The following is a 144,179-nucleotide window of genomic DNA, read 5'->3' on the forward strand; positions in this document are numbered from 1 at the left end:
GACATATCTTAAGTACCATAAGGAAAATTTTTGGGGATTCTGTTGTTGGGTTCTGCAGATTGACCTTTAAGTAAAATACACAGAATCTCCCCAAGAAGTACATTCAATGTAATGCAAAGAGTCTACTTGTATTGGTCAATATCCTTTTTTTTTTTAGATAATGTAGCACCTTGGATAAACCTGAATTTAACTGCTGAGGAAAGATTTATGCATTTGTACTGCATGTTTTGTTGTTTTGAAGGTCATCTTTGAATTTTGTCTTCCGTTTTTTCTCGGTGTTGTCAAATAAAAGAACTCTTGGTTTGCCGACTACAGCTAGACATGCAGGAGAGCCATCTAGTGGTTAATTATTATTGTAAATCGAGACACCTCTTAAAAGATCACATTACTTTTTCTGTGCAGCTAAATAATAGTATCATCTTCTTGCAGTTTTATGATGTGTTGAATACACTATTCTTTCTGAATATCACACAACTAGAATGAAATCATTTACCAATCGATTTAAAGGGTCAACAGATGTATTTTACCGACAGATTTCGCCAATAAGAACGCTCTGACACACTCTCTATGCTATATACATGTAATGCATTCAGGGTTTAAAGAACTACCCATATAAATCGACTACTAGTGATTGCAGTTAGAGAGGAATTTATGTTTCATTGATTAAGTGTGTGGTTAAGAGAGAAAGATAGTCAGTTTTAAATGGTAGACATTGAGACCAGACAAGTAAGATTACTTTATTGTAACTTTTCTTTGTTTTAATTTAAGTATGATTTTTATTTCTCGTTAAGTGTAGTATTTAAAAGAGCTGCATGCAGAATTTTTTTTATAGCTTCATCACTACTCACAAACAACTTATTAAGTAAAAGACAGGGTTATACTGAAAACACGAAAATCTCTCAGATAGCCAAAATCGCAACATTAGATACTCCGTAGTCTGTTCAGTTGTTTAGATCCATGATTTTAAAGGGGGGGGGATGTAATATTTTTATGCAAAAGAAAAAAGAAAATGTATTACATGGTACATCATTGATGGTGGTTGTTACATACATATTAAGATTGATTTAAAGTATTTACTCATTTTTAACTTTTCATATATTAAGAGATAAAACATATTCCTGGTCAAAAATATTTCAGTGGCAAATTATAGGAGTGTGTTTGGCATGGTGTGCCCACCCTTATATCTGTGATTGTCACAGATTTTAATCTATTATTTAGTCACATGCAATTATGTCTCATTCTTTGACAGATTTATTTAGTGAAAAAATTACTTTGTAATAAGCAACTCATATGCTAGTCTGCTATTATATATTGCATGGTGGTTTGAAATCTGTCAAGAAGAACATGTGTACAGATGTCCACAAATTTTATTGCTGAAATACATAGTTTTTCTATCACAATTTTGTCACACAGGATTAGGAATTCACTGGAACCTGACTAGCCGTGTCATAAGATTACAAGAGGGGTGGAGGAGGGGGATTGTTTTTTATGGATTATCCAGTGGCTGCGTACCTGTAATTGCGTACCTGTAATACACAGGTGTAGTTCAGGTTGATCACACCACACCTGCTACAGGCTTTCCAATCAGGCATTCCATGTCTTCTTAATCTCGGAGTTTACACATTGTGTAAATGTGCAGTAGTATCGGTAACCCATGGTATTTCGGCACTTTGTAAATTGGACAGGATCTGATTTTCTACCTGTGCTCTGTTACATAGGTACTCTAGTATGGGTTTATGTCTTTATGTCTTCATAAAGACAATTCATTTATCAGGAGAAGATTAAGCTGTGATTTTATGCAGTTTTTATGCTAACTCTTAGACACATTACATCCTTTTTGAAGATTTTAATGAAATTTTGATTTTTTACCCAGCTTAGGTACAATTCATTTTTTTCAGATTGTTCTCAAAAGGTAGTATATATTTTAACTGATTGACATCTAGGCTCTGAATATCTGTATTATTTGACCAAATCGGAGAATAATTAATTTAATTGGTCTCTTAATTTTAAGTTATTTCAAGTAATAATCTAAACAATTCAGTGTGAAGCTCCAAAAACATCAAAGAGTTTAGGTGACCTTGCTTGCTTTTTATCTGAAGGTCATCTGTACCAGAGTCTCAGTAATTCAAACATCTGCCTGACTTGATAATACCCTGATAATCAGATTAATTATAATTGATTCATAGATATTGGTTGCTTATCACATTCTTATCTTACACAATTTATGCAGGTTCTGTGATCGACCAGGGGAGCCTTGTGTCCCTGTGATTAACACTGGGGTAGTGTGAGGAGTATGGAGCTTCTATACAGTTACAGACTGGAGAAGTTGCTGTAGTAGCACTTACAGACCACACTGGGATTTATATAATCAGGTAATTAATGAAGAATTATTTTATTTCACTTCTTCAGGTGGAAAATTGCTCCTCTGCTCAGCGTTTCCCTTATCCAGAATATTTCACTTCTTAAAGTAGGAAATGACCTCTCTCCTCAGAATTTTCTTTATAAAATATATCACTTCTTAAGGAGGAAAATTACCTTTGATCAGAGAACTGAAAATCCTTTCCTTTTCCTCTTTAAAAAAAGATTTGTCTCAAATTTTGCCATGCATTGTATTTTTCCATTGTAAAATTTTCTTCTTCAGCAACGACTAGAATTGTGCTTGAATTTCATTTTCATATCCATCTTTTAAAGATCATTTACAAATTACAGAAAAAATTCATATTAGTGAGCAGATTTTGACTGTATGTGTTATTGAAATATAAAGTTTTGCATGCATTATAGATGATTCAATGGGGGGTGGGGGGTGGGGAGGGAGTGGGGTCTTAATATTAATAAAGATTTTTGGGGTGAAATGGAAAAACTGTGCATGTTTTTTGATTTTTTTTTTTAAATTTTCTGAAAATATACTAGTAATCAAAAATCAAAAGTATTACATATAGGTTTGTGAATATTTTTTTAAAGTACATGGCAAGATAAAATCAATTAAAAATTTTTTGTATACACCTATATAACTGTACATGTAGATTGGTGACATTTTACCTGTAATAAGTCAATACCTGTCATTTCTGTAGGTGTTTTAATATTTATCCTTCTCACCTCAGAAATTGGGGATAGCCGATGATACCTCAAAATATGTCACCCCCCTTAGGGGAATTTTACGTTTTTATGGCATCGTTGATTTTGAAGTTCTTTTTAAATCTAACCTAATATCACCACTTAAAACTTATCCTCTTTTTTGTGGACACATGAGGGGAAACCTCAGCTTAATGTATAGGTGAAAATTTCACAAAGTATTTTTTGACTATGATTAATTTTTTTCCTTATCAGTGTTTTAATTTTGGGGGATTGTCTGTAGTTTCTGCATTAGATACATGTTATCTCCACCCCTTAACACATTGTTACTAGGGGGTGAGATATCGGATGTGGTCTTCCGCAGGTAAAATTTCATCTAAGATGAAAGCTTTTATGTCTAAGAATAACAGTGTGCTCCATTTCTACAACACAGGTAATCGTGCAGAAAATACAGGTGACTCACGACTCTAAAGAGTCCAACAATTACCATATAGAAAGCCCATGATTAGCATACAGTTGTGAATCAGTTTGTCCTATACTGGGCCGTATTATGCACCAATTCAGGGTAAATGCTTGCATAATTAGGTAGCCTTGAATTAGTTAATTGCATATTAACGGTGCACGCTTTGTATGCATTGTAAGGAATGTGGTACACAAGTACATGATTTATCATAGCTACATGTATATTTATAATCTAGAAATAATAGATAAAAACATAAATCTACAATCTTTAAATGAATTTTATCTATTCCCTTTATTAAAAAAATATTGTAGGATTTGAGCAAAATTATCTAAAATCAGTGATATAATCTTTAAGAATAAGACATGAAATAGCTTTGATCGGTATTGTACATCACTTGGTCGTGTGAAAATCTACCCATCTTAAAGGTATATTATAATTTACTTTTATTCAAGGGCAACTCAAAATGTTTTTTAAGTATGGGAATTTTTATTTAAAGTAAATACACTTTAAAGATTTACAACTTATTTCAAATAATTTACAAAAGTTACACAGACATAAGTAAATGTTTAAATGGTTTTATAAAGTACACTACATTTCAAACTCTCACAAATTATAACAAAGAAGTTTCAAGGATAGAAAGCCTATATATAAATAAATATTAGCTGCCCTATGTAATGCTTGTCTGTCTCAGAACATTGAGAAAATTAAATATTTGTGATAAAACACAATATACTCTGTTAAGTTTTGAGAATTTTGTATATGCCCACCCTCGTTCTGCCAAGCTTGAAGCGTCCTTGAGCTAAAATTTGACAAGAAATTTATGATGCTATCCTTTTAAGTGAATATCTTACTTTCCATCACCCAGGTGCAGATAAATTTAAAAAGGACCTACATTAGAATTTCTATTGGCATTGTTACATCCTGGATTGATTCTTCATTCATTTTAAGGAACAGAAAATTTAAATCCACGAAAGAGAAATCAAGCAGCTGTCACCCTCACTATAGAGACTACAAAGGTAACTTTTAAATATTTAATTTATAATTTTTTGTTTCCCGAGCAACTTTCAATTTTGTCTGTTCTTTAAGATATTACAAAAAATTAAATTAAGAGAGAAATATAGACTTTGAAAAAAAAAAAGATTGGCTTAAGTTTGTTTTATTTACTACTTATTATAGAAAACAAAGAGCTTTAAGTAAACCATCATAAGAGGAAGTCATTAATATTCATATTGTATTTGAGAATTTACATTTATTTTTCACGCTATAGAAAGCCTTGAGGTACATTGAATTAGAACATTAGGAGATGTCAGTAGAAATCTGATTATATAAAAGTACAAGATGTTTGACATCATAGGTGATAATCCAGAATTTATACATGTGTCATTTGAAGGAATTAAAGCAATTTGTAATATTGTTCAACATCTGCAATGTTAGATATTACAATTAAAAAAAAATATATGATTTTGAAGTTCCAAATAACATGAATAATAATACACAACTGCATAGTTTGGAAAAAAATTATCATTCCTTGACTTAAAAAGGACATTTTTTGAATTCTGCTTGCTTAGGTAGGGTATTGTAAATTTAAATTCAATTTTTGCAATTTAACTTTGTTTGGTAAATTTTATTGCTTGTGTGCATGGTGCATCATTTCCCTAGGCAAGGTTCTACCAGTGATAGAACTCTGATCAGGTTATTTATGCTTTCTAATATTTATCATAACCAGAAGTCTCTGATGAGACTGTAGCTCTACTGGTCTGTTTGTATAACAAAAGAAAAGTAGCACTTGGATTTGAAACATTGCAACATGCAACAATAAATGGAATTATGTATCTTAATGTAGTCTACTTTTGTGACAAGTTATATTGAAATCAAATGAAAACTAGGAGTAGTAGCGTTTTGAAAGTATTTCACGGAAATTTCTATTTTTAGTACCGGTAACCATGACAACACCATTCACCCAAATAAAAAAAACAGAAATACATATTATGTATCGTAGTGTATTCTAACTGTGTGCCAAATTAGATTGAAATCAGACCAAAATTGTAGGAGGAGTAACGTTTTAAAGGAATTTCACAGAAATTTCTATTTTAAGTAACCATGGCAACACTGTTCATCGAAATCAAAAACCAATGCAATAAATTATGTATCTTAGTATAGTCTTCTTGTATGCCTAATTATATTAGAAGCAGACTAAAACTGTAGCAGGAGTAGTGTTTTAAAGGAATTTCACAGAAATTTCTATTTTTAGTAACCATGGCAACACCGTCCATCGAAATCAAAAACCTATGCAATAAATTATGCATCTTAGTGTAGTCTACTTGTGTGCCAAGTTATATTGAAATCGGACCAAAACTGTAGGAGGAGTAGCGTTTTAAAGGAATTTCACAGAAATTTCTATTTTTAGTAACCATGGCAACACCGTCCATCGAAATCAAAAACCAATGCACTAAATTATGTATCTTAGTGTAGTCTACTTGTGTGCCAAGTTATATTGAAATCGGACCAAAACTGTAGGAGGAGTAGCGTTTTAAAGGAATTTCACAGAAATTTCTATTTTTAGTAACCATGGCAACACGTCCATCGAAATCAAAAACCGATGCACTAATTTATGTATCTTAGTGTAGTCTACTTGTGTGCCAAGTTATATTGAAATCGGACAAAAACTGTAGGAGGAGTAGCGTTTTAAAGGAATTTCACAGAAATTTCTATTTTTAGTAACCATGGCAACACCGTCCATCGAAATCAAAAACCGATGCACTAAATTATGTATCTTAGTGTAGTCTACTTGTGTGCCAAGTTATATTGAAATCGGACCAAAACTGTAGGAGGAGTAGCGTTTTAAAGGAATTTCACAGAAATTTCTATTTTTAGTAACCATGGCAACACCGTCCATCGAAATCAAAAACCTATGCAATAAATTATGTATCTTAGTGTAGTCTACTTGTGTGCCAAGTTATATTGAAATCGGACCAAAACTGTAGGAGGAGTAGCGTTTTAAAGGAATTTCACAGAAATTTCTATTTTTAGTAACCATGGCAACACCGTCCATCGAAATCAAAAACCGATGCACTAAATTATGTATCTTAGTTTAGTCTACTTGTGTGCCAAGTTATATTGAAATCGGACCAAAACTGTAGGAGGAGTAGCGTTTTAAAGGAATTTCACAGAAATTTCTATTTTTAGTAACCATGGCAACACCGTCCATCGAAATCAAAAACCGATGCACTAAATTATGTATCTTAGTGTAGTCTACTTGTGTGCCAAGTTATATTGAAATCGGACCAAAACTGTAGGAGGAGTAGCGTTTTAAAGGAATTTCACAGAAATTTCTATTTTTAATAACCATGGCAACACCGTCCATCGAAATCAAAAACCGATGCACTAAATTATGTATCTTAGTGTAGTCTACTTGTGTGCCAAGTTATATTGAAATCAGACAAAAACTGTAGGAGGAGTAGCGTTTTAAAGGAATTTCACAGAAATTTCTATTTTTAGTAACCATGGCAACACCGTCCATCGAAATCAAAAACCGATGCTCTAAATTATGTATCTTAGTGTAGTCTACTTGTGTGCCAAGTTATATTGAAATCGGACCAAAACTGTAGGAGGAGTAGCGTTTTAAAGGAATTTCACAGAAATTTCTATTTTTAGTAACCATGGCAACACCGTCCATCGAAATCAAAAACCGATGCACTAAATTATGTATCTTAGTGTAGTCTACTTGTGTGCCAAGTTATATTGAAATCGGACAAAAACTGTAGGAGGAGTAGCGTTTTAAAGGAATTTCACAGAAATTTCTATTTTTAGTAACCATGGCAACACCGTCCATCGAAATCAAAAACCTATGCACTAAATTATGTATCTTAGTGTAGTCTACTTGTGTGCCAAGTTATATTGAAATCGGACCAAAACTGTAGGAGGAGTAGCGTTTTAAAGGAATTTCACAGAAATTTCTATTTTTAGTAACCATGGCAACACCATCCATCGAAATCAAAAACCGATGCACTAAATTATGTATCTTAGTGTAGTCTACTTGTGTGCCAAGTTATATTGAAATCGGACCAAAACTGTAGGAGGAGTAGCGTTTTAAAGGAATTTCACAGAAATTTCTATTTTTAGTAACCATGGCAACACCGTCCATCGAAATCAAAAACCGATGCTCTAAATTATGTATCTTAGTGTAGTCTACTTGTGTGCCAAGTTATATTGAAATCGGACCAAAACTGTAGGAGGAGTAGCGTTTTAAAGGAATTTCACAGAAATTTCTATTTTTAGTAACCATGGCAACACCGTCCATCGAAATCAAAAACCGATGCACTAAATTATGTATCTTAGTGTAGTCTACTTGTGTGCCAAGTTATATTGAAATCGGACCAAAACTGTAGGAGGAGTAGCGTTTTGAAAAATTGTTTACAGACAGACGGACAGACAGACAGACAGACAGACAGACGGACGGACGACGGACACCTTACTATCGCATAAGCTCTTCTGGTCTCTGACCAGTAGAGCTAAAAATCATTTCATCTGATATTGCACTTTATCTAATAACATTTCATGTTCTGGGTATCGATTGTGAAAGTGATACAGGCAAAGAAAATCAAATTACCAGCGGTTTTGTTTGTCCAGATTGTGAAGTATTGAATAGTAATATTTATAGCAGGAACACTCAAGTGAAGAGGGGAAACCAATGTGATATTGAGTGGGCATTTCCAGTCGTAGACAGCCAAAACAGAGATACGCAGACCCAGCCAAAATAAACAGTTATTGTTGTCATAATTTCGGCTCCTTAATTTCCATACCACAAGTGTTCCTGCAGTTTACTCTGGAAATTATTGTTTCATTTTTAAAATCAGTTCTGAATTGAGTCTTTTTTTTATCTTTCACTTATTGCTTTGAACTTGTCCTTTGAAATACATAGGGAGTGGAGATTTTAGGGTAGAGGTTGTGGGGGGTGGGTGGATGGGGTTTGTAGGAAGGAGACAGAGGATGATAAATATTCGAGATGTTTCTTTAAGAAATTAAAATCTGATTCGAGTTGTTTCTCTTAGATCTGTATAGCTATATAAAATTCCTACCCACTGTGATGTATTGATGTATTGACCCAGTGACTATAACTATTACACTAACATTGCTGCCATGTAATAATAAGGGCTGACTGATTATTGGTTTGATATTGACCGTATCAGCCAAGCACTCGTAGAATTATTGATGTTATTATAATGTTTAGGGCTGAGCCAGGGAAGATTTTTCCCTTTACTGGTTCTCAGGCACTCAATTATGCTGCTGATGTTGCAATCAGGAGGGAACCAGTTTTAGAGAGATGAAAAAAAAAATCAATTTATAGTATAGAAGATCATGCTCCATTTTCTCTGTGTGCCGGTTATTGCACATTGGAGTGCATGAGTAATGCGGGAGAGAGTGAGAGGGAATTGGCCATAGTACAGATGAATGAGTTATAAGCTGGCAGACTTTCAGCACGTGTTGGTAAGGAGTCTGTGAGTGTAGTAAGCTTTGCTCTGTCATAGGCCATGGAACGATAGTGTTAAAATCTGTAAAGAAAGGAATTCCAGGTCATTTTGGGACATGCTGTAAAAAGTTGCAGATTTTTTTTTTACATGGATTAAATCCAACAGCTTTCTCTAGAATGTGGTAATGTGTTTGATGGTGTTATGTGAGGCAGATTCTTTATATAATTTGAAGTTTATGATTAGATGCAATTGAATAATAACTGTCTATTTGGTGTTCTTTGAATTTCTAGTGACAAATACGAAGGAAAAAAGACTAACAAATGTGAAGTCTTGTAAGCAGAAGTCATTTAACACCAGTTGAGCTGCTTACAGTGAATCTCTTCTTTTATTTTACAGGGAAATGTATGAGAAAATGGAAAAGGACTAACTTTGGCCACCACTACTAGCAATACTGTTTGATACGTGGGATTTATATAGAGTCTGGATGTCCTTTGTGTTGAGACAGATATGTGTGAAAGGCATATCAGAGGATAGAAAACAAATGTCCCTGAATTGAATGGATTTTATTTTAAGTATGTGCAGAACTGTCTTGGAAATTTAAAATTATGCCTGATTTGGTGAGGGCTGAGAAATTATCAATCATTTGGATTTACTGGAGACAAATAAGATTTGACTAATTTTAAAAGCCTGACATGTAAGTATATTTGTATATTTTTTATCATATATCAGGGTTGTCAGTAAGACCCGGGAGCCAGGGAATATATTATTATGTGCATCACATTATATTAATAGTAATCTAGTATGTAATTTTTAGAAAAATTTTCCAAATGAACTTGTGTGTTTCATGAAGTAGATGGAACTAGAAGGAATAATTTAGCATGTAATGTTTACACGATACTCACTTTCCAAAAATAAAATCATGGGATAAATTTGATTGATTTTCAAGGTAGTATTTCTTGTGTGTCAGGAGTGTAGTCTGGAGTTCATAGTAATATCAAGGTTAGAAGGTGCATCTTGTTCTCTTTTAAAAAAAATGTTTTATGGAGAAAATATAATCAATATGCCTTCACAAGATGTGATTTTTTTTTGATAATGATAAAAAAGGACTAGTTTTCTGGCACAATTGGTGGTCTATTGATTGCTGATTCTTTAAAGAGAAACTATAAATAAAACTGCTATTTGTTCTTTTTTTATCTTTATAATGTTGAGTGCATAATACTATCAAGCCTAACCCTTTTTTCTGCCTTTGTGTGATATTCTGATATCTGATACATTAATACATTTAGGGACTGATTTAGCAGTGACGATCAGTAAATGCTGGCTTGTTTATATTTATTTTGTAGAGATTTATTGATCTGATATGTCCGGTCGTAATTTGTAATAAGAATATTTTTAATGAATAACAATAAGGATCCTGATGTAAAATTATAATCAAACTTCTCAGAGTGTTAAATGATACAGAATTTATTTTGATCTGTATCAGGCAGGCGTTTTAATTTTCTGATGTTTATTATTATTCTATTGTTATAAAATGGTGACAATGGCCCGGCCTTATAAATGCAGATATCTGATTCAGATGACCATGGTTACATTACAGTAACTTTTCTTAAATTTTAATGATGTAAGGGGAATATTTATACTTGAAACCATTTGAGGTTTGAAAAAAAAATCCTGCTTAAATCTTCATGCTAATTTTTTTGTGGGGTCTGGAATATATTTATCCCATGCTGTTGGGAGACTGTATGAACTGGTGTACAGAGAATAGAAGCTTTGCAGAGAAATACAAAAGTTGCAGTGATGAACAGATAATCAGCTTGAGATATTAATATTTGAGGACAAATTGTCTGATTCTAGGTGAGCTGCTGCAATAAAAAATGAATCAATTATAAAGAGGAAACAGCTGTAGATATCATCAATCATCTACTTTAGATATAGAAACTGTAGATAACATGATCAATTAATTCTAATTTTTTTGTCAGATGAATTTGAGAATCATTTTTTTTTTCTGATAATTGCTAAGTAAGTGCTTTCACAAAGTGAAACTTGCACTCTGTGTTCTTCAAAGAGATATTCCAAAAAAATCATGAGAAAGTTGAATTTGTGTGCTTTTACAGATAGACTTTATTAATCAAACTTTATTAAGCATCTGTGCCAGCATCTTAGTAAAATTCAAGAAACCTGTCTTTAAGCCTATGTCAGAAGAACCTCGGTTTTAAGACCTTGCCAGAAGAATAACATTTTTAAGGCCAAATCGGGACCCCAGTTTTAAGGCTACTTCAGAAGAACCTCAGTTTTTAAGGCCATATCAGAACCTCAGAATTAAGGCCTCATTTAATCAGGGTTATTGGTACAATGTACATCATCTTTGCTAGCCAAGGGTTAATATCCCTGCCTCTGTGAGGAGGAGAGAAGAGAATGGTAACCCTTTGCAAGTGTACATCCTGATTATAATTTAGTCCAGCATATTGAATACCAAATCAGCTTTAATAATATGTAGAGAAGCACTTCAGAGGATTTGACATTTCAAACTGACTTGCAATATGAAGATCTTCCATGCTCTTTTTACTCTCCAATATGGTGGTGTGTAGAATTTTATAGAAATCTTGGCTATATGCTAGACTGACTGATACCCAGAATTGGATATGAGCATGAGTGATCTAAAAATCTTGTACAATTTTCCTAATGGCAGGAAGTAGAATTGATAAAGCACCTGTCTAGTGTTCAGGGAACCTGGGTTCAAATCCTGGTCTGATCTATCTCATTTTTCTCCCTTCCTGTTAAATTTGATGCTGTGCTATGCCATGGAAATAACAGGTGAAAGAGCTAGGGAGTAGGGGAAAGTACATTCCAGGAGGGAGGAGTGTGTTAGTCAGACAGGTCCCTTCCCCTGTGGTCAGATAGTCCAGTCAGTAAAGCACGGATCTAGAGTTAGGGGCCCCGGGTTAGAATCCTGGTCTGGTCTGTAGCATTTTATGCCTTCTTGTTAACTATTCTAGTAGTATTGGAGGAAATTAAGGTAATTTGTATCCCATTTCCTGGTCGTTATTTTGGTCACACCTGGACAGGTGTGTTGATCAGCCTCATTAATGATGTACCATATGCAGACTCGTATGCTGTGTATTAAAGATCAGGGTGTTTTCCCGTAGTTTGTGCGGATTATGTCAGGTGTCAATGTCGGTCTTCTCTGTATTGATTAGTGTCAGGGTATTCGGACACAACACAGATGTGTGAGTAATCGTTAATCATGTCCTATTGGGCGAGTCATTAATAATACAATATACATCTAGTATTAATATCATCTTAGGCTTTGTTGATATTAATTGAAGCCTGTTATGACATACCACTGGTAAAGAGGAGATGCATTTAACTAAAGAAGTTTTAAGTTATTGCCAGGAATGAAGATAATCATGCACATTCTGCTATATGATTGGAGGGTGGGGTTTTTGAAAAGTTTTTGTTTCTTTTGACTCACTTGGAAAATAAATGATTCTGACTGTATTGTGCAGATTTGTCCTAATGCTTGAATATAAAGTACTTCGCAAGAGTAATGGACATGAATATGCAACATAAATGCAGTATTGGTCTTCTGAGGGCTTATCATATGACCTTGAATCGCTTTGAATGGACAGTCCATCAGAAATTTAACCTTCTCAGTTGATTGAGTGGAAAAATAGATCACATGTAGCATTCAAAAGTAGCCCCTGGTCCCAAACACCTTACTGTACTCTTTATGTCTTTTTTAAATGTTGATGATGGTAGGAAAGATAGAGATTGTAACAAATTACCAATTTGAAATGTGGCTGTCAAATGGGTTCATTTGCTGGTGGCCAAATACCTGAATGGAGATTCAGGGGGCCCAGGTTCAAATCCTAGTCTGGTCCATCACATTTTTCTCCTATCTCATTACAGAAAGATTAAAAAAAGAGTTGGACTTTGGAGCTTTACAAGTTCTCCCTTAAAAAAAAAAGAATCTAATGAACCAGCAGCCCTATTAGTTCTATCATTATACTGAAAGAAATTAAGTATTTGTGTGCAGTTACCTTTTTAGGACCAGCTGATTACGAATGCCATTGCACTGCAATGCAGCAGCCTTTTTTTTTTTTACACGTACATATTTTCATTTTGCTTTTTTTTTTTCAAACAAAATCACCTAAATGTCAGCAGTCAAGACAGTTATTTTCTTCACTCCCAAATTCTCTCACCGTAATAATTCTTACATGCTAGACACATGTTGGACAAGATCCCCTGTTACGTCCCTGCTGGGAAAGAAAATAAACTGGTCCCCATTTCAAAACAGACTTGGGAGATCAACTTTGTTTTTGTTTTTTGGCATAAGAAGAAAAGTGAAGGATAATTACTCAGGGAACTTAAAATTTTCTATGGGATTCTCTTTCTAAGTCAGCTTATGTTGGTATCAATGTAGTTTAGTGGTCCATTCATTTAACTTGTGTTCTTGGGAAGCGAGGCTAGTTTTTTATCAGCTGTATAAATGTTGGAAAATGGTGACAGGTTGCCATACCAAAAAATCAGTTCATTGAAAACCAATCCCCTTTCTCTTTTGAGTTGACTAGAAGGGGGGGGGGAGTGAGGAGGAGCGTTGAATTAATTTATAACTAATACTGGAATTTTCTCTATGGTGTTTAAAATGAATTTGATGGTTCTTTCAACTTGCCAGAGACTGAACTGGTGCAGTAATCTGTTATATTCTAAAAGTGTTAAGTTAATTGTCATTCCCTCCATAAAGATTTGAAATGAAAGAATAATTAGCTGTTTTTTTTTTCTGTTTGTGCTATTTTACTGCTCACCAGTTAACATACAAAGAAAGTCTTCAATAATAACAAATGTTTTGCAGAAACTTTTGGTGAATTCTAGGTATGTTTTAGAATGGTCATGTATTTTGGAATTTCAAATACATGCACATTGCTTATAACTTACTAGAGAACTCTACACCTATGAGAAAATTCATAGAAATATCATGGGAAAGACGGTTGGTTTGTGGTACTCTGGACATTTTGTGTACTTAATAAATAAATACTGCACAGTCTGCGTTATGGATAAGTTTGGGAATTCAATCAGAAGATGGTGCTGAAGATCTGGAATCTCTTTCTGAGATTACGTACAGAGATTCTGTAAGAGTGTTACGTAATCTTGTCAATAATAGATGGAGCCTCAGTGGTAGCGATAATTTTCATTAAAGCTTAGAGAACTTTGCCGGTGAAGACTCTAATACAAATATAGACTATACTGTGTGGGAGTGTATGAAGAAAGTACTTTGTAAGTTCACGAAGAGAAATAACAAAAAAAAAAATTGATTCTGGTTTCTTCGGTGGATTTTATTGTGGAAGCATGAAATTTTTAGTGAGATTTTCATTTTTCTGGTGAACCCAAGGAACTTTTCATTTAGTCTTAATTAGGATACTGGATAGTCTGTGTTGTTTGTAAGTGATCTTCTTCCCTGGAGACCATAGAGAAAAGCATTTTTTGTGTTTAATATTTCTTGCACATCCATAGCCTAGAAAAGGACCCCTGTTAAAGCAATTAAAAGTTTAAAATAAAGTAGACAAATCAGATAAATAATCGAGTTGTTTTATTTCTGTGTAGGTTCGAGCAGGACTTCTATTGCAGACAGAGCTCTGAGGAGGGGCGGATGGAGTCAGAGGTGGAGGCCGATAGTGACCATGAAGAAGTGGACAATGACCTTGGACATGGACACTGGATGGGTCACCCAGATGACTCAAGCAAGGTAGGTAATCCTTGTATATGTATTATTGTCAAGGTTGATCATCACAGAGGTCATAGGTCAAGGTGCTGTGACTATATTTGTCAAGGTGGACCGTTATTCAGGGATCAAAGGTCAAGCTTTGATGCATTTCTGTCTGCGTTCCTATCAAGGTTAACTATTACAGAGGTCGAAGGTCAACATGCTACATTGTATGTACATTTTCTTGTTAAGGTTGACCTTAAAGAGATCAAATGGGTGATTTTAGTTAATAATACTTGATTTATAAGAGAGATAACAGAGGTTAATCATAATTTAGTAAACGTTGAGATATGAAATATAATCCTGTCTTTAGTTAAAGAAATACACTGCAGGTCACAGCATGGTGCAAGAAAACTTAACTTTTTTTCACAGTCTACGGTCACCATCTGTGGCACCAAACAATTCTGGTGTGAGATTTTGGTAAAGTAGGGTTAGGAAGGAAAGCCTGCTGAGGTAAAGATGCCACAATCTCCATTTCTATTAGGGTGGGGTTGTTCAGTATGATAGAGAATGGAATGCAGCCCCTCCCCTGCCTACTTGCTGATAGCCTGACTGATGCACTGTTTAAACATGTAAAAATAATATATATCAGATTGCATTTGCACATTTGTGCATTTTGTTGAAGCTAGAAATAATGAAAAAATAATGAAAGAGCTGCCAAAGGACACATTTTTGTTCTTGAAGGAGTTTAGATGTCCCTCTCCACTTTTGAATATTTGAAACAGAATTCACAAAGGAGAAATGAAGCATTATGTAAAATCAGTAGAACCCCAGTAATGTTCTCAATTACTGCACAGTTGTTAAGTTGTGTGATAAAGTAAGAAAAAAAATCTGTTTTGAATTGACCTAGATATTGGAGACTGCTTTTAAGCAGGAGGTGTCCATATGTATTAAGATACTAAAGGAATGGGTATTTGCAGGAAATTGTTGAAGTATAGCTAGAAGGCTTTCAGCAGGTGCTTGAAATGTATAAATGGGCCTCGTAACCAAAGTTCAGTGATGGAAAAGAAAGTTGCCAAATATTGCTAGCAAAAAAATGTTGAAAAAATATTAATCAAATTACTTGAAGCATGTGTGTGTTCTGGATTAATATCTATTTCCAGACAATTAGCAAAAAAATAGACGTAGGATTAGGTAAAAGGTGTAAAAATAGTTACAGTTTTTGTAAGAACAAAGAAAACTTTGATCAGAAAAATGTGGAACTTGGCAGAATGCTTTAAATGTTTTGGCTGACAACTTATGCGAAATATTTCAAAGAATGATCCAAAGAAAAATTGCTTGCTCAGGAACACAACGCTGGTGTGAACCCAGTCACTGTGTGTTCAAGACTGATTGCTGGTTTTGCAAATATTAATGTCCAAAGGGTTTAAGCTTTTCCAAGATGTTGTAGTTATAAATCTGCTGTAATGACATACATTCTAGGAAAATATTGGTTCTATCATACATCACTGCTTCACATGTCATTGTAACTGGTACTCAAATGTATAGGATACATTTTCTGTTTCTGTTTCTAAGGAAAATGTTTTTTCCCCGTGAGTTGTGTATTCTCTAGATTTAGTATCTATTGATCGAGCTTCGGACAATGAGATACCATTATCTGCTGTGAAAGAACCCTCTTGCTTGCAGTTTTCTGTCTGATTTAGAGACACTTGAAGTGTGAAATGCTGTAGCTGGGATAAAATGGCTACAATCTGACTCTAGACACTTCATTACAACAGAGCGTATTGATTAACCCTGAGGAAAAAAAGCTTTGGGCTGCAGAATTTGTCTGTTAAAAAGTCTATGACACAAGAAGGCTTAATTTGGGCTGTTATTGAGTGATTGTGCTTAATTATAGCTTTGGAGGTTTTTGGCCATTTTTATTTGAGGACTGTACTTGTGTTAACGTTTTTAGGTCATTTAAGGTCAGACCACTTTCAGACGACATGTAGGAAACATGTCTGGTCTCCAATTATTCTGTCCAAGGCAATCTATCTCTCGCACAGCTATTATTTCCTTTAAACTGTTTCTCCCCTGGAAGTAACCCCCCCCCCCCCCAAAAAAAATAAGTAATGCTGATAAAGCAATAATAAGTCTGGGTATGTAAATTTTTTTTTATTGCATATGAGAGATTTAGAGATTTTTCAACATTGAGAGTTTTTATTTCCAGGGAATAACATATTATCTCAAATATACAGCCACCCATTTGACATTTATAGGATGCTGAGAGACCATAACTTCTGATTGTGACTCTCCATGTGGAGTTGATTTTGAGTCACTTAATTACATGTTAGCAAAGCTCTCTGAACCCACAGGTGCAAGCGCACCAAAATATTTACACCGTTCTTCTAAGAAGCAATGGATGTCATAATTAAATATGTACGCCACATTAAATAGTCGTGCAAGGATCATTAAGGTTTTTACTTTGGGTGTTAAAGGAACTGTAACTTTTGAAGGGGGCAATTGGCCCAGTTTGCTGGTGGAGAGAGAGGACTGAACAAGGCTAGACAATTCCTATTAAATAAATCATTTTAAAGTGGGCAAATGTTGATGTAATTTTTGTTTTAATAATATAGATAATCTGTACTCTTGTTAATACATAGTGACCAGGGATCAAGCAATTGTTTACAGGACTTAAAGTAGACATCATTTGTAATTTTGAACCACACTTATTAAATTAATGTCAATATCAAATGCAGTATTATAAACACCATTTCTGGAAGGAAAAAAAGAACATTTGCTGGTGATTGCATTTAAACAAGGTGCCACAGAAAAATTAATGGCAAAGGGAGATATTCCTGTCACAGTTCTTCAGGAGAGTGGGATTTTGATAGTATTAGTCACTGAGATGAGGAAATGTATCACAAACTTTGTAGATATATAGCAGTTTGTGTTGTTTTGTCAGGTCTGTTTATTTTGGTAGTGTACAGTGTTTACCTGAAGAAGCTCAGTAACATGTCACATTAGCGGGTCCATCAGTCTGGTGGTGCCAGAGCAAGTAGTAAATCTATTATATCTGAGTTACTATTTATTTTTGAGAGAGAGAGAGAGAGAAAGAAAGAGAGAGAGATAGAAAGAGAGAGAGAACTTGAGTCTTTAGTCATTCTGTTCTGAAAGAACTCAAGAAAAAAAAAAGATATATAATTTTACATGAAATAATTATCTTTATTGCATAGAATTGAAATGCTATGAAACACTTTACCACTGTAAACTCAACATGTTAAATTCCATTGTTGGACTTGGTCTGGGATGGGGAATATCAAAGGGAGGTAATGAAGCAACACAGCTGTTAATGTCTGTTCCTAGAGAAAATCCACTTCTGGAAACAAATGTTTACTGTCTGAGGAATGTTACAGGAATAATTGAATTTTAGTCACAGACTGACAGGTATTTAGACAGCATCGCTCTGTTGCCCCAGAGGCATGTTGACTCATCCTCATATCCGGAAAAGGGCTGCAAATTGCAGAATTTATCAGAGACATGGAGAGAAAAAAGAATGTATCTGAGCATCAAAGAGGAAGATGTGTTTTATGATGCTGATGTTGTGCAGAGAAAAAAATATTCCTTGGATTGGAAGAGAGGCATTGTAAAGATGCATTTGATGCCCAAGTGATCTGGAGCCAAACGTATTGATGAGATGAAAAGATATAAAATGTGTGCTCTCTTCCTATCTATCTATCATCATCTCTACCATCATCATTGTCGTCATCAAGTTTGCCATCAAGCATCACAGTTCATGAAATATCTCCTATGTATCAATTGGGGGGGGGGGGGATAACCTCTCATTTCTTGCACCAACCTGTAAAGATTATTCCATAATTCAGTATTAACAGGTAAAAATTTCAGTGCTTTGAAGGAATATGTCTAAACATAGATCAATTATAATTTTTGTGAGTTTAATTTTTTTTTTTTTACTAAAAAATAAAACAGAATTATTTAATTCGACCAAATAATTGCCAGAAATTAACTTTTACTATAAAAAAGGGGATACAAAAAAAACTATAATTTGGGAGAAAAAAAGAATATGTTGTCAAAATAAGTCAAATATAGCAACCACCAAATGAATTGGTCATGCAGTATTTTCTGTGGGAAGGCCGTTTTTCTGTGTACCATCTAATGCTGGGAACGGAATCAACTTCAATAAAAATCAATGTTACTGAAGATCTTTGTGCTAAATCTGATATTGAACACACGGTCAGATCCTTTGATGTATCACCAGCATTGGTAAATAGACTCAAACAATTAAAAATAGCAACCATAACCTGAAAGTGAAAATCAATAAGCATTGAAAGTAAGGCCCGGAGTTTATTGAAGAGCTTCAGGCTCATTAGATGAGTTTATTATTTTTTTTTTAAATGAGCACAAGCCAGTAAGATATAGTGTGTGTGAGTTTAATTCTTTTGTCTGCGATGATTGATTTCCAAGTTCCAGAGTAAATGCTTTGTTTGAATATCATTAGCTCAGAATTGCTGGGATATCTAAATGCTATATAGGGCTTATCAGGGACTTTCTCATCATTTATTGACAAAGAGTAAATGTTATCGTAAATGACAATGCAGGCAGAAATGTGTTCATTATTGAATAGGTCATGCAATGTAAACAATGAAATTTTAGTGGGATGAATTCAAGAAGCACATCCTTGCTTAAGGATAATTTTTGTAATGCAAACTATGAAGATTAAAATTTGTAAGAATTGCTTTCATTGCTTTTTTTCTTTGTTCACATTTTGATATATTAAATATTAGGACAGGTAGGATATTGAATAAACAAAAAAATTATACCCTGAGAAAATTATTTATTTGAGGTAATGAACGTGACATTATTATTTTTTTGGAATAACTTGAATATTTGGTATTAAAACTTTCACATGCACTTCAGATAAGAGCAATGATTTAGTCAACTTCTGCAATGTCTTCTTTGTCTACAAAAATCTTTTTCTTCAAAGGAGCTAAGAAATAACTGTGTATCTATTCCTGGGTCCTGTCTATCAGCAGCCTTCAGCTGGGGGAATCAAATTAATTCCTCCCGCTTTGGCAGTCTTGACCCCTGAGGAAGAGGGTTTTGAAATATTTGTGATGGATGCTAGCTAGCTCTTCTTTAGAGGGAGGAAGGAAATGTTTGTAAGGCTTCGTGAACATGAATATAGAGCTCAATCAAGTAAGATTTTAGGTCTGTTTTTTTTTTGCGGGACATTTAGATAAAGAATATTTTCTGTCGTTATGATTTTGGTTTATATCCAATTTACTGATGCCAAGAAACTTTCACTTGGCACATGATGGCAGTTCCTGTGTTTCAGTTTGAGGAAAATATATTATATGGTAGATAGGCTGTTTTTTGAGATTTATTTAATGTGATAAGGATGAAGCTAGCATATTTATCGGATTAAAATGAATTTGCCAAAGTGCTTTACCTACTTGACAATATGTCTAGTTTTGATGCAAGGAGAAATGGATCAAACTTTAATTTAGGTCATGTTTTACCTTTGCAAAAGACTAGAATCACCCATTGGCAAGGCAAAAAAAAGGTAATTTTTTTTGTCATTAATATACTAGAAATCAACATCACAACTCTCTAGAGCCGTGCATGCAGTTGATTTTTATAAGCCTGTGCATAGCATTTGTATCTGAGAAAGACCTTTATTATCAGGCAGAAATAGTGATACATGTACTTTTCTGTAAGCCATGGTATCTCACTACCAATGATCTTTGACATTTCAGTAAAGAGTTATCTCCCCTACATATCCTCTCCCTCCTCCATTCATAAAACCAGCCCTGACATTTACAAGTAACCACTAATTGTAACCTGTTGGTTTGTGTTAGTTCTGGCATAAAGATGGAGTGAAGAAAATCTGAATGGACACAGGAAAGGATTAGGATGGTTCATACTGGGGGGAAGTTAATGTGGAGGAGCCATTCTGATATTTTACATAGTCCTGTCAAATATTAATTAATGATAATTAATAATTAAATAATTGATACACACAACAAAGCAATCTCTTTTATGGAAATTTTTGTCTGTAAAGTAATGCAGAAGAAAAACTCCAAGGTCTAGTGGGTTATTTTTATCGAGTAGCGAGAAAACAAAGAAATTGAGCTTATCATATTAGTAAGTAGGTATTCCTAGCAGGAATTACAAAAGTTAAAAATTTTTACAACCATACTGAGTTGATATTGTGTTTGAAGGTCAGTGATATGGACCCATGTTGTTTGATGTTAGGGAGGAGAGGGTCATGTGCTGAGGCTTGGAAAAAGGAGAAAACCTTGAATGAGATGGGAAAGGTTGTTGACAAGGCCCAGATTTTATCAGGGGGCATGAAACTAATACAATCTGACAAGATCTTCTCTTGGGCTGTGAGTTATCAATGGCAGACCTGAACACCTCATTTTTTAGAGCATATTTTTTTTTCAGGAAAAGTGGGAACTGACTTGATATCAGTTTATTATAATCTTGAGAACCTAAAGGATGATTGCAAGGTCATCCTGTTATTTGTATTAGACAAGGACAGAGATACCCATCCTCTACTATCTATGTACAACCTCCATTTAGTGTGAAATAGTTTGGCATGATAGAGCTATCATGACATGATTCCCAGGGTGATATTTTATTCAGAGAGTACTGTCATAATTGGAGACTGGAGAGGGATTCTGTCTTTGTTAATTAAAGTTTTCTGTAGTTTTTATATTCCCCCTTCCTCTCCTTGATGCTGGGTTTTTGTTTCTGATGTTGATACATTAGCTCCATATTTTTTTCACTATGTGTAAGAAAACTCATTAAAGCAGTGGATGTCCTTTGTTCTTCAACGTGAGATTTTCTGTCAGAAAAATGAACATAAGAATGAGACAACTTTATGAGTAGACAATTTTTTTTATTAAATTTGCATGATTTTAAGACTTTAAACAGATTGTTAGGAAACTCTGATTTCATGGAAAACAATTGTGTACAATGAAAGGGTCCTATATCCATTAGCAAAATGCACAATGATATAATCTTTAGACAATTTGTTTATGTTTTTGATAGCTGGGTCATTGCTCTCCAGACAAAACATTTGTATATACCCTCTCTTAATCCTCAGATTATGTTGTGATCGAGAGTTGAACAGACATTGGGGGAGGTAAAATAATGCTTGTTTTAACAGTATTTAACTTATCAGTGATAACACACCTCCTAAATCTCTCTTTGTTAGAACTGTCAATAAAATTTGGACAGAATTCAGAGAGACCCAGGCTTGTGTTTTGTAGGTGTCTTAACAAATGGATGTAGTGGTGCCAATGTTTTATCCCTGGTTCGATAACTTTTTGCTTGCTAGGTCAATCAGATCTAGCGAGAGTGTTCACCCCACCTTTACAAGCCACTTTTTATCTCAATTCTTGCAATCTTTCACCAGAGGAATTTTCGTGATAAGAATTTTGGATGCATTTAGGTGTAACCTTAACTCACATGTTGAAAAATATTATACAATTATTGCTTTTTTGAGGTCAATAAAATGATTTAGATAGTCACTTGAGAAGTACAATATTCACCGAGCCCAAAGGGCGAGGTGAATATTTCTACTTTGAGGATTGCTAAATCACTGACGTATTGACTGAAAAACAGCAGTTATAATTGTTTTATTATATGATTTGATGATTAAATAAAACAGACTTGTTAAAGCAAACTATATCCTTCTTAATTGTTTACATTATGATTTGTTACAGTCTTAGTCAAAAAAGTGAGAAAAGCAGGGTTAACATAAACAGTTGTATTGAATTTTTTAATCATTTTATGTTATTTTATTTTGTTTTTTTGAAAATGTATACATGTAGCATCCATCCAGTTTGAAAGGGAATAGGAGGCAGAAAAAATTACACTTGAAATAAAGCTTTGACAAGCCAAAAAAAGGGAACTCTCCAAACTCTTTTTTTTTCGGGGGGGGGGGGGGGGGGGTGTTAGGGTCCATGATATAAAAGAAATTTTACTTAGATCAAAAGGGAGGGGGCAGCCTTAACCTTTTCAATAAAACCTTGAAAAAATGTTTCAAGGTTTAAATTTTAACAATAATCTAGACTATATTAAACACAACTTTCCAAAAATATTTTAAACTTGCAACTTGGAATTAATTCACAAAAAGCTGAACAATATTACACTTTAATCTTATAAAATTTATATATTCACAAGCTCAGACTTTAAATTGATTAAAAAAATTTCCTCTCATGCAATACGCCATTGAAGCCCATCAGGCTCTGAGATTTGGAATCGGCAGGTATTTTCTATGAAGTATGTTTGGCTCACACCCTTCTCTTTTAGTATGTGGACAAGAAATTCTCTCCAGGTCTCAGAATCAGCATTTATATTGAAGCTTTTTGTAAAACAAGAGTTCAGTATTTTGGCTGACCTGAAACACAGTTAATATAATGTATTGTAGTCTACTGATTGTTTAAAGTTTTACATCCCTTGCCGATTGTTTCATTCATATGAGATGTCAGTGGATCAAATTTAGACCTAACTTGGCACTCAGGGCCATTGAGCAGTGAGGGTTCTCTAGCATGCCAATGCTTGCCTTGACATGAGACCTTGGTTTTTAAGGTCTCGTCCGAAAGATCCACAACTTTCACTTCAACTGGTTCTCTTTTCTAATATCTCATTAGTTTGACTTTTGGCAAGATCCATATTAAAGTCAGATTGTTTATTTAAAATATTTTGTATACCCCAAAATGACAAGATTGACAACTTTTTACGGATGGCACCTGTAATAAATTTTTCAATCAATCTATTGGTTATATGTGAGGAAATTCAAAAGGAGATAAAACTTGTATAGTTTGGTTTCAGATTTCCACTTAGACTTGTCACAAAATCTCTAATTACCATTTCCTCTTTGAACTTTCATCTCCTGAGTGTTTGGAAGTGAGGCACGTGATAATACTTACTGAGATTGTATCGAGTAGTTAAAGTAGAACTCTGAAGAAAAGTTGATGGTTAGATGTATAAAAATTATGTCAAGACATAAATAAGGTATGAGATTTATAGTAACATTTGCAGTTATCTGTATTATACCTTTTCAACTTGTAGAAATCATGCAATGTCATTACTGTAAATTCCTTATTTTACGCGAGTACTTATTATCGCGAAATGACCCAAAGGCGTCAAATCGCGAGAACAATAATTCGCGAATGGGTGATTTATCTAGAGATTTTACATACATTAAAGCACCATAAAAATAAAAGCGAGTAATTTTATTTCGCGAGCGGTGCTTCTCGCGTAATTACGCGATAATTTATTCCTCGCGTATATTTAGGAATCTACAGTATATGCTTTCCATGTATTGTTACTATAAAACAACTTTGCTTCTTCTTACCTTTTGAGTTTTGCAAGGATGGAGAAATTGTGAAAGTAACTATAATCCCTATGTTGACCACACTTGCATGTTTGATAATCTAAGGATGCATCACGGGATGAACACTCTCAAACTTGCTTCAGATGCTGGATTTGACTTACATTTTCCAGATGAGTGACCAGGTTTAAAGGTTTTTTTGGAGACTCATTCCATTATAACTTCAAGCCCTACTTAGACCAAACTTGCATTGATGATGCATCAAGGGATGAACACTCTCAAACTTGCTTCAGATACTGAATTTGACTTACATTTTCTGGATGAGTGACTAGTTTAAAGTTTTTAGAACAAGTTCATTCCCAAGTAACTGCAAGCCCTATCAAACTAAAATTCCGTAAATGTTGCATCTGGGGATGCACACTACTCCTAGATTATTAGTTTAGTGTGGAACTTTACCTTACTTAATTAAGGTAACATTCTTTGAGGTGAGCTCTGTAATCTTTGATTAACTATGTTTTTAAATGTGATTAAGTAAAGTAAAAAATATGTATAGTCACAAAAAAACAGAAAATTAACGCGTATCAGTCTTTGTACTGCATGTAATGATAATTCGCTAGAAATTTTGATTGTAGTTCACACATTATCCTACTGAGTTAGGTCACAAAAGTACTGTACTGTATCCTAATGTCTGATGTATTCCCAGGGTATTCTCTGTCGGTAATCAGTCTTATTCATACAACTGTTTTACCAGGATGAGGATGTGCTGGTTACGGTGACAAATTTCAGTGTAGGATGGTGTTGCTTTTGAATTCAGGTATGTTTGCATAAATCTGAGAGCTTTATAAGGCATCATTTCTCTTTTGTACTGCATGTCTTATATATATGGTAAAAATGATATTCTAGGGAATGAGTTGAGTGATGTTTTCATGTGTCGTTTTAATCTTTGAAAGATGGTGATTTTTATCAGAATGTGAAAGATGATGTAATGAAAGGGTGATGGAAAAGTAAGTATGAGAAGTGATGTTGACAAAAATAGGAATTCAGAGTGGTTGCAGGTGGCACAGTTTTTGTTTCCTTCAGGAATTGTTTGCTGAATAATCTTCGGTAATGACAAAGGCTGCTGACAAAATGAAAAAAATGAAGAAAAAAAATTTTTGCGGAGAAATCCAGACTGCATGTTGTCTTCTTTTTTTCCCTATATTTTTATATTTTGGTATTTTAAGAATTCAGTCCGACTTCTTAACGTGACATTTTAAAACATGAGAGTAATCTTCCTTATTATGCCTCTGTATAAATATAAGAATCAGAGGTCTTTAGGATGGTCATACAAAGAGCATGGTTCACTTTATGCATAAAATGGCCCTGTAGATAAACCAATTTATCCACAAACACACTATGTCCCTTTCTCAACATCAATATAAAGTAGAGACTTTGGGCTTTCAGTTTGTATATAAAAGTTTCCTCTAAAGAGTCTAGGTACTGGAAAACAGGTTGTGTGAATTTGCAATGTTCTTGAATTTTGCAGAAAACACGTGAATTTGAGAACCTTCAACAAAGAATTAAAATATGAGCACACCCCTCGATCCAAAAATTAAAATATGTTTTGTAATCTTAATAAGCAGTTCTTTCATAATATATTTGCACATTTTGGATCGGAGGTTGTGCTGTATACGAAATATTGAAAAATAACATCATATTTTGGCCATTTTTGAAGAAATATTCGGGATATGTGAATAATGACGCAATTCATGACGTCATAATGCATTGACTAGTAAGAAAATTACGTCATTTTTAGTAGAAATACAGTCACCAAGTGTTCAAGTGATATTTATTGCCTTGTCGACTAAAATTATGCAGTTTTAATTTTTCAGAAATTTACAGGGCCAAAAAAGGCCCTAAGTGGCCCTTGCTCTTTGCTAACTTACTAGTATGTCTTAGCATTTAAATTTTCTTATTTCTGTTTTGATTATGTTTCCAGCCATTTTTTTTCTTCCTGAATCCCTCTTACAATTACCATGATTATCATCCACCTGTTGACATTCTGTTTCACATTGCTTACATTTCCAGCCAGCTTTGTATTTTATCAGTAGATTTGGGATCCTTTCCCCTTTGCTCGATCTCTTGTGTTTTCACGTCCCTATTTACATGGTAATTGGGAAGGTGATGGACATACACTTTGGCAGAATACATTGTGCTGTTGCCAGAAGCTTAATCCATCAGTTAGTGACAGGAATACTTAGCACAAAAAGGAAGGATTTCTTTCTTTTTCCAGGACTTGTATGTATAGATTGGAAACTGGGCTGCCACATTCAGATGTTAAGTGATGTCCAAGGGTCGTTAATGTGAGTTTTATGGATGATTTAAGAGTCGGCAACTGTGTTAAATGAGGGCTTCTTTTGTGCTGCAGGAATTTCTGGAAAATTGCAGGATTTCCATTAACATGGTTTTTCCATTTTCACACATTGAAACTTGAGTTAGATATATTGCTGTAATATTGGATGGAATAGATCTTTCTCGATCCCCTTCATGGTTAATCCTATTTTATGATAATTTTACACTAAGCAGTGCCAGTTTACATATTTCTTATGCATTTTCTTTGTTTAGTAAGAAACAGGTAGTCCAGGCTAACTTCTTCATTTCATTATCTGTAAAGAATCTTGTCTGCTCTAATCTGAAATGGAAATCATAATCTTCAGAATTTTATATCTCAAGTTTTCCTTGATGATGCAAAATCTTGCACATGATTCTAGAGGTCAACAACAGATAAAGTGAAAAAAGAATCGTCTGGAATTTGAAGAACAGACAGATTCATGCTGTGTGGGTTACTGGTACCGTTTGCTGAAGAGCAAATAAACTTAGCCTGACAAGGATATATAAAAAGTTTGGATATGAACTGGGATAAAGGAAAAACTAAGAAATATTTCTGCTTCTTTGTGTGGATTATCTTTTAGATGAGAATTTGCATCCAGGGTGTTTTTGAAATTTAGATTTTCAGGAAGTTTGAACTTTAATGGAAAATGCATTAAAAATTGATATGTTTTAAGTTTGTGCTGTTGACTTTTGTGCAGAATGGCAGAAGATGACAGACAATTTGGAGACATAATTTGACCTTGGAATCTTGAGAGATCATTTTGAGAATGAATTGTGTAAGTGTTATAACGATCTCAATTAACCCCCGGAAATAACCTCTCCTTAGCTACTTTCTACGCTATAGGTGTACATAGGCAGTTGTCAAAATCTATTTTTAATACCAGTGTGATGTGCATTGTGTCAGTTAACGGTTTAGTTTGAAGGTTTGTTTGAAATGTGAGGATTTAATTTTGGAATCATGAAGACAGTCAATTTGTGTGAGGGTCATTTGGATTTAGATTTGAAAATGGTAAGTCTGAATTTTTATCTAAATTAAGTCAAAAGGTTTTTTTTTTTTAGTAAAAAATCAGTACCAAAAAATCCTTAATTTATGAAGATTACATCATCACATAAATATTGTTATAAATTTTGGTATTCAGTTTTTTGTTGTTTTTTTTTTAATTTTTTAAAAAAAGATTTCAATCATGTCAACAAATTAATTATTCAAACAGATGATCAACACAATTAATTTACAAACCACATTTTAAAAAATTATGCTATGACTAAATGACCACATGTCAAGAGAATTTCCAGAGCAGTGCATACCTTTATGTACAGGTAATCGGTGCATTCAGGTAAGAACAAAAATATCTCGAGATTATGGCTGATTCTCTGAAAAAGAATGTTGAAACTTTACTCAATAGATCTTGCAAAAGAATGTAAAAAACTTGACATCAATTAAATGAATACACAGAGTGATGAATGAAGGGTCCAAGTCCTCGTAGCTTCCTCTGAATAGACTGATGGTCTTCACAGAAATTAATATGTGATATGTATGTCTGACAGTAATGGTAGTTTTAGGAAATATTGAAATGTGTCTACTGCCTGGCTACATATAGGCAAAAGTAACAGTGTTTGTTAGTGGGAAAATGGAGTATGATGGAATATCTCACTTTGACATTTTCCAGGTAATTTTTTTGGTTTCCTTATATGGTATCGTTGTGAGGTCAAGAGAATTTTTTTTATTTAGGTTATCTAAATCATTTTTGAATGGCTAGTTTTTCAAACCAATGGGAATTAAATATGGATATCTGGGTTCCTCAAAATGTTTCTTTCATTTACGTTTATCCTATATGGTGTACCATCACACCAATGGTGATATCTTTAAGGCTAGTTGTAGACTCAATGTTCCTCAGTGGACTCATATCCCACCATAATATACGATAGTTGAAAAAGGTGAATATAATGAACGGTGATCAATCACATAAATCCAGTAAACAAAATGAATTGTGAACAGGGCAAAATATGGAACCCTGGAAACACAAGAGGTGGGATCAGGTGCCAAGGAGAAGTAAACATCCCCTAGCAATATCTCATTGTTGCACTCAGAAAATGGTACATCTCACTATTTCAGACTTACTTTGAGGACATGTTATCTATTATCTATCATTATCTATCTTTATAGTCTACAATTTAGCCCTGATGACTTGAAGACATTACAATTTTTCAGCTTATGCATTAGGAAGTAGTACATCCTTCTGTCTGTCTATATATAATTTTTCAAAATGCTACTCCACCTACAGTTTTGGACCAATTGCAGTACACTATACTAAGATATATAATTCTGTGTATCTGTTTTTGATTTCGACAAACAGTGTTGCCATAGTTACTATAAATAGAAATTTCTTTGAAATCCTTTCAAAATGCTTTCCTCCTACAGTTTTTGTCCTGACCAATAAGACTTGGTACAGTACACTATACTAACTATATTAAGATACATCAAGTACAAATTTCTAGTTTGTTTTATGAGCTATTCATGTATGACTGCTTCACATCTACATGTTGCAAACTTGTTCTGAGGTATGAGTTATAGCTTTTGAAGGCAACAATGCTATAATTACCTTCGAGTACACTGCAGTCAGTCTTGATTATTATAATGAGACTTTTCTTGCATTCATGGATTGGTAGCTTTATCAAGGAAAATTAAGTTTCAATGCAAATGAAGTTGTTAATGGCAAATTAAGTTAATGAATTGAACTTAAAAAAATCTATATATAGAGTCTGGGTGTAAACAACAGCAGCTGAACAGTACAGATTTCGACAAAGAGTCTGCTCAATTCTGGCATTATGTAATGCATCGGTAATTAAACAGGCACTTTCCAATTTTTTGAATGCACAGAGAAAGTTTACTTGAAGACAAAAGTGGATGAACTCAATAGCTGGCATTGAATGTGGAGTTACCCAGTGTAGGCTTGTCAGGATGATGGGGGGAAATAGGTTCAGTTGCCATCAGGGGTCTCAGAGTTCTGTATACAATAAACATCCTCCTCATTGAATAAGACGACTAGATTTTACAGAAACTAGATTTTACAAGATTTTTGAGGGGGAGAAAATATCTTAAGTATATCTACATTAAGTCACCTTCAAGTATGTCAGTATAAAAGAACAGCATTAAAAAAATGTCTTTACTAAATACTAAAATGTCGATATTGTAGGGTTTCAATTTCGTTATTTCTTATTCCTCTAATATTTTTTGTCTAGCACTTCCAATTTTCATCAGAAAATCCAGGTATTATTATGCAATAATGATTTATTTTATGATCCAAGCTAAAAAGTGCATGCAGGTGTCTTCTTGAAAAAAAAGAAAAATCTTGTTAGAAAGCCACCGAGTAAAGATGTTCCTTCAATGTTAAGTCAGGAGAAGAGTGAGTCATATATATCATCAACAAGGTCGACAAAACATTACAGTGCATTTCTCTCTGATATATCTACCATTACACTTATTACAATGACCAAACCTTATTAGCATTATAAATGACTTCATATTGTCATATCATGCACCAAATAAGAATTATGCAGAATGAAAAGGAATTACTCTAATTAGGTGTTTCATGATGGTTTGTTAGCTGTGTCACAGCGTGGTTTTCTGTAGGATTAATGGCTATTTTTGTTTGTGGTATTTTATAGATACTATTTAATGAGCTTTAGTTATCGATATTTTGGATGCTGCATTTTGATGATTCACTTCTTTCCCTGTAAAAATGAAGCAGCACCTGATAAATAATGTTGCAGTTAAGGTCACCCTAAATTGACAATATCTTTTTATGAAAGGGCACCTGCTAGCTCTTTTGAAATCCAATTGCAGGAGTAAAATGAATTCTCTGCAATCTGTGCCCTTAATTGTGACCTGCACTTGTCTCTGATCATAAAAACTGTTGATTGTTCTGATGAAATGAGTGGATTCTGAAGTGGCTCATTTTTTTATGAGGACTGTGATTCTGGGGACACTGTGTGAGTCAGCATGTGTCATCAATTAAAATCACATAATCGATCCTGAGGGTCAGGTCATTGATGGACTCACTGGTCCATCGTCTGGCGGTCAGTCTGGCCTATCAGAACCGCTGATCTTTATTGAACAGTATTGATGGCGACACACTGGTAGTACAAAGATCAATCTGTTGTTGAGGGTCTCTTTTGGTTCTTAGTCTTGCTAAGTTGAAGTGCAATGATGCTAACAAGTTGTCATTTTATATAATTAATAATTGACAACTGAAATCTATGTACATGCAAACAATGTTGGCTTTTGTGAGACAATTAATTAAGATGTATGGATTCAGTAAATGATCTCTTATTTTCTCATGCTTAAAATTAGATCCTTTTGGGAAAACTGGATTTAAGATATTTTCTGATCCATATTGATATGTCGGACACACAAAGAAAAAATGTAATCAATTAAAAATATGAAATTAGCTGGTGTCTTGTTTGGTCATGATAAAGGTAGTTTTCAAAATCTTCAATAATGTCATTCAATTGGTCTCAATTTAGCAGGAAAAAAGTTATTAAACCAATAAACATGATAAAGCGACTAACAAAAAGTGGTCATATTCTACTTGCTGACGCAAATTGTAAAAGGTGTTATGGCAACATTTACAATGTAATCCAATCTGTGTAACTATTTAATCTGAGTTACCATTTGATTTGTGCATCATAATGTATAGCATTTTAAGGTAATATTATGTTTCCTAGTAACAGAATATTTCCTTTTTATTGACCATAGCATATGGTTACTACCTATAGTAATGGTAAGAAATCAGAAAATTGATAAATGTTTTTGTTGACTTAAGATGACAGATTTAATGAAGAGCTATATCAACAATTATTGAAGTGCTATTGACAATGTAATGTGACTTTTAAGGACATATGCAACGTAGTTTGAACTTTATTGTCTTTTTCCCTGGAGTTGAAGAGTTCCAAAACTTGAAGGAACTGTGTGCTACATTTTAATGTCTATATATGCTGTTGTTCACTTCTTCTAAAACAATTTTGGATAAACAAAACATCTAGAATATATGTTTAATAATTTTTGTATATTTTTCTTTGAATTACACAAGAATTTTCATCAATTAATATCTTTTCAAAACCCCTGGTAATGCATGCTGATTTTTTGTCTACGAACATCTGATGGCACTATAATCTTAAATTAAGAATATCTTGAAAAATTATCAGTAGGTAAGGTACATTGCGTATGTCCTTAAGTTTAAATCTTTTATAGTGATATGTTAAATTTGAATTATGCTGTTTCCAAAGGTTATAAGTCTTGTGCTGAAACAAATTTGTTCAATGTATTTAAATATTTTTTTTAAGCTTTGAAGAATTAATTTGTACCATTTGAAGTTGTGTTCCTGAAATTTTCAAACTGATTTGTCACAATTTAAAAAAAAGGATTTTTCTAAAGTGTTCATTCTGGAGTGTTAAATAAATGTATCTAAATTACGATCAAGGTCAAGGCCACAGGCTCAGAAGTTCTTAACCACAACTTTGAAATGGAAAAAAAAATTAGAAGCAAAGATTAATTGTCTGTGACTTAAAGGTATGTCCTGACCTTAACCCAGAATAAAAGGTTATGGTCACTGTTTTTAGAAATATAAAATCCTTGTTTTGGCTATAACAACAGAAAAAATACACTAGATTATACTAGGCACAAAGAGAGTGAGTGTAGTAACTCTGAATCATGGCAAATTGTTTATCTGGAAAAGCTTAAGGTGAAGTGTCCATGATTTTGTAATGAAATAACTCAAGGAGATTAAACTTGTCTTCAGTTGATTATGGTCATAGAATGTATTATGACCCTTAATAAAGGTTTTTCAGGCAAGGTCAAGGTCACAAAGTTCAAAAGAGTAAAATTCTGAGGGATTCAGAAAAAACCAAAAACTTTATATTGGAGGAGGATTTAGAGCTTATACTTGGATGAAGATTTCTTATGATCAATAGGTCTGTCATGCTGTGATTGTTTGGATAAGGTCAAGGTCACATGACTCACAAGTTCAGTATTATTTTGATCATGACATTTTAATGCTTGCGCTGTGGTTAGTAATTTTTTTTGTACTTAAAACGATGGTTGCTCACAACCAGAGCTGATATCTCTGTCAACCAATTTAACATCCTAACAAATTCAGGCCAAAGATATTTGCAGTACAATTTTTTTAGCAAGATGGCAGAGTTTTGTTTTAAGCTATTTTGAAGTATTCCTTTCTTGTTGTTGTACCTTCACCCCCCCCCCCCCCCCCCCCCCCCCACACACACACACACACACAAAGGAATTTTGTCCTATTAGGACAGTTCTAGTCTTTATATTGTATGTCTGACACATTTTTTTTCATACAATTTTTGACAAAATAATTGTGATGATTTGTTAAAAATTGAGTGATTGGGATAGGGTGGGTGGATAAAAATAATGATTCTTTAATTTTATCAGAGTCTGAGAACATTCATTCATTTATTGAAAAGGTAAATCATGCAATATTTGCACATACAGGTTCACACTTAATAATATATAAATATTTTCATCTGAAGTACAATTTTAAGATGGTGAAGTGTAAGTACTAATAAAATTCATTTCATATTTTAAACTTGAAAAAAAAAGCACAGAATTAACATGGTTCTGTTTCTGGAATCAGAAGCAACAAAATCCCTGTGGTCATGTAGAAATTATTAAAAAGTCCCCATTTTTCTCTGGTATAACCACCGTATATGACACCTGAAATAATTACTCATCATTTTTATGTCTCGGTGAGGAAATTGACCCAGTGACAGTTAATGTTTTATATATATATATACAGCAGTCCCGTCCAGAGTGTGGTAATCAGGAGGTCAACTTTCTTAGCTGACCACTAACCGTCCCCTGTCCAGGGCCTGGTCGTCGGTTGATCCATCACGTCTGACGCTGGTATTTCTGAGTGGTCAGACCCCAAACCTAGATTTGTTTATGACAGTTGTTTACGTCCAATCATTTGACTTCTCTGTGTGACTTTAGACACATACTTGTATATCGGAATTGTTTGTGGTTTTTTTAGGGTGACCTCTAATACTTATTATCATAATATTCAGTTACATGTTTTTCCTGGACTATCTTCTTAATGTGATTTTTCTCTCATGTTTGATTGATATCTGGTTTCATCAAATTCACAAAATTAATAATTGGAGAGAAACTTTCATAGCTTTCTTGACTGGAATTTTAATTTACCAATAAAATGTGATTGAAGGTCATTTAATCTTGAAACTGTGAGTATTGTTCTGTATTTTGAATGTTTGATTCAAGTTTTTTTCCATTCCTCAAATCCACCATGTTTGTACATGTACTGTGTATGTAGCATTTTCAATAGTCATGTTTTTTATGCTAAGTTGTATAGATCTGTACTATGGAAGTTTGAAGAATATATAAGAATGACAAATTGTGTATGGTACTTGATGGGAAAACAGGCTTTATTAAGAGAAAAGTGTGAAACAAGAGTCTATGATGCTCTTAAACAAAATGAAGAAATGAAGGCATTTTTGGTAACTTAATTTTAGACAATGAAGAAAAATTAATATCTTATGGGTAATATGAATAAGATACATTGACAACTTTATGTACATATACTTATTAGATTTTATTCTCTTTACTACAGAGTCTGGATTCTGATGATACAGGAACAGTTCGCAGAAAAAAGAAAACCGTCGTGACTCCCAAAATGGCGATGGAAAGTTTCCGTTCCTCATTTCTCAACACTGATGGTAAAAGTCTTTTGTCATTATGTAAAGTATTAACAAGTAATTCTAAGTACATATACTCTTGGATGAAATAGTCATGCTTGTGAAACAAGTTACATGTATCTAATCACTGATCCTCATTCCTGCCTCTTACATAAGGAAGGATAGGAGGTGGTGGTCTAGGGTCCAGGTGGCCAGGGTTTTAATCCTAGTCTGGTCCATCACAGCCCCCCCCCCCCCCCCCCCCAATACATTTTATACTGTGACCAATGTCGAATCTGTTGAGGATGAGTTAGGGTTGTATATGTCTCTGGATGGGGGGGGGGGGGTATGGCAAAAGAAACTGTCGGATATGATTAAAATTCAGCAGTGGTCGGATAGCTCAGTTGTAGAGCACCCATCTATAATTGAGGGGAATTTAAATCCATGTCTGATCCATGGCATTCTCTCCCTTTGTGTTATATAAAAATCTGTGCAAGTGTAAATTAGTCAATACAGTATGTTAAAAGGTCAGTTACAGGAGAAGAAAAGATTACTTATGAGCTTAAGGTGCACATTATTATTATTAAGCTTAAGGGGCTTAAGGTTAACTTGATTGTTTGGGACAGAGTCAGCTAGGGTCATAGCCCATTGGAAGTAAGAAAGTCTGTCCACCAGTGATGTTAAGTTGGAGATGGCAGGAAAATTTGAAAATCTGTTAAAAATGTGTGGTATCAAATGATTTAGTTATTTGATACATGCAGACTTAATATCTTATAAAAATCTCTAAATGACACCAATGTCAAGGTTGGAATGTTATCCTAAGATTAGTTACATATTTTTTTATTTCTCCAGGGTGGGTTCAGTAGCATTTTTCTGGAACTGATAGGTGCATAAAGTGTTTTCAGATAAGAGAATTAGCACATGTAAATTACCAGGAAGCCCATGATTTAAATCTGATTACTTAGGAATTTTCCCTGTGATGTTATCAATCAACGTGCCAAAATTTCATTCCAGAGAATATTGCTGATTGATTCAGGAATTTTAGAACTCGGAGATGATTTCTTGTAGTGATTGGATATATACAGTGAAACCTGTCTTGTCCAACATAGAGATAAATTTTGTGTCAGAATAGACAGGGTGTAAGATTGCGCAGTGTTAAGAACATGGACATTAGAAAAGTGGGATGAAAATAAGGGTTGGAATTCACAGTGAAACAGATTACATAGGTGGTCAGATTAGACAGTCTTTACTGTATTATCATAAAAACTACTCTGTAAATGGATTTGTAAACAAAACGCAAATTGATTGATTGGTCCTTAAAATTGGTACATAGTTTTAGTGATTTGGTGATGTCATGAAAGATAAATTTCATCTCTGATGCTGAATAAATTTGGCAGCGAGTTCAATTTTAGCGATCAAAACATTCTTGCTAATAATACCAAAATTGAATCCTTGCAAAGAAATGTGCTTATATGGTTATAAGACCTAAATTATTCAGATTTAAATTGTAAGGTGTAACATTTAATGTTCCATAATTTGAGGAAAGTTAAAGGACAGGATTTTGAAGAACAGTTTTGGACCCTTTGTATCAATCTAGCTATAAATAAAATAATTCATGAAAGTTGTCCACACCTAAGAGTACAAGGATCATTCCTTAAGACAGGTGTGCATGTGTTAGTACTTTTGAAGGAGTCCATTATGTTGCCGTTACAGTGTACACTATTAAATCCATACATGCACACATCTCAAAGGTTTCATACATGGATGATATACAGATTTTATATCAGCGATCCTTAAAATTTCAGGGATATAATTTACTAGCCACTGTAAAATTCCCTTTTATTTATACTCGTATGTTAGAAACACTGACATGTACACTATCCAAAACTCTGGGTTATAGGGAATGTTAATGAAGGAGGAAAACATTTGTTTTTTTACAAGAAAATCAATGTATTGTGATTTAGATTTGCCTGGTCAGCTTGTGGTCTGTAGACAATGTGGAGCCCGAGACTGGCAATATGTCAGTGTTTTTATTGGATCAATGTAGAGTACCAGTAATAGAGTTATTCCATTTCAGAGAATTAAAGAAGCCATTTTAAGCAACAGATATTTGTATTCTGTATTGGCATAAGGAGTTTGACCTTGTGACAAATCACTAATGTCTGGATTCGGTCAGTGTCCTTAGCTACTAAACTAAGGTCCTGTTTCATCTATCTTCAGTGATATATATAGAAAAATCAACATCAATAATGACTAATTAACTGTTATGTATAAAAATGGTTTTCATGGGTAAATCAATACACAATTAATTAAGATATGTAGTTGGACATTTAAGATGCTAGAGCCAGGATTTAAAATAGTACAGCACATTGTGAAATCAGAATCGCAGCTTTCTATCTCATAATCTGGAGAGATAGATAGAGAGAGAGAGAGAGAGAGTCAGTTCACTGTGTTACATTACATATTCATGAAAACATGAAGGGAAAATTCTTTACAATTTTATTTTATTACAATTATAATTCAAGGTCATATCCAAGATGAAGGTCACAGACAATAAAATCTGTTGTAGTGCAGAATCTCATTACATAAAACCATTTTATGGCATATCTAATGAAATCTGTAATTAATTTTCATTAATATACCCCAAAACAGCAAGCAATATCCTGCCTTTATTTTTGCAGAGAGATATTTATGCATATCTGTCAGTTCTTTGTTACGTGCATGCCTTTGCTCCCTTGCAAAACAAAGTAAAGATATGTATATTTAGTAACCTTCATTCCCTTTGTGAGTAAATTATTTTTAGCTGATTGACAGAGTGAGTCATTCATGAAATGTTCTTACAATCAATTGATTTATCATGTAGAATACACACAGAGCTAGGCTCCACCGAGAGAGCTGAATTATTAACAAACTTCTGTCAATTATTAACAAATGAGAATAATGTGTTAGTAACTCAAATGGGGAAAGGGAAAGGGAGACATCTTTTGGCAGAGTTTTCATATCCTGCTCCTGTTGCTTGATGACAGTCATACACTTCAAGCCTATTATTGTAGGAGCAAGGGATTCTTTGTATTATGATTATCATAAGAGTCTAGCATGCTGGTCTTAAAAGCTCTGCACCCATGAGAGAGTTGCTGCTCTTAAAATACACTCAAGAGAAAAAGAGACTGTTCTTTTATATGTCTTAACATGTTTTTATTGGAAACAGTAAAAATTTGTAAATGGGAAATAACTCTTAATACTTACTGTCTTAGGCCATCTTTAAAAAATTGTGTGTTTGCCCTTTCCTAACTGACTGGCTAAAAATGACCCAGCTCAAAACTTTTTTCTAACTTGCAAGAAATGTTATTTTTTTTAATTCTTTTTTTCCCAAAATTTTCTCATCTTGTCAACAAGTATGTTTAAATTTTTTTAAAACAAATTTTCCCACCTACCTACTGACCCATTTTTTTTTACCCTGAGTCGGGAGAGAGCAAACAAACATTCTTTTGAAGATGGCCTTACTTAGTGTAAATGAGTTAAAAATAATGCCAAATTAATATCTTTAACTTTTGTTTTAGTTTAAATTGCTGTAATTAAACAACAAATTATGAATGAAATAAATTCCTTTTTTTAATCCTCAGAGAATCAAGATGTAAATCTGGATGCTATTTTGGGAGAACTCTGTGCCCTGGAATCACAACTGAGCTGTGCTCAGTCCAATCTCTACAGGCACTCACAAGATCACCCCTCAGGACTTGCCAAAGACGAACATCGAGACAGTGGCAATGACCTTGCTCAGGCAGAACTCGATGCTCTTGCCTCGGAGATCACTCAGAGTTTGGCGTTCCGACACAGTCTGCCGTCCGACCATAATCATGATTTCATGCATGGGCAGTTCCTGACCAAACATGGTTCCTGTAATGATATCGCCAATGATAGTGGGGAGACTGACTCCGCCTTCTCTGAGAATGCATCACTCCCCTCTTCTGAGTCCTTTACTTCTATGGTGACAGTGTCCTCTATGGCGGAGACATACACTCACCCCGACACATGTAGTATGGTCAGCAATGCAAGCACCATCACCCCTCTCTCTGTACAGGCATGTGAGGTAAAGCCATAATTCAGAAGTTAAAAAATTGTGTATTAAAGTTGTGATTTTCATAGTTTGAGAGCTATCTAAAGGACCTTTGCTCTTTTTGCATGTTCAGTCAAACCTCGTTATCTCTACTTAATGGGACCAAGAAAAAAAGTTTGTTCAAGATATTGAGATTAAAATAAATCAGAAACGGTGGTTAGAACTTCCAAATCACTTTAACATATCCATAGTATTTGTGATGTAAAAATTCAAGATACAGAAGTTCAGCTGTCTTAGTTAAGTAAAGCAAGCAATGGGCAGCAGAAATTTTGATCACAATATGTATCTATAAACATTATATTATGTAACATCATAATTCTGCACAGACTAGGAGATTAAGGTCTGATTGATTGATTGATTGTTTGTTTGTTGTTTTACGTCCCATTAGAGAATTTTTCACTCATATGGAGATGTCACCATATACCGGTGACGACACGTTCCTGGAAATTCTGTTTTTGCATACCTTTGTAATATATACCAACAATCTTGATAATAATTATTATCTTCTGATTTCTGAACCATTTTCAAAATGTTTGAAATATATATAAACCAAAAATTGCGATATATCAGCAGTTCAAGTGATTTCCAGTATAGGAATATGTAGGAAATGCCATCCTCCGGAATCTCGCACAAATGCCTGGTAATGTACCCCAATTTTTTGTGAGGAAACTTCCTAAAGTAGCATTATTTCAGTAACAAATTCTTGGGCAAAGTAATATATTTTTGAGAAACGTGTTGTTGACCTTAATGATATATATTAACTTTTCATATATAGAGCTGTTATTATTGAATTCAACCTGGTATAAAACAATAGAACAAGTTGTCATAAGATTCTCTGGTTAGGCATCTTAGTAACAGCTAAGGTTTGTTTATAAAATGATTTTCTATTTAACCTGAATATTACCAGCAAATAAGCTACAGTTACTGAACATATTGAAACAGTTAAAAATCTGCAAATGACAATTATGAATTTTCAAATGGATTATTCATGTTAGCGTATATATTTGCTGGTGAAGGAAGCCCAAAAATTACACAGAGTCTCTGAGGGCATATGTTAATATCAATATCCATAGTGACTGATGGTTGTCATGGATACTGCTAAACTCTCCCTCATGCTTCATTCTTCCTCTGGCTGGCACTTTTAATCAGTTGAAGTTAATTAAGAAGACTCAAATGGTTACAACACCCCTCCAAAAAATCAATGTCATGTAGAAACTGGTAAGGGTTTCCCAAGGATATTTAGCATGTGCTTCTAATTTTGAAACATACTAGACATGGCTATACAATATCTGCCATTGCCGGAACTTTATTTTCCCTAGTTTTAATTGTAAACAAGAGATGAAAGCGATTCAGATTGTTGAGATTAACTGCCATGCCGATTTTTTGTTACCCCAGTGGGATGCCATTAACTTCTCTGTGATGTAATTTCTGATTGGGGGATGATTTTTATACAAGCATTGTTTTCTTTTCATCTGTTGCTGAGGCTGGATGACTATATTGGTTAATTGATGCAATTTAGAGTTTTTTTTTCACTGCCCATCAATTGTTCCTTTAGATATGTTAAAAGCCATAGCAAGACCTTTATCAACATTATTGAATTCTTTTTCCCGCTTTCAGTTCCAAGGAGAAAAAAATGAAGTCAACATGATAATATTCGTTTTATGTTATATTGAATTAGATCAATTAAAAGATAAAAACTTGACACTTTCACAAATTCATTTTTACAAAGTCATCTTGATCCCACAGATTGACAATATATGGCAAAGCATTTTTTGTGGCCTCAGCAACACAAGGTTAAAGGTCAGTAAAACTAGGTCAGATGGCCACCCCAAAGCCTAAAGTTAAATGTGAGATCAGTTTGCTCATAATGATTTTTTGTGTGTGTGTATTAGTTGAATTAATACTGCTATTGAGTATCGTTTTATGACAGATATTCAATGCCTGCTTTTAAAGACATCCATTTGAATTGGCTGTTGGCGCTGGGTGACTCAGTATTGAGTGTCGGTAAATTGAGGGCCCAGCACCTTAATTAGAACATCTCATCAGCAAGATTATGTAATCTGCTGAATATTTCCTGAAAAATTGATATTTGATTGTTTCATACTGGCAACATAATATCTCCTGCAGAGTATTTTATAGATTTCAATAAATCTGCTGCATTGTGGAATTCACTAGTCTTTGTCCTCATAGTATATCTTGGCGCACTTTGCATGTTTTACTGTTTTGTACTTTCAGTCTCTCTATGTTGAATACTGCAGGGGTTATGTTATAGTGGTTAACAGTTTTGGCCATAGGAGATTTGACGTAAACTTCGATATCAGAGGTTTTCATTATAACCATGTTTAATGTAATCATGTTAGACTGTAGACTGTTAGGATGTTGTATTGGCATGTCTAATATTGAAGAATTCCCCTTTCTTTTTTATTCTAGATGCATGCTCTTCTTACATCACATCTAAGTCTCTATGAAGAAGAACTTACCAAAGAGAATTACTCCATAGTAAGTCTGCTTACTCTAGAGTCGAAGCATTAGTGACCTTACACACCACACATCGTACATTGTGAAAGCTGTGTGTACTGTAAATCAACAAATTTTTGCAACACCTTATTTTTGCGAGATAGGTACAGTCAAACCTCGTTATCTCGAACTCAATGGGACTGAGAAAAAACTTCGAGATATCCTAGGGTTCGAGATATCGATGGTAAAATACTTATGAAAATACGTGGTAAGGACTTCCCAATCACTTCGACATATCCATGGTATTCAAGATATCCGTGTTCAAGATACCGAATTTTAACTGTATTTGGTATTTATAAGCGAGACAAAATTTTCATGAATTCTGGGTTTTGCTGTATATACTCTATACTTATGAAAACATACGCGAGAATGAAATTTTCGCGAGCAGACCGTCTTGCATAATTACACGAATATAAAATTCTCGTGAATAAAAAGTGATTTACAGTATGTAATGGTGGATAGACTGGAACCTATTTTCTCACAAAGTTAATCTGTGAAACAAAATCTGAGCATTTTACATTTTACATATATGAATGCATTTTGAGTGAAATTTTATGTGCACTTCACACAAAACTGAAAGCACTTCATACAAATTTTCAGTTTAGCACACATATACTGCTTTTGGAGTCATTTCCACTTTCTACCCCCTAAAGAGTGTAAGCAAAAGTTATTCACTTTATTTACACACTAAATTATCATATACATTTAGCATATTTTCGATTACTTATTTATCAAAAAGGGTCCTTGATTATCTGTACAAATGTGGAGATTGGTGTATCTTCACATAGCACAGGTGGACTTAGTAGACCTTGTCCATGTAATATAATTTTTAAATCATAAACTAGCTGGCATCTGCATCATTGAAAACACGTAATTTGACATGAACCCCCCCCCCCCCCCCCCTCAAAAAAAAAATGAAAAATAAGAAACACAAAATTTTGGACCTAAGGAAATAAAAATAATGTGTTCTTTTTTCATGCAACTAATTTCACTGATCTGTGCACATAAATTCACCATGCTAAGATTAATGTTATTATTATAATGAGATACAATTTAAAAGATGGTACCACCTTACCTTAATTCACAGTTGTCATTTTAATTAAATATCAATTATATTAAGCATGTGAAGTGGAAACATTTTGTCAAGTTGAATGATTATTAGTAAGAAATATTTTTTTGTTCTATGCAAAAAAGTATGAAATGTGTAAATTGTTTAAGGTGCACATTTGCAGTGACCCAGTATTGTTTTTCTTAACATAGTTACCATAGATTGTTTTACTTTACTTAGTAGTTCTAGAACATAAATTTTCTGTGGGTAGGTGTTCATCAGTTTTAAATTAGTATATGGATTCTTCTATCAAAAACATATTACAACCAAGAGAGAATCCAAGATGAAAAAATACACAGAATGATGTGTTGTTTGAAAGATGATTTAAATATTTACAGCTTAATAAGGTTCAAGGATGTTACATGATCGTTGCTCGTTAATCATATAGGCAAAGTTCCTATAAAGTTCACACATCACCAAGTATTGCTGACTTAGCTGAAACAAATTGTCATTCAGGCCTAAAATATTAAAGAAAAAATTACATGTATAGGTTTTGGAAGGAAATATTTTATATCTGATTGCACATTTTAATTTTGCTGAAAAAATTATCTCCATGCAAAATTTTAATTACATGTATTTTACCTCATTGTCATCTCACAGTAACACCCTCACTATATTTAAAAGATTGGCATTTTTGTATGACTCTAATATTTTTTTTAAAAAGACACGATTTTAGTTTTCATGGCTATAAATAGGTCTATCTTTTTTCTAAAATATGTAAATCGTCTTTTAATTTACAGGAAGAACAAAAAGCCAAGTTGCAAGCGGAGAAAATTCGGATTGCGTTGGAGAAAATAAAAGAAGCAAAGATTCGTAAAGTAAGAACAGATGTCATTCTGATAAAAATCACATCACATGAAAGAATTAGATTGGTGCTCCTGATAGTTTAGGGAAAAAAGAATAATATACAATGTAACATGATTGCTAATATTCCTATTATTTTACAGATGTGATGGCACTCGAGATTAAACTAAAGCTTATGTTGTTCAGTGCATGCCATATATAGTTTACTCTGAATATTTATTGAATGTTTTTAAAATAATTATCCAATTTATTAGTACTTCTGTAGAAAATTCTAGGATGAGGCATATACACTGAATTTAATTATAGATAAGAATAGGAGGGTGACATTTTTTGGTTCTTTTTCTAAATTTAGTGACATTTTTTTACATCCATATGAAGGTAAAATAACTGACAATGATTTTTTTTTTATATAGCTGTTTGTGCGAGCTTTCGGTAAAGATGGCAGCAGTAAAAGTATACTCGTGGACGAGAAGATGTCCATCTCAGATGTTTGCAGCACACTCGCGGACAAAAATCACATGCGACTCAACTCCAAACTCGCAGTCGTTGAGCACATGCCAGAATTACTCATGGGTAAATACAATGTATAGCTACAAAATTTTAAATAAGATTAATATGGACTTATTCTCCAACATGGATATCTGGTCCTTACATGTTCTTTTTATACCCCTGCTCCAAAGGAGAGGGGGGTATACTGTTTTACCATTGTGTATCTGTCTGTCTGTCTGTCCGTAACAAAATTTTCGTCACAGTTTTCTCAGCAACTACTCATCGCAGGTGCTTGAAATTTTAGCACACACTTTGCTGAGGCATGCCATATGGTGGGATTCATTTTTGTACGAATCTGATGTCACATTCTTGTTCATCCTTGTGTCTGTCCATAACTGAACTTGTGTACATTCACATCAAAGCGGAGGTATTACTAGTGAGCATTGGCTCACAGACTTCTTGTTTTAAATTAATTGCAAGTCTCAGAAATTAGAAGAAGAAGAAACTTTACGAATAAGTTTCAATTATCATTTTCTCTGTAAGAAGTTTCCAGTAAAATGTGCCCATGGCAGTGATTTTAAAAAATATTGATTTAGTAATTTGCACTATAAAATTCTTTTCGTTTTACGATTACCTGATTATGGTCTCAGTTTCGTGTTATCTGATTGACTTAATTCTAGGAAATATTGATTGATTCTCAGTTAAGAATTTTTACATCAAAAGGACCTATTGATCTGTTATAGAGAAAGGGGTCGGCAGTGCTTTCTTTGGTGTTAAATAATTCTGTGTGTTTAAAGAAAAAAAGTGCAACAAGTTGAAAAAAAGATAGCGACAGTTATAAGCAGTGTACAATGCAGTTCTATCATAGTTCAGTTGGCCCATAGTCAGGCAACTTAGTAATACTTCTTGAGTTCGCCGTAAATTTAGTGTTAATTCTGGAAATGTCTACGTTGTACCTATGCTTTGCAAGAATTTTCTACTTTATGTAGAACTGAAGCTCATAAATATGGAGACAATTGCAAATAATTAAAGAAATGGAATGGTTATGTACTAAAATTGAAAAGTGCACAAACCATTAATGTAGAAACCAGTTTGTAAAGATTAATTATTAAGTTACATTGTTTGCTTCAGAACGTATATTGGAGGACCATGATACACTAGTGGAAAACATGGTCATGTGGACGAGGGACACAAATAACCGAATACTGTTTGAGGAGAGGGAGGAGAAGAATGATTTATTTAGGCATCCAGAGGTATTGAAGATACCACTTATTGTAATAAACCTGTTATTGTAATAGTTTGGATATTATAATATTTTGGCGTTTTTTTCTTCTTTGGTGATTGATACTTTTTAAGTTGTTATACCAATGATATAATTTTATTTATAACACATTTTACAAAAAAATTCATAATTATAATTTTTCATTTCAAGCATCTTATATAGAAGATATATTTCCCTGTATTTATTATAATCATTATTTGATTTGCGACAGAAATATTTGCTGATGAGTTCCTCTTCTGAGAAAGGTGCTTCTCTTGATCCTGGAAGGAGACATAAACTGATTATGGTAACTCTATACCTCTGACTTTTCATAATTTGATATACTGTAGTTTCCTTATTTTACTCGAGTACTTAATAATGCGAAATAACTCGTAAACATCAAATTGCGAGGACATAAATTCAAGAGAGGACTGTTTTTTTTAAGAGGTTTTACATGCTTTTCAGCAATAAAAAAATAAAAGTGGGGAATTTTGTGTGTGGTGCCTCTTGCGAAATTACATGGTAATAAATTCCTTGCATATAATTAGGAATCTACAGTATTCTTTAAATGTATGGAACATGTGCTAATATTTTTTTTATTGCAAATGAAGTTGATGCATTATTTTGTTAGATTAAAAAATAAGATATGCAAATGAACACTCTATTTCTTTCTGATATTGAGACTAAAGATATTTTTTTACCCCCTCCCCCACAAAAAAGTATTTTCATAAAACATTCATGTTTCCATTACAGGAATTCTTTGGTGGGGGAGGAAGACAAGTTCCTGAAGTTGAGGGGGTGATGTACCTTAAGTCAGAGGGTAAAAAAGCCTGGAAGAAATACTTCTTTGTTCTGAGGGCCTCGGGTCTGTACTACAATCCAAAGGGCAAAATTAGCAAGGTAGGCTTGTATTTCATAAGGGTGAAACGATAAACCGTCTGACGGTATATCGCGGTATATTTTTCCAAGGTTCAATTCACAATACGCTAAACTGATATCGCGGTTTGGTTCAATTGGTCCAGAATTATCCGAATCGTCTGTTTTGTTTCCTTTTTTACAATTTCAAAATGGTTTCCGCACAAAACGTGAGGTCGCCGATAACGCATTAACGGAAGTTAAACTCATCTCCAGCATCTTACAGACCTCAGATTTCACACGGAGAAGGACTTAATGTCATTATAAGTTAGAGATGTTAAGACAAATGATAAACCCTTTAGATCTAAACGTATTCTTTGGTAATACACGATATTTCTTCACGTGTGTATTTCGATGAAAATTCACTGTCTTGTTGACTAAAACGTGTTAACACGAGAAATATGACAACCGGTTTTCTACGTAAATAAAAGGAATAAAAGGATGAATGTCTTCCTTTTTCATTCCAATTTAAAAGGAAGATTATTAGGGAAGGCCCCCGTAGTTCCCTGTAAATGTTCATCAATGGTTTAGAATATTGTCAAAACTCAAGATCTACCCAACAATCCAATTCAAGTTAACAAAATTTTATTTTAATTATTATTAAAAAATATGAACATTTTATATAACCCTCTCAAGTTTTAAAAATATGATGACAAACTTGAAAGACTTTTTAACCTTGTTATGTATCGTGATATGTATCGTATCGTGAACTGAATACCGTGATACGTATCGTATCGTGAGGTTAGTGTATCGTTGCACCCCTAGTATTTCAATAGTTCAAATGGACCTAATATTACTAAAAAATGCATTTTGTAGTGTTACATTTCATCAATTATCATAAGTCTTGCTATTGTAAATGGTTTGTCTTTGGAAAAAAATTCCAGTGTTTTGTAAATGTCAAAACTTTGGATAGCTTTGAATGTTACTTGTAATGAAGTCTGACTGAAATTTATCAACATTTCGAGGATTAATTTTTTGTTTTAGTCTTTTGAACTTGTAATCAGAATATCTGTATGAAATATTGTTAAGGTTATAAGGCAATAATAAATGAATACCTTTGAAATTCAGTGTTTTGAACATCAAAATTTTAAATATTAGGATATATCAAAGTAAGTTAATGGTACCAAACCTCATAATCACTTCAAAGTTTCTACCTCAATATCTTAAACACTTGATTATCTTTAAGTTTTTATTTTTTACGTGTCCCATATCATACCTGAGGTATTTATGCTCAACTGTGACAAAGGTGTAATGGAGTCTGATATTTTGCAGGCATCCAAAGATTTAGTTAGCATGGTGAACTTTGATTTTGTGGACGTTTACCGAGGACTTGGGTGGAAGAAGAAATATCATGCTCCCACAGATCACTGTTTTGCTCTCAAGGTTAGATGGATTGAATACATAACATTTGTTGTCATAGATGACGTGGGGGGAAAATATGAACTTTGTCAATTAAGATGCAGTTTTGCATATTTTAGCATTTCAGTATAAAATCCAGGTATATGTGTATGAGTATTGCTGTATTGATTAATAATTATGCCTTATTATCTAATTGACCTTTATTTGACCTTATTTAGCATCCGCAGATACAAAAGAAGACATCTAAATATATTAGGTACTTCTGTACTGAAAACAAGAATGCTCTCGATCAGTGGATTATGGGTATCAGGATCGCCAAGGTAACAGACAAACTTCCTATTAATAGCTATAAACATGATAAAGTACATGTATATATATATATCATAAACTGTTATGTTGTTTGAAGTATAAGGAAATTTTTGAGAATGAGTGATATTTGGAGATATATGTAAGATAAATATTTCCTTTTGTTGGTTTTGTCATTTGGTCACTAAATCTTAATTGTCAGTTTTGTTGGGCTGCAAACAAATTATTGTTAAAATATATTGTCTTGTGACGAATGGGTTAACTTCTTCACCACTGCATTCAGGACACTTCAGAACTTCCGAGTTAATGAAGAGAAATTTCCTGTGGAAAAAAACAATATCACGTATATATAAACCCTCTGTGACACTTTTCTGTTGTCATAATTTGATTCTTGCCTTGTGTTGGCCGTGTTATAACATACTCTCAGATTTTATCCTGCAGTGTAAGTCATATAAGGGGAAGTGAATGAGAGGATATATACTATTAGGAGATTTCATTAGAGAATATTTTTAGGGAAGATTTGCTGAATATAGATCAAAGGTTTGTATATTATACTAAATCTAATGAGATCTATCAGGAGAAATAGTGACGTCCTCTTGTCAGTACACTCGAGTTCTGTTGTCATTATGAGCCAGATTGAGGAAGATACAGTGTGTTTATACTGGATATAAACACTTAAGGTCTTATTTCACAGTTTCCTGAAAGGATTGTCAAATTTTGACTGAACAAAAGAGTCTTATCATAATAGATCAAATTTGACTCTGTTTTTTTCCTTCCAAATATTGTGATCCATGGCCAACAATGTTGTTTTATTTTTAGAAGATGAGAGCTATGTTTTCAGTTATCCAGAGTGAACCAGTTTTCATTTGAAAGTTAGTTCTTTTATATATGGAGTATCTACAATCAGCTTGTGGGTGTAGCTCATCTAAGTACTAATCTCTTTGTGATAGGTGATGTCCCTATAGGACTTTGTTAATCAGCATTATAGTAGGATGAAGGATTTAAATTAATGTGTGCCCATTATGTTATGAGTGTAAATTTGTGAGCAAAATTTCAAGGAAGGCCACGAGAATTAATGAAAATCTGTGGTGAAGGATTTGATGTTGAAAGTTATGATGATGTTTTGAGAATCAAGTGTTTATTTAATTCAGACTCGGTATTAAGACGTGCTGAAGTCAGTACTCTGACCGGATGAATTTATTTATAGAATTTTATACATGTATTTAATGGAGCTTGGATTTCTAGACCCAATCACTATTGTTCATTTCCACTTCAGGTGAAAATTTTCCCTTTTCTTGTGCCTATCACATCATTTGAAATTTTATTGCTATATATATAAAAGAATTTTTCAGCAAGTTTGATTTGATAATGTTGATGTGTGAACTTGGTAAATAATCTGTTTGGTAAAATGAACTTCCTCTTAATCAGAGATCAGATAAAGAAAATCTATTGATTGTCTTTTACTTTAATTTCAGTATGGCCATCAACTATTGGACAATTATGAAAAACTTCGACATGAAATACAGATGTGGGATTACCGGGAGATGCGCAGTAGCGTGTCTGAAGTCTCAAGTGAAGCTCTTGAGTTAAATCCGGATGTGAAAGACAGTCGACTGTCTATGCCAGAGCCAAAATCCAGGAACTCTATAGTGTACGTACAAAACTCTAGTTTTACAACCCATGGTAATGTGTTAGAACATTCAGAGGATCTCATCGGGCCAGAATCACAAAAAACGACACTCAGCAGTCAGAGTTCCCTAGAACTGCCACCGAGCGGTGGACTTCAGAAAACTCATACCAAACGTGTGTCATTCAGTAATACTCCTAGTGTGATTAACGCAGACTCAGACACCGAGATGAGGGTCAGACATCGAGATTCCATTACGAGTGCATCCACAGATTCCAGTGAGGACTCGACTTCCAGTGGCGAGAGCAGACACAGTGCTAATTCATCTGCTTCTCGTGGGAAATTTCGGGCAAAAATTCCTGTAACCACAGGTACCACACGTCAAATTTCTGAAATGGTGCAAGTTGCTTACGAAGGAAGTTCAATTTCATCATGTGAGTCAGATACTCGAGCTGGTGGTCATGAGAGGAAGCCGTCTCTAGCAAAACATAGTGAGAAGGAGAAGTCTAGAGCTTCTAGTCATAGACACGAAAGGAAGAGTTCTGATGGAAGTATAGAGAGAGAATATCGCACTCTGAAGAATGTGTCACCTCAGCATACTTTGTCACATCGAGCCCCGCCCTCACCCCCTCCCCTGAAATGTCCACTGAATTACCAAAGTATACAAGAGGATGATGAAGTGTGGCAGAGGAATGAGAATTTTGTGCCCACTAGCACCTACCCCTACCACCCACCCCAACAAATAGCAGGCCAAATGTCAATGCATAAAATGCCCATGTCTCCTCAGCTTCCAAGGGTATATTCTGATCCCTCTCAAGAGAGGTGTATGTCTCCTCCCCCACATGAGAGGTTCAAGTCTCCTCCCCCTCCCTCTCACAGGGTCATGTCTCCCCCATCACATCACAGAGCGATATCCCCCACTTCAGCACCGATAGATCCCTGGGAATATCGCACTGACCTCCCTCCCCCTCCTGGGGCTATGTTTTCTCATGGTGAGTCTGGAGGCAGGCCACAGGGATCACATGGTTATCAAGAACAAAGGCTCTCTAAGCACACTGTGGCAGCACCGAAAACTGTATCACCTAAGGTGCCTCAGAACTTGAGTCAGTCTCCACCTCCACCCATGCCGCCACCAGGGCCAATGGCAAAACCACCCTCACCAGGGGCCTTACCATTTCACCCACCTCCTCTCACAAGTCTCTCCAACCCTATGTTCAAGCAGGCTAATGTTTTGTCAGAGGAATGTGATAGCAATGCTTCTTCTCCTTGTCCCTCAGAATCTTCACCCACAACTCCTAGGAGTATGTTGGCAATGCCTCCTGCTATGCCACTCTTACAAAATCAGTATGTAAGCTTACAGTCAGGTGCTATGAACCTCGGTAAAGCTCCTTCAAAGTCGGGTCCAGAGGTCACATCAGATTCACCTTTGTCTCCTATGTCTGCACCCCAACCTATCCCTCCTGCTGGGTCTATGGCCTCCCCACCACCTATGAGCCAATCAAAAGCACAGAAAACCTACCCACCACCTTTGTCTTGTGGGGCCACAAGGCCATCAGCTAGCCCAGGGGTGATGTCCCCTGTAAGCCCAATCTCCCCTGCCCTGGTCCAGTCACCTCAGATGAGAAACAGTGCACATGGTTATGAACATTTTGATCAGGTTAGAGTGAGGCCAGGATCACAGGGTAGCCGTGGTTCTACTGGGAGCAATATGTCCAGAACTTCCTCAGGGGGATCTGTCAACTGCTATCCACCCCCACCCCCAAACCCTGGGGCTCAGCCAATGTCCCCCAGATTAGATGACAGTGGTAAATCATTGCCGTTTTTGGATGAATTATCAAAACGATCTAGTACTGGGCCTAAAAAGGTTCCTCCGCAGACGTTGCCTAAACCAACAGATTCAAATTCAAACATGCAAAATATCAATGGTGCTACAAATACACTGACTAATGGGGTCACCCCACATAATCACAAGCCTGAGATTGTCAGGCCAAATAGTGCTCCCGTCAAAAAGGGGGTGCCGCCGCCCCCTCCCAAACGCAGCGAAACTACGAGACTCTCGTCAGAAGTATCCAGAATAAAGGACCAAGATAACGTAGTGCCAAGTGTTCATGATTCACCATTATACGAGAACTTTCAGGAGTGCGAGGGAATAATGGACATTAATGACCTTCCTCCCCCTCCCCCAGAACTTTTAGCGGGTTTAGCTAGTGACGGTAATGTCAAGAGAGGTAAACCCCCACCCCCTCCTCCAAAACGAAGTCGTGAAACTCATCTCACACAACAGACATGACGTGACAATTCTGTGTTAATTGTATTTTGAATGTTATATAATAATTGTACCATCCCTTGCATACAATGTGAACTAGAGTAGATACGTGTGATGTTAAAGTTTGTATTCTGAAGATTAGATCTTTGATAAAAAGGTAAAAACAGGCCCACTTTTGATTTTATGAAGAAGAAAAAATGGCTGTTTGATTTCTTTTTAATTGAGAGGGCTGTATTTTTATACATTATAATTATACCAGATATTGTTGGATCACTTTGCTGGTAAACATTTGATAAGTTTTAAGAATTCCTGTTGTGTTTAATACTTATGTTTTGACTTGGTTGAAAGGCCAGTAACTCTTTTTAGTGTGAGCTTTTAAGAGAAACAAATCTTTTCAGGGAAAGTTTTAAAAAAAGTCAAAATGTTAAATGATTCTATACACATGTACCAGTATCTGAAATTGAGACAAGAGTTATTGCCCTTTAAATCTGTGCAAATGTACCACGCAGTTAAGTGCTTTTACTTTGTTTTGTATATGTTGTGGACAGTATTGCTGTTTATATATTACAATAATTATATACTTCAGTGTCTCAATCAAAATCATTTTTGTGACATCAGTGTGCTTTGATCATATTTTTGTGAGTGTATTTTGTGTAAAATTATACTGAAATGCAAGGTGGAACAAAATGTCTGCTTCGGTATAATTAATGCATATGCATGTATGACGTAACTCAAAACATGATCAATACTTCTTCATAGATATAATTGTCAAGTCTAGTCATTGCCATATTTTTACAGTAAGCACAACTGTTTTGAGAGAAATTGTTAATAGTCTTAATTTATGAGAAATTAGTGATTAAAATGCTCCTCTGCAATTTAGACATCAATTCTAAAAATATCCCTGTTTGTTTAAGGAAGTAGACATGAAGACATAATATTTTGATTCTTAGTTTTTCTGTTGTATTTCCTCTCAGTTATAGCTTTACAAATGTACTTTTTTGTCGGCTCAAGCTGTTACCATGACAACCCTCAGTGACCAGTATTGTAATTGCACCCCCTGCTATAACACTTTCACATTCAAGGCTTTACTTGTTAAGTACATGTACAAAAGAGGAACCAAAGTACACATGCTGTGCTTTTACAAAAGGCAACATATTATGCAATATTTCTTTTATATCTTTGTAATTTTTTGGAGTGGAAGTTGACTTGAATAAAAATGATGTTAGGAAAACATGTAGAAGTTTGGTGCAGATGATATACAGTATTAAAAATCATCACCAGTCATCAGTCATGATACAAAGTCATACAAAATTCAATTATTAGCTTATAAACCACCTGTTAAATTTATTCACATGACCTTTAAGTTCATGAATTTCCAGTGTGTGTCTAAGGCTTGTAATCAACAGGGCTGACACTTTATTATGGAGTTGGAGTGGTCAACATAACAGATCCACCTAAAAATAGGAAATATTCCTATAAACTAACTCTCTAATATTATTAAGTCAAGAAAGAAAACATGTTCAAGCAATAATATAATATTAAAATATTATATTTACTGCAATCTCCTATATTCTTTTTTCAAAGAGGTTTAAAGCCCATGACCATCGAGCCAGCTTATTTAATTCTGTTAGGACTTTTGGGCTTGCACGCTTTTGTGTGAGCAATCCTATACTGGATCTTTAGCATTAAGTCAAAATTGTGGGCAATGTCATTTCTCTGTAAGCGTTGTTGAGATACCTGAATGGTTGCCTCTTGAATCATTAAATTCTTTGAAGTCTAGTTTTGTATGCTCACCTAATGCATCTGTAAGACCTGCAATGTACATCTCAATAACTTTACTACAATTTTCAAAATGAGTCAAAATGTTAATAAGTATGCTGTATTTATTTATGATTCTAACATTAGTTAAGGGGTCAGTTTTTTTTACTGTTTTTGTCAGTGTAAATTTTGATATATCTCAAAATCATTTTAATGGCTTAGTGATTCATTCAGTTGTAAGTTACCAGGAAATAGGCACCAGATTATGTAATTCTATGTCAGTAAAGGTCAGGTTGGGGTAGGAAGCATTATATTTAAAGTAGACAAATAAAGAATTTATCTTTATGCAGATTTAAATAAAAATGCAGTAGAACCAAGGATAACTGGTTTACATGTAATACCATAGCTGTTTGACTGAGAAGTACTGTTCTAATACACTGTACACATATTTGAAAGACCTATAACTTTTCTGTATAAAGTTCCATGGTTTGATTGAATTAGGAGTTGGCATAATACATAAATCTGTCTCCAACAACCATTTTTAATGATTTGTTTAAACTTCCAAGTTGGGAACTTGGATTTTTTATGTCATTTTTAAGGGAAAAATCAACATAATTTCTGGTGTTACAAAGTGACAGAAAGATTTGTACAGGGTTTGTGCAATAATAAAACATTGTGCATAAAAGTCAGTGGTGTTTTGTTTTCATTTTTACATTCCCATCTATAGGTATAGCTAGACAGAATTATTATGGTTTTTCCTTTCCATTTGTAGTTTATCAGACTTTTCTAGCCAGGCTTGAGTTAGGATGAATGACATTAGACTGTTAATATTAGCACAGAACTACAGAAAGTCTGAGAGTTTCAAGGCATTGCACCCTCTAATTATAGACCCATGGCCCTTTGTAAATTAGATTTCTAGACTTCTCTTTGGTTGTGCTTTGGGATGATTATTTGATACCTTGCATATGTTACAGAAATTGTCTTGCAAAATTCTGTCAATTTTGTCCAATTTAAGCCTTAATCTTCAATTTATTATATGTGTAAGTGTTCCAAATTCTGCATATTGAGTGTAAAAATCACTTTTTGTAGAGTCGGAAGAGTTTGATTCAAGTCAAGAGCTTACAGATTTTTCACTGTAATTTTTTCTTTGATAAAGAAGTAAAAAAATTGAGACATCATGATTGAGATAGCAAACTACACCTAAAATGTGCAACTGTGTATAACTAGTGGGTAAAAAAGAAACTAACACAAACTTATCTCCCCTTCAAAGTAAGATTTTCCTAAATACATCTACATGCAAGAGTATATTGTGGGCAATAACAGTGACAAGTCTAATTCATGTCATCTATATTGCATAATGCTCAAGGTAACTACATGTATTAAACAGTATATTATAAAGTTTTCAAGTTCAAAGTTTAAAGTCCTAATGTCACGGGGTCCTAAAGTGGATATTATTTTATTATGACTGTTCAAGGTCAAAAATTTTGTGATGGATCCCAGATTAATATCATCTTACCATGCCTCAAGTTTGAAGTCCTATGTCAAGGGATTCTCAATTTGTGATCTAGATGTTATTGTTTCATTTGACCTTGATTTATGATATGGGTCAAGGTCAAAAGTTTTAATTTGGTTCAGTGCATCTCAACTTCCCATGTTCCAATGTCAAAAGGTCCTAAAGTTAAAAACCTGGGGATTTTTTTTTTAACTTGATTGGGTCAATGGGTCAATTTCTTCTCTTAAGTAACCTTGACCCTTTGTAGATATCTGTGATTCAGGTTCATAATTCATTTTCAGGTAAAAACATCATTTTTTAAATGCACTTCCAATGTACCTGTCTAACTTTACTACTAGTGAACCTGAAGTTCGTAACCAATATGTCATTGTTGAGAGCCCTGTCAAACCAACTGGTCATACACAATCTTCCTGTCAAGTAGAGCTCCCAGTGTTTCTTGATTACAAAGAGATGACCTGGACAGAAAGAAGCTATTTATCTTCCAGTGACTATGAACTTATTTGCCCAAATGCTCTTGAGTCAAGTCAAGGTTGTAGCATGCTTGAAAATCAGCAGCAATCTGTGACAAGTAGGGGCAGAGTTTTTTCTGCTGTTTCAACAAATATCTTGACACTCCCTGATGTAATTATTTTGTAAGGTATCGATTCCAACTGTCTTCTGTTAAAATGTTTTGGATTAAACACAAATTTAACATTTTTGGGTCTTGCACTAGTGACCTAAAACTTGCCAATACGACCTTAAGTTCATGGTGCACTTTCAGGACATAAACAATTATTTGGTTTATAAACTTACAATACTGTATTTTTTTCTCCACTGCGAAAAATATGGATTTGAAAGAAATTGTAGTTATGCCAATGCCCTTGAAATCAACCAACCAATCACTTGTTCAGAGCAATATCTGTCAAATATAATTTTGTGAAGTGTACAAAATTTTTACTTGAAATTTTTTTTAGAAATATTCAGAACTTCATTACAAATATGAAGTTCCTTCTTACACATATGTAACCTTGAACACAGAAATTGGATCTAGGGAATATAGATCTTCAATATAAGCATGTTTTATTGCTCACGAGAGTATTATAAATATCAATTGATTTCCGTCTTACAACTTCCTGAATAAACATAATTCAATAAGATAATTTATAATCCATGTAGGATAAAAACAATATTTTAAAACAGCAAGTTTTTATGGTCAGGTTTGGGTAATGTTGTTTTATCATGCTTTTGGATCCAAATACCATGCCCAGGACACTGAAAATTCATTTTTGAAAAATAACACAATATACAGTGTATATTGACTTCTTTTATCAGTTTTATTTGCAAATTTTCATCATGATAAGAAAAATAAAGTAATAATTAAACAAAACTGCAATGATTTTTTTAATACTGACATTACCATATGCAAGGTTTCTCAGTGAAAAGTCAGTTGATTAAAACAAGTTCAGACTACCAGATAGGATCGCTGACAATCTCTCTTTAAAACATTTTTTTAAAAATTAAAATGTTAAATGACCAAGTTGTCATCCTAAAATCATACAAAACAATGTTTAGCAGACCAAAGAAAAAAAAATTAACTTTAGTCTTAGAACCTATGACCTAGCATTTCTCTGGTCAAGTAGGACCACACGATAAACATGTAATCATCTTTGTAACTTTCTAACTTGAAAATCTATTTCACTAAAAATAAATCTTAGCACTAAATGCATATGACAAATTCTGTTTTTATACATTTTGTAGGAATACAAAATTTTCAGACATAATTTGAATGAGATTACAATGCAATATAAAATGGCTTCAATTCCACAGCATAACATACAAAAGATACATGTAATAATGATAAAACATTGGAAAGATTAAAAAAAGCATCATAGTGAGAAGAGATGAAAGGAAATCTTGAAAGATTTAGAAGTACTTGGAAATGAAGTCTATGTACTACAACTGCATCATGTTAACTTTCTTTTGTGTTAAACATAAAATAAACATAATTCACATTTACACAATCATATGGGAGCCCCTGTACAATAGAAAAAAAAATCCCTGCTAGTAAACATTAATCATCACAAATTAAACATTGCATGCAGAATGTACCTTATATCTTACGGTATATTCATGGTTTTTTTGTTGTAAAAATTGTATATACTCAGATTATATCCTTCAACTTTCACGATTTTATAAAGGCGCTGGCACTACATCTAAGGGAAGTAACTCCTTCATTCTCTGGATATTGAAGGAAATGAGTTGTACCGTGTTCAGTCTTCTTTGACTCTGGCAAGACCTGCTCTGCTACAACTGCATTCATCTTAAATGAATAATAACACTTCTTACTATACAACAATAATTGAAAAATAACTAATAAACACAGTTTATAGGACATTATATGTAGTGTTCTGCTAATGACTCATTTTGTTTAGATGTACATATATATACCTGTCTTAACTTGTATCCCAGGTAAAACTAACTTTAGCTTCTGTCAAAGAATGCATCGCCTCTTCGTATCTTACTGCAAGGAGAATGGAAGAATGATGAAGAAAAACTATACTTATGGTTTGATAAATGGGTACATATACTGCCAAGAGAAATTAAACATCACATGGTTTTACAAAAGTCATATTTTCCAGTAAAACATTTTACCTGCGACCTACACTTGCATGTACCCAATATACAGAGGTTGAAACAGCAGTGAAGTGCTCATTTACTTCACTTTCTTGTTTTTGTGAAAAGGGCTACAGTGCTCTGTGAGTTTTCCTTTAATAATTACAATACTGACCTATTAAGAGGTTTTTCTTTATAAGACACTGGTCCCCCTCGCCTGGGTCGCTTTTTATCTGGCTCTCTGTAAATACACAAATGTATCAGTCTGAAATATGATTGTGTTAAATATTCTCTCTCCTACGATATTCATACTCATGTTTTATCAACTTCAAAAAATATTGAGCTCATTTTAAAATATTAACATTTGCCGGCAGATGTAACACACAGAGCTTAATGTAAAAAGATTCTTTAACAGGACAAAAATGATCTTTTCTTAACCACCGAATTCTTTTCTTATTAACCAACAGTTGCAGCCTAAAATAATGTTTCTTGCTTAGTGTAGGTCATTTTATAAAACTTTATTGGAATCTACTGTCAGCACTGTGTCATTTTGTCCATCACAACTCAACTTACTCAGAATTAAGTGAGGAGGGTAGAGATTGGGCCAGTTGAATATCAGACAGTGTGATAAGTGAGGAGGGTAGAGACTGGGCGAGTTGAATATCAGACAGGGTGACTTACTCAGAATTAAGTGAGGAGGGTAGAGACTGAGCCAGTTGAATATCAGACAGGGTGACTTACTCAGAATTAAGTGAGGAGGGTAGAGACTGAGCCAGTTGAAAATCAGACAGTGTGACTTACTCAGAATTGAGTGAGGAGGGTAGAGACTGGTCCAGTTGAATATCAGACAGTGTGACTTACTCAGAATTGAGTGAGAAGGGTAGAGATTGGGCCAGTTGAATATCAGACAGTGTGACTTACTCAGAATTGAGTGAGGAGGGTAGAGACTGGTCCAGTTGAATATCAGACAGTGTGACTTACTCAGAATTGGTTGAGGAGGGTAGAGACTGAGCCAGTTGAAAATCAGACAGTGTGACTTACTCAGAATAGAGTGAGGAGGGTAGAGATTGGGCCAGTTGAATATCAGACAGTGTGACTTACTCAGAATTGAGTGAGAAGGGTAGAGACTGGTCCAGTTGAATATCAGACAGTGTGACTTACTCAGAATTGGTTGAGGAGGGTAGAGACTGAGCCAGTTGAAAATCAGACAGTGTGACTTACTCAGAATAGAGTGAGGAGGGTAGAGACTGGTCCAGTTGAATATCAGACAGTGTGACTTACTCAGAATTGGGTGAGGAGGGTAGAGACTGAGCCAGTTGAATATCAGACAGTGGATCAATGGAGGGTTTTCGGTGCCCGATCTCTGTCAGCCTCTTTTTCAGCAGTGCTAGCTTCTCCTTACTACTGCTCACATTCTACAAAAGTAAATTCAGAAAAATCCTTTTTACAAAACTTTTAAACACATCTGTGTAAGAAAAGCATCTCAGAAATAAATTTTAATAAAGCTGGTCCAGTCAGTTCAAATCATATTCTCACTTTTTGATATTAACGGTGTATAATACTCATGAAAAGTTTAAAGATATTTCTGAAATACAAATAACTGACATGGAAATCTACACTTTACTTACCTCAGCAGTATTTTCTTTCTCCATGCCATGGTTATTTTGTGTTTTTTCTGATCCTTGATGACTCTTCGATTTTTCTGAGCCTAGGCTCTTTGGTGTTGTCTCTGATTGTTGATGACACTTTGATTTTTTGGCACTTTGGTTGTCTTGTGATTTCTTCTTTGAGCTTTTCTTAGACTTGGATTTCACTGCTGACTTCTGACTTTTCCTCCTTGGCATCTCTGGTGTTTTCAAGAGAGGGCTCTTGTGACTTATTTTTGCCACATCATTCTCTTTTTTCTCACCTTTTGCAGCCCCTTCCTGGTTATTTACTTTAACACCACTACTGCTCTCTGTTGCTCTTTTGGCCGAAACATGTTTATAGAGTTTATCAAAATCAGAAAAAGTAATGTCATCGTTATCATCCACAACTGTGGGCTTGGTGTGACCTCGTTCTCGTACAAAGTGGGATAATCGATCCTCAACACTTACAGCAGAGATGGGAGACACTGATTCCGAGGTTGTAGTTTTGTCTTTATTTTCTCTATGTTTTCTTGACGTATCTTCTTGGCTCCCCTCACTTGTCTTCTTTGCTTCAGTTTTCGAACTAACAGTTTTCAATTCTGCTCCATCTCTTGCTTTCTTCTCTTCCATTTTATTGCTTTCTTTTCCCTTCTTTTCCTTGAGTCTTCCATTGTCTTCATCTACTTCTTCATGTTTTCTCTTTGTCCTCATCTTTGCTGAAGCAGAAGATGAAGACATTTCTTCTCTACTGTCAGAATTAACCTCAACCAAGGACTCATTTACAGACAATCCCTGTCCCTCTGGCACAACCTCCCTTGCTGTGTCTTCGTCAGAGCTGACAGACACCAGAACCTCTTCCTGCCTGTCTGATTTCCTTGATGTTCTCTCCTGTTCCTTACTTCCAGCCAGAGATGCCAGAAAGCTCTTTGTCTGCTCTACTTCTCCCTTCTCCTTTGATCCAGATGACTTCCTCAACGACTCTAAAAATGATTTACTTGATTTCTGGGATGTTTCATCATTTGATATTTCACCTGCACAAGAATTTGGTTGTATGTCCAAATCAATTTCATTAACCTCAGTTTCTGACAATTTATCTTGACACACCTTGTCTTGATGCCCCATTTCTTCCACTTTTTCTTTCATTGACCGAGCCCTTGACCTACTTCTTGTTTTCCTAACAATTTTTACCTCCTCTGCATCCTCACCCTTCCCTCCATTTGGTTCCTCCTGCTCAGCTTTATCAGTATTTTCCTTCTCCTGTACCACAGATTTCCTTGTCCTTGACCTGCTTGTTCTCTCTTTACTGACCTTGACCTTCTCTTCTGAATTACTATCCCTTCGTTTCCTTGATCTGCCTCTAGATCTAATTTGCTCACTAGCTGCTGACGATTCATAGTCGCTGTCTTCCTCCCTCTTTTCTCCTTTTTTCTCTCTTCCTCTTCCCCTACTCTGTGACCTTGTCCTCCTTCCTATCTGCTCCTCTTCTCCACTGCTATACCTTTTTCTGGATTTTGACCTTCCTTGTCTTTTAGTTTTTGACTTGACTTCTGTATCTTCTTCCTCCTCCTCTTCTTCATCAGAGGATGCTTCTTTATAGGTTCGGGGTCTTGACCTTGACCTTCTGGATTGCCTGACTGGTTCCCTGTCTACAGCTGGTGACCCTTTGGCCATTGGTACATAATATACTGGGTTATCTGGCAGAAGCTTGGGCTCTTTTACTGGTTTATTTGTTTTCACCTTCTTGTCCTCATCCTTATTACTTTTAACCTTTTTACTGTCATCTTTCGATTCTTTTTCATGATGGCCTTTTTTCGAATTAGATGTCTTTTCAACCTCTTTTTCTTTAACTTCTTTTTCTTCGTTGGGGTCACTGTACAAGGATTTAACATCTAGTGTAACAGTTGGAGTTCTGTCCCCAAAGTCAAACACGTTTTTCGGTTTGCCTGGTGTCTTGGTGATGGTTGAGATAACTTCACTGGTAGCCTTACTTAGTTTCACTTTCCCTTTTGATCTGGCTCTGGACACAGGTTTCTCGGGAACAGGCTGTCGTGTTCCATCGTCCATTTTTCTTGAAGCACGGTACTCAAAATTGCCAGGCTTGGATACTCTCATTTCAACAACTGATTTTCCAGTGGCTTCACCGTCTTTCTTTCCAGGTTCCTCAGATTCTTTCTTTTCTGCTGTTTTTTCCACGCTTTCATCTTTATCACGTTTAGATGTTTTAGTTGATTTTGAGTGCTCATTGGATTTCATCTTTTCCAGTTTACTCTTTAAAGCCGCCACATTGGACTTCCCAACAGTCTCTGCTGCTTTCTTCTCTGAGGCTTTCTTTGAATTCTCTACATCTTTGTTATCGTTTTCATCTTCCACTCTGATTTTACTCTCTTTCTGTGAATTTTTCTCTCCCTTTTTGCTGCCATTGTTGTCATCGCTTTTAGAAACTGAGGTTTCGTTGCTGTTATTGATGGAGTCAGTTGAGATCTGTTGTGTAAAGTTATACACCTCAGTCATCTCCATATCTGTATTGAAGTACCTGGTGTGATCATCCTCTTCCATTGGCTCAGGGTTCTCTGAACTCTCTGATGAATTCGGAGGAACCACAAATGTCTCCCTCCTGTCTTTGGGCTCCTCTGGCAATAAACTCTGAGGTTTGACAAAAGTCTTCCTTCTATCATCAGAATTCTCTGTTTCATTCTCTGCAGGTGGACAGGAATTCATTTCAGAATTTAAATCTCCAATATCAGCCACCACAAATGTTCCTCTTCTATCCATTTTATCCTTATACTTCACTTTCTTCTCTAAAGAGCTTCCACCTTTGATGTCCTTTGATGTCCTAGATTTTTCTTTTCCATTTTCCTTGATCTTCTTCTTCTCTTTTTCAGCCATAACTTCTACATCCTTTCCACCATCTGTATTATCTGTGTTTGATGGCTCCTTTGTTATTCCTACAGCTCTCTCCTTCCTTGGCACACGTTGAGGGAGTTTAGACACGTGTGACTTAGTTTTATCTTCTTTTTCACTGTTCTGAGATTTTCCCGATTCTACTTCTAAGTCATCTGAAAAAAAAAAAAAAATCAGGAACCGTCACTACAACTCAACACAAAGCAAAGGAAATGCAATGTAATATCAACTCTCCAATTAAATATGTTTAGATTTTTTTTATACCACTAATGTTAAGGAGAGCTGAGTCTAAATCAGTAAGCGGCTCCACGTCCTCCAGACTCATTGTCTGTTCAGCAATCACACTCATGTCGTGTGAACTGATGGGGAACATGGGGAGGGACTGGGCAGGGCCCCCTTCTGATGTGGGTAAGGCTTCCTTAGGGAGAGATAATGAGGATCCCTTGGTCTGTGCATAAATAGATCTGAAAGAAGACATCCAGAAACATTCAGCATTCTCATTACAACATTTATGAAAGAGGTAACAATTTTACAAAAAAAATGTAAATATCAGTTCACACCATGAACAAGTAAAACACTGTCTGTAATTTTTTTTTTTTTACATTTACCTCTGATATGCAGGGCCATTGACATCAACTTCCAAATCCGCATTAGAGGAGTTGCCAACAGAGGAAGTCTTCCTGGATCCAATGGTTGACCGTCTGGACGACTGGACACAATGATGAAGAGCCTCGCTCAGGTTATGGCTGACCGCAAACAGGTTCTCTCCCATCGCTGTCAGAATACCCCTCAAAGTCTCGTGATTTTGCTAGAAATATAACATGTAAATCTTTATCATGATTATTATTCAATTTAAACTTCCCCTCGTACACCCCTCAATTAATTTTGAGAATCTGCACAAGATGGTAGTTCAATAAAATGAAAACAGTTGAACTTTGGTATCTTGAAATTCGATATGTTGAATACCATGGATATGTCAATGTAAGTTGGAAGTCCCATAAACATTTTCTTTACATATTTTAATTTCAATATAAAGAGGTTTGACTGTACATGAATTTCCTAAACTATCAAGTAGTATACGAAATAAGTGGGTCAATGGAAAAAGATGCTAAGCCCATATGTCCAAGAATTGAAAACTAGAAAATCTCTTATTTTTTTTCATTTTCAGATGATTTGTTTTTCCTCAGAAGCAGATTTTATCTCTCTTTACATTCTGTACTCCTATATTATTCGATACTCAATAAACATAAAAAAAGTTAATCAAAACTTTAAAATAAAAGTAAGAACCTCTACTCTTCTAAGCACCTCCTCCTCGATCTCCTCGTTTTTCAGTCCAGACACTCGCTCGAGCATGACAATCCTCATCTCTCTTTCCTGGAGTTCCTTGCGAAGTTCATGATTCACTTCTAGAGCCGTCCGGAGTTCCTGTTTGGCCCTCTCCAGATTCACTGCCAGGGCCCGATTATTGGCTCTCAATGACTGCTTCTGTACAGAATTTACTGAAAGGAAACATGGATTTCATACGAAATTTAGTATGGATAATTGAATAAAACCTCTGAGTCAAGATTGATCATTACTAAAAAAATTTAATCTGTAGTTTCTCAGGCACTTTTGCATCAGGTCCAACACTGCGCAGTGATCAATTTTACTGACACATTAAAAAGGGATAATGACTCAATTTTCTATTTTTCCAAGTTGAAAAAGGAAACTGAGTTATGCCCCTTTTCATGCATGCTATTTCGATGTTTTTTAGATAAATTAGATAGGTATTTTCTGAATTACCATTTTATAAAGTTGTTTGGAATAACATTATATAAAGTTGAAATGAGATATATTTAATTCAAGAGTAGGAAAAAAGTAAGAATCAGTTGATATCATCGTTTTGTTGTCTGAGAAGAGATAACACTGGTTAAAAAAAAAAAAAAATTGACTGACCACGTTTCTGTTTTCTACATAGTACATATACATTTCAAACAATTATGCATTCAACATGTTCAATGTGACTGGTCAAAATCTTGGTGGGATTTGAGGGGTTTGTTTTTTATAGGCAAAGAAGTATGCATTTGTGATACTAAACAGCCAATCAATGAAGTCATGTGAAAAGTTTAGCACACTTGATCAAGTTAACTGAGTGACACACTCTTATTGGAATGATAATAACTATAAATGTATGATTTTCTCAAAAGGTTGCCAATTTTTTAATTTTAATTGCCTTGCCCCCATCCAAAAAAGGGTGTTAGAGCCCTGAATTACCATCTAGATTACAAGGAAGTTATATTTTTTTCTTTTTAACATACAAATGAATTAATTCCAGATAATGCAGTATGTGAATAAGATGGGTCTCAGAAATAACAACTGAAATTGATGTTATATGATGTCATCTTTTACTTAAATTATTGCATCTTTTTTTTTTTTTGGTATACTTACTGCTAAGATTTAGCTTTTTGGTGAGGGAAGTATTAAGTCTCTTCCTGCGTACAGATGTATCCAAATCTAACAGTGGTGTTTTCTTTTTCATCATTTTCAAGCCTCGTTTTCGCTTTTTCACACTAGCAATATTGGAAACATCCAAATTCTCCATCTCCTAAAGAAAAACAAGAGGCCCAAGGGCCAGATCGCTCACCTGAGCACTGTGGCTAGGAAAAAAGGAAAAATCAGTTTAGTATTGAAAAGCATAAATGAATAAGTGGTCCCAACCTACCCCTAAAAAGGGAGTGGGGGGGAGGGGGGTCATGATTTGAACAAACTTGAATCTACACTATCTGAGGATGCTTCCGTATAAATATGACAAACCGTGGCTTTGCTGTTCTTGAGATTTTTTAAAGATTTTTCCTATATATTCCTATGTAAAACTTTGATCATACATTGTTGCCCCACCCTACCCCCGGGGGTCATGATTTGAACAAACTTGAATCTACACCACCTGAGGATCCTTCCACATAAATATGACCAATCATAGCTTTGCTGTTCTTGAGAAGAAGATTTTTGAAGATTTTTCCTATATATTCCTATGTAAAAATTTGATCGTCCATTGTGGCCCCACCCTACCCCCGAGGGTCATAATTTGAACAAACTTGAATCTACACTACCTGAGGATGCTTCCACATAAATATGACCAATCATAGCTTTGCTGTTCTTGAGAAGAAGACTTTTGAAGATTTTTCCTATGTACACCTATGTTAAACATTGATCGTCCATTTTGGCCCCACCCTTCCCCTGGGGGTCATGATTTGAACAAACTTGAATCTATACCACCTGAGGATGCTTCCACATAATTATGACCAATCATAGCTTTGCTGTTCTTGAAAAGAAGATTTTTAAAGATTTTTCCTATATATTCCAATGTAAAACTTTGATCGTCCAATGTGGCCCCACCCTACCCCCGGGGGTCATGATTTGTACAAACTTGAATCTACACCACCTGAGGATGCTTCCAAATAAATATGACCAATCATAGCTTTGCTGTTCTTGAGAAGAAGATTTTTGAAGATTTTTCCTATGTACACCTATGTTAAACATTGATCGTCCATTTTGGCCCCACCCTACCCCCAGGGGTCATGATTTGAACAAACTTGAATCTACACCACCTGAGGATGCTTCCATATAAATATGACCAATCATAGCTTTGCTGTTCTTGAGAAGAAGATTTTTGGAGATTTTTCCTATATATTCCTATGTAAAACATTGATCGTTCATTGTGGCCCCACCCTACCCCCGGGGGTCATGATTTGTACAAACTTGAATCTACACCACCTGAGGATGCTTCCAAATAAATATGACCAATCATAGCTTTGCTGTTCTTGAGAAGAAGATTTTTGAAGATTTTTCCTATATATTCCTATGTAAAACTTTGATCGTCCATTGTGGCCCCACCTTATCCCCGGGGGTCATGATTTGAACAAACTTAATCTACACTACCTGACAATAATTCCACTTGAGTTTCATCTTTCCTGGCCCACTGGTTCTTGAGAAGAAGATTTTTCAATAATGCCATTAATTTTTTGCTATTTCGTAATTATCTCCCCTTAGAGGAGGGCGTGGCCCTTCATTTGAACAAACTTGAAACCCCTTCACCCAAGGATACTTTGTGCCAAGTTTGATTGAAATTGGCCTAGTAGTTCTGGAGAAGAAGATGAAAATGAAAAAAGTTTACGACAACAACGACGCCGCCGCCGACAGACAACGGACAAATTTTGATCAGAAAAGCTCACTTGAGCCTTCGGCTCAGGTGAGCTAAAAAGAGGAAGAAACAAAGAAAACATAAATTATTGATTTATAAGCTAAATTCATCTGTTGTCATATAAATGTTTACAATTTCTATATTCACGATGTAGAAATTAAAGATCAAGAATCATTATAGGTATTTACATGAAAATACATTTACATGATAATTAGTTATTTATACAATCGTCATGATATTTTCAGAGTTTCCGAAAACCATCAGTCCTAAGGGCAAAATCGATAGAAAATTGAAATGTCCAATGCAATTCACTATCTCACCGGTCCAAATGACCAATCATTTTCTGCATTAACAATCCATTGTTTTTTTTTTTTTTTTTTAGTTTTCGTTGTACCCATAAAGTTTTGTCTTTTCTTCATAATCTCAAAAGCCTTTAGTGAGTTACTTTCTGGCAATGTAGCAAAATAAATGGGCAGATAATTCTAATCTACACTACTATGAATAATCTAGAGAATTCCAAATGTCAACATGGCATGTAAATTCAAAGGGAGAAAAAATGCTGAGAAAATGAGTTGAATTTTTGTCTTTTTATGGCTTATTTTTTAGGATAAAAGACATATATATACAAGTTCACAAAGATTTGTTATGAGTAATTTATTTTCAGTGGAACTCCTTTTGTATTCTTCAAACTCGTTTTGAAGCGAATTCCATTGCAACTATCGATATGTGTGACGTATTTTCGCTGTGATGTGGGCTTGTCTCGAGACTCGGTTAAGATTATTCTAATTAATTGTACTCTGAACTATTGAAATGCCTCATAATGGGTGTTGATACCATCTGCAGAATTATTTACACACTGTCTTAGTACTTTCAAGGTCCAGTTATCTAGGTTGGCATTGATGTTCTGCAGTAATAGACGATTTTCACATTTATAAAAAGTTATTTCCCTTTGCGAGGTCAATCTGGGGTCAACAGGCATAAGACACTGTTTTTCCTCTATACCTTTACCAACTTTATGGGGCAATGTCTTACAAATGAAATCTATATGAATATGTTTGTTATGTTTTTTACTTTTTACCCTTTCTATAGCAATATACAGTCTAGACGAACTCCAAAAATGGTGTGAACTCCGAAAAACGAAGTCTTTGGCTCCATCACGCATTGCGGCAAAATGGTGTCCGATGTAAACAAACGATGGATTTTCGTTCTAATCCCGGGCAGAGAGCAAAATTAAAAAATGAGTGGGTTTGAAAATTCAATCCCAGTGTTTAAATATTGCAGTGAATAAATAAAATTTGTTTACCTCTCATTTTCCATAAAAAAAACACTACAATATTTTTCTGATGTAATTTTAGAAACAGATTTTCAGCCAATCAAAATCTTTGCCCGGGATTAGCACATACCATTTCACGGTTGAATTCGACTTTTCCACTCGCCGAGCAGAGTTTTGATGCTGTTTACAGAGATAAAAGAAAATAAAGACATGCATGCCATACATGGTTGTGTAGATAAATTATCGTAGAAGACATAGGTATAAAGAGTTTGCCAGTGCCTGTCCTCTGATACTGTAAATGAGTGCGATTCTGAGTGAGGGGGGTACTCCGTGTAATTCGGAGTTGGATACCTTGTGTTATTATTATACTATGGGTAGAAAATTTATTACAGAAACAAGTGCCTGTGAAATAAATTCAAAAATCTAACAAATACCATCTCTTCTGAAGTCCTTTATTAAGCATTTCTGAGTACTGGAATAATATTGCCATACTTTCCAAAACTTTGCACAGACAGTTTTTGTAGACCTATCATTTTTGCCGAAATATCGCCATTTTTTTGTGCTTGTGCGCAAACTCTATTTTCAGAGTCTTTTTCAGTCTCAATTTCTTACTTCCAGAAACCCTGTTTTTGGAGTTCGTCTAGACTGATATAGGAATGCATCAAAATTGTCTGATAGCTTTTAAAGGTTGAAAATATTTACAGGTAAGTTACAAAGGTTATAGTGAGAAAAATTAGCGTTACGCCGACAACGGGAGATAACTCTTACGAATGTGAAATTCGTCAATTTAAAGTGTACTTTCTGGAAGACCAGTCCTAACCAATATCATATTCTTTTGAATTGCATCATGAATTATACTAGAATTTATTTGGACTGATAGGATTTGCTTCGGACTGGTAGAACACATTAAGTCATCAGTCCGAATGACTGATAGAGCTCTGTAACTTCCCATGATATATTTCTAGACATTTAAATTTTTTACTGTAATTCATTTTTTAATAATCTTTTCTTAGTTCAATATCACTTGGGTCTTGGTTTATAGAGGGCGGAGCCCTCTCACGGGCCCGAAGGGCCCGTGAGAGCGAAGCTCTCCCTATAGGTAACACGTATGTATGTAAAATATATTGAATTCTTTTGTAAACTATAATTTTATTACAATACCTATGGAACTGAGAACCTTGTCGCCAATATGGCGTCCATAGTCTTTTCCATCTTGAATCTCGCGACAAATTCCCGCATAAACGAGATGCTGGAGAATCGTAATTTTAATTCCAATCCTGCGTTAATGAAGTTTTATCAATTCTAATAATCAAAAACACCCTTATGGTACACATCCTTGTTACTTTCGTTTTCAACTAACTTGCACTCAATATCGTCATAGACCTGACATGTGACGTCATGCGTCGTTCATTGATGAATCAGCGGAAACTGTTGCATTTTTAACAATCTGTAATAACTGATATTTCATATGCGTACTCTCTTTTTAAAAAGATTTATATACTTTTAAATAAACCTTACTATATTATGGTGAAACAAAAAAAAAAAACAACTCAGTATAGCGAATTCCAGTGACGTCACTGTCTAGACTGCGTACTACGCACTATGGAGGGGCGGATCTTTCTGTGGCCCCTTTCACCAGACTTTAGGGAAAAGAAACAACTCTAATTTATTTGTTAATAAAATTTATTAATTACGAATGTCTTCAACATTATTATTTTTAATACACAGACTAGAAATATAAGGGTTTTTTTTGGTGACATAGTATAATTTTCCTATAATGAAAAATACATTTAAAAAAAGGTTTTAGACATGGTGAAAAGCATGAAAAGCTCTGACTACTGAATTCTGGTATGAACTCAAGAAGGGGGGAAGGAGTATGCATTTAATTAAAAAAAAATTATTCTTATTTGTTTATTTATTTATTTATTCATTCATTCATTCATTCATTCATTCTTGTCTTTGATTACTTGCTTGTTCCTATATACATTTGCAGGTGGAGGCCTGTGTCTCATTTTTGTTGTTGTGATTTTTTTTCTCAAAAGATTTATCATTTTTTTAAGTGTTACATTTCAGTTTTGTGAAGCTCACCATCAAAAGAAAAATCTTTGGACATGTCTGAAGCTCAAACTACCACATCAAACACATGTTCCATTTATACATGTGGATACGCTTTAACGGATAAAATTTTATTTTATAAAGTACTTTTAAAAATATAGAACAGAAAATTTATTCAGCCATTTGGAACCTATGGTGGATTATAATAGTGTATAAAGTCCAAAATCACACGAGAAAAACTAATTTAAACAATACACAAGGAACTGCAAAACACATGACATGATTGTATATTAATAAAGTTTAATGTTCTCTTGGCTTAAAAAAAACCCAGAATCTTCATTTGACATTACCCATGGTAATCCATGTAAAGAGTTCAATGTTGTTGAGTAGTACTAAAATATCTTTTTTTAAAGCTTCCATGTATGATCCTTCTTATTAATTATGTGGTGGATAGGGATGTCACAAAACATCAATTACTGATGCGGGGGGGGGTGGGTCGATACATCTATAAATATTCTATTCGATACTTCCCAGAAATGTATCCTATTATTCAGAAGTTTGGGTTTTAAGATTCTAATAGTTTTCGCTTAAACAATTTAATATCTGGGAAGAAACTTTCATAGAGTTAAATTCGTTTTTCCAGATATTAAAAAGAAAAGATTTTTACCTTGCTTTTATGTTAGCTTTAGAAAGCACCAAAGACTATTCGAATCAGAGAAGTTTTTAAAAATGCAGAAACGTTTAATTTACTTTACGTTTTTTCCATTAAAATTAAGAAAATAATTCTCAGAAATTTTGCGATGCTGATACTTTTAGCCCTCACGATACACAGCCCTAGTGTTGGTCAGATGATCAGTTTCCAAGTGTCCTGATAACCCAGGAGTCAGATCATCTTTCTGTACTTTTGGTCCCAAGTTAACTTCCGATGTAGTCCCTGACAATTGTCCTTATTTGTATTTGATGTCATGACCATCCATTGGAAGATAAAGATGAGAATTAATGACTTGATGTTTCTGGATTGGGGGTTTTTAAATTAAGTCATGAAAGATAAAGAAATGATGCTCATGCAAGTTCACGTATTAATTGTTGGACAGATACATAAATGAAAGAGTTAACGTTTAAGGGTTCTTGGACCTGGGTAGGTTGAATCCTTGACTGGTCCAGTGCACGCTCTTTCCCTGTTATGCTTTTGATTTTGAGTGCTCTGGCTAAGCAATTCATGATGAAATATCTTAGTAAAAGTCTTCCAGAATATAAAAACAAATACCCTTAAATTTCTTTATTTAAAATGAAAAATATTTGAGATAAGAGAACTTAAAGCTTTTTTTTAAAAGGACTGAGGTCTTTGTTATGATTTACAACTTGATTCTAACACTGATTTATCATTAAACAACAAAATGTAGAAATGTTCACTTGATGGCTCCGCCCTCACCAACGGTCGCACCGTCTAACATATTAAATATGTATACTTATTGCATAGGCGTCGGAACCGGGGGGGGGGGCTGAGCCCCCCCACTTTTTTTGCAAAGATAGACATAATATAGGCATTGAAAATTGGAGCTTACCTTTTTTCGCTGGTTTAGCCCCCCCCCCACTTTCAATAAGCCCCCCACTTTCAATTTGCTTCCGACGCCTATGTATTGACTATGTGAAAAAGTTTCAATAGGCATAGATCTACACGTTCATAAACCAAGACCCAAGCACCAGGTGTTAAATATGATTACATGTTAGTGTAGACTGTATGTCTTGTCAAGACTCTTGAATATTAACTTAAGATTTTAAAAAAGCATATTTAGAAGACTAGGAAAAAACACAAAACAACCAACAACAGGTTTACAGTACAGCCAACACAGGTTCGCATTTCATATTCCATAAGTATAACAAACATGCAGTTCAAATTTGGATCGTGACCGTGACGCTGACCAGCTCTCGACTTCATAGCAAACATACACCTACAAATCGATAACTTCAAACTGTTGAGAAAACCATCGACAGATTTTCCTTATTAGGTCTGCTTTTGGACATACTTACCTCTTTACTTTTAGAATTTGTCTCAGAGTCATCGGTCGCCATATCAAATATTCCGCTTCTTTGTTATCTTTAATTTCATTGGTCAATTTGAAAACGGAACTTGAAGAGGGGTAATCTCCCATAACAGTACTGAGGCGCGGATCAATTATTGTTAAACAGTTAACTGTATGCATAAAAAAATAACATATTAGCATTTGTTTACACTCTTTCTTTTGTAATCGTGTACATCATTTTAAAATACCGTTGAAGACTACTGAAAAAAAAAAAAATGAAAAGCAAATGTGTAATTTTCAAATTTATGTAGCAACAGTATTGTAAGAAATTTTTCAAGTGCAAATTGATGAGAACTTGAGGAAGTAAAATAATTTACTATCCATGCACGTAAGAAAATAAAAAAGATCATATGCATGCAAACAAACAATTCAAAGAAAGATCGTACGTAAAACTCCCTGTGCTGTTATCTCGTACAAGCAGAAGCCTCCTGCCTTGAAAATTTTCCAAAACAACTTCTCTGCCAAAATATTTTGTTTTGCTCTTAGAATCAAGATGGGTGTCTTTCCAAAGATATGGATAAATATTTTACTTCTGGTAAGTCAATATACAATTTCTATGGCCTTTGAACCTTAGTACTTGCAATACTATAAATATATCACGTACTTCTATGCTGATTCCTCTCTCGTTCTCTCACATAAATCAAAACTTAGGAATTGTAGAAGAGTCAAGAGAAAATTGAATAAAAACTGTTAAGACTGCAACACATCAAAGACTACGGTACCTGTTGAAATCCCGTTGTATGTGTGTTTTTTGTCAAGTCAGTGTTTTATCATAAGCTGAATGAGACCCCCAACAAAAATAAATCATAAAATGACTGCACAATAGATATGTACTGTTGAATTGCACTAGCATTCCGACAATAAAACAAGCCTATCAAATAATTCAACATTCCCTACTGGAGTTGAAAGCAATATTAAAAAACATGTACAAAATTATATACAAAAGCAAGAACGTTTATCTACTAACTTTAATACACAGTATATTCATTCCTAATGAAACGTTAAAAGAGTTAAATTCATTTTGATTCATTTATTTGACCAAATGTATTCAAATGTTTCAACCCTCAGCTGTTGTTAACTACCACTCCCATTATATAATTATAAAACACACCCAATATCAGACTTACTCATAACAACTGAATTCTTAAAGAAAATTAAGCATGGTTTGGAAAGGGTAGTGAGTATTTAATGGGGAAGGGGGATGTTTCTTCGTCGGTTACATGTATTAAGAATGTGCCAAGTTTCCACTTTCAAATATGTGATTAGGTATGAAATAGATCGAATTATGATACATCGTAAGATTTCAAACGCGTTTATACAGATATTGAAACTGATATGAATCCCTGTCTCCTAGAAATTAACATAGCTAGCCTCTGTTGTTTTGAAGAGTATACATGTATAAGAGTATGTTAATTCAATTGAAAGTGATTTTTATTGATATTATTGTATTAAATAAATATAGATAAATCAGTAATGTTTTAAGGTTCGGACTTAATCAATAAAAGAAGGAACTATCTTGGAATGTGAAGTTGAAGCATTTACATTTTAATACTTCAAAAATGTCTAAAGAAGGAAAGAGCTAAGTAGTCTTGCGTACTTACATTTTTATTCCATGATACACCAAAAAGGGATCCGAACATTTTGATCCCTTTCATGAAATCCGAAAATTCCACATTAAATTCAAACTAATAATACTGACTCGAAAGACAACTAACCAACCATCATTAGTAAGTAATTGATGCTTAGAGCAGCCCGTCACTATACTTCAATATTTTTCAGAATTATTAACATCTGCTGTAGCAGCAGCTAATATGCTTAATACTGTTTAGACTGCCTTATTTACGAAGATCTGTCTATTGAATCAAAGTCAAAATTAAGATGATTATATGATAGCAAATTTCGGTCGGATACTGGCGGTTTATATTTTTCAATCTATACTTTCAGGTTTTTGTTTCATTTCTGTCGTGGGTTTATACCGAGGAATGCTTTAAATTCCTAAAGAAACAGGAGAATTATGTTCTATTTAATGTAACAGACGCCAATCTCTCAGAAAGGTTAGTATAATCAAGAAATAATTGTTCAAGAGGATATGATGGGTGGATCCAGCATTTTATTTTTAGTCGTTCAGTAGAAAGTGAGAAAATGGCGAAGTGTTGAATCAAAATAATAATTTAAAAAAGATGTGTTTGAAAACATTGATGCTCCCATATGCTCATGGCCAAGGTTAAACCCCAAGCCCAAGGTCATGAAGCAAAATTGACTCAAAGAAAGGTCTTGTTACAACGAATACAAATGTGAAATATGAAAGCCCAACTCACGGTTCAGAAGTTATGACCAAGGTTATTTTTTTTTTCAAAGTAGATCAAACAAAAAGGTCAAGGTCATAAGGTTAAAAATGTTGCTACACAAAGAAAAGTCTGTCACAATGAATATACATGTGAGATATGAAAGCCCTTACATCAACCATTTAAAAGTTAAAACCAGGTTAAAGTTTTTTTTTTGAATGTAGGTCAAACTCCAAGGTCAATAGGTAAAAAATGTTGGTATCCAAAGAAAGGTTTTATCACAAGAAATACATATATGAAAGCCCTATAGCACCAACCATTCAAAAGCTATGATCATGATTAAAAATTTTACGGACAAAGAGACAGACAGTCAGGGAAAAAACTAATTGCCCCCGAATTTCCAAGTTCGCCGGGGGGGGGGGGGGGGGGGAGGGGAGGGGCATAAAATAGGTACAGGGAAGGGGTGTTTCAAAGTCAGTGAACCTTACAAAAGAAGATTCAGATAACTATCCCTATAGGAGTCAGTGCTCGCCAAATACTTTATTTGATTAAAGCATGCTTAAATATTCAATAAAACAAACCTGGATATGGATTTAGCAATTGAAAGCATTATCTATTACCAAAGAAAAGAAACAGAAGGTTTTGATTTAGGAACACGTGCCTTTTTCCTTTTACATCCTAACATTGCAAATTCTTCCACCTTTCCTTTAGTTATATGGCAATAAGGATAAATGAATAAGGTATGACATAGCAAAAGACAGGTATTTTGTCCTAAGATCCAACTTTGCGGTAGGTGGGGGTGAGTTGTGGGTAGATGAATAGACAAGAAAAAAGTTTGTGGCAAAATGAATTCACTCCCCTCTATACATAGATAAACAGCACGTGATTGTTGCTTTCTCCATTTGTTTCTGACTATATATGTTTCAGTGCCGAGTTCAGTTTGACGTTTCGGACAAGCAAACCAGACGGAATGATATTCTACATAGAAGGCATGTATTCTAAAGAAGCCCCGTATGATTTTGAGAGTGTGTACCTCCGGGACGGAAAGCTGAATTATTTAGTGTTTAATCCGGACTCTACGGGAATCGGACGTTCGTATGGAAGTCACGTGATGACTGACTTTGACGTAAACACAAACGAGGATATTCAGGTAATAGTTAGGTTCAAATGACATTTGGGACAAGTGTCATATTGTAATTTTTGAATTTACCGGGTGGTAGTAAATACAAAAATTAGAATATGACAACATGATCAGCCAATCAGAGAGTACTATTTGAATTATTCAATCATCGTATAATAAAATACAATAATAAAATATCTATTTTTTATAGTACAATTTTTTGAAATCAGTTGATGTAATTTTCGGTTACGCTGCTTAAGGTTGCGATACAAAAAGTTAATCCACTGGGATCCCTGACACTCCTTATAATACATTTTAATAAATCTACTTTAAATTATTTAGCAAGGATGCTCAAAAATGCCACAAATCTCCCGGTTTTAAGCCAATATTTCAAATGTTTCCTTTGTCTGTATATGACCAGGTTTGCTTTCTCTAAATTTCATAAACATTTAATTTTTCAACAAATAAAAGCATTTTTTATTTCACATAAAACCAAATAAAAAGAGATCAATGGGTTTCTATAAAATTTTAAAGGTCAATTTCTTCCGGAGAAAGGAATCGCCTGCAACTAGCCATGATCTAGGCATGCTTGCTCATCTCGCGAGAGAAAACGAGACAGCAATTAGGACAGTCTTCCGGTCTGGATTTGTTGTTAACGGAAAAGAATTCACCACACTTTCTGGGACCTTTCCTCTTGACCTGAAAGATAATCAGGACGAACAATACATCTGGATTGGAGGAGCGTTTCCAAGTCGGGTGAGTAAACCAATCAATCAATGAACCAGTCAGTCTGTCTATTAATCCACCAGTCAATCAATCAATCAATCAAGCAAGCAAGCAAGCAAGCATTTCAAACAAGTAAAGAACAAGCATAGTTACAAGACAAGGTAAGGCAAAACAAATATTTTTTTCGCGTAATGACTTTTTACCATTTTTTTCAAACGATTTTTTTAACAGAAAATGGAACACTTTGATGGGATAATTAGAGATATTGTCAATATCGAATTGAACCAGGTGTTGGACTCTCCTGACGGGCGGAGTCTCTACCTGTCGTGTGAAGAAGCAGATTCTAACGAAACAGAGTGACAAACGGTTTCCTGTTTCAGCTGAGAGACAGTATATCTTTTGGACCTTACGAATGATTTAAAATAAATTTATGGAGTTGTTTCTCAATGGACAGTGTTGAAAATGATGTTTTGTATTTGTGACATATTTATAGCAAGGTTTTTGAAGAATTTCTTTTTTAAATTAAAAAAAGAAAGAAACTGTAGTACATATTTTCTTAATTTATTTGTAGTTTATGTAAGATGTAACTTGGGCTATTTTCTTTTAATTGGATAAGCATGTTGTTATGTGCATCTATTTTGATAAGAGTTCAATAAAGAATATATATTTACATCAACTGAATATTTTCTTTATTATTTCATTTGAAGTCGTGTTAATGTCATATGCAGCAATAGAATTTTTCAAATGTCATCATTAATTCCTAATTTGGAAGATGTGTGTAAGGTCAGACTGTTTCAGGACTCTTCCATCTAGGTAACGTATGGAGCAACAATACGATACTTTACGTAATGTAACAAATGTTACAAGTTTTCAACAATCCAATTTGCAAATTCTTTGGCCGTTGTAATCAATGACCTTGTCTGTAAATACAATCTATCGTTGGATCGTATTTTGTCCGATAGGTTTCATACCATTTGCTAGGTCATGGTTTTTATACCAGTGGACTACCTGATCAATACATAGGGCTCACGGCGGATGTGACCGGTCTTCAGGGAATGCTTACTGCTCCTAGGCACCTGATCCCTTCTCTCAGTGCGATCAGTGTTTTTGCCCTGTTCACGACTCGTTTTGCTTACTTGATTTATGACAATGATCACCGTTATCTTCACCTTAAAATTACACACCCACGACCAATAATACACTATTAAAAATATTTCCGGATAAAGATAGTTCACAAAGGACAATGGTTCTCTGGTCAGATGTTGAAAAAAAATCTCTTTACATCCAAATTTTTTTGAAGTGTGCTCCTTGTCATGATCGGGCAAACGAAAAAATCCGTAGAAAATTCAGTGTGTAAATAATGCCTTAACAACTAGTATGAAAAATGTCAGACAAATACTTATTGATAGATTCTATTTGCTGACAAAGTCATTGTATCGACCATAGAACTTGCAAAATGTTGACTTCAAACGAGATTGTTAGTATTCTTGTTTTGTCAACTTATTTGTCAGTAGCTTGCGTCGTTTTAGAAGGCATGCTCTTGCGTATCGAGTAAACCGAGGTAAATAAACTCCACATGGAAGTGATAATGGTATAATGCTACATAAATAAGGGAAGTTAGCGATAGAAAAGTTGAAATCATCACGTTTATCAGTTAATGTTTTGTTGCCAGGTTACCATTAATGTCCTTTTCTAGCAAAATATCCGAATATGAAAAAGTTGTGTCAGACTCTGTGGTGTATTTCATTTCGAGTTCAGAGGAATATATCGAATCAACGTAGGAATGAGAATGAATATAATTGATTGATAAAACGTCGTCGATATAGCTAAATGTCGAGCTGAAGGCCGCAGCAAGAGACTTCTTTTTTCATGTAGAATTTTTTGAATAAATTCTGCTTCATATGAATAAAAAAAATACCCCTGCTAATAACGGGGCGCAATTACTGTGGAATCATCATTGTTCGTGGGGGACCAATGTTCGTGAATTTCATGGGTTACCCTTACCCACGATTTTACATCCCCAAGAACGTTTATTATATAAACGTATTGATTCATTGAATCTATCATATAAACGAGTAACCCGCGAAATTACGTTCCCATGTACAAGTAAAATTTTGCTTGCTCATGAACATTGACCTCCACGTATTAAAATGATTCCACAGTAGCACACATGGAAATTCTAACAGATTGTTGGAAGACTTGATCTCCAAAAACTACATAGATATTTTCAATCAGAAACTGAAGCATATTTTTAATATCAACTTCGGAGTACTTATGTGTACAATTTTATTTTTTTCATTAAAGAAAAAAAAAACATTTGCAGATGACCAGTGACAAGGTAAGTAAATTTACGAGTTCCATTTTTATTGAAAAAAGCAGTTGTCTATGAGTTAAAAAAAAAAAAAAACTGGGATTAAAATTTATCGTGAAGATTGGTTGTATAAAGTGTTAGAAAGTCATAGATTTTGAAGCTGTGTTTTTAAATTGGTACAATTTTGTGAATTCAATTGTCTAAAACATCCTTGGAGTTGTTAAGTATCCACATCTGATTAACATCACCATGCCGTTGTACAGTACTCCTAAAGCTGCAGGTTAATATTTGGAATAATAGAAATAGGCTTGGTAGAATATTTACTAAAACTTACCATGTATCCTTTTGTTTGTAATGATTTTTATTTAGTTAAGGAATACAGAATAGGTATGATAATTCACATTCAATTTGATTGTTGAGAATATTTAAAATATATAAAACTGAGATGATTATGCATCAAGATATATTTACAAAATAGTTGAAAATAAAGTGATCGATCTCAAAAATCCTACAAACATTGCAAATCTGTGAATTAGGGCATAAAACAAGGTTTCCTGGAACTTCCAGAGGTGGGATCATTATGTTAGTTGTAAAAACTTTTAAAATTCAAAATATGCCGAAGCAAATCTATACTATGAATCTATTCACTTGGTCCTAGCATTCAGTTCTCAATTATTATATTTATTACAGGAAAGAAAATCATTAACAGAATATTACTAATGTCATTTTTAAAAAAAAAAAAAAAAATATTTGTGTATATGAATAGAGTTTACGTGGGAAAAAAAAAAAGAATTTGATGCTTTGCATCATTTTAACTTGTTTTTTTTTTCTGTAGAGGACATGAATACTATGGGCGGCGGAAAGGGTAAAAAAGACATTAATGCAAAACTAACAACTAATTTTAAAAACATACTGAAATACAAAACAGACCACCTTCAAACAAAATCAACAGACTCGTTTGCAGAATCAACAGACTCCGATGCAAAACCAACAATCAGCGATGCAAAACCAACATTTATTCACTGAATTGACGCTAGATGGCGTGCAAAGAGGCGCGCGAGATGTAAATTGCTATGAACGTCATGATTATGAGGGTACTTTCTTATGATATGGCGACCAACAGAATAGACGAGGAAGTTGATGTTGTAAAAAAGAATTTTATCGCTCGCTTGACCCATATCTTAGCCAGACTACACCCACTTATACACTCTAGTGACCCTAGTGTTCAATTAGAGTATGTTATGCATCAAATGCACAGTTTATGCACAGGTACTTGTGGACAGGACCCCCCCCCCCCCCCCGATATTCAACCCCGAGGTTGTTGGACATTTTTTTTTCAGAAATTATATTTATTACACTTATTCATCATGTGTACCATAGGAAGAAATCGTGAAATCCCCAAAATAATCGTTCCACACAAAAATACCCCACTATACATTATAAGAGAGAAAGGTATGCCACTCCGGTTTGTTTACGTTGTACCCCCACTGGTCTTTCCGGGTTTGAAAACACGTATTTATTTTATTTTAACCTAAAATGTTGGTTCATACTGTCTCTTCATATATTTCTGTCTTAGTTCATGCTATCGGATTGACTCTGCATCTCGTAAGAATCCCACATTTTCTCCATTAGCAGCATTGCAGTCAGTGCGTTGAAAATCCTTATCATTTATCATTTACTGGTAATAACGGTAAATGTTGAATACAACACTAACTAACCAGTCTCGTGTTAAGGTATGGTCTTGGCCGTGGTTGCATGTTGCGGCTGAATAACTGCCTATGTTCAAGGAGGCTCGAGCTCGTCTGCTGGTTCCCTGTCGGTGTAGACCTTACCCTACCACTGCTACTGGTTTCTTGTAATAAATTTACAGCCGTTTGTAGAAATCTTGCTGCCTCTGATATGTTTGAATTTTGAGAGTCCGACATGATGCTGTTATCCGGGGTTTGCCAAATGGATGCTGATAGACAATTTCGCGGGATTTTACGTTCCTATGAAAGTACACATTTAATGATGACGTAGAAAAACTTGTGCGCCCTCTAGCGTTAATTCAGGTAATGCATGTTTTTTTGCACGCCATCTAGCGTCAATTCAGTGAATAAATGTTGGTTTTGCATCGGTGATAGTTGGTTTTGCATCGGAGTCTGTTGATTTGACAAACGAGTCTGTTGATTTTATTTTAAGGTGGTCTGTTTTGTATTTCAGTATGTTTTTAAAATTAGTTGTTAGTTTTGCATTAACGTCTTTTTTACCCTTTCCGCCGCCCATACATGAACTTAGAAAGTATAATACAGATAACCCACGACACTGCACTAATTTTTTTTCTTTTTGAGAATGCAGAAGGTACCTCGGCCGTACCGTAAGATCAGGTGAACCATTTAAAGGTAGACACGACACTAAATATACCCGGATAAACTTCTAGTTTCGTTTTAGTATATGTGGAGTGTTAACTTCAGATAGTTTTACTTACCATAATTTTTTTCTTTAGAAGAACAAATATATAAGTCTACAAATAGGATCGCTTTGAAGATAAGAGTGTGGATTTTCATGTAGTAGGTCTCTCATCTCTCTTATTGTTACAAGTCTATAGCAATGATACCTATTTACTTTCAAGTAATTTGATTCGTAAAAACCAGATCAGTTTGATTTGTTTACAGAAACTCTCCATGGTTTAAAATCGATTGTCAGTATGCAGCATTAAGATTTGTGAAATCAAGGTAAGTAACCTTCGAAACTCTTTTTTAACTTATTAAAATAAAATAAACTCTGAAAAATTAAAGTAATTATCAAGGAGATAAAAAAGATGCTTTGATATGCAATTTGAAATGTTTATTTTATTAACGAATCTAAACGTATTTGCCATCAAAGTGAACAGGCTACGTAGAGATAAACTTGATATAAATGTGCAGATTTAAAACCCATGCAGCTAAAGAACATTTCTTTAGGAACATTTTTTGTTGCAGTTTGTTCTCAACTGATTTGGACAGACAAAAACATAACTAAAATAAAATACTAGTTGCCTTTCAACAGCTTTTGAAGAGATGACTAATAATTTTTAATACATCAAAACAAAAAGGTTTGTCTTTTTAAAGATAAAATTTCAATGTAAAATACACGTACATGTATGTATATAAATGGACTAGGTCAAAATGGTGCTCAAGCTTTTCTGATTTTAGAACGTTAGTTATGCACGTAGAAAATATTAAATTATTTTGGTGATTTATCATTTATATCAATAAAAAAAATCTCTAGGTTCTGAAGTCTCAAAATGGCTGAAAAAGACTATTTAGCAGTTGTCGCCATCGACATAGGAAGTGCTTTCTCGGGATATGCATATCAGTTTAGAACAGATTTCAGGAAGGACCCCACTAAGAACATTATAAGCCCTCACTGGCAGGGGACATCAAACTTAACTATGGGAAAGACTGCCTCCTCTCTACTGCTTACTCCTGATAAAACATTCCATTCTTTTGGGTAAGTTTAAAATTGTCACAGATATTGAAATGTGATTGCATGAATAGATCTAAATAAAATGTTTCTCTCCCCTTTCGACCCAAAATTCATAATAACTGAAGATAAATTTTATAAGAAAACGAGAACATAATATCATTTCAGGTTTGAGGCAGAAAAAAACTACACACGAATGTTCAAGGATTACATGGAGAGAAAAATTTCAAATCAAAGCTTTACTGAGAACAAATCACCGACAGACTACTATTTCTTCAGGAATTTCAAGATGAAATTATATAACAAAGAGGTGATTAAAAAAATATTATTTATTACTATGTGATGCATGATATATTACCATGGGCCTTTCTTCCAACCTACCAGTATTTTATCTGTTTTATAGTAAACATTTTCAGTGGAAGGTGTATGTTTAGTGGACTATCTACATGATAAATATCTCGTCCACTAAGCAATCACCTCATTTTCCACTGTATGGACACTGTGTAGCTAATGTTAAGAAATTATCACACCTATGTGTGTATTGGAAAAACAAGATTTAAATCAAAAGAAAAATCATTAAAATTTTAATTTATAGTTTCATTTGAAATCTCGTACCTTTACTTCCAAAAACCACAGCTAAAATCTGTTTTCCTGTTTAAAGGTGCGACAGTATATAATGCATTTAATTCACCGAATTTAAAATGGCAGATCTTAAAGATATATCGAAAATTGTTATTGAGTAAAGTAAAACAGTAAAGATAGTACAGATAAACATAAAATAATGCAAGTACTAGAAGTACTAGTAGTTGATTAACACATGTAGAGGTAAATGAAGACTTTAATCATGTCATAAATCTTTACATATTTATACTCAGGTTTTAAGAAAGAATATGAAAATTTCCGACGAAAATGGAAAACAATTGATGTTGAGGACTGTCTTTAAAGAGGCAATAGGGTTCCTTAGAAGACATGCATTGGGTGCTATTGAGAAGCAGACAACAGTTAAAGATGAGGACATATTCTGGGTCCTCACAGTCCCAGCAATCTGGAGTGAACCTGCTAAACAACTAATGAGAGCAGCGGCATTGGAGGTACCTTTCTGATAACTTTTTCTTGCTTTATGATATTAAAATAAAAAAAGAATACAGATAGCTTGAGTGAAAATATATTTAAACTTGTTTCTCACCATAGAAAATGATTCTCCTTATTTTTTTTTAAATTAAAAAGTAAACATTTTTAAAGCACTAAATAAGAAAAAAAAACATTGAAACCTTTGCGATTTATTATATTGCACAAAAATCTACATGTAGGCAGGGATCCCTGGCGAGTCTTTAACATTAGCCTTAGAACCAGAAGCGGCCGCACTCTATACCAAGGAGCAGGCACTGATTCGTCATTCCAGTGACGGAAAGATTGACCTTGTTCCATTTATTCCCAATTCAACCTTTATGATAGTAGATTTGGGAGGTTTGTAGAGTGCCTAAAAACTCTAAGACATGGCAATATTTGTCTAATTCAAATTGTTAAGTAGTCTAACAACATGCATATAGGTCGTAATCTATGTTTTTGATTATACAATCTGTCTTTATCTGTTTATATATGATACTGCTTCCATTGGATCCAAATACTAGGGAAATAAATACTTACTTTTGGATGATGAAGAAAAAAAAATTGCAAAAGCAAGCCAACCATTTCTAGAAGATAATCTAAACTAGGGATGTTTATTTTAAGGAGGAACAGGGGATATAACTGTGCATGAAGTACAGAGTGACCATTCCCTGCATGAAAAGAACATGGCGACCGGAGGTGCATGGGGCGGGAGCAGAGTTAACGAAGCCTTCCTGCAGATTTGGAAAGATATTCTGAGTAAGTTGTCCTGAATTAAGGACAGATGATACAAACAAACTTTTTTCAACAATTATGAAAATAACAACTAAAGTCATGTTTATATAAGTAAAATGAAAAAATTAAACTGATCATTTTTTTAAATTTTTAATTCGAAGTTATACATCTGTAATTTCCTTTAAAAATATTTAAAAAATGTATAATAGATTAAAAAGGATGGCTATATATTTATCTATCGTCTCAGAGCCCAAAAGAAAAGGATGAATTTTCATTAAGCCAAAGGTCAACATAGTAACGCATGTATGGTAAAAACTCGAAAACTACTCCTTTTAGGGCATATAATAATTCAAACTGTAAATTTATAAGAAGAAAAATGACTGGTTGATAACTTACTCCTAAGTATCATTTGAAATGTTACTCATTTTTGCGTTTTCTCAAGACGTTCTCGTGCAAACTATTAATGTCTTGCTTGCGCAGTATTTCGAATTAGGCTTTTTTACTTAAGTACTTGGTGTTAGATCACTTCCAATGCTTAGATCCTTGCAAACAACAAGCCCATCATTTTTTTCCAGTTTATTGTAACTGTCAAGTAGGGCCTTAGAAGAGATACATCTTTAAATAGTCAATTTTGCTAAGCTGAGGTCTCGTGTGTTACATCTATTCTTGTCTATTTGAAGTATTATGTCTATTCTTGTGTACTTTTAGATTCATGTCTATTCTTGTATAATTGCAGAGGAGTGGATTCATTGTTATGTCTATATTCTTGTGTATTTTGAGTGTTATATCCATTCTTGTGTATTTTAAGTGTAATATCATTTCTTGGAGTATTAATAAATTTATGTATGATGGAAGTGAAATTACCTTGTGCATTTGAACTAAAAGACCAGTCTTTTTTTTTTTTTTTTTTTTACAATTTCAGTGAAATTCCATGTCATTTCTTTAAAAAATGTAATATCTCATCTTGTATATACTAGAAGTGTTCTGTCCATTCCTGTGTATCTGGAGTGTAATATCTAGACATATGTATTTGAAATATTTTGTCTTTTCCTGTTGATAATGCTGTGTCTTTTGTGCATTTCTTGCTTCTTTGAGTAGATCTAAAATATTCATATCACCAACATGATTGATAATTCTCCATTCTTGAAATTGTTATTTCTTTTTAGAGTCTGATTATACAAAATGCAAAGAAAATTATCCAGACGAAATTCTAGAATTTGAACAGAGTTTTGAGTTACTTAAACGGCAAGTAGGAGAAGAGAGCACCGCGGACACATTGTATATCAGTATACCAGAGTGTATTCGTGACATCCCAAACTTGAATAATAAAATAGAGGAAAATGAAGAATTTCCTGGAATAAAAATAAGTCGTGGAAAAGCGGGGTTTCCTAAGGCAATGTTGGAGAACCTTTTTATTGAACCTATCAATGATATTACTCGTCAACTCCATCATTTAATGGAGAAAAACTCTGTTGACGCCATAATAATGGTTGGCGGTTTTTCTGAATCAAAAATAGTGTACAATTCTCTAAAGAAGACCTTTGCTAAGGTCCGAATCTTAAATCCTCCAGAGAGTAGTTTGTCTGTATTGAAAGGCGCAGTTTTGTACGGATTTCATCCGGAACATATTTCTCAAAGAATCAGCAGATACTCGTACGGTTTTAGCATTAGTGTACCGTTTGATCCACTGAAACACAACAAGGAACGAGATAAAATCCATAAACACAACAATCAGCTGGAGGATGTGTTTCATCCTATAATTCTAGCTGGGGAAAAAGTTGTTCCTAATGCAGTACGGGAGTATAACTGTCGTCCTGCTAAGGTTGACCCAGGGTATGCTCAGGTAGAATTTTACGGAACTCAGGATAACAACCCAAGGTATGTGAAAGAACCCGTGATGTATGCACCGGAGTTTCCTTGTAAACATATTGGGGATATCATGATAGATTACTCAAAACAAGGAAAGCCGGACAACAATGAAATCCAAGTTCGAGTAGCGTTTGGATATACACAGCTTAATGTCACAGCAGAATGCATGGTTCAAAAGGAAAGAAGGACGGTTGATGCTCATTTTGGCTTATTGAAGTAGAGGGACTAAATGAGCCTCATTTTCCTTTGTGAACAAAGTCTTGGATTCTAAATGATACATAATGATATGTATAAAAATCTAAACTGGTAGGAAGAAAAACTATTTTTTTTGTTCAAATTCCTGGAATATAGATTTAAGTGCCTTCTTTATTTACACAGTATTTATGATGTATTTTTAATTTTTTCTGTAAAAATTAAAAAAAAATTGTTTATCGTTCAGAGAGGTATTTTTAAAATTTTAAGAAATGGAATCTCTGGATCGAAAAAAAAGAATTACGTAAAAAAGATACTGAATATTTTCTAATATAAAACAAAGAAATATAACATACATACCAGCTGCCATCCAAAGATATAAATGTAATCTATATTTTATGTAATACATATGTTAATCATTTTTATGAAATAATTTATGGTTTCCGCACGGTAGATTTGTTATCTGGACTATCTCTCTTTCTTACGGAGTTTTGTCAATAGGTGTGGGTAATTTGTTTTTATTTTTCCACAATAAATGTTTATTTCTTTGACTTTATAATATTTATATAAAACTATATATACATGTAATGTAAAATAAGTATCTACTTTTTAGGAATAAACTACTACTACTGTATAGGTCTGTAAAGAAGGATATGCATCCAAACACTCAAGTGATTATGCAAAAAAAAAAAAGATTATATGTCTGAATTGAGTTCGTATGAATATTCATTTTTTTTCAAAGTGAAGTAATATAATTTATTTATTGAATAAAAGTGATATTCTGTCAAAGTGTGGAAGAATATCAGGTGTCCGTTAAACTCGAGATTTTCCTTTCCTTCACGAAGAATGTTTTTAAAAATACTTCTTGGTCTGTTATAAGACAGAGAGAATAAATAATCTATCATGAACAAATACTAAAACTGTCAAAGTTTTTTTTCCCCTAAATTGTTATTGAAATCCATGTTTTCAACCTCACAGTCACTAAAGTACATGTATGACCTCTGAACTTATTTGGTCTGAAGGCGAACAATTGAAAGAGCGAAGTGTTTTGCTAAAATAATTGGAGATGAATCGAACAAAGTTGAATGTGATCGGTCTAATACATGTATATGGTATAAACTATACAAATCAAGAACACAGAAACAAAATCAAATATTTACATTTGCAGTGTTTTTCTACCAAGTCAACTGTGAAATTGATTTGAAAACCATTTTCGTGTATACTCACGCGTAGAAATATACACTGAGAAACTCGCGCTTAAGTGACGTCACAATGAGGCTACAGAGAAAAATATGACGATATAGGGCGGAGAGAAATTCAAACATTGAGTATATTTTTGGTGCATTTAAACATGTAACATGCAAATATAAGGAATGTTTTTAAGTTTAGTGTGAATTATTGGTGTGTAAATCACACAGACTTGCACGTAGGCATATTTTTAAAAACTTAAAACACAAAACTTAAAAACATTCCTTAAATAAACATAAAAACGAAGAACACAGAAACAAATCGTATAAATCTCACAAACCAAGAGCATACAAAAAAAAAACAAAAAAAAAAAAAACAAAAAAAAAAAACAAAAAACAAAAAAAAAAAACAAAAAAAAAAAAACAACGATTAAACCCTTTAATCCCTTTAATGTCCATTTACCGTAAATTACAGCCATACGGTATATCGTGTATTGCGATCGTTCAGGAATGCACTAATATGATTACTTTTAAAGGCAGTTCTTTTTAAATCCATATTTTATTTTCGATGTACAATAAATTAACCCAAGTCGAAATTTCTAAAATTGTATTTGCTAACTCCTGTTTCCTGATTTCATCGAGGTATATAATCTGCTTAATTTTTTTTCAATATATTTGAACAAAATTCTCATTGGAAAAAATTAAATATAATTATAGTTTTATAACAAACATTGTTCAGACATTCTCATATAAAATATAGCTAAGTTTTTTTTTAAAACTAATTGTAAAATCAAATATATTAGTTTTATAACAAATATTGTTTAAAAATTCTCATTTCTGACATAAAATATAACTAAGTTTTTTTTCATGTTTTGCTAACAACCGCAAGCAAAGCTATTTACGCTGATTCCTGCAAATCCAAGTTTTTGCACAGCTAATTTAATTTAAAAAGCTCGATGTTATTGTACGTAACACACATTGTTATCATTATTCGTTATTACTTAGTATTGGAATGGGTTTTCTCCCCTTTAAAAAAAGCGACAAGCCTGTTTTTCTCTTATTTTGTGCTGAATAAATAATAATAAATAAATCAAAATAAATCAATAATAATAAATAAATAATAAATAAATAATAATAATAATAATAAAAATAAAATAGAATACATGATAATAAATATATGATAATAAATAATTAATAATAACTTTTATTATATTCCTATCACAGTATATATGTATATTGTTAAAATATTACCAGTGACACATAGGTCCTTTGGGCCGGGTGTAAAAAACTAAGTATATTGTTGCAAAATACACTGTATAACTATAATTCACTATAATAAATAATTTACTTACCTACTAACTTATCTATCGTATCTTAATTGATTATAAACAGAAAACGAGCATTTCATAACTATGTAAATTTCACCGTGTATGGAATACAAAGCTTAAAATCGGTACATCTTTGATTTTAGTTCTTTACTTACAGATGATAAGTAGTCATTATTTGAGTAATAATTTGATAAATATTTATCTGCGTAATAACGAGCTATTAATCCTTGTTTTGATTCTATTCTGGAGTTTGTAAGGATTTTTATTGTTTCCTAAAAAGTAAATCAAAGTCGAGCATCATCAGTAGAGGTATAATTAGACATTGGATATATATATCTAAAAAAGATATTTTTCTAATATTACCCACACAAAGAAAAAAGTCGAAGGTTTGAACTATTACACATTTAATACAACAAAACAAAGAACATTAATATAAACACATCTATGGTAGAAAAATGGTATACAAACGCATGTCAAATTTTCTCTCTTTCTTTTTAGATAATTTCATAAATTGTCATGTCTTGCCCATTTTACTAGACAAGCCGCAGTCATCACATTATCACTTTTAAAAATATGTATTTTACTAATAATTAACAAAAAAAGGGAAAAAGAGAAAAAAGAAATAGGGAAAAGGAAAAAAAAGGAGAAGAAAAATAAGCATAATACAATACAGCGCTCAGAATATAAATTCTAATATCATCCATCAGGAAATAATGATAATTTATCAATAATCCTAGACAATAGCTAGTTATAAATACTTTAGTAAATTAACTGAATAAAATCAAATGATTAAAACTTTTGAATTCATGCACATTATTTTTTATCCAGAACCGTCAGATAAATGAATGTCTAGAAGAACACATTTTGCAAGAAAAAAATCGATAAAGCAAATTGTCGCCATAGTTATTTAAATTAAATCAAAAACAAATAATTTGTATGATTCTACATTAATTTATGTACTTTTAATATAAACATAAGAAGTCAATTCATCATAGACATTAATTATATAATGATATTTACAGGCCATCATATAGTAATGCCAAAAAAAGTAAATGTAACAATACTAAGTCATTTGAAGCATTCAAAACAATGTCGTAATTTTAGCCATTACAAACATACTGAAGGGACACATCATAAAAAATAAAAGCCGCGCAGTATTCCTAAAAGGGGGGATATAAAAAGAAAAAGGTACCTTAATTATTTTATTTACAACTATCCAATTTCTCATAAAAATATTAGTACTGGTAATAATAAACAAACACTGGTAATAATAAATAGATACTAATAATAATAAATAGATACTTATATTAATAAATAGATACTTATAATAATAAATAGAAACTAATTTTGATAAATAGACACTGGTAATAATAAATAGATGCTAGTCATAATAAATAGATACTTATAATAATAAATAGATACTTATAATAATAAATAGAAACTAATTTTGATAAATAGACACTGGTAATAATAAATAGATGCTAGTCATAATAAATAGATACTTATAATAATAAATAGATACTTATAATAATAAATAGATACTAATTTTGATAAATAGACACTGGTAATAATAAATAGATGCTAGTCATAATAAATAGATACTTATAATAATAAATAGATACTTATAATAATAAATAGAAACTAATTTTGATAAATAGACACTGGTAATAATAAATAGATGCTAGTCATAATAAATAGATACTTATAATAATAAATAAATACTAGTAATAATAAAAGACACTAGTAATAATAAATAGACACTTATATTAATAAATAGATACTAGTAATGATAGACAGACACTGGCAATAATAAATAGATACTTAAAATAATCAATAGATACTTATAGTAATAAATAGAAACTAGTTATGATAAATAGATACCTTAGATTCCTTATTTTAAAGCAATTTGAGCTGCATTTTTGTTAATTTTATATCGTTGTTAAAATGTGCTGATATGATAAATCTGTATGTAATTTAAACCTTTATGATCAATTAGACTGGCATAAAGTTTTTAGCTCACCTGAGCTGAAAGCTCAAGTGAGCTTTTCTGATCACATTTTGTCCGGCGTCCGTCTGTCTGTCCGTCTGTCTGTCTGTCTGTCTGTCCGTCTGTCTGTCCATCTGTCTGTCTGTAAACTTTTCACATTTTCGACTTCTTCTGAAGAACCACTGGGCCAATTTCTACCAAACTTGCCACAAAGTATCCTTGGGTAAAGGGGATTCAAGTTTGTTCAAATGAAGGGCCACGCCCTCTTTCAAGGGGAGATAATTAGGGTTTACTGAAAAAATAATGGCATCATTTAAAAATCTTCTTCTCAAGAACCGTAGGGCCAGGAAAGATGAAACTCATGTGGAAGCATCCTCAGGTAGTGTAGATTCAAGTTTGTTCAAATCATGACCCCGGGGGGTAGGGCAGGGCCACAATGGAGAATCAAAGTTTTACATAGAAATATATAGGAAAAATCTTTAAAAATCTTCTTGTCAAGAACAGCAAAGCCATGATGAGTCATATTTATATGGAAGCATCTTCAGGTAGTGTAGATTCAAGTTTGTTCAAATCATGACCCCCGGGGGTAGGGCGGGGCCACAATGGAGGATCAAAGTTTTACATAGAAATATATAGGAAAAATCTTTAAAAATCTTCTTCTCAAGAACAGCAAAGCCATGATGAGCCATATTTATATGGAAGCATCCTCAGGTAGTGTAGATTCAAATTTATTCAAACCATGACCCCTGGGGGTAGGGCAGGGCCACAATGGAGGATCAAAGTTTTACATAGAAATATATAGGAAAAATCTTTAAAAATCTTCTTCTCAAGAACAACAAAGTCATGATGAGTCATATTTATATGGAAGCATCCTCAGGTAGTGTAGATTCAAGTTTGTTCAAATCATGACCCCCGGGGGTAGGGCGGGGCCACAATGGAGGATCAAAGTTTTACATAGAAATATATAGGAAAAATCTTTAAAAATCTTCTTCTCAAGAACAACAAAGTCATGATGAGTCATATTTATATGGAAGCATCCTCAGGTAGTGTAGATTCAAATTTGTTCAAATCATGACCCCCGGGGGTAGGGCGGGGCCACAATGGAGGATCAAAGTTTTACATAGAAATATATAGGAAAAATCTTTAAAAATCTTCTTGTCAAGAACAGCAAAGCCATGATGAGTCATATTTATATGGAAGCATCCTCAGGTAGTGTAGATTCAAGTTTATTCAAATCATGACCCCCGGGGGTAGGGCGGGGCCACAATGGAGGATCAAAGTTTTACATAGAAATATATAGGAAAAATCTTTAAAAATCTTCTTCTCAAGAACAGCAAAGCCATGATGAGTCATATTTATATGGAAGCATCCTCAGGTAGTGTAGATTCAAGTTTATTCAAATCATGACCCCCGGGGGTAGGGCGGGGCCACAATGGAGGATCAAAGTTTTACATAGAAATATATAGGAAAAATTTTAAAAATCTTCTTCTCAGGAACAGCAAAGCCCTGATTGATGTATTATTATGTGGAAGCATCCTCAGGTAGTGTAGATTCTATTTTATTCAAATCATGGCCCCCATGGGTAGGATGGGGCCACAATGGAGGATCAAAGTTTTAAATAGAAATGTAAAGGAAAATATCTTCTGAAGAACTGCAAACCATGATTAGTCATTTTGTTATGGAAACATATAGAAAAAATATTTCTTCCCAAGAACAGGAAAGCTATGTTTAGTCATACTGATATGGAAGCATCCTCAGGTAGTGTAGATTCAAGTTCAAATGATGACCCCTGGGATAGGGAGGAGCCACAAATGGGGATCAAATTTTTACAAAGGAATATATGGGAAATTTTTTAAAAATCTTCTCAAGTACAACAAAGCCATTTGTTATATTGACATGGAAGCATCATCAGGTAGTTTAAAATTCAAGCCCCCCCCCCCTTCCCGGTAATCTTTTCAATACTGAACTGATTTGTGCTTTTGCCCAGCCAATGTGCTCAGGTGAGCGATGAGGCCCATGGGCCTCTTGTTTTTTTTTTTTTTTTCAGGGGAAAGATTTCTATACAACGGAATGCATATTTTTATCTAAAAAACCAATATTGCACAGGACGACAAACATGTAATTTTGCTTCAATCAAAGCATATAAATATTTCTTCCGTCGCAAATATAAACAACAGAAGTTTATAAACGTTCTTTTTCTCTCATTTAAATAGTTAACAACACTATTGCAACAAATAATTCCAACATCAAAGTTACTTGATACCACCAGAAGACGAGAAGGTGAATTTGATAGTGGACTGTTTAATAAGAGTTTTGACATATATTTTAGCACTAAAAATATAAACAAGAAACCCGGGCCAGGGACAACAGCGCTTTGGCTAGGAAAAAGCAGAAATAAAAGTGATTGGGGGGGGGGGGTATGATTTGAAGTATATAAATATAATCCCTTGTTATGGTCCCTCTATTCTCCTGGGGGGGGGGGGGGAATCACAAGTTTGTTCAAATCATGATTTGAACAAACTTCAGTCTACACTACCCGAGGATGCTTGCATAAACATATGACCAATCATGGCTTTGCTGTTCTTTAGGAGAATTTTTTTTTAACAAATTTGAATGTACACTACCTCACAATGATTCTACAAAAGTTTCATATTTTCAAGCACAGTCGTTCTTGAGAAGAAGATTTTTTTAATGATGCCAGTAATTTTTCACGAATTCATAATTATCTCCCCTTGAAAAAAGGTTTTGCCCTTCATTTGAACATACTTGAATCCCCTTTACCCAAGAATACTTTGTGGCAAGTGTAGTTGAAATTGACTTATTGGTTCTTTAGTAGAAGATGAAAATGTGAAAATTTTACAACGCTAACCACGACGACGGCGACGACGACAACAAACAACGGACAAATTTTGATCACTAAAGTTCATTTGAACCTTCGGCTCAGGTGAGCTAATGAAGATTATTTTACTTTGTTAGGGGTGCTTCTTGCGGAATTTTGTAATGAAACATTCATGTATGTATTTAAGAATCTACAATACTCTGTGCGTTGATATCATTTAATTCAACACAGTTGGGATTCTTGTCTTAGATTTTATTCAATTCAGACCTTTTTTTATAGAAATCACAATGAGAAGATAATGATTTGGAAACATCTTTCTTGTGATTTCTTTTTGCATCCTTTTGACCTCCAAATGCTATGAATATAAACATTCCAATACAACCATTGAAAAAGCTATGAATATGAGAGAAAAAGGGAATGTCAACCAACTCATATATCAACCCGGAAAACCAAGCCATTCCTGTAATTAATGATAACTTAAGATATATCTTAAAATATTGTTTTTCTCTGGAGTTTGAAATACTAGAGTTTCTTTTAAGGCAGAAAATGGTTAGAATGAAGAGGAGAGTATTCAGAAATATCATTAATGCTATTGGAAGAACTAAAGTAAAGATCTTCAGTGTCTGGTTTTCGACAAAACATGTAGTTTTTGAATACCCCAGACTAGATCCTTCACTTTTATGATAACTAAGTCTAATGTGGGTTGCTACCAAAGCCATGCTAAGTGTACAGGTTGAAATTAGATATGCACTAAAACTGATAGACCTTTCAAATTTTAAAACACCGAACAAGGACAGCAACATATCTAAACACAAAGAAGTCATCAAAGCAAAAACCAACAACCAACAGAAATGAGAAAGTAATCCAAACGCCATGCATACTGGATAATAATAGATAAAAAATCGCGAGGCTGTATAGACAGTATTGGCCAGAAAAAGAGAGAGGGACAATGCTATTAGCATCTTTTTTGACACATTTAATGCTTTTTGAGAAACACAGAATGTACTGACAATGAGGATACAGCCGAAAGAGGAGACAGACAGACAGACAACGGAAAAGTAGGTCTCAGGAGAACCCTCGCCACTGGACTTCCGTGTATAGGTCTCTACCATTCTTCTGTAATCGTCCAAGCATAAAGCAATGACATGGTTTTCTTGCTCAAATTTCACAAGATGGCTTTCAATACAAAGATCGTATTCGATAATACACACTTCAAAGTTACTGTAATTCAGATGATAGCTTTCTGGTAAATAAATTTTTGGACAGTACTGGTGTTCGAATAAATCTCGGTGAATAAAATTTCTAAGTTCAGAATTTTTCCAAGTTAGTTCGAAAATAGCAGATGATGACATGTTGAAAGTGGATTGATCGAACTTGGTAATTTTTATTTGTAAATGCGAAACAGGATCTTCATTCAGAGTTAGGTTTTTCAGAAACAACAGAAGAAAATTTGTCATAGCAACAACATTTGTTATTTTTTCAGGCACGAAAGAAAATTCAAAAGGACAACAATGTCTGTTTGATTTCGTTAAAAGAGATGGGGAAAAGTGGATATCAATTTTCCAGAATTTTCTACTGAGAAATCTCAGTTCATTGATCAGTAGGGTGTGCATTTTATCTAATTTCACATGTTTGTTTTGTTCTGTATGACAAATCAATGCACTCAGGAAAAAATGTCCAGGTAATTCATTAGAAATTCGACGATGACATTTTGGCCCTTGTTGAACATATTCAGGATCACATATAACGGGCAGACATTTTCTCTGAAAACAAAAGCAAAATCATAATCAAGCAACATAATATAATATCAATTTGGTAGTTATGTTATATATTCCCATCATTTTGCTAGATCATTTGAGTAGACATTTTTAGTACATTGTTGTCTAATAATTTAAAATTAGAGCATGAAAAAAGTAATGTGTAAAATTCATTTTCAAGGTTCGTGAAAAAGAATATTTAGGTGATGATTTGCTTGTTTTTATGATAACAGCAGTACTGTTTTTTGTTGGCATATTATATAAATATTGTATGTAGTTGAGTGTTACATTGAAAATTTTCACCCCAAGAAAACCATTGTCAACCTTGGCTGCGCCTCGGTTGACAATGGTTTTCTTGGGGTGAAAATTTTCAATGTTACACTCAACTACATGCAATATCTATTATATTATACTGAATGTTTTATATAAATACATATAACAGTGAACCTTGCGCGCATAAATTCTGCGCAGTCACTATTTTTTGGAATATCAATGCAATATCAAGCAATGTTGACTGTTGCTATGCTGGATGGCGTGGCTTCATCATTCAGCGGGTAATAGTGTTTTTTAAACAAATGTTTCTCGACGAATCAGATTCAACTAATTTACATGAAAGTATAATATAATGAAATAGTTACTAAACAATTGGTGCAGCATCATATTTGCAAAACTATGTCAATTTTTCCTGCAAAAGGATATCGTGAAACCAGAAACATAAATATAACAGATATTCGCAATTCCTCTAGTAAAAAGGATTTGGCGATCCTGACAATATTCTTAAAATGCTCTTTATTGGTTGTGTTTTTAGGGAAGGGGGGCAAACGTAAATTGACACTACCTCAGGATGCTTCCATATCAATATTACTAATCATTGCTTCGCTGTTCTTGAGCAGAAGAATTTTAAAGATTTTTTTTTCATATGTATTTCTATGTAATACTCATTGTGGCCCCACCCTACCCACCCTAAATTTAAACAAATTTGAATCTTTAGTACCTGAAAATGCTTCTATAATAATATGACAAATCATGGCTTTGCTCTTCTTGAGCAGAATATTTTTTTCAATTGATTACAATATATTCTTATGTAAAACTTTGAGCCTCTGTTGTAATCAGGGTCCGGCCCCTCCAGCCCCTGGGGTAATTATTTGAACAAATTTGATTCTACAATACCTAGGGTTACTTCTGTATAGATATGACTAGTAATGGCTTAGTTTTTGAGAAGAAGATTTTTAAAGATATTTCCTATGTAACGTGTATGATCAGGCTCTTACAAAGGAAATAGGTTTTCCTTTTACCTTGTCTAAGTTAATGATTACAATGATTATTTAATCCCTTCTGTCTGAGGATAAATCACACAGTACTAATTTTGTTCTCTTACCTAGAAACGGGGACTGGGTAAAGTACTACTTGCACCGTGTTTCTCTCCTATGTTCCCATTGCTAGATAAGGACTCGGTGTCTCAATATTTAGATTTACTACACTTAGAACTTAATATCATTTCCCTAGGATACTTGCCACTGGTGTTTATTACTTTTAAACTTTTATTCTGCTCTTACCCCTAACTTCTGTATTACCGATTCAATGGCCAGATTCTTCAGCTTCTGAATGCCGAAATTTTCCAAAGCTTTGCCCTATTACCCTTTGGTTAGTTCATTCCAAGGATTGTCAGGTCAATCCACTTTTTGAAGTCTTCAATGTGTTTTACGCAAATGCCCCTTAACTATTACACCTATATATTCCTATGTAAAACTTTGACCTACTGTTGTGGCCCCGCTCTACCCCCGGGGCCATGATTTGAACAAACGTGAATCTATACTACTTGAGGATACTTTGTATAAATATAACTAATAAGGGCTTAGCTGTTCTTGGGAAGATTTTTAAAGATATTTCCTAAATATTCCTATTTAAAAACTTTAACCCCCTGTTCTGTCTGCGCCCAACCCCCAGAGGTCATGATTTGAACAAATTTGATTCTACACTACCTGAGGATACTTCTATATCAATATGACATAATGGCTTAGCTGTTCTTGAGAAGAAGATTTTTAAGATATTTCCTATATATCTTCATGGTAAACTTTGACCCCCTGTTGTGGCCCTGCCATGTTACTTACTCTGAATTATATGGAGTACCATCCTTCCCAGAATCGCAGTAATAACACTTGGACTCGCAAACTGTCTAGTACCATTGTCTTCTATGATAATTTATCTACACAACCATAAATGTCATGCTTGTCTATATTTTCTTTTATCTCCAAAAACAGTGTCAAAACTTTGCTCTCTGGCAAGAGAAACCATGAAGTGATTCCATATGGAATTACTTCCATAAAAGAAATGAAATTACGTTTTAGTGTTCATTATTTTTTATTTACATTTGCAAATATTTTTCTTAGATGAACCTATAGAAGAGAAAATATGTTCAATTCTGTATGAACTTATTAGGGGGTCAGAGGTCATGGCGTGACCGAATCACACAGCGAGACGATATCTTGTCTACATATTTCTGTCACAGTGACACTGGTTTCGGAACTTCTGAACCGTCAAAGCGATGAAAAAGATAAAATTATTGAAACATATATTTTTTTTTCGTTCAACAAATGATCGTTAGATCTTTCTTCGGTGTGAAGAATGTTTCTAATTAGCCTAAAATCACGCTTACCTTTTTAACCCGAAATTCCTTTGAAGGTATGTAAACTGAAGACGATAGCACCGCTTTTGACTTTATATATAAAGAACTCGTACAATAATAGTAAGATAATTCCCAGTAGCGATCATTGTTTTTTCATTATGAACAGATATTTCCTGAACTGGACTGCTAAACATCAATGTAAGTATTCAAATGTTGGAGCGAGGCGAACTCTCAAGACCAAACAACTTCTAGGTCATTGCGCGTCACAACATAGCAATACGGCGGGCCGTTCGTGTAATAAATGCAGTTCTATTCAGAATATTCGTCTCAAATGTAAATAAAAGTAATAAACAACAATGTTAAAAAGTTCACTGGGAAATGAACTTGGTTGGTACGTGATCAAATCTTCTGAGAAGCCCTTCGGGCTTCACAGGATTTGATCACGTGACCAACCAAGTTCATTTCCCAGAGAACTTTTTAACATTGTTGTTTATTTCTTAATTAACGTAGTCCTCTCTAATTTAAATGCACATCTGTCACCGTTCTGCGCATGCGCGAATCGCGTGATATAGGCGCTCACGTGATATGCTCCGTAGCGTTCTGTTCACAGAAGCTAAAAGATTTTTTCGAGTCATATTTCTTACCATGCAAGTTATTTTTTATAACAAGAACAGTACGTTTGTCAGAAATGGCCAAATCTCGGCAATAGGATGGGTGGATAAGGATATCCTTTGCCAGAATGAGCATGACAACCATCATAACCCGAGTCTTCTGTCTTGGAAGCGTCTTTTATCCATTTTGGATTAAGTAAGAGCGCCTTTTTTTTTATCATATCCGATATGTTTAAAGTCTAAAGTAAACGATATTTTAGGGATTTAATAATTATATTATTGTTAAGATATTCAACTATTTTTCTAACTGTAACTTGGCATTATTTTATAACAAATTGCTCAACTAAGGACACATCTCTTACTCAGCTTGCTTTCATTGGGCAACAGAACAAACATAATTTTCAACCATCTCCCTTCCTTCACTAAAACAATCAATCCAATTAATGATTGAACTTCTGTCAAGTCTTTTGTCTTCATAAACCTTGTACAAATTATTTTATGCTACTGCAAAGGAATTTCCAAGATACACGTTAAACTTTACAGCCGTTCGATGCTTGAGTACTACTGAGTCAATCATTTTTTGTAAAAAGTCACCTACATAATGACGTCATTTTCACATTGTGACGTCACAAACATGGAGCAAAACATTACGTAACATCTGCTATTTATAGAACATGTGTATGACTATATCTATGCAAATTTCATTTTGATCTGAATTGTGGTTTTGTAAATATAGAGATAGTTTGCGAACTTTCTGATCACCCCTCGTACTTATCTCTGGCGGAAAATATATTCTTGGATTTTTATTGGCTAAAAATCTGTTTCTAAAATCACATAGAAAATATCGGAACGATTTTTTTACAAAATTATATATAAACAAATTTTATTTTTTGATTGCTATATTAAACATTGGAATTGAATTTTTAAACCCACTCATTTTTAAATTTGTTCTCTGTCCGAGATTAGAGTACATGTACATAACTTTTCATGGTGAGAGTTGAATTTTCCCGTCGGCCAACAGAGTTTTTACACTGTTTACGGAGTTAAAAGAAAATGAAGATGAGCACGCCATATATGGTTGTGTAGATAAATTATCGTAGAAGACAATGGTAATACACAGTTTTACAGTCCATTTTCTCTGAAAGTGTGAATGACTGTCTGCGATTCTGGGGAAGGGGGTACTCCATGTACCTTGTGTTATTAATATACTGTTGGTTTAAAAAATCATAACGAAAACACGTGTCTGTGCTCGCTATATGGGATTTAATTAAGGACATCTCAGCATGTATTAGTAAGTGTTGATGTACAGTACTGTAGTGCAATGCTCCCCTAAAGTTTAAAATCGTACATCATTTTATTTTTGTGGTATATTTATTGTTAATTTTGTATGATGTCATAATTGATATTTCCTGAATAAATAAAGCCTACAAATTATAATTTTAGAGATTTATTTATTCAAAATGCGCGAGATTTGAAAGGCACTGAATATGGACTGCGAAATCTTTCCAGATTTCGAGCAGTAGTGATTTTCTGTTATTATTTTTTTTTTTTTTTTGGAAAAACAGTTTGTTGTTTACTACCTAAAGATTTAAACATTATCATGCAATCAGTAAAGGTATTTTTTTTTTAATTTTTGCTTTGCAAGTATAAATTGTATTACCGATACATCACGTGCCAACAATTGTTACAAAATAATTATGATGCAACACAACATCAAAAAACGAAATGATTTAATTTTCCTTTAATATAGTTCATGGAGTTTAACTTTGATGAATTCTCATCAATCTTCTAAGTTTAACAAGCAAATTCAGAGAATTTTGGTCCCCCGCTTTCGGTGTCTTAGTGGATGGGATGCAATTATTTATGGCATATTGCAACTGTCTTGACTGTGTGTCTGTCTTGTCTGTGCATTATACAAAAAAGATACAAATTATTTAATTATTAACAGTTATGACAAAGATTATAGCTTCTCAAAACTACATCAAACTTCAAGATCAAGGTCAATTATCATAATAAAATCCGAAAGGTCTTGTCACAAGTAATACACATGTGAAAAAATATCAAAAGCCAGAGAATATAATCGGAAAGATCTTGAAACAGGTAATGCACATGTCAATTGTAAATGCCATATCTTCTCCCAATCAAAAGTTATAAGCAATGTTAAAATTTTTGAAAAGTAGGTCAAATTTCAAGGTCATGGGATTAAAAATCAAAGTACATTTGGAAATGCTTGTCACAGGTAATGCACGTGTCAAATAGGATTGCCCTACCTTTGCTCCTTCAAAAGTTATCAACACTGATGAAATGTTTGAAAAATAGGTCAAACTTAAAGGTCAAGGTAACGGGGTCAAATATCATAGCATATTCAGAAACATTTTGACACAGGAAATGCACTTGTCAAATATGAAAGCCCTATCATATCATTATGTCATTCAAAAGTAATCACCAAAGTTAAAATTTTCGAAAATTAGGTCATACATGAAGGTCAAGGGTAAAAAATCATAGCATGCTTAGAAACATCTTCTCACTGGTAATGCACATGTCAAATATGAAAGCCCTATCTATTCTCAATCAAAAGTTATAAGCAAAGATAAAAATTTCGAAAAGTAGGTCAAACTCCAAGGTCACGGGTCAAGGGGGTCAAAAATCATAGTACGTTTGCAAAGGTCTTGTCACAGGTAATACACTTGTCAAATATGAAAGCCATACTTCTTTTCAATCCAAAGTTATAAATTAAGATAAAAGTTTTGAAAAATAGGTCAAACTTCAAGGTCAAGGGGTCAAAAATCATAGTATATTTGGAAAGGTCTTGTCACAGGTAAAATACATACATAAAATAAAAGCCCTATCTTTTCTCATTCAGAAATTATGACCAATTTAAAGTAATGTTAAAATTTTTGAAAAGAATGTCAAACTTCAAGGTCAAGGTCACGGGGTCAGATATCATAGTATATTTGGAAAGGTCTTGTCACAGGTAATGTACATGTAAAATATGAAAGCCCTATGTCTTCTCATTCAAAAGTTATGACCAAGGTTAGAGCTTTTGTGACAGACAGACTGACAGACAGACGAATGAGATTTAATGTCCCCTCGCTTTCGCGAAAGTGGGGGACAATAATCTATGAATGTTATGATGTCTAGGATAGGATTATATGATAATTATTACGGTTAAAAAATAGAACTCTCTTCTGTATTATGGTGAAAATCACACTTACCGGTACAGAACTTCAGAAAATTTTTGAGTCACAGTAAAATCAACCATTTTTCGTTCACAAGTCATCTACATTTTGACGTCATTTTCACGTTGTGACGTCATAAACATTGGGCAAAACATTATGTAACATCTGTGGTATTTATAGAACATTTTTATGTCTATATGTGTGCCAAATATCATTCTGATCTTAACTGTGGTTTTGTAAATATATGTATAGAGATATTTTTGATCATACCTCGTAACTATCAAGTCTGTAATTGGACTTGATTTTGCATACTTACCAGTACAGGGCTGTAGAACATTTCAAAATCACAGTTACTTTCAATTCTGTACCTGGATGTGATTTTGTCTGCTGTAAAACTTAGGAGTGATGGGAATAAACCAAGAGTTTGTCTGTATACGTCAACTACGGAAAATGTTAGACTAGATGGTAGCCTTCTATATTCTACTGAAATTGGCAATGTATATTCAGGAGAAAATGTATTGCACATTGCACAATAAAGATTTTTAAATCTCAAATTAGAAATAGAATGAAAGTAAAATAGTGTTTGTTTCATGTTTTCACATGCCCATTGTAGTCTTTCATCATATTGACTCCAAAGTCCTGTTTCATTACAATGGGTTACATCTGGTAGATAACATGCCAAGTCTTGATCCAGAAAGGATGGAGGTTTAAAGAGAACCATAATCCTGTTCTCATAGGCAGCAAGGAAAGGGTCCTCTTTCAATCTATTCATCTCATCTGAGTTATTTGTCAAGAAAACCTTTTTCCAGGGATGGAGGTCATTTTCTTTTTCATCAAAACATTGTGCACAATACTTATTTTGATAACTCTGGTTTGTTTTACTTGAGGTTACAGGTGTATGAAGTTCTTCGCTGCTAAGCTGTGAAGATGGTAAAAATTTCTTGCACCTTTGCCATACAATATTCTTAGAATATTCTTCAGGACAATTCACAACCAACCAATATCTCGGTTTAGAAATTTTAATTTTTTCCCCTGTTTTACCATCATAGACAGCACCAATATCGGTAGTTGTGCAAGACAATGGAACCGTTTTCACGGTTTTGTCATGATCGCTATCAATTAAACTTCTTGTGGGAATATACTGAGTCACACAGCAATTATATACACAATCCAATGCACAGCTGCATTCCTCACAAACAGGGAATTTCCCGTAGAATGGAAACGAATAATTTCGATAAAATTCACCCTTGTCATAACATAAAGGTATATTAGGACAAAAAGTCAAGAAACTGCTGATAAGGAATTTTGCTAAGTCATTCTGAATAGTCTGAGTATAGTTTAGAGCACGCTCCCTGTTTGCGGTAAACGCTACTGTTTCCGGATTTGAAAAATTCATCCTCCGTTCAAAAAGTTCATTCAATAGAGACAAATCAGGAAGTAGAATTCTTGTTTGACTTCCTCGCCACAATATTGCTATCTGTTTAAGTAGAAATTAAATCATTGAAAAATTTCCTTGTAAAATGTCTTTTTAAAATGTCAAAAGATTTTTTTATTCGTTTATTCATATAAATAATATACAATACATTCAAATACAAGCAGGGATCAATAATTTCACTCATTGTATATCTGACATCATTCGCAAAGAATGTCAAGAGATTTAATAACATTTAAAAAAAAAACCCACAAAGTCCATACTCATTTTTAAAGAACCAGGGCATCTTTACTTGAATGATGACTATTACTTAAATGAAATGTGAAGATAACAAATAGTAATTAAGCTTAAGATATATAGTAAAACTATACAGCTTGACCGCACGACGAACAAAGACCTCAGCAGGGATCAGGTGCCAAGAAGGAGTAAGTATCCCCCGTCGACCGGTCTGGCCTGATCTTTGTCTTTGACAGGTAAAAGAGAAATCCGTAGACAAATCAACATGATCAACATAATTTAATTTTATCTAATTATTTAATTTGTGCATAGCAATGAGATAAACATCTCGTCAAAATGCAAAGAAAAAAGCTTTAAAAATTGAAATAAAGGCGATACAACTGATATAAAATATTAAATATGAAGATTGTTATATATTGTGATACTAATATATAATACTAAGGACCTGAACCTACATATACCTCTGTTATTTTAAGGGGTCCGTTGATAGAATTAATGATCATTTCAAGGATTTTTCAAGAATAAAAAAGATCTGTAATTAATGGATTTACCAAGTAAATACGTAGTTTCTTTTCTTTTAATTCCTATTTCTTTTATTTTTGTGATTTTCTTCACTTTCATGTCGACATTTTCTTTTTATAAACCACAGTTCTATTTTTTTAAAGATAGAAATTAACAAAATCAATGAAGCATAATGATAAATTGTTAATAACTAGAATCCATATCTAATACATACCCAAACCATCGTCATGAATTTGCTTCTACAATACATTTTTCTTTTCTTCTGATGATTTGAAAGAGTCGATGATTTTACAGAATTTAAATAGATATATTGTCAACCTTTGAGATAATTCTTAGCATGAAGCAACCCATAAATCAATAACTGATTAACATAAATTTCCTTTTTTCTTTGTCTCTACACACCTCTAATGTAATATTTATGATAGTTATATAATTGTAAACCTTGTTAGAAATAATATCGTGTCCTATGTTTAATATAAATAGAAAAAAGCCAATAATAAAGGGTAGGGACTGGGATTCACCAAAGGAGATGTTATAATGAACGCAGCTTGTGGGAGAAAAACAGCAAAAAAGTTATCTTAGAAGGATGTTATTAATGAAATTCTAGAGATGGAAATGAAGTATACCGAAGTAGGTGGTCCTGTACATTACTTTTGAATAACAAAGGAGAGAGAGAGAGAGAGAGAGAGAGAGATCAGTATATTTTTATTTAACCCTTCTCCTATTCGGAATTGTATCAATGAGCTTATTAAGTTTCCGATATTTCTTTAAAACTCTTATCGTTCTAATTAAATTCCTTTTAAGGAGAAAAACTATACTAGAGGTATAACTTAAACATAATAAAATACCTGAAGCAGATATATCCTAAAAATGACATATATTTACCATCATTCTGTATTATACCCCATTTAAATATTGTCTGCATATCTAAGTTCTTACAGCTTGTAAGGCTTCCAAAACCTTCCCAATTCTTCTTTATACATTTTTTAAAGTTGATTCGGTGACGCCAGCGATAATTTGCATAAAATATGAAGATCTTAAAGTAACAAAAAATACAAGGAAACCCAATGTCCCATGAAAGGGGTGTGTGCATTCATATTCCAAATATAAACCATATAATACTCATGAAGTGGTCAACCCACTGAAGGTAGTACTTAGCAGACAGACCTTTTTCCTCAAAATCAAATTGTTCGAAACTTTGAAATTTTGTTCCAAGATATAAAAAAAATCGCACTCTTTGCTCTCATAGTTTGATATAAAACCTATAAGACTCTTTAAAGTGGGGGTGAAATCAGACATTCAACATTAGAATGTAAATCGTGTTAAAATTACCTTTTGATATATTGCAAATATGTGTGATGTTTTTACAGATGGGACCATTTTGTTAATATAATTACGTAAAATGTATTGATACCTGTATATCTGAATGCTTTGTGATGTAAAAAAATAACATACATATATGTAACTTGGGAATTGCAATTACACATGTAAATATTCTACACTTTTAGATCTCTAAGAAGAAAATGTAGAATTCAAATTTAACACACAAAAAAAAAAAAAAAAAAAAAAAAAAAAAAAAAAAAAAAAAAAAAAAAAATCGAAATAGAACAAAGATTTAAATGTGTAAAAATGAGGACATTAGTACCATGGGTTTCAAATATTTTGGAGATTTAAGAAAACTATATGCAATTTAAAAATAAACAAACAATAGATGACGTCAAAATATCTGATATTTGACGTCTAAATTTGACTTAATTTGACCTTTACTGCACATGAATCATGGAGACTCCTTAAACGTATGTCAAAATATCATGTCTCTCCAATCAAAAAATCAAGACTCATACTTTTATTTAATAACAGACTGGTTAAATCACCTGTACAGGACATAAACACATTCTATACGTAGGCTTCAAAGAGCTTCTTCTCAAGATCAGCCAGCAATTATCAGTCGCATCAATACAAAAGCATTCCCTAGGTAGGGTAGATTCAAGATTGTTCAATTCATGACCACCGGGGCAACAGCAAAGTCACAGTTTTCTGAAAATTACTTGTCAAAGCATATCTGTCTAAAAATGTCAAGCAAACAGTGTGTAAAAGGTGACGACAACGAACAGTGATCAATCTCATAACTATACAGAAAAAATTACGAAGAGTTAACCGGACAAAATCTCGGACCACATCAGTTGTGAAAGGAATCAAAAAGGTTTAAACCAATGGTCTAAGAATTTGATTACATGCATCGAATCAGTCATAGCACGACCCAGCAATTCAGCATTTTGCAAATTCTGTTGTCTTCATGATGACCTTCTTTACAAAGTTGAAAACCGTGTAACTGTCATCCTCCTAGATTACAAAGGTCAACTACTCGACTCGACTTTCAAGAGCATTTTCTGAGTACGATTAGTTTGTAAACCGATGCAGGCTACTGACAAATAAGTTGATATATTTAACCCGGGGAAGGATTTCAGAAAATAATTAAATGTCTTCATAAGTGAAATGGTTGTTCAAAAATGATAGGATCAGCTCTGAAGAAAAAATGGACAATTTTCCCAAACTGACCAGTAAATAAAGAAACACGCTGTATAATTAATTACTCATTCTCTCAGAATTGGTATCTTCTAAACGTGATAAACAGCTACTTTCAATCACTGCTAATTACCCCTATTGTTAAAGAACCACGCACGCTAACTCTCGATTCCCTACATTTTGGGGGATACATTTTGCTACCATTACTTCAATATAATTGGCAGTTTGGCCATTACAACTTGATTGAATGCAAAGAAGAATTCATTATTAATTGATTGATAATTTTAAAACCAGTGTCAAAAACTTCATTGCTCTTATTTAAGATTCTATTCAAAAGGGGGTTGAACATTTTATCCATTGAAATCAGGCTTTAAAAATTGCTAGATTTTCAGAAACGCATGGAAATGGATAAATGACCCTTAAATCTTTCCGTATGTTTAATTTATGTAAATTCAAGAAAAAAAAATGATAAAAGACCTTATTTTATTTGTAATTTCATTTGAAATTGGTAATAAAATGACCATTTTCGTAGTTTTTTGTCTATATACATATGCCTCCCCCCCCCCCCCCCCCGTGAAACAACAAAAGATTTGGTATGAATTTGTGAAATTACAATTCATAAAACCCATAAAAACCAATTTTTGTTTCACGGGGTGGGGGGGGGGGGGGTGGGGGGGGGTGTTTTAAATATATTTTCCGTTTTCCGTTGATTTCTATAGTGAAAAATGCTCTCTTTGTTTTCCCAAATTCATTATGTTTTATGAAATTTCACATAAATATCTATAGAAATATGAAAAATCATTCAAATATGTTAGCTTTTGAAAATTGACTTGGAAGTAGGCGGCAGAACAATACAATGGTTCGCAGATCTTACCTTTGCTCTTCAAGATGAAAAATGTGAAGATGACGAACAGAGATCAACATAATAAAAAAAAAATCTACAAACAATAGACATCTGTGGACAGGGCATAAAATAAGGACCCCCGAAAATTCCCCCGGAAACAGGTGCCTAGGAGGAATAAGCATTCCCTGTTGACCGGTCACACCTGCCGTGAACCCTCTGTATCGATCAGGTAGACGGAACATTCCACAGTCAAATTTAATATTAAAACAATGGCTTAACAATTGGTATGAATACAGTCAGCCAAAAAACGACCCAATGATAGGTTATATTTGAGAACAAAGTCATGAAAACGACCACAGAATTCACGAAATGCTGACTTTAAACGAGTTGTTAAAATCCCTGTAACATCAACTAATATTTCAGTAGTCTGTCTCGATTTAAAAATGATCGTACTCATAAGTATCGAATAAGTTGGGAGAGACGTAAACACCATATGCAGGTGATAGCGGAATGTTACTACATAAATAAGGAAAGTTGACGACGGAACAGCTGAAGTCTTATGAAGAAGTTTTTAGAATAAATTCTACTTCTTAGGAATATAAAAACAGGTCAGCTAATAAAGGAGCACAATTAATGTCCAATGGTATCCCAACAGATTGTTGGAAGGCTTGGTCTCCAAAGACTACAAAAACGTTTCCAATAAGGAACTCCATCATCTTTTAATATCAACTTCGGAGTATTTTTGTGTAAAATCAAAATGATTCAATTTTTATTGAAGAAGCAGCTGTCTGTGATATCAAAAAGCCTACTTTATAATTTATCGTGAGGAATGGTTGTATAAAGTGCAAAAAAGTCGTACGTTTTAATGTTAATGACTTTAATTTTTTTTTTAGTGATTTTAAATTTTCTAGAAAGTTTTTGTATGCATAAAGATTTTTATAAAGTTTATGAATCCAGTATAGGTAGGGTAGGTCGAACTCATCTGGATGTAAAAAGTCTAAAACACTGAAACGGAATTTCAAAGAATTGCATCCTACGAAAGTGAACTATGAGTATAAGTTGGATTTCCAGACGTAGAATTAAAACCACGTTCTTTCTAAAATACAGTTGAGATAATGAGCCTTACAAACAAAGACGATATTTTACAAGCCTTGTCTGCTGGAACCATAAGATATTGTTCATGTAATCTTTCTAAAAATAAAATTTTTCATTTAATTCCGATTTAGTGAAAACGGAAGCATATACATGTATATCTGGTTCGCAATTGCATTTAAACTTTCTAATAAGGTTCTTTAATATATTTCTAAAACATCTTAATCCTTTCTGACAAAGTGTTCAGGTCTTCCCCTTCATATTTGCCTATCGTCTTGAATTCAAATTAGAAATTAAGGTCAGACGATGCGTTCCTCAGATATCTGTTTTGTATATCTTTTTAATATATAAAAAATGTGTAAAATTATAATTGCCTGATGATTTCTAAACTGGTTTCTAATTGTCTTTAAAAAATCAAAATGCTAAAACCTTTGATATTGGCAATTTAAGTTATTTCCAAAAGGATTATATAAGAAAACCATCCTCTGGTATCTTACACAAATGTCTGGTAAGGTACCTCAATTTTTTGTGAGTAAACATGTTCAAGTAGCAATACTTCAGTGACAAAATTTTAGAAAAAAGTATATATTATTGAGAAACGTATCGTCTGTCCTTAAGTTCTGTCGCCAATGGAAAGTATCCAGCGGGACTACAGTTGAGAGAAGAAGATCAAGAACATATAATAAGATTTTGTTTTAGATGTTCAATATCTGGACACTGTAAGGCTTGTTTATAATTGAAGAGTTTGAAAACAACAGTTGGGGTATCTGTAGGAAATGCAAGTGTAGCCTTCAACTTGAAATATAGTGGAATGCAAGACTGAGCTTTTTTGGACTATACATAGTATTATCTCTGATTAGAAATTACTTTTTTACCGTTATGTTAAATGTACACATTTGTTTTTTTTTAATTCTTGTCAATACATTATAGTTTTTGTTTTTTAAATATTACTTTTAAATATATATTTATGTCTATTCTGATTTCCTTAAAGTGTTTGTAAGTATGCTTTTATGATTATTTTTGTTTAAGATTGGTATTGCTATATTACCTTTTATTATATTATAATTATATAATTAATAATAATAATGAATTGTTAGTAGAATTACGGTGTTAATTATCATGTATGATAAGCAATTGAATTTTAACTTCAAAACTGTAGATGAAAAACGAAGTTCTCATTATGCAAATAAAAATACAGGTTTCTTGAAAAGTTTATTCGAATTCTATTTAATCGGTGGCATTGATGAATCCTTTGTTACAGTTATTCTAATTTTGAAATTTTAAAAGAATGTTTGATGTCCACTTTTTTAAAAAGACTTTTGTAATTATAGTCTGTCCCACGACCGGAACGTCACTACTTTTTGCAAGATATCTCAAAATATATAAATACCTTGGCTTTCAACCTAGGTTCGATCAGTAGATTGATTTTTTTCCAAACTTCCTGCATTTATACGAACCCTCGAGGTCAACCAGTGTATTGACACGGCGGCAAATTCAAAGTCTACGGGGATTTAACATGGTAAACTCGTCCATTAGCGTCTAGATTACGGGGCGGGGAACCAGTTTTTGAAGGGAGTAGTCGTTCTTTCCAAAGTAAAATTCCGAAAAATCTGAGAAAATCATAGGACGTAATTTAAAGTGTTTTTATTAATAATGTGGGTATTTATTTGAATTAAAATATATTTTAACACTGTATAACGAGTTTTGTCATAAACGCCGAGAAAATAGTCCGCGGCCGAGTATAATGCAGTACAAGTTGTGGATGCAGATGTTGAAATGGCCATGATGATGCAAGAATGTGTAAGTTGTTTATTTTTTTTTTATTTTTTGCTGTTGTTGTTTTACTACCTAATGTACACACAAGAAAGAAGTGTTTCCAAATTGTAAGAATATGCCAAAACGCGTGGTATTGTATATTTGGCATTTTAACAGTGCCGCATCTACAGAAGTATGTGTTGAAGAAAAACGTTAAACAGGTTGGGAACAATTCCCCTGTAGAGAGATCATCTCGCTACAGCGCGATTATCCCTCTCTAGCGGTATAATAAACATTACCATAAACAGGTGTTTTGTTGTTTTGATTACAAAATAATCAAAAATCTCGTGCTTTTTAAAAATCCGGGAGAACGCTGCATTGAAGCTTGAATTTCCTACATAAAACTGATAACCTGGGCTAGAAATTTAAGACAATCACTGCTGCATGTGAGAATAGGAGGCGAAAATCAAGTGTAAATCGTGCATTTTTTTGCAACGGTTTTAAAATTTACTGTTATATATGTTTATGAAGCAATATATAATATGAATAGATATCCAAATTATATTCGTTAAGGTTTTAGCTTTCCCTTCGTGCACAGAAGGTAATAATTACGTTCTCCAGAAACCCATGACCATTGCTTAAATATTTGATCTTTGGTGGACTACAAGAAGTACGGAAGCGCAACAGGGTTGTAACATTTGTTTAAAAGTCATGATTAAAAAAAACCAACTATCAATGACATATATACAAGCTGGATACCCCATTAAATAATTAAATATAATTGAAAACAAATCAATTTAAAAAAGTTTAAATTAAGTCTAACCGATATTGACAAAGTACAAAATGTTGATATATAGTAACTCTTGGACTTGCAGTAAGCGTGATATTCTCGACGCATAATAACCGTCAAATGGTGATCTAGATTTTCATTGGTTGTCTTAGCTCATCAATATTCATAGGAACATAGTCAAGCATAACTGATAAACGGCACAAAACAGTTTAGTATGAATTATTTTTTTATAACACAGAGAAAACAAAAATGCGAAATTGTTGAGTGATCACTGCTTTCCACGTGTTGTGTTAGTTTGAAGAAGTATAGGCCCTAAGTGTTCGTACATGTACTTCAATGACAATTCTTAACGTTTTTTTCCGGTGGCAATGAACAGTTCCACGTTTGAGGACACTTGCGCGGGAATCATGTTGGGATCCTGCATAACAAATGTAAATTTTAATAGTGCATCAGATACTTTCCAATACAGAGATTGCATAGGAGAACCCAGGCCCGTAGATTTTTTTTTCAAAAAGGAGGGGGGGGGGGCTTCCAAAAAATTTGACCAAAATAATAAATAAAAAGTGCCCAAGGGAATAAATGCTTTTAAAGATACGCATTTATTTAGAAGGAAGATTTACTAACACCATGTGAAATACTTCGTAATTAACATTTTATTATTCCTACAATGAAAATTATTATATTTTTATTGAGTTAACAAGGGGGGCCGTCACGTATAAGCGATGATTTGCAGGTTATATGGCTTCCTGTAAGTCGAGTCATACTTGAAGGTCACCCATAAGACTATTTAAATTAAATTGGCTGTGAATTGAAAATGGTTAATGTTGATAGCTTTTACCATGCATCTGTTTTTGAACTTCGGTATAAATCTAAAGAAATCTAGTCACATAACCTACCTACTGTATTTGTTCCTTGCAATTGTTGCCCCCCCCCCCCCTCCCCTCGCCGCCGAAAATTTGTGATTTTTTCAAAATAACATGTACAGTTATATTTTGAGAGCAATACAATAGTATGGTCTAATGGTTTTTTTTTCTTCTTTTTTTTAAATTGAGTTATTAATGTAGGACGAGAAACTGAAAATTACACTGATGGTTTTTTTTTTCATTCACGGGTAAAATATACAAAAGAATAAATATATAGAAGATCATGCAAACATTGACGAGTGTAACAATGAGCTCATGAAATGAAACTCCTGCTCCCACATGTGTATAATGATTAAGTCCATTTGTTGCAATGGGAAAGTCCAATATCTGTCCGATAAAAAGATAAATTAGGAGGTCACAATTTAAAAGAGAATCTGTAAAAGTATCATTACATTTTATTTAGTGGTATGAGGAGTTGCTGATAAGAGATGGGTACCCCAAATCGTAATGGACGGACGGACAGCTTTATAGACAGACTAACTGACGGACACCTGATCACTATATATCCCCCGCTTTTCAAACGGGGTTATTAAAAATACGTACATCTGCAATAAGCAAGTTTACTCGTACTGATATTTATCACTTGTGGTCCTCCGTAGAAAGTCTATACAATTGTGCAAGATCTTATTCAAATTTCCAAGGTATGCAGCAGTAGAGGTAATATTTTAAAGCAAATATATTGAGATGAGACAATAAATATTTAACAAATGGGTTGACATGCTTCCGGATTTTCCTTTTACGGTAGTTAACACGTTTACAGATGGAATCGGAATATAAATCTCGGGTTTCCGAGATGTATTTTCTCCCGCTAGAGAGGGATAATCGCGCTGTAGCGAGATGATCTCTCTACAGGGGAATTGTTCCCAACCTGTTAAAAGGTACATATGACACAATCAGCTGATTAAACAATTAGGAAAAAAGCATAAAAATAACACCAAGATTACATAAAGAAAATAACAGCTGGTAAAAACATTATTTTCAATATATGAAAGTCTATCCTTTCATGCTTTTGACAGTGAATCACAATCTACATGTACATGATGTAAAATGCATTTTCTTTTTACATTTATTTGTAGTGTCAACACCCTGGGGAATCAATATAGAGTTTTCTATATCATGTGTATATAACACATATTTTTGGCATTATTTTTTGTTGTTGAATTTTTATTGAAAAATGTGTATTTTTTACAAGTTCTAACATCTAAAATATACCTTTAGCCCAAAGTTTTGTCAATTTTACAGGACCGAGTTCTAAGGGTCATTTATGTACATGTATTGATGTATAGCACAACTATCTAGGTAGAGGAATATACAGTCAATACAGAGTGTTTCAGCAATCATGTCCTGACTTTCCAGGTTAAATAAAAACATAAGCAAAAGAGGAAAAAGGAAAAAAAATAAAGAACAAGTCATGTCTATATAATTTCATCAGTATAAATGTTAAGATAAAACTGAATCATTTAGTCTGAATACAGACATTTTTTCAAAAAAAAATTTGACATCAGAGGCAATTTTTCCAATTAATGCCATGTGCCACATTCAGTGTTTCAAATTGCTGTGTTGTACGTGTTTCTCAGGCAGCAGTTTCATTTTGTCTCCAAGTTCCCATACTGCTCAAATGTGGACTTAATTTGAAAAATCTGTTTCCTAGTACACTGTAGGGTCTCATCTGAGTATTTCTTTTTTTCAAAACTCTATTTACTGGTATATGCAATTTTTTGTTTGCAATAGTTTAGTGCAACAATATTCATATAGAAATCTTTTAACACCCATATGAAAGAATAGTTTTTCTATTGTAATAAAACATATATGGTAATTGTATCCATAGCATTATACTTATATTTTCTGCCGGGAAACCTACTATGAAAGAGAGTTATGTAAATATTTTTTTTATTCAACAAAAATTTTAACTTCTGAATTCAGAACATTTTCAAATTTGATGAAATAGATGCCCTATATATACAGGTATGGCACATTCTCTTGATTCAGCTATGTAGCTTGATTTAGCGATGAGGGTAGCAGATCAGAAATCATGGCTATAAAGCAAAAATGATTTACATAATAAACCAGTCAGACTATTATAATGTCTAATATCTTCAAATTATCCTGTCTTTTAAATATTGAACAATCAGAATGAAACCTTTAAGCTTAGCACACTTCATGTCCACATTTTACAATCTTTGTCTAATCTCTCATGTATTTTTTTTTTGTCTCTCAGCAAACTCAGTGCTTTCATTTTTCTCTTTCAATCAAGAGATTTGACTATAAAATTTACAAGTCATTTTTCTTTGTTCAAAATTAAAAAAAAAATTAATTTAAAGAAACATAATACTATGTAACTTACACAATACACACAAAAAAAGTAATTATATATCCTGATACAAAAACCTTGTATATTTTTGTATATCGTGATACATAACATTTTAAGCTGTGTCATTTTTTTTTTAGTTTTACCTTCCTATTGCAGTCCTAACTATTTAAAAGACAAGTCATTGATCAAAGAAATGTAATAATAACCAAAGCAAAAATATTTGATGATGCCTTTATTAATTACTAAATAACATTTTTGAAGGTATATTTAATTGGAGTGCAAAGTTATGATGACCAGCAGTGTGACTTTAAGACATGCATGCATGTAGAAGACTATCTACTCAATTTTTCAGAATAATGTGATTGAAATTCATCTGATGGTGGACTAAACATTCAGGTTTCAGGACATTCTTCTAGACTATAGCTTGTAAGTATTTATATAAATGAAAAAGGTTTTACTCTTCCCATGTATTCTTCAGGTTGGAACCTGAAATTGAAAATTGACTATATACATGCATTTTTGATATGTATCAATTCATGTTAACATTTAATGCAAGTTCAAGTATAATCATTTGAATTTTCATTATTCCTTTAAATTTCACTTTGCACAGACTTAGAAGTATTTTCATGCACCAGAATCTTTATGATGGATTAAAATGTGTTTCACCATCATCTTTTTTTCAGGCTCAAAGTATTGGCTGAACGAAAGATTACCTGGTAGTCTGCCAATGGGTTGATCATTGGATGAGCCAGACACCAACCGTTTACCACAGAAGTTTTAGTGGAGACAAACATAAACACTCCTTCTCAATCTTCATTCATGACTTGTTTCTCACTATGGATTCTGAGTCATGACTTCTTTTTTCAAAAGCATGGACACCAGCAGCATTGGGCACTCAATTTTCAAAATCATTTATTCTTCTAAATTTGATCTGATATCTTTTAAAATAAAGGAAAGACAATTCATTAATTGTTTGCAATATTTCCTGTAATCTCACTAAATGCACTTAAAGTTTGAAGCAATTCTATTTGATAATTTTAAAAAAAAAAACAAAAAAAAAAACAAAAAAACATATATCTAGCTTTTAAAAAAGGAGTAATAAAATTTTAAAACAATTATCTGAGTATGATTAATTACTTTGCCCATTTCAGACAGGTAGCTTACAAAAACATTGACATCTACTGTGGAATCATCATTGTTTGTGGGGGACCAACATTCTTGGATTTTATTACATGGATCAGCTATACCCATAAATTTATATTTCCACAAATGCTTATTTTAACATTTTTATCAATCCATTAATTCCTTTGATTGTATTTTGGTTAACCTTATTTATGTCCTGTCCACAAAACAGCAAAACTGTATGCCTGCCCATAAACACTGACCTCCACAAATTAAAATGATTCCATAGTATTATGCAATTTAGAAAAAAATGTATATCAGTAAGCCATATGTACCAGGGAATGGAGTAATGAATAAACATACTTTGAAAATTTACAAATACATGAGGAAAAACATTTTGCTTGACTGGGAATCAAACCCAGGACCTCCATTACAAATACTTGTATACTAATGAGGTATTCTAACAACTAAGCTGCCCGGACTGCTCATGTATCTGCAGTCATATAGCAAAAATTACTTAGGATGTATCTGCAGCTACTTATGGCTGAATTTATTTTATGTACTTGTTTGTGCTTGTCTATATTCAATATGGTGTTTTTAAAATTTTAGGTGAATTGCCTACATTTCTTGAGAGACTTCTTGAATTATAGGGTAAAAATGACCATTTTCAAAGTATATTGTGTCTTCACCGGGTAGCTATTTTGGTATCCTGGCCCCGGGATCATGAAACATCTTAAGCTCAAGTCAAAATCTTTATGTTGTACTAAAATGTTGTAGAACTCAAGCAGGCCAAAATTAAACTATTTTACAATATTGCTTTACAAAAGTGTTGTTATTTGCAAAATTAGAGATTAACTCAATTAATGATAAACATTTTACAGGCAATTGAAAATATGACTTAAGTCAAAGTCTGTTTCATGATCCTGCAGCCTGCAATTAAATTCTTGTTTCAAAAATTTTATCTATTGTTTTTATGAATAAATATTTTTTTTATTATATGAGAATCAAACTAGCAGCTGGCTCTGACTTGTTTAGAAATGTCAATATATATATACATGTATAATCTTTTTTTTTTTTTTATGTAAAACTGAACTTTCTACCAAAAGAAAAAAAAATAAGATGATAAAAAAAGAAAAGGTAAAAATTAAAATAAAAAAGTAGTATAATCTTTTACACTTGTGTTATGTAGTTTTTGTGTGTAGGATTGAGTATTTAATTTTTGGCATTATGTTATATTTGTGGAAACACTAAAAATATATCCAAGGGCCTGGATTTACCTAATGCCGATGTTACAGGAAGTTTTCGAAGGGCAAGGTCAAATTCCATTGGTGACGTAGTTTGATGCAGACAACAATAGTTGTTTTGCACCGAGATTCAAAATATAATATTGATTGTGGATTTATGTGTTTAAAGTGTTGAAAGTCTAACAAAAACAGGATATACTGTGCAGTTACAGACATCAATTGTTCACATAGAAGTGATACGATGCTTCTTTTGACAGTGTTTATAACAAACTATAGGGAGTTGGATTTATGTGGATGGCTAAGGAGTAAGGTAAAGCAGCAATTAATTTTAATAATTTTAATAATATGACTACTCTTATTAGAAGTTAGATCTCTACGTTTTGGCAATAAAAGCAGTCATGTCACTTGAGCTAAATTTGCAGTTGCCTCGATTGTTTTTAACATGATAATTACAATCTTAGGATATGAGTCATACCTCTTTTCTTTATGCAGTGTATATGCTAGCTGTTTTTAAAAATCTTTGATCTTTTCTGTCTGGCCCTGGGTATGAACGTTTTGTCGAAGACGTAATTTCTCCTATATATAGGCCTAAATATATACTTCGCAAGTTTCGGGCTTAATAGCTTTTTGGACGTCGATAAGCACAGAGCATTCCCGAACTTGCGTGACGTCATTACCTCACTGACGGCAATTTACGGAAAATTACGAATAATGATGGATCCCCTTCCGAAGTGGCTGCCATTTTGACAATGTTAAATCCCCGTAGACTTTGAATTTGCCGCCGTGTCAATACACTGGTTGACCTCGAGGGTTCGTATAAATGCCGGAAGTTTGGAAAAAAATCAATCTACCGATCGAACCTAGGTTGAAAGCCAAGGTATTTATATATTTTGAGATATCTTGCAAAAAGTAGTGACGTTCCGGTCGTGGGACAGACTATAGACAATGTGATCATTGTTGAGTAAAAGCATTTCCTTTTTACTGTTTTTCTGCCAAGTTGTAAAAAATTAACAATCAGTTGAAGGGAATGGGTTCAATTCCCTTTCTTGAGAATTAAATTGCCTTTTCGCATCAGAAGGAAAGATGGCTTCTGCAAAAATATATTCATTGCTGGGTTATCCTTCTTTGTCATACACTCAATATTCAAAAGAATTGAAAATAGGGTAAGGAACGTTTATCTTTCAAGTACTAGTATTTCCAATGTCTTGTGTTCCTTTGCAATGCACTCCTCTTCAAAATAATTCATTAGGCTTCTTCAAAATTATCCGGGGTTTTCTTTAGATAGCGGGTGGCGGTAAAAAAAATAAATTGAAAAATCATTTAAGCATTCGCATCTTTAACCGGAAACCTCTTTGTTTTAAGATTTATGTTCTGTGAACAGGCATTAAAACAAACATAAAGAAACATCACTTCCTAAGTACAGAAAAGTATTCATGGGAGAAAGGTTAATTCTTATATTAAACTATTCAGGGTGATTTGAATTAATCCAATGTAATAATTTTTTTCAAAAAACTAACTTGATTATTATACTCATTATAGATATTGATGGGTAAAGTCTATTTTTGTCTGTTTTCAATGCCATAACAAAAATAAGTATGATGTGAGTGTAGAATTCTTCCCTATCCAGTGATTACTTCTACAAGAAGTTAATCATTGATCATCGAAGAACTAGACAGACAAAGCGTAATTGTCCAGGGATAATATATACCAGGGATAATATAATGTCAGGGATAATATAATATAGGTGTCAGATTCTCTCATTTATTAAGTTGAATCAGTGATATATGAGAATCTAGAGTTGAAGGGTGATTAAAAAAACTATTTCCAGAATCAATATTTTATTCCGAATATTGGCACTTCTTATTCTTCTTAAAATTATTCATTTTTCTAGGAAGTAGACTGACAAATTTCTTTGTGTCGCGCAGAAAATGACTCATGTCAATAAATTGCTAGTACAATGTATTATCAATTTTAGCTTAATGATAGATCTTTCTCATAATTATTTTGGGTGTTGAATGTTTTCAGATATGACGTAAAAAAACTTTTATTATGTTTATTTCCCATTCAATATTTCCGATGTCGTTTTTTGTAACCCCCCCCTCCCAACAAAAAAAAGTTAAATTGTTAAATACATGACAATATGAAGGCGCCATATGACAACCCTATAAGAAACAGAAGCTTAAAACATTCAAGAGGTGGAATCAGCTGCCTAAGTGAAGTAGGTACCCCCGCCGTGAGCCCTATGTACATTACAACACCTGTTGGTTGATTCTCAGATTTTTAGAATAGGTGGCATCACTGAAAGATACTATTATTAATAATTATAGTGTAACGAAATCAACGCAGTCACATATAAAAATTTAAAAAAAAAGCCCACTTATCCTAATCACAAAATCAAATAGAGATAGATGTATTAGCCATGATTTCTTATATAACTCTTCTATTTCCTTTGTTTTATAAAGGAATCTAAAACAATCGCTTTGTACGAGATTTGTCTCAGAATTCCATAGACAAAGGTAGTTTCCTAGGAACCCGGTGTCATAAATCAACAAAGAAAAAAAAAAAGAAAAAAAAAAACGTTGAAACATAGACAGGGTTTTCAAAATAATATTATTTTTTTCCATACATGTACATGCACAGACTCCGTTTGAAAACTTTAATATATATTTAATCATATCATAGTTAAAGGACTTATTGCATGTTTCTAAATTATTTGAAATTAAAAGCGTAAAACGTTCCTTATGACCACAGTTTATAAATTTTGTGATTTTACTGCGGATAAACTGCGGTAATTAATCAATTATTGACTCAAATGAAAACCCCTGATTTAAAAATCTAAGTTAATTAGATAGCGATCACGTGACCCTGTGACGTCAAAGGCGACAATGGCTGATCAGCTCCACGTTAATCTTACGAAAATATACGCGATACAACCTGAATTTTCTGCGTTGTGGACGACCAAATCGCGTATTTTATCCATATGAAATTGAATATCCAACCTATATGTTAGAATTTTCAGCAAGAAAAAATCTGAAAAATCTGTTAACATTGTAAAAATAGCAGCGACGACAGCGAAGGAGACGCGGCGAAGACGAAGAAACTCGCCATCAGAATACGATTTGATTTGTCATCTTATCACATGTATTTACTTATTTGATTCACAAATTTAACATTATATAACTTTGTTGTTCTTCGTTTTTAACATAATCAGTATTTATTTAATTTATGCAAGTCTTCATATGTTTTTTAAAGGATGGCGATCTTGAAAAATAATTTCTCGATCACGAAACATTGCCGTAATCAGAGCTAAATGTTTGGAATAAAAAACGAAAATATCTCACAAGCCTTATACCTTAGAACTAGTTAATGTTTCTATAGTAAATTAAAAGCACGTTAGGAATTAATTTTTTCAGCATTTTTGGTAATTAAGCTGCATTTGTCGTTGATAACTCCGTAAATTGTGTGCATATTCTCATCTCTCTATCACTGAATTGTCGCCTATGACGTCAGAGCAGTATTTCGCCGAAATCGGTCTGAAATATGCATATTGCTGTATTTGAATTTCAACTCCCAATATCTATTAAAATATGCTTTCAACAACGTTTATTGTATTCAGTATTTTAATAAACAAGGTTGTAGATAATATTTTTCATAAAATTACGATTTTTGAAAGATCATGCGATAAGTCCTTTAAGATATTTCACATTGACAACTATAATCTTTATGATTATTTTAAGAATTTGATTCTGGTTATTAGTGTATTTCCCTCAAAATTCCGAACCCGTTGACATTTATCTTTTTTGACCTCGGAGATTGATCCAGGTGTTAGAGATAACACTTCAATTCTTATTACTCGAATTGTTTCCAACTAATCGTGTTAAAACTTCGTAATTCATCTGCCAAGAACACACTTTATCCGTTCAAAAAATTTTATTAAGATACATTGATTTCTGTAAAAATATAAGCTCTGTCTACGGAGTTTTGGGACAACCCTCGTAGGTGTTTAATTATTTCCTTCCCTAGAAATAATTCTTCAGGAACTCAATTATAAAAGAACCAAATAATGAGTCATTGATTACAATAAAATATAAGTAGATGTCAATTAAGTGTCCCCAAAGTTTTCATGTAATTGAAATGAAAATCGAAGGAACTTAACGTGACAAGAACTAATTTCTTTACACTTCACTACAATAGTAAAGGATACAACTTCCTGAAATAAAACTTTGTGTCTTTTAAAACAATATAGAGAGAGGGATAGTCTCAATAATTTTTCACCCACGCAAAATGACCCGCAATATGAGACTGAAAATTAGTCAAAACATTTTAAAATAAACTTAAGCATATTAATTTCTTTTTCAAGTTTTTAATTCTATAATCCTTCATCAAAACTAATCCACAGACACAACCCACTAATTCATTTATGAAACTCAAATATTCCTCACAAAAAGGTTGGAGGTGAAGATAACGAACAGTGATCTATCTCATGAATCCAGAAAGAATATATGAATCCTGAACAGGGCAAAAGCACGGGCCCCTGGAAACACCATAGATGGGATCAGGTGCCTAGGAGGAGTAAGCATCCCCTGTCGAACGGGTCACATCCGCTGTATTGATTATAGGTAAACGTAGTAATCCGTAGTCAAAATGTTATAGTATTAAAGCAATGACCTAACAACTGGCGGGATACGTAACAGTCATAATTATAAAATACAACAATACAAGTGCTTGTTTTGCAAACAAGGTCATTATTACAACTATAGAATTTGCAAAATGCTGAATTTGAATGTGATTGTTTAAAACTGTAACATCAACGTATATGTCAGAAGCCTGCCTTAAACATCGAGATCTCATATATATGGATGTGTCGAAGTGAGTTGGAAATCTCAAACATTTTTCTTTAGTATCTCGAATTCTACGATATCTTGAAGTTTTTCTTTGGTCCCCCGTGAGTTCAAGATGACGAAGTTTGACTGAATCATGTAAGGAACAGTACTAATTAAACATACCATGTTGATTTTCTACAAAGTAATAGGATGGTTTTCTATGACAGTAATAGGTAGATTCAACAAATAATTAACTATCTGCGTTTTCATTTAAATACTAATCGAAAGTTGTTCTTTTAAACTGTCAGGAAAAATATGTCCCTGTGTACACTGTACATTTAGAACAGTATAAAGTTTCTGCATTCCTGTGAAGATCAGTATTTTTTGTGGTCTTGTTTTGTTAAAATTTATTGTTTTTCGTAAAAGTGTAAATGTTCATTTTTTTTCAATAACGTTGTGTTTTACTTGTGAAAGAAAACAATTATGTTCTATTAATCAATAGGAGAGAAGTTATACAGCTATAACCGTATAACAATTGAATGTCATGGATTCAGTTGCTGGGGCTCAAGATTTACAAAATTGAGCATAGAAATGTTCAAACAAACATACAAACAAACAAAAATAATCTGTAATATATTTCTATATCATTCATGTAACAAAATAGATGCCAAAGTTTAATCTAAACACGTCATGAAATACTACTTCGATGTCCTCGAAATTTATTTTTTCTAAAATTACCTTCTGCGTTTATTTTTATCATTGAATGTTCCCCAAAAATAGCTTCATTTCATCAAAAATAACAAAATAGAATCAATATTGTGTATTAGTCATGATGTATATGGGACTTTCCTTTTAGCTCTATTTTCTAAAAGATACTGAGGGCATCTTCTGGTAGGTGTATAATAATTTCCTCCCCAATAATTAATTTTTCAAGAACTTCTTTATTAAAAACCCAAAATTATGCCTAATTCGTCAAAAAAAAAAAAAAAAAAAAAAAAAAAAAAATTAAGTAGGTGTCAATGAAATGTCCTAAGAGATTTAATGCCATTTAAACGAGAATCGAAGGAACGTAACGTGACTAGAACTGTTTTACAAAGGCATAGGGTGACATTCTTCCCGAAATAAAGATTGCATGTCTTTAAAAAATATTTAAAAGAAAGTCCCATTAATTGATCACCCACACAAAATGACCCGCCAAATGAGGCTGAAAACTAGGCATTTTTTAACACACACACACACACCCTCACACACAAAACAAAAACAAAAAAACCCATAAGCATAGCTTTATCATAATTGATCCACAGACATAACCCACTATTTCAGTATGAAACGAAACTATTCGTTATCAAGCAACATTGATCAGTCTCATAGTTCGAATCCCTAAACAGCACATAAGGCACAGACCCCTGAAAACAACAGATATGGGGTCAGGTGCATAGGAGAAGTGAGTATTCCCTGTCCCACCCGTTGCGCACCCTCTGTATTATCTGTAGTCAAAATTGTATATTAAAAATGGCCTAACAATTATAAGGAAATTTATCAGTCAAATTACGATTGACCCAACAATAGGTTGCATTTGCAAACAAGGTCATTATGACGATCATAGAATTTACGAAATGCTGACTTTGAAAGAGATAGTTGAAAACCTTGTACTATAAACTTATATGTCAGTAGCCTGCCTCGGTTTAAAAATCGTTGGTACCCAGAACACGCTCTGTAATAAGACAACAACAACAAATACAGGTTAAGGTTCAATATCACTAAATAAATAGGGAAAGTTGCCGATGAAAAAGTTGAAGTCATCCTATTGGTTTGCCATTAACGTCTACAAATTCTAAAACATCCAAGGACCCCTAGCATTGCGAGGATGCCGATTAGATAAAGCGTAAAATATCAAACCTCCTGCAAGGCTGTCAATGTAGAGAAAATTTTATATGTCCATCTAATAGTCTGATTACAGCATATGAAACACTAAGTATGCATGGGGTTTAGGTTAAAGAGACGAGTAGAACACCTCCCTGACAGAGTGTTTGCAAAAATATGATAGGTGACACTGTTAGTGCCTTGGAAATCAGTCTCCAAGAGGGGAACCCCCCGTTTATTCTTACTTTGTATTTTATACCGTACCTGGCCAATTTTTAAACCTTAACAAACGTACAAACCAATTGCACAGAATGACATACTGTGAATTGACGGAGAAATCGCACATTTTAGAGAAAATAAAGACTCCTTATATCTTATTAGTTACTTGGGGGATGATTCAGGTGTCCTGGGTTTGACTGCATTATGTAAGGGACGGTATAATTGCTACACTGTTAGACATAACAGTTTTCTTTATGCTCACCGATTTGCTACTTGCTTTGTAATTAACTACTTAGCGAAAGTTGTTCTTTTAAAGTGCCGACAAAAGACGTCTCTATGTACACTCAGAAAGCAAGTCATTATTGGCATGTCTTTGAAGAACAATACCTTTGACTACTGAATTTGTTAAAAATTGATTTTAAAAAGTATAATTGAGTTCATTATTCATTTTCTTCAATAACGTCGTGTTTTTACTTATATAGTGAAGGAAAATAATCTTTTTTTTTTCAATTATCACAGTTAGAGATGTAGTATACAACTGTAATATAAGTAATAATTAACTATAACTGAATGTCATGGATTCAGTTGCTGAGATTTGCAATTGAGAGAATTGTATGTCCATGACTGCATTTATTATAAATTCGGAAATCTCAAAATTGAGTATAGAAAAATAACATATAAAATAAAATTCATCTGTCAAGCACACTGGTCTCTTGGGTAAATTATACGAAAGCAGATTTTTACCTGGGTAATTCAAGTTTGGGACAGTTTTGACATATTAATCATTGTCAAATGTCACAGAGTATAATCATATGGGACACTCAAAGATATACGAATGACCAGAGCAAGTATAATACATATTACTCAAAACAATTTCTGGAAAAACAAAAACCCAAACTAATCTTCATAAATTAGTTTTTGTATAAAGTTTTATTTTTCCTTAACAGGCTAATATATCATTGCCTATCAAATTTATACACCATCAACACAGTTACACTGAAACAATTATAGGGCTATTATATAAACAGCACTAACTAATAAAATCATAAAGAAACAGATAATGTTCAAAAATGGCTGCCAAATGAATATAATTTTAAAATTAACACATTTTTGTACATATGCACTGTACATAATTAATGGCAAAGCATTACAAATGTAGAGTCTGTGTGAATCAAAGAATATGGTACATTTAATTATCCTTTATTCAATGATTGTGATGCTGGAATCATCTAGGAAAAGGAGAGTCTAGGAGGCCTTAAAAAAACACTTAAATCAGTTACAGAATGTGTACAAATTCTCCCCCCAGTCACGGTAATAAACCATCTCCATGACAAAATGGATAAGATTTGGAGAAAATCACAGAAATGAGGATAAGTTTATCTGATTCATCAAAGGGGACTTTTTTGATGTAGTCATACATATTTAAAACAACTTTAGAACAGTAGGTATAACTAGTCAGTTCACTAGAATTCAACTTACAAATAGAAGTGGAGTTGATATGTACATGTAATGAATGCAGCATTTCTTGTTCACAAAAAATTAAGCTTCATATGTCAGTTATAGACTTTTCCCTTTTTATGAAAAAATGAAGACATACGTTTAAGGTAAGGTCAAAAATGTAAGGTTTAAAAGGGGTACACAAGTAAATATACACCAACAATCTTTGACAAGTTGAAGAGACATAATAAATTAATGTGAAATGATCAAATAAAATTTTACACAGTACTAACTCTTTCATTGTTACTTTACAATCAACACACCTTTCCCTTACATCTTTTAAGTCAGGATTAACAACAAATAACAAAGAAAAGACAACTCTAGTCTACAGAATTTGTATGGAATAGCCAATCAGCATAAGACATCAATCAGAAGTGCAACTTCATTTATCAACTCCAACTAAGAAGGGAAATAATTATTCCAGAATTTTTTTTCATGATTTTTTTTTCTTGAAGTTTAGTTTTCACCATTTACAAACTGGACAGACAATATTGGATATGGCACTTGAATGAGAGGACTCCTTATGAAATATTGAATACAGACATAAAAAACAAGAAATTATTCACAGAAAACACCTTCATAAATAAATGCCTTCCCAATCACAACATTAAGGGAACATATAAAATTAATGTACTCAGATTTGGGGACCATTAAAAGATTGGACACAGAGGGCATACTATAAGTATAGGAGAAAATTTTCAGATACACAATTTGTACAATTTTTGTCTTATATGGGAAGCTGTTAACAGTCTACTGATACATTATACAATTTTGTCTATTGTCAAAGAACTTCACTAAAGCAAGATCAACTAATTGACATGGTTAACAGTAAATAATGCATGTAACAATAATGCTTATTTCTTTTGCATTTAGACAAATCTATAGTGTGATCATCCAAAAAAAAGAGCTCTTTTAATCAATAAATAAAAGTACACATCTACATTTTTTTTTCTTCCCTTTGCCATGTATGCTACTTTGCTTATTTTCCATAAAAAAAATTTTTTTTTTTACAACAACCGAATCCTGTAGCCAGCTGTATATATTGATACTCGGCAAATGAAAACAAATCAATTTATTTTCTATTTCTAGCATCTTCATGACTCATGATACACATTACATGTACATGTATTCCACAATTGCCCTTAGCAACATAATTATAAATCCTGAATTATCTGGAAAATATTCAACAATAAAAACAAACACACATTACAGCACACTCTTCTCTCCCAACAAGTTACAACACTCATAACCAATTATCTTTCCATAAAATGAGTAACCAGATGGATTTCATACTGTCTGCAGAATTAGATGTGGCCCCTCACATGTAGAATAACAGACAACTGAACTCCCCCCTTTCCTGAAATTGGCTTAAAGAATTGCGACATTTCAAACATTCATAAAATGCACATAATTTATAATGCATTTTCCTCTGTTCCAAATGCAGCATGTACTTCTTCTGTTCCAAATGCAGAAAGATGGGCAGAAGAACTTGGGCTAACACATGATGGCTTGGTCCCTGTAACACAGACATAATTCAAGTCCTTTGTGTCATAAATGCCCCCAGAGCCAACACTCCCACGGCCCCTATCACTCCGTACTTAACCCAGGGGGTGTCATCATTTGTAGACCTGTCTCTCTTGGAATAGAAATCCACAAAACCTTGCTGTAAAAGACAAAAAAAAAATGATTATAGTAATACTTCATTTTATTTTTCAAATACCAGACCTCTTACATGTAGTAGAAATATATCACCCTCTTCGGAATCAGACTACTTATTTCTTTTCTCTCTCTTTTAAATAAAAAGGTTTTTTAAATATTTGGGATGACATTCACAGTCATGTACATATAATGCCAAACATATAAAGTATATCATTAGGTAAGTTAGCAAGATTCCAGTTCCCGGAGGTCAGGACTATTTCCTGAATTCCAGGGAAATAGTCCTGAACGTGGGGCACTGGAATTTTGCTAACTCTCTCATTGATATACTGATACTTTTTAACTGTTTTATTATATCAATACAAGAGTAAAATCTGGAGGGTTTTGGATAACTTTTGAAGCAGGGATTTGCTCACTTGACTAACTCGCAGCAAAATGGGGATTAGTCCATTCAAGACAATTTCTATAGGAAATTTTTCACAGCTATCAATCTAATTCTATACAGTTAATATGGAAAAATCAAGAGAGGTATTACATGTATAAAAATTATAACATCACCTAAAGACTGAATAGTGGAAATATTTTATATATACAACCTAAGTATATTTACACTAAGTACAGGTAAAACAGGAAACATTACATTCCACATGAATAATTGTTCACCGCAAAGGCAAGGCACTGTATGAAAAATGGATATTTATTGAAACTACGGAATCAGTGTTTAACAAATTACAAAATTCAAACTTCACAACTAATAAATCTCAAAAAGTAGACAATACCAAATCTCAGAACAGCTTTAATTTTTCTTAGAAGTGGTTAAGGAATATCCTGAGATTTTTAAGACCAAAAAAACAGGAAGTTTGGTCTCACATACTTGTTGGAATATTTCAAGCATTTCATATATAGCCATGTTTGTATCTGAATATACACAACATGGTGTACATGTAAATAAAGGGAACTATATAAATGAGAAATGTATATTGATAAAACCATCAGAGTTCAAACAAACAGAAAAAAAAACTCCCCCTGTTAAATTTTCCAAGGTTTGGGAAGAGGATGTTGCAGCCTAATTCCTTGAAAAACAGATGAAGGGGATAAGAAGAGAAACATTTTGGCAAACTCTTGGTGTTGATTCATTAAACTGACTAAGGCCATTAGGAAGATATTGCCTGAGGAAGCAGGGAAGCTATTTGCAACACAGACACTTGTTAACTGTGAAGACTGTGTTTATCATCCTAGATTTGTCAGTCAAGGCTAGTAACTGCCAGAAGCTCCTCTAATTCATTGTAACGTGCCTGTGATCAGCTTGGTTGTATGCATGTTAGAAACAGATGGAGATTATACTGCCATGAAGAACATTGTGCACTCACTTCCACAATAAGTTAGGTAAAATTTTCAACTGATTCAAAAACATTTGATTATTGAAAAAAAAAACAACAACAGTAATTTATCTTTATGTTCACAGTAAGCACCCTTGACCCTGAAAGGAATTCAGGCAGTAATTAAGTCAGAAAAAATGTGTTCTTCATCACTGACCAAATGAAAGACGCATTATATTTATGAGCTTTGCTATCATCAGCCCCTCATTTACCTTCCTCATCACTTGCCGAGATAAATCAGCCCTAAGTAATGACCAGTCCATGAAAAGACTGGTTCCAGAAATATATCTGATGAAATAAGTCAGTGGCATATGAAAGCTTAAAAACAGCTTAATGGACAAAGGCCAAGTGGGAGGCTGCATGAATAACTTACATGTATTTACCCTGTGAACTGTCAATGTACAGCAATGAACAAGGTTCATAATGCAAAAACTGTTGTATGTTTATGAATAAGACCAAGGTAATCTATAATTGTACAGTAAGCTGCAATTTGTGGATGTAAACATCTGTAGCCTTCTGGGTGTACTAGGCTTTTAGTTATTTTAGTTCAATTACTGGGTTAATTTGTAGTTGGTGATTATGAATTTACATTTAATTAATGTCCAAGGACTTGCTTTTATGCATGATAAATTGCTCCTAACCATGATTAACTGCACAGTCATATGCTGCTTCATATATAGCTTGGACTATATATACTTTTTGTAAGCAGTGCTATACCATATGTGAATTTTAGAGAAAGAATTGTCCAATATTTAGCATATTCCTTCATAAATTGTTAATATTACAGATACTGAAAAATGATTCTACAACACAGGAGAAAATTTGATTGAGAAACACCTGGTCACTGACCTCTAATTCAGCTACAACTGATTAAAATTTACACAGTGTAAAATCCAGATTTCATTCATACAAATTTGATCCAGCAGTAATACCACACACATTCATACATGTATATCTCTCTGCCAAATTTTATAAAATCTTCAATTATATGTCGAGATCTGTAATCTTTACATTCAATTAAAACCACAATCCTGAACTAATTACTTGAGGCTAGAGATTGTACCCAGATTGTACCCAGATTGGCTGGAGACCAGCACTGAAATTCTCTGACAGCCAAGGTAAACTCGGAGGCTGATGGCATTTCATGGTCATTCACAGACCTTCATGAACAATGCAGATTTTTAACAGATTAAATTTATCTTATGATCTTTGGATACAAAAACAACTCTGGTATTTTTTAAAACTGTTGCCAGTTTTATGGCACTGCAGACATTCTGTGACAGAACACAAAATACAAATTCTTTTGATCTGTTATAGACCATTTAGGGTTTAACTTTAAACCTGGTAAAATTTGATTGAGAAGTTCCAGGAAACTGAACACCTTCATCAGGTTCATGTTCATGACAAGTCGAACCAGTTTGTATCTGTTATAGATCAAGGGTTTAACTTTAAATCTGGTAAAATTTGAATGAGAAGTTCCAGGAAACTGAACATCTTCATCAGGTTCATGTTCATGACAAGTCGAACCAGTTCGTATCTGTTATATACCAAGGGTTTAACTTTAAACCTGGTAAAATTTGAATGAGAAGTTCCAGAAACTGAACACCTTCATCGGGTTCATGTTCATGACAAGTCAAACCAATTTGTCAACATCATCTTCTACTGTTGCAGTACTATCAGAGGTGTGAATTCTAGGAACTGTTTACAGATGCTCTCCAGAGAGAGTGAACCAATAAACACAGTCATGTACTGGTATTACAGTTGTTCAGAACTACATCACTAAGGCAATGAAATATCTGTAGGACAAACACACCTTCCCCCTTCATTTCTTAGTTAGGTAGAAAAAAAGTTGAAGGGTCATTTCCGGAAAACCAAATGATCAAATTCATTGATACTCTGAGTGCAAGTACATTAACGTCAGCTCTATCTTATGACTTACAAGGATGTACTTATCCGTGAAATGTGTAAATTCACGTAACCACACCTCGAACATTTCCTTTTCTTTTAACTTAAATAAATTAATATAAAAAGTACAATTTTTAGTATTTTAAAGATATTAAGAACATAGTGATTTGACAATATGTGTATGATTATTATGGAATTATGAGTGCATGGTTTTACCATATATATAAAAAGATATTGAATGATACCTTCTAAATAGTACTGTGGGTTTTTACTTACATACACTAAAAAAAAAACAACTTTAAAGACTAACTAAACCAGGGTCAAGAATCCTAATTTCCCCTAATTAATTTTTTTTTTTTTTTTGATTTCCTTCCTTATGAGAGTTTGGGATGTAGAAAAAACCATTAAGCTAAATAGAAGCTTTCACATCCAATTTTTAAAAAAATGATTTTGATAAATATCTACATGTAGTTACTAAAGTTCTCTGTTCAATGGCTAGATGACATAACATTAAATGTTTAGAGAACAGAATCATCATGTACAAATAATGGCAAGGTTAAGAAACATGAAATGTTTTAAACTTTTAACATACAATGTTTAACATATTTTAATCTTAATTACTTGAACTTGCTAATTCTTGAACTTTTTCTACACACAAGTAGGTAAATACTGAACAAGACATCATAACAGTATAATTGCATTAAACCCAATGACAATGAATACACAAAGCATGCAGAGAATTTCTGGCCTGTTTAATGCAAACCTACACCAAATGTACTAATTAAGCTGCCAATATTTAAGAATGTGAAATGCCTGCAAGGTTCATTTGAAACCATTGGAAAAGAAACAAAAGCCTCTCCTGAAAGAATTTGGCACCAAACCACCTGAATGTTAAAGCATTCATATGAATAATAATTGCCGCATTGATCAAGGAATTTTATTACCATTCAGAATATTAATTATTGAGTCCCAGCTTTAACAAAAGCGTGTTCAAATTCAAAAGAATTAAAATTTGCTTTAAATTGCATTGGAATTTGTTCTAATCATGTTAATTCATAATTTAATTAAGAGATTAAGTTTACTTCTACATGCACTACTTTTTCATACAGCAAGGGTTGCAAATAACCATTCGCCCACTCACAAATGCAGATTGAGCTACTATTGGTGACAAACTCTATAGGGATCTTATTGCCCACATGGCAACTAAAAATTTTACAGGATTTTAAGCTTCCACAACCCACTCTTAAATTCAAAAGATACAAATTTTACACTATCTTGTTTTACATGGTCTTTTTACCCCTATCCCCACTGCTCTGATCAGAGAGAATCTTTTTTTAGTTCTGCACTCAAAACTATGATGTACTTTTTCTCCAACAACAAATGTGTTGTTCAACAATTGTGGCTTATGTTTATCATATGACTGCAGACTGCATGTGTCTCTGTTTTATCTCTGATTTGGAAGGACAAAACAACATAAACAATAAACTGTAACATTCAACATCCACAAAGTGCTCTCAGTTAAAACAAACAGTACTGCATTTTTACGTGTAACAGATAGAGCTGCATGAAATTTCTTTCAAGCTCTTTTTTTGTTATTTTGTATGTGGATATTAAACCTTAAGAAGAAGGAAAATAAAGTCAAAGGAAAGTGATACTGTAGATTACTTTTTATTCGCGAGAACTTTATTTTTGAGTAATTACGTGAGACTGCCTGCTCGCGAAAATTAAATTCTTGTGTATATTTGAAGTACAAAAGAAACCAGAGTAATTGAAAAATATGTCTTGCTTATAAATTAATACCTTATGACCACCTCGTGAAATTAAAGTGTCGCGAATAATTGGTGATCTACAGTATGTGATTGAAAAACACTTATGCCCCACTTTACAGATTAATGTCTACATTTACTTAGTTTAATTCAAGGAATTTGTTATCTATAAAGTCTATATTGCAGAACTGGCCTCCTGTTATGTACTACTTTCTATGCTGAACAATGCAGAGTTACACATTCCCTTTATATGAGCGACTATAAAAGTCTGGTAATGTTGATCTAGAAATCAATTTAGCCAAGATCTCTCTATGCAGCCTTGCCATGAAGGTGTAATAAAGTATCTCCACAGAATCGATAGATTTGTCTGCTCAAGGATTGACATGGAAGGTCATTTGTTGTACAAATGTACCAAAAATCTCATTGTTAGTCATGTGTCATTTATTGTTAAGGCATCTATCTGTCAGGAATGAGATGTTTGTCTGTTGTGGACGCATCATGAGTGTAAAAAACCTTGGTTTTTTAAATTTATAAAAATCCTAATATTTCATCAATATTCTCCCATTTAATACATTGATTACATATTGTTAGGTTTTTCAGAAAAAATTCCACTGTGACCACATGGAGGATTTTTTCCTGATTATAGTTGCATGTTCAATTTCCTCCTATGCTTGCATCTATAAGATTCCACTTGATATGAATACTGAACCCACCCCCACACTCTGAAGGACAAATCAATCCCCTATATTACACAGTTACTGTTTACATATACAACTGATGCTGGAGATTTTAATAATGACAAATCAATCTGGGGGAAGTTCCCAGTATTGACTAAAATATAAAACATTTCCATTTCGTCAATAAATACCATACTCAACCGATGGACTTCCCGTCATGTTATACTGTCTCAAAACAATATACTAGTTGATTTTTTTAAATGTAAGGACTTGAGGATATTTTTCAGGTTGTTCTATTTGATACACCATGAACTTAGTCTAGAAACAAAAAATATTGTATTATATTGGGGATGGTCTCATGATCGAGTGACCCGTTTTTCCATTTTTTAGGAACACTGGGCTCTCATTTGGGCAAATGCGGTAGTTTAATTCAAGCACATCTAATTCTAGGACAAAAGAGAGAATTGAGTTACCTTTTTCATAAAATACTTGTTCTCTTAATTGAACTATTTTCTAAAAACCTTGACCTTCCAAATACATGTACTTTTAAAACAAGTTAATTTTTTTTATATGATCAATGGCCTACATTACATATTGATCAGCACATTTTAGTTAAACATGCAGACTCTTCAGGGTTTCCATCATGTTCTCATCTGAGCTGAAATTTTACAACAAAACAGGAACACAATTTCTGTAATTCATTATTCAACAGGAGCTAAAGGAAATGTTTTTCATCATTTTTCACAATGAGGGACAGATCAATACACAGTCATGCTGCGAGCATTGCATTAAATGTCCTTGAACTTTAAAACAAATATGGTGAAGGATACTAAATCAAATGTCCTCTTGTTTACCTTCCACATAATTTGGATAAATGTAATATTATATATAATGGACCATGTGTCCACGTATCATATAGAAATTCTAGATTGATCGATAGGATGGAACAAGATGTGGGGGACATTAAATGATAGAATTGATTCTTCATCATCTTAGTCTGCTAGCTGAGCTACCTATTTAAGTTACCCGTCTGTGCAAATTCCAGTATTCCTAATAGATTATACTGGATAAAAAATATAAGGCCAGAAAGTTGGAGATTGAGATGTTTAGAAAGGAAAACCTTCCTTCAAATCCTATCCACTTCCGTGTGATGCTATTGCTAACCTTTTTCTTCCTTATACTACTGGGACACCAGTGGAACATTCTTCAGTAAAGTACAGTCACTAAGTTAATTAATGCAAGTTAATTAAATGTGGCAGCTGATGAGAAACTCAATACCAGTGTTATCTAATACAAATCTCCAGTGGATATTGGTCAGCTAGTTTATTTTTAACCCTTATTGATGCTACGTCATATTAACACTCCATCCCCACTGACAACTAAGACATAATAAATGTGTAAATAGCCAGAATGGAAAATCATTATGGCCAAATTCAATGCCTTTTGTCATGATATTCAGGTCTTATTCATCAGTATATGATATCATTGTTGAGGTGGTTGAAGATATTGCAATTTTCATTTACAGTAAAACTAGTTTATAGCGAAGTTCTGAGGACCTGCAAATTTCCTTTGCTATACTCGCAAAATTATTGCCAAATCAATATTTACAAAATTCAGATCTTTGAAAATTAACTAATGTAATTTCCGTTATTTTTAACTTCTAAGGACACATAATCAGTTTGCTACAACCCTAAATTCTCTATATCCGATTTCGTTTCATATATCTGTAAAATTTTACAAGGAACTCTTAAGAATTTCGCCAGGGATTTCAGAAAACTTCGCTATATCCGTAAATTCGCTATATCCGTGTTTGTACTAAACAAGTTTTACTGTATATATCAAATGTTACAGATGGTCACATTTTGATGAATAGTAATCAGCTGACCAAAGCCTCCTAAAAAAAATCTATATCTAGTAAATTACGCAATATCTGTTCGATAATAAGATATTCAACAACCCTAAGTATACTTAATACAAGATGAAAAATTAAAAGCTTTTAATAACCTTAATTGTTGTCACAGCCAAACAACAAAATTATTTAAGATGATATCTATGGGTAACCTCACTTCAAATCAAGAGGTAAAATAATGAACAAAGATATTGTTTATGACCCCAATAAAACTTTAAAAGATGAAACTGGTGACTGTAAGGGATGTATTACAAACAAACCCACTTTTAAAAATGACTTGAAAATCATGCACATGTTGAAGTATATTCACCTTGAATACTCCAGAAAGCCATAAAAAATTACCCGTAAGCACATATACAATTTAATACCTTCATCTGTATAATGTGAAACCGAGATTGGGGTAGTCTTTTCTAAATATATCAAGTTTTTTATAAAAAATTTCTACAATTACATATCTAAATTCTGAAGGACACCTTACATTTTTGTTGATGATACATTTTCTGAACCTGAATATGATCAGGGGACCCCAATGTTTCTAACTTGGATTTGCCAGAATAAGAGAGTTTCAACAGTTCAAGCAATATTATAAATATATACCCTGGAATGCATATGTACATTATTCAGACTGAGATATTATCATATTAACATGATTAAATCATCGCTTGACAAACACGTTTATGCATCACCATGGTCAGTCTGTTCATGTCAATTTGTAGATTATGCGTATATAAATCACTTAATGCTCATCTAGTTAGGAATTTATGATGCAATATGAGATGTATTTGTAACTAATGTTCTGTTAATATTTTGCTGGAAGCACTATGGTAAGTGCGAATAAGGCTGAAGTATGTTTAATTATTACTGAGGTGAAAAAGAACCAAATATAATCAATGATGGTGCCATATGGAGCATGTACGGGTACTTATATCTTCAAAATGTGAAAAACTTTGTGGTACGTCTCCTTCAATAAATTATACTTGTGGCTCATGTTTGATGCAACACTGTATAGTGTATACAGTAATTCTAATCCTCATTCATAATAATTATGTGTACCATTACTAGGATGTTTATATTACCTTCCTTAATAAACCAAATACACAAAAAGACCATGAAAACTAGATACAGTGTTGACATCCTGATCCAGTCAACTGTAACCAATAAAGCCAGGTGTTGGGTTCCCCCTTTGTTTAGCGGTTCACAACACAACAGACAATAGACCCCACTCACATGCTGATAGCAGATTTCACACTTACCCAACCACCATTTTTTGATATCCAATCCTTTAAGTTACTGTTCATATATGCGGCTACCCAGTCTACTATCGAGTCCACGAGTTGTGGCATATTTCTTGATACACATTCAACAGATAAAGCCCCGCCAAATCCTATCAGAGCCACTACCCTCCCCCAGTTTATGCCGTTAGAAAACATTTCCTCTGTAACAGTTGTGAAAGTCGAGTAAGCTGTTTCAGGTGTAATTTGTAGACTTGTTACCATTTCATGTAAGTCACTAGAATCTTGCTTGTTTTCAAACTCGTCCCCAAGTTTTCTGACAGTTTTGTAGATCTTGTTATTGTTCGTCTGGGACGGCGCATTTTCCCATTCGAAACCGTATTTGCCCAACCGGTAATTCACATAGTCGGCCACCAGACTTTTGTAATCCTCCTCGCCCATAGCTTTCACAGAATATTTTTTAGTATGACTCCGATACATGCATTGCTCTTACATATAGTAGATTAAGGAACATCTAAAATAAACAAGAATTTCCCACACTACACGACATAAATCCGTTTTCCTGTACGTACGTTATTGGTCCACGGTATCTTTAACAGCTGCGAATATTGAATGAGCCCCCTATACCAATGAAAAGCTTTTGCGACACGAAACAAAAAATCAATGATTTTACGTTACTTTCTCTGAAACTTTTGCAGGCTAAAAATATTCATACGGTCCATTTTTTGTGTAGTATTGTTTCACGACATCGATAATGTTCTCGATTTTCCAAAGGTATTTAAATTATTTATCTGCATTCACGAAAATTTAGGTCAAAGGTTACGTCAGTGAAATGAGGCATTTTAATTGGTTGTTCTTAAAATAGATAAAATGGGATTGAACAATGTAAATAGATACACGTGGTCGAATTCCTTATACCACAAATGATAGTACCTAGCAAAAAATAGCTATTCAGCATATGAAACCCAGTTAATTTTTCTATTACGTATTCAGATATTTGAAATCACGATGCTAATTTTCCACAAACCAGAAAGCAGATCTTCAATTTAGAAGAAAGTATCACAATGTAAATTGATTGTTAGGTATCTATATTTATGTGGTTCAATTTTTTATCCATCGTTTTGTTGTCAATGCACCTTCTTAATATGTACATATACACATACATAAGGAATTCGACCACGTGTGTCTACTGTCCATGCATGTAAATATAGGTAAATGGAGAACACCCCCCTTTCCCCGACCCCAAAGAATGTAATTTATCAAATTCTTCGAAGCAGAGGACTGTAACAATTTAACGGTATCATAAATTTAAGGTTCTGTTCTGAGAGAGAGAGAGAGAGAGAGAGAGAGAGAGAGAGAGAGAGAGAACTTTTTCAGTTCAGAATATGTGAAGACATTAAGGTATGTGGGGTAATATACAGTAAGGTGGCCGTAAACTTTAATTCATTATTTACTTGTATGTTTGCTAGATTTAGAAAAGCATGATTATATTATAAACACACTATGCAGTTTATTGATTGTAAAATGTGTGGAAAGGGGTGTACATGTATTCATATTTTGACTTGTCTAACTTTACCAGCTGAGTCGGAGATTATCAGAAAATCACAGATTGTATCCAATCGTTTAATATATAAACCGTTAAAAAGCTGTGTTTTACTCCACAGGTTTATGCTTCGCCAATTTCTTAGAATCGACTGTCATTCATTCTTAAAGTTACAGAGGAGATTTTGGCAGTTAATGTGCATCTTTTCTCAAGAGAACTATTAAACACCTTTTCACTATTACATCACAGACAAAAATGATTAAAGGTTCTCAAATTATTCCTCCCCTTTTGGGACAAAGACCTCAGGATATTAAGTCTTTGAACCTCTAGGACGACGATTTTGATAAACATTTGGGTCGTTATCCTCTCAAAGGCGGATCTTGGGTGCTCTGTTTTAGCACATTTTTTTTAAAGTTTCAATTTCATATGTATACATAGGCAATATAGTAGTAAAACACAACGAATTTCCCTGTGTCAAGGAAACTTACGGGATATTTTCTAAAAAGGAAATGAAAATCAATATACGTTTGTGATTCTATGTGGACAAAAGCTGTAGGACAGATTCAATTACATGTGCATGCATATCTAAAGCAATCACTTTGTTGTATTTCTTACATTCAAAGTCACCCGGACACATAGACATAAAAAAGAAATTTGAAAAAAACCTCACAATTTTGAAACTACATAGAATATAAATAAACTGAGAACTATTATAACGAGTTGATTGACACAGGAAAATTTATCTTTAATGTGTTGTATAGATAAACATAATCAGCACAAAAATCGACCAAATTATGCGACAGTAATTTTAGCCCTTATTGATAAGTGACCGAGAAAAATACATTGGATTTTAAGCACTAAGTTAAATTACGAAACTCCTCAAGTATATCTTGGAGCTTTAAAATCAGATTTCGTTTTGCAGACTATAAAATAGAAAGCAGGGGATATCGATCCGTTTCAGTCATTGGTCACAATTTCATTTTTTTCTATCGAAGTTCTATGTAATCGATTCTGTATGATTTCTTTATTCTGAAAGGATTTTAAAGAAAATCATATTAACTTCAAACGCCTACTAGTACTTCATGAGTCGGTAAAATTTGTATGAAGACGGGTGATTTTATAATCAAACATGCATGCAAAGAGATCCAAATTTAAAATCACAATGCACCTCTTATTATATACCTACCCATCCCCCATGTTGATCAATCCACTGACTTAAATCTTGTTCAATGAACTGCGTCATCCATTCGACTATCAGTTCCACTAAACTCGCCATTCCTTTCTCCACACAACGAGTGGAGAGGGATCCACTGAAGGCGAAAAGGGCCACTATCCGCCCCCAATTGATCCCTCCCTGAAATAGTTCCTCCACCACAGCTTTAAACATGGGGTAACAGGTGTCATGAGTCACGTGTAACTGATCCACTAACTCCTGAAACTGGACTCGGTAAAGATCCTCAAATTCGTCCCCCTTCTCCCTCATTGTGGTGTGGATCTTCAGAGGAGGATCTAGGAGGGGCGGGCAATGCGTCCAAGTGTGACCATTCTTCGACAGGCGGTAGTTCAGGTAATCTACCACGAGGTAGCGAGTTCCCAATGGGTCCATATTACGTGTAACGTTCACCATAATTTCTCCATATTTATCCAAATATACATAGTTTTCAATTTCACATATTATCCCTTAAAACGTTAACGAAGACTACCGAATCCGTCACATTTCTAGTACACAGCGATCCGCAACGATGGCAAATATTTAATACACCGTTTACCTATAGGTATGTATATCTACCTACGTCAGGTAGACTTCAAACTATGTGTATGTGTGTACACTGTATATACCTCTCTGAACGATCGGCCGGCTATGTGTTTCGTAAACACCACTACAATATTCACGCAGCTTCGTGGATATAATTCCCAAATCCAATTAGCTCAGCCTGAGTATATTTTTGCCAAGATCTATTGTACACAGTTCCAATTTCTTTTTAAATCTGAAAAGTTTTTCGACACTTTTTATAAACGCTGACGTACTGTATTTAAAATTCTGTCAGATATGCGTGAGAAAAAAGGTAGTAAAAAGCTTTTTTTTTTCACATGTTAGGTTGAAATTCCAGTCAGGCGTGAAACGGAAATAAATAACTTTTTCCATAAACATCTAACCTGTAATATCATAATATCACTATTTCATAGGGGAAAAAAAATACAAGTGCGAATATTGTCAAATCAAGCAATAATCACGCGGTGTATTAAATGATGAATGGTTTATAGAATTTATTTTTAAGGTACGGCAAACTGCGTAAAAACTTAAGACAACATTTTATTAGATTTTGTTGTGAACAATACATAATAAAATGTTTACTGAAACGCGGTATTAAATTTGCCGACTCTAGATGAGACATAAATTGTTTGTTACATTTTGTTTACAATTATTACACCTTAGTTTCACAAACACAACATTTCCGACTCATCTGAATCTGCAGGTCAACTGGAAAAAAAAACTGTCTACTTTTGTATCCGTTTATTAATATCAACTAAGTTTAGCATATCAAGAAATGTTTATATGATGTCCATCAACTATTTTTTTCTTTCACATGAATAATACACAAAATCTTTACAAAATACTTATTGGAGATTGAGTTTTTTTTTACTGTGAAATAAAAGTAGAAAGCAATATTATATAATCAGCCCCCCCCCCCCACAGAGAGAGAGAGAGAGAGAGAGAGAGAGAGAGAGATAATTAATCTGCATTCCAATGTTTTATCTATTTGTTTAAGCCACCGCTGAATATGTAAGCTGGGATGGATTTTCATTGTGTAAATTTAAATTCCCAAATATCTCTCGACCACAAAGCTTAACCCCAAACAACCATTGAATGGGTATGGCAGCTCTTATGAATGAAATATAAGGGTCTTTAAAGTTGAATGAAATCAAAAGGTATTCATTATCAAAATTAATACCAGCAGGAGTGTTCTGTAATATGAACGTGTTAATGTGCAGAGACTAAAAATAGAACATTGCAATGCAAGAGGCACGTACGTGGGCGAATAAGATCAAAGGGGCTTATTATCTTATCAAACATGTTGAGATGTGCAATATGTGAATCAAGGTACGGAATGTACTTAATAGAGTATTGACCGTTGAAATTTAAACCAGAATTCATTTCTGGATTCTAGGCGTATTTTAGAGTAACATTTATTTTTCTAATAGCACAAATTTATGCATAAAATTATATATCTATACTTTCCTCTGCAACAATTTTGATATTTCTTATGCAAAATTTGTATATGACAAAATTATGTAAATGACAATACCTATAAACTGCAGTTTAAAATTTATGGCAGATTTAAAATTTGAGATTGGTATTAAAATAAGGAGGGGTGGGCATGTTCTGTAAGAATTAGTAATTTTACAAAAACGTTTCAAACGTTTTGCGAAGCCGCTTATGTAAGCATTACTGTATCATCTACTTCAAGGTGGATAACCATCTTACACACCCTATACTAGATACACATTTACTCTTGTTTACGTTGTTAGCTAAGTGTTACCATAATCTAACCCCTTATTCAAACTTGATACATATTAGACGTTAGAAGAATGGATACTTTCTGCTATTTTAAACAATAACATTAAGTTATTATTATTAATAATATATATTGGTGAATATTGTCACCAGTTGGCTGTACACGAGCACGAACTTGACAGTGCCATTTTTACAAACAACGATTTTTTTGGCATTACTGACGACTGCTTCTTCAATAAAAATGGAACTCGTAAATTTGCATCCCTTGTCATTGGTCATTTGCAAACTTATTTAAAAAACATTCTGAATCTACACACAAGTACTCTGAGGTTTATATTAAAAAGATGCTTGAAGTTGAGTTTCCTATTGACAGTATTTATGTAATCTTTGGAGACCAGGTCTTCCAACAGTATTTTGGAATTACCATGGGTTCTAATTGTGCCCCATTATTAACAGACTTATATTTCTAAAAATTTCAACATGAAAAGTAGGAGTCTCTTGCTGTGGCCTTCGACATTTAAATTCATTAGGTCTTATAATTGTCCAAAAGAAATATGTTTTTATTATTAAAATACAAACAATTATAGCAGCTTGGGGCGGGGGGGGGGGGGGGGCGAATGTTGACAAAAAAGACATTTCAACTTCACAAATTTATAAAGATATAATAGACATTTATTGAGAGTTATCACTCTTAACTGAGTATCAATGATCCTTAATTCTTATTTCTGTGTTGATACAATATATCCTATTGAACTAGATATAAAAGACACCACAGTGTATGATATATCTGTTTCATATTCGGATATTTTATTAGAGAAAGACATACATGGAAACTAACAAACAAGCTTTATAACAAACGCGATGACTTCAAATTTCTATTTTCAACTTCCATAATTTATGTATCAATATACCATAATCACCTGCATATGGGGTTTATGTCTCCCAGTTGATCGATACGCACGAGCATGTTCTGTTAACGAACATACTCTAGACAGAGTAGTGACAAATAAGTTGATGATACTAGGATATCAACAATCTCGTTTAATGTCAACATTTCGAAAAAGCTATGGTCGATACAATACAATTTATCATTAGGTGATAGGTAGAATGTTGACAAACGTTTTTCAGATAAATAATTAGATCATAATTCTCAAAATAAATTGTCTGCAGAATTTTCAATGTGTGACATGTCGGCAGGGGATGCTCAATCCTCCATAGTACCCGATCCCATCTCCGTTTTCAGAGGTCCGTGTTTGCTCTGTTCACAATTGTTTAATTACACTTTTCAGCATGATTATTGTTTGTTATCCTTGCATTTCATTCTATAAATATTATATAATTAAAACATTTTCCCATTGATTTATAGCGAGCACAGAAAGCGGCACAGAGCACTGCTTGTAACTGCGAGCTCCTGACGTCTGGTCGAAGTGAACATTTGGACTGTGCACATTGATCCAATGACATATGAAGATAACGAACAATAACCAAGCTCAAATGTCCATTGAAACAATACAGATTTGGAGTAGAGCAAACACGGACCTCTAAAACCATTAGAAGTGGGATCAGGCGCCATGGAAGGGTTTACAAGCATCCCCTGTCGACCGGTCACACCCGCTTTGATCGGGCAAACAAAAAAAAATTCGTAGACAATAATGACGTAACAATTTGAATGAAAAACGTCAGTTAACATTCGACTTATTGATAGAGTGTGTCTGCTGACAAGTAGATGGAACGTTCTATCGTTAAAATGATATTGTCCAACGGACCCGGTTTAACGATATAATTCGTTCCGTGTATTGACAATGTAGCGAAATAAACACGGGCGATAACTCAAACTCTGTGTATTTAGAGAGTTCCGAAGGTCAACATGGCGTGTAAATTTGAAGCGAGAAAAAAAAAGTTGAGAAAATGAGTTGAATTTTCGTATTTATATGGGTTGTTTTTTACGGTAGGTTAAAAGGCATATACAATCTCAAAAAGGTTTGTTATGATTACTTTGGTAGTTATTTTCAGAGCAACTCCTTTTGTATTCTTCAAAATCATTTCGGAGCGGATCCGCTCCGATTTGCTACATTACAAGTATATGGGACGTATTCTAACTGTGGTGAGGGCTTGTCCCGAGACACAGTTGGATTATTCTAACTAGCTGACAAGGTCATTGTACCGACCATAGAACTTGCGAAATATTGACTTTAAATGAGACTGTTGATATCCTTGTATCATCGACTTATTTGCCACGTTTTAAAAACTGTTCGTACGTAGAACATGCTGTTGTATATCGAATCAACTGAGAGACATAAAGTCCATATGAAGGTGATAAGGGTATATTGCTACATAAATAAGGGAAGTTGACGATAAAAATGTTATTACGTTTATTATAAAGTTTGGTTGTGAGGTTACCACTAACGTCTTTTTCTAGAAAAAATATCCGAATATAAAGCAGATGTGTCAAACTCTATGGTGAAACATATGGAGATAACGAACAGCATTCAAGCTCAAAAGTCCATTAAACAATACAAAATAGGAGCAGAGCAAACACGGACCCCCAAACATCAGAGGCGGGATCAGGCGCCACGGAGGAGTGAGCATCCCCTGCCGACCGGTCACACCCGCCGCGTGCCCATTGTCATGATCGGAAAATAACGGAAAAATCCGTCGACAATTCAGTGTGTAAATAATGGCCTAACAATTAGTATGAAAAACGTCAGTCAGCAATTGACTCAATGATAAATTGTATTTGCTGACAAGGTCATTGTATCGACCATAGAACTTACGAAATGATGACTTTAAACGAAACAGCTGATATTCTTGTTTCATCAACTTGTTTGTCAATAATTTTTACCTCGTTTTAGAAATTGTACATACATGTACGTAGAGCATGCTCTTGCGTATCGAATCAACTGAGAGATATATACCCCGTATGCAGGTGATGAAGGTATATTGCTGCATAAGTAAGGGAAGTTGACGATTGAAAAGTTTAAGTCATCACGTTTATCATAAAGCTTGGTTGTTAGATTACCATTAACGTCTTTTTCAAGTAAAATATCCAAATATGAAACAGATGTGTCAGACTCTGTGGCATCTTTTATCTCAAGCTCACCAGGATATATCGTATCGACATAAGAATGGAAATAACCATTGTTAATTGACAATACGTCGTCGATATATCTAAATGTCGAGTTGAAGACCACAGCAAGTGTTTTCTTCTTTTCACGTACAAGATTTTGGACAAATTCTGCTTCATATGAATACAAAAAGGTCTGCTAATAACGGGGCGCAATTGGTACCCATTGGAATTTCAATAGATTGTTGGAAGACCTGATCTCCAAAAACCACATAGATATTGTCAATCAGAAACTCAAGCATCTTTTTAATGTCAATTTCAGAGTACTTGTGTGTACAATCAGAATGTTTTTTAACAAAATAATTTTGCAAATGACCAATAACAAGGTAAGTATATTTACGAGTTCCATTTTTAATGAAAAAGCAGCTGTCAATGATATAAAAAAGCCTAGACTTTAATTTATCGTGGGGAATGGTTGTGTATAAAGTTGAAAAGTCGTAAGTTTTTAAGCAGTTGATTTTGGTAAAATCTTGTGATTTCAAATTTTCCAAAAGTTCCTTGGACTTTTTAAGTATCCACATCTGATTTACACCACTTCTCGAATATATTGTTGCACAGTACTCTTGAAGTTTTTCCTTCACCACTGTTAATATCTTAGTGAGGAGTAAGGAAAGAGGCTTGGTTGAACATTTACTGGAACCCGCTATGTATCTTTGTTTGTAAGGATTTTTATGAAGTTTCGGAATCCAATATAAATATGGTAATTCAAATTCATTTTGGTTGTTTGGAATATTAAAAATATTCAAAACTGTCATACGATTTTGAAGAATTTCTTCCTTAGAAAGGGAACTATGAGTGTAAGTTGGATTACCACTTGTAGAATTAAATCCAAGTTCCTCTAAAATACATTTAATCTAATGAGCCTTACAAACAAAGACAATGTTGTTACCTGCTTTGTCAGCAGGGACCAGTACGTACTGATCATGTAATCTATCGAATTCTTTTTTTCACTTCTGGATTATTGAATACAGAAGGATAGATGGTTCTCATATTACCCCTCAATCTTTTAATACGCGATTTTAACATATACATCTGATACATTTAATCCATTCTGACAAAGTGTCAAGGTCTTCTTTTTCATGTCTGGCCCATCGCCTGGCGTAGTCCTCTACAGATTCCATAATATTTTATGAAATTCCGACGCCATGGTATCTTTTATTTTGAATTCAAAGGGATATATCGAATCAACGTAGGAATGAAAATGAATATTGTCAATTTATAAAACGTCATCGATATAAAATTATCTAAATGTCGAATTTATGACGACAGCAAGAGACTTCTTCTTTTCATGCAGAAATTTTTAAATAAATTCTGCTTTATATGAATGCAAAAATAGGCCCTTTAATAAAGGGACGCTATTGGTACCCATGAAAATTGTTGGAAGACTTGATCTCAAAAAACTACATAGATATTATCAATCAGAAACTCTAGCATCTTTTTAATATCAATTTCGAAGTATTTGTATGTACTATCAGAAGGTTTTTTAACAAAATAATTTTGCAAGTGACCAATGACAAGGTAAGTAAATTTATGAGATCCATTTCTATTGAAAAAGCTGCAGTCTATGAAGTAAAAAGCCAGGACTTAAATTTATCGTGGGGAATGGTTGTATAGGGTGTTGAAAAGTCGTACGTTTTGATGTTACTGATTTTGGTAAAATTTCGTGATTTCAAATTTTCTAAAAGTTCCTTGGAATTTTTAAGTATCCACATCTGATATACACCACTTCTTGAATTAAATATGGAGATAACAAACAGTATTCAAACTGAAAAATCGATTCAAACAATACAGATCAGAAGCAGAACAAACACGGACCTCTAAAACATCAGAGGTGGGATCAGTTGCTACTTCCTTTATAATTCTACCTACCAATATACTATCTGGCAGATACATATGTAGATAGCAGATTAACATTCTTTGTTAAAAATTTGCACTTTTCAGGTTTGATTTGGAAATGCAACCTGCATACGACGTCATGTGACATCACAGTCTAGTTATATTTGATAAATAAAATAACTAAATATTTTTAAGAAATATTCAATTTTGCAATCTTCATTAAAAATGTGCAATATATACTATGGG

The 144,179-nt window shown here is 33.7% G+C and overlaps 5 protein-coding genes across 10 annotated transcripts; 3 read left to right on the plus strand and 2 right to left on the minus strand.

Moving 5' to 3' along the window:
• Nucleotides 1–9,411: 9,411 nt before the first annotated feature.
• Nucleotides 9,412–53,349, plus strand: LOC133194091 (ras-associated and pleckstrin homology domains-containing protein 1-like). Of its 5 annotated transcripts, none has more exons than XM_061330052.1 (13): nt 9,412–9,700; nt 14,608–14,749; nt 34,070–34,175; nt 37,757–38,223; nt 40,681–40,749; nt 42,616–42,693; nt 43,093–43,252; nt 44,300–44,421; nt 44,662–44,736; nt 45,183–45,329; nt 46,617–46,727; nt 46,922–47,023; nt 48,485–53,349. In XM_061330052.1, coding segments are annotated over exons 1-13 (4,023 nt in total). In that variant the 5' UTR covers nt 9,412–9,698; the 3' UTR covers nt 50,927–53,349. The 5 variants fall into 5 exon arrangements, with proteins under 5 accessions (XP_061186036.1, XP_061186038.1, XP_061186037.1 ...); XM_061330053.1 differs by lacking the exon at nt 9,412–9,700 and adding an exon at nt 14,351–14,444; XM_061330054.1 differs by lacking the exon at nt 40,681–40,749.
• A 2,644-nt stretch (nt 53,350–55,993) lies between these two features.
• Nucleotides 55,994–63,874, minus strand: LOC133194093 (serine/arginine repetitive matrix protein 2-like). The gene is made up of 9 exons (XM_061330060.1): nt 63,722–63,874; nt 62,582–62,793; nt 61,903–62,102; nt 61,559–61,758; nt 58,394–61,449; nt 58,047–58,180; nt 56,941–57,006; nt 56,601–56,673; nt 55,994–56,472 (listed from the first exon to the last, which is right to left on the minus strand). The coding sequence occupies exons 1-8, from the start codon at nt 63,813–63,815 to the stop codon at nt 56,634–56,636; spliced, it is 4,002 nt and encodes a 1,333-aa protein (XP_061186044.1). The 5' UTR covers nt 63,816–63,874; the 3' UTR covers nt 55,994–56,472; nt 56,601–56,633.
• A 7,417-nt stretch (nt 63,875–71,291) lies between these two features.
• Nucleotides 71,292–75,698, plus strand: LOC133193705 (uncharacterized). Its single transcript, XM_061329657.1, has 5 exons — nt 71,292–71,421; nt 72,831–72,940; nt 74,099–74,321; nt 74,826–75,047; nt 75,249–75,698. Exons 1-5 carry the CDS (start codon nt 71,380–71,382, stop codon nt 75,375–75,377), a joined length of 726 nt encoding a protein of 241 aa, XP_061185641.1. The 5' UTR covers nt 71,292–71,379; the 3' UTR covers nt 75,378–75,698.
• Nucleotides 75,699–80,572: 4,874 nt separating this feature from the next.
• LOC133193706 (heat shock 70 kDa protein 12B-like) lies at nt 80,573–84,860 on the plus strand. Its single transcript, XM_061329658.1, has 6 exons — nt 80,573–80,799; nt 80,941–81,082; nt 81,648–81,863; nt 82,083–82,239; nt 82,504–82,638; nt 83,781–84,860. The coding sequence occupies exons 1-6, from the start codon at nt 80,594–80,596 to the stop codon at nt 84,701–84,703; spliced, it is 1,779 nt and encodes a 592-aa protein (XP_061185642.1). The 5' UTR covers nt 80,573–80,593; the 3' UTR covers nt 84,704–84,860.
• Nucleotides 84,861–122,805: 37,945 nt separating this feature from the next.
• Nucleotides 122,806–137,291, minus strand: LOC133194092 (bcl-2-like protein 1). Of its 2 annotated transcripts, none has more exons than XM_061330059.1 (2): nt 136,643–137,291; nt 122,806–125,052 (listed from the first exon to the last, which is right to left on the minus strand). In XM_061330059.1, the coding sequence occupies exons 1-2, from the start codon at nt 137,081–137,083 to the stop codon at nt 124,924–124,926; spliced, it is 570 nt and encodes a 189-aa protein (XP_061186043.1). In that variant the 5' UTR covers nt 137,084–137,291; the 3' UTR covers nt 122,806–124,923. The 2 variants fall into 2 exon arrangements, with proteins under 2 accessions (XP_061186043.1, XP_061186042.1); XM_061330058.1 differs by lacking the exon at nt 136,643–137,291 and adding an exon at nt 133,935–134,501.
• Between the last annotated feature and the right edge of the window lie 6,888 nt (nt 137,292–144,179).

The sequence above is a fragment of the Saccostrea echinata genome, unplaced genomic scaffold, assembly GCF_033153115.1.
Source record: "Saccostrea echinata isolate AGI-Se365-2 ecotype Australia unplaced genomic scaffold, CSIRO_AGI_Sech_v1 ptg000028l, whole genome shotgun sequence".
Taxonomy (NCBI): Eukaryota; Metazoa; Mollusca; class Bivalvia; order Ostreida; family Ostreidae; genus Saccostrea; species Saccostrea echinata.

What these genes read in the sequence shown, in the direction of transcription:
- LOC133193706 (XM_061329658.1), top strand. Translation starts at nt 80,594, where the DNA reads ATGGCTGAAAAAGACTATTTAGCAGTTGTCGCCATCGACATAGGAAGT. An exon ending in TGAAATTATATAACAAAGAG is followed by an intron (nt 81,083 to 81,647) that starts GTGATTAAAAAA and finishes ATTTATACTCAG; the next exon opens with GTTTTAAGAAAGAATATGAA. An exon ending in TGAGAGCAGCGGCATTGGAG is followed by an intron (nt 81,864 to 82,082) that starts GTACCTTTCTGA and finishes ATCTACATGTAG; the next exon opens with GCAGGGATCCCTGGCGAGTC.
- LOC133194091 (XM_061330052.1), top strand. An exon ending in ACCCAGATGACTCAAGCAAG is followed by an intron (nt 14,750 to 34,069) that starts GTAGGTAATCCT and finishes TCTTTACTACAG; the next exon opens with AGTCTGGATTCTGATGATAC. An exon ending in ATCACTGTTTTGCTCTCAAG is followed by an intron (nt 46,728 to 46,921) that starts GTTAGATGGATT and finishes GACCTTATTTAG; the next exon opens with CATCCGCAGATACAAAAGAA.
- LOC133194092 (XM_061330058.1), bottom strand. Translation starts at nt 134,393, where the DNA reads ATGTATCGGAGTCATACTAAAAAATATTCTGTGAAAGCTATGGGCGAG. An exon ending in TATCAAAAAATGGTGGTTGG is followed by an intron (nt 125,053 to 133,934) that starts GTAAGTGTGAAA and finishes TGTCTTTTACAG; the next exon opens with CAAGGTTTTGTGGATTTCTA.
- LOC133193705 (XM_061329657.1), top strand. Translation starts at nt 71,380, where the DNA reads ATGGGTGTCTTTCCAAAGATATGGATAAATATTTTACTTCTG. An exon ending in GGATAAATATTTTACTTCTG is followed by an intron (nt 71,422 to 72,830) that starts GTAAGTCAATAT and finishes CTATACTTTCAG; the next exon opens with GTTTTTGTTTCATTTCTGTC. An exon ending in GACGCCAATCTCTCAGAAAG is followed by an intron (nt 72,941 to 74,098) that starts GTTAGTATAATC and finishes TATATGTTTCAG; the next exon opens with TGCCGAGTTCAGTTTGACGT.
- LOC133194093 (XM_061330060.1), bottom strand. Translation starts at nt 63,815, where the DNA reads ATGATGAAAAAGAAAACACCACTGTTAGATTTGGATACATCTGTACGC. An exon ending in CAAAAAGCTAAATCTTAGCA is followed by an intron (nt 62,794 to 63,721) that starts GTAAGTATACCA and finishes GTTTCCTTTCAG; the next exon opens with TAAATTCTGTACAGAAGCAG. An exon ending in AATGGCCCTGCATATCAGAG is followed by an intron (nt 61,759 to 61,902) that starts GTAAATGTAAAA and finishes GTCTTCTTTCAG; the next exon opens with ATCTATTTATGCACAGACCA.